This window comes from Leguminivora glycinivorella, chromosome 17 (assembly GCF_023078275.1).
Source record: "Leguminivora glycinivorella isolate SPB_JAAS2020 chromosome 17, LegGlyc_1.1, whole genome shotgun sequence".
NCBI lineage: Eukaryota > Metazoa > Arthropoda > Insecta > Lepidoptera > Tortricidae > Leguminivora > Leguminivora glycinivorella.
In genome coordinates this window covers 9,931,749-10,053,644 of record NC_062987.1, presented here as the reverse complement: position 1 = coordinate 10,053,644, position 121,896 = coordinate 9,931,749, and the positions used below count along the sequence as shown (strand labels likewise).

The 121,896-nt window shown below is 35.4% G+C and overlaps 6 protein-coding genes across 10 annotated transcripts; 4 read left to right on the top strand and 2 right to left on the bottom strand.

The window, feature by feature from the left end:
• Nucleotides 1–1,118: 1,118 nt before the first annotated feature.
• On the bottom strand, nucleotides 1,119–16,583 carry LOC125235207 (general odorant-binding protein 72-like). Of its 2 annotated transcripts, XM_048141684.1 has the most exons (6): nucleotides 16,357–16,583; nucleotides 9,646–9,715; nucleotides 3,544–3,619; nucleotides 2,465–2,553; nucleotides 1,538–1,649; nucleotides 1,119–1,231 (listed from the first exon to the last, which is right to left on the bottom strand). In XM_048141684.1, exons 1-6 carry the CDS (start codon nucleotides 16,404–16,406, stop codon nucleotides 1,143–1,145), a joined length of 486 nt encoding a protein of 161 aa, XP_047997641.1. In that variant the 5' UTR covers nucleotides 16,407–16,583; the 3' UTR covers nucleotides 1,119–1,142. The 2 variants fall into 2 exon arrangements, with proteins under 2 accessions (XP_047997641.1, XP_047997642.1); XM_048141685.1 differs by lacking the exons at nucleotides 9,646–9,715; nucleotides 16,357–16,583 and adding an exon at nucleotides 4,434–4,524.
• Nucleotides 8,122–17,007, top strand: LOC125235209 (general odorant-binding protein 72-like). Its single transcript, XM_048141686.1, has 5 exons — nucleotides 8,122–8,227; nucleotides 10,111–10,186; nucleotides 11,121–11,209; nucleotides 12,314–12,425; nucleotides 16,904–17,007. Exons 1-5 carry the CDS (start codon nucleotides 8,150–8,152, stop codon nucleotides 16,990–16,992), a joined length of 444 nt encoding a protein of 147 aa, XP_047997643.1. The 5' UTR covers nucleotides 8,122–8,149; the 3' UTR covers nucleotides 16,993–17,007.
• Nucleotides 17,008–17,274: 267 nt separating this feature from the next.
• On the top strand, nucleotides 17,275–30,062 carry LOC125235211 (general odorant-binding protein lush-like). The gene is made up of 5 exons (XM_048141688.1): nucleotides 17,275–17,504; nucleotides 18,405–18,480; nucleotides 19,250–19,338; nucleotides 29,036–29,147; nucleotides 29,915–30,062. The coding sequence occupies exons 1-5, from the start codon at nucleotides 17,442–17,444 to the stop codon at nucleotides 30,001–30,003; spliced, it is 429 nt and encodes a 142-aa protein (XP_047997645.1). The 5' UTR covers nucleotides 17,275–17,441; the 3' UTR covers nucleotides 30,004–30,062.
• Nucleotides 30,063–32,923: 2,861 nt separating this feature from the next.
• On the top strand, nucleotides 32,924–36,377 carry LOC125235210 (general odorant-binding protein 72-like). The gene is made up of 5 exons (XM_048141687.1): nucleotides 32,924–33,156; nucleotides 33,973–34,048; nucleotides 34,186–34,274; nucleotides 34,616–34,727; nucleotides 36,257–36,377. The coding sequence occupies exons 1-5, from the start codon at nucleotides 33,094–33,096 to the stop codon at nucleotides 36,343–36,345; spliced, it is 429 nt and encodes a 142-aa protein (XP_047997644.1). The 5' UTR covers nucleotides 32,924–33,093; the 3' UTR covers nucleotides 36,346–36,377.
• Nucleotides 36,378–47,549: 11,172 nt separating this feature from the next.
• Nucleotides 47,550–51,848, top strand: LOC125235538 (general odorant-binding protein 69a-like). The gene is made up of 5 exons (XM_048142129.1): nucleotides 47,550–47,702; nucleotides 49,314–49,490; nucleotides 50,116–50,227; nucleotides 50,970–51,055; nucleotides 51,719–51,848. The coding sequence occupies exons 1-5, from the start codon at nucleotides 47,640–47,642 to the stop codon at nucleotides 51,746–51,748; spliced, it is 468 nt and encodes a 155-aa protein (XP_047998086.1). The 5' UTR covers nucleotides 47,550–47,639; the 3' UTR covers nucleotides 51,749–51,848.
• A 6,149-nt stretch (nucleotides 51,849–57,997) lies between these two features.
• LOC125235267 (galactosylgalactosylxylosylprotein 3-beta-glucuronosyltransferase I-like) lies at nucleotides 57,998–86,063 on the bottom strand. Of its 4 annotated transcripts, XM_048141768.1 has the most exons (7): nucleotides 85,717–86,063; nucleotides 84,111–84,264; nucleotides 81,488–81,508; nucleotides 72,295–72,357; nucleotides 69,206–69,337; nucleotides 62,730–62,951; nucleotides 57,998–58,750 (listed from the first exon to the last, which is right to left on the bottom strand). In XM_048141768.1, exons 1-7 carry the CDS (start codon nucleotides 85,911–85,913, stop codon nucleotides 58,586–58,588), a joined length of 954 nt encoding a protein of 317 aa, XP_047997725.1. In that variant the 5' UTR covers nucleotides 85,914–86,063; the 3' UTR covers nucleotides 57,998–58,585. The 4 variants fall into 4 exon arrangements, with proteins under 4 accessions (XP_047997725.1, XP_047997727.1, XP_047997726.1 ...); XM_048141770.1 differs by lacking the exon at nucleotides 72,295–72,357; XM_048141769.1 differs by lacking the exon at nucleotides 81,488–81,508.
• Between the last annotated feature and the right edge of the window lie 35,833 nt (nucleotides 86,064–121,896).

Below are 121,896 nucleotides of genomic sequence, written 5' to 3'. Positions count from 1 at the left end.
TACTTACTTAATTAATAAAGTGAATACCTAAATGAATAATTTTGTTGAAATATAGACGGTCAACCAAATCTTGGCACTATAATAGGCGGCAAATTTGAAAAATGTTGGGTTTTCGACCAATAAAATTATTTTCATAAAATGGTGCCTTCCTAAACCTTGATGTTGGCGGAATCATCGACGAGCCATAACACTTAAAAATTGATTTGAAAAAGGGGGGGGAGTAATTAGGTTTTTAGTGCCCAGGGTGGCTAGCCGAATGGCACAATCGCTCACGAAACGCTCACCACGCTAGTAGATATCTATTTATCGCGCTTGCGTATTTACGCAAGCGCGATAGAGATAGATATCTACTAGCGCTTTTTCGTGAGTGCCCATTCGGTTTGGTTGGCTATACGAGGGTTAACAAGTGAAACCCGATAAATCGAGATAATGTTGTCCTTGAAATAACAACATTGTGGAAATTGCACATAGTTCGAATTTCAGAAACCAGTAAACCCTACATATATTTAAACGTTTAGTCTATTCTATTCTATTCTATTCTATTCTATTAGCCTGACCTGACAGTGTACGTCAGAATCAGCCTGTTCGTATCTCGTCCTATGGATTCGTACGCTGAGAGAGCTCAAAGCAAAAATATTCGATTGTGTCAGAAGGGAACAAAAGGATATTCACAGCGATGGCGTTTATGGAATCCTGAACAAAACGAAGGATTTTTATAATTGAACTCCACGTATATCGAGGGATTCTAAAATAATATAACGCCCAAGGAATGTCTACCATGTGACACATTCTAAGGACGGTAAAATTGCTTCTTTCATCCGTCGTAGCAGGGGAGCAAAGTGCCACTTATTTGATCCTACTTAGCAAGGGTGCAAAACCCCCTTTTCGAATAGGTGATGTAAAAAGTCTATTTGGGAATGATGATTTGATAAAGTATTATATTATCTATATGATAAAATTGATAGAATAAGGGTCGGTTGCACCAAACCGTCTGTCACCGTCAAAACGTTTGCTAAATTTTATTGTATGACAAGTTCCATAGACGATGTTTGTGTCTGTTAACTGTGTGATGCAACTGGCCCTAAGTATTAATTACAGGTCCAATAAAAGATACGTACTTTTAGACATTTCATGAATATTTATTATGGGAAATAAAATATATCAGGATTATGGTTGAAAACACATTTAGTTACATGAAATGCAGCTTCGCATATATCTTTGTAGGCGTCCGCTGAAAAAGAAGAGTACAATTATATTAATTTTTAACCCCCGGTGCAAAAATGACGTGGTGTTATAAGTTTGACGTGTCTGTTCTGTCTGTTTATCTGTCTGTCTCTTTGTGTGTCTGTCTGTGGCATCGTATTAGCTCTCAAACGGATGAACCGATTTAGATTTAGTTTTTTTTGTCTGAAAGCTGAGTTAGTCGGGAGTGTTCTTAGCCATTTTTCATGAAAATCGGTCCACTATGTCGCGGTCGGTAGTTTTTTCAAATTTTTTATTTTGTGGTTAGGTTATTAGGTTTTATACGAATACTAACCAACTTTCTTGCACGCAGTCAGTGCCGCTTTTGCAGGCTCTTTGATTTCCTCTGGTAAGAGCATGTCTGCCTGCTTCATCGCAGCATCGTAGCTCAATTTCCCATTTTTGACCTGAAACGAGCACACGTAGTGACTGACCAAGACAAATTCGTAGTGCGTAGAGAAATTATTAAGGAAATAGTTATTTGTTATACAAGGGGGCAAAGTTGTATTTTAACGCCGAGCGTGGAATTGAAAAACGAGCAAGTGAAAGGATTCTATAGTCGAGAATAGAATCCTGAACTTGCGAGTTTTTTAAAGCACGAGAAGTAAAATACATTTGCACCCGAGTGTAACACAAAACTTTTCCCCTCACTATAGCGAGGAAAGTAAGTACAACGCAAAAAACGCCTTTATCATTGCTTCCACTAGTTCCACAGGTGGTAAAACATCTTCATCACTAGATTAACCCACTTTTATCAATTTTAAAGCAGAAAATTTGCCTCTATTCAAGATCAAATTACTTTATCCACTAGTGGATAAAATGCGTTTTTACCCGCTGGTATTAAAGGACAAAACACGTGTTTCCGAGCTAGTGAGGGGAAAAGGATATTACAAGAAAACCACAATTTGGCATCGAACTAAGCACTTTGTCTCACATACGGATAAAATGCGACATTTTCATCTGTTTTTGGACAATCAAAGGGGGGCAAATATCGACTGGGGGGGCAATTGTAACTGATCCATTTCTTTCCATTATTACGCTATGATGTTGAGTTCTACATGTATCCACTGAACACGCACCTACCGTATATAACCGGTGGACACTCTATTTATTATTTAAGCAAACATTGTAAAACATGGAAAAAATGGACCAGTTATATTTGCCCCCCAGTCGAGATTTGCCCCGCTGCACCTTGCAAGTAAATATTGTTCGTTTAACTTACAGTGCCAGCCATTTTCATAACACAGGCCATGTAACACATTACTTCTTTCTCTGCGATGAACTCTCCTTTGGCTAGGGGGTCTATTTTTTCTGCAAATAAAAATAAAGTTCAAATCATTAGTCATTACCAACATCATCATCATCATCATTCCCTTGCCCTTTTCCCATTATTTGGGGTCGGCGCAGCAGATCATCTTCCTCCATTTCTCGCTATCAGCCGTCATTTCCATACTAATACCTTTCACTCTCATATCGTTGTTCACACATTCCATCCATCTTTTCTTAGGCCTTCCACTACCATTGTATCCATCCACTTTCATATTTACCACTCGTTTTATAACATTGCTTTCATCCCTCCGCATTACATGCCCATACCATGCTAATCTACTTCCTCTCAATTCACTGGCGCTACTTTCAGGCTTCCTCTTATATAGTCATTACCAACATCACTGGCATTATTTCTCGTGATAAAATTTATTTTTTATTTTTGGAAATTTATTCAGTACAGCTGGGAACTTATAATTCAAGAAATAAAATTTTATAACAAGCGCAATTCAGCATTCAGTGAATAATTAATAATTATATTTTTTTGTAATTTTTTTTGGTATCCCTCGCGCTGGTAACCAAATAACACAGGTTATGGACCCTTTGATACCCCAGTTTTGTGTTACGAATATACTTAACAATAACCATGATCAATGTCCACGCTTTATATATGAACTAGCTTTAGCCCGCGGCTTTACTCGCGTTAGAAAGAGACAAAAAGTAGCCTATGTCACTCTCCATCCCTTCAACTATCTCCACTTAAAAAATCACGTCAATTCGTCGTTCCGTTTTGCCGTGAAAGACGGACAAACAAACAGACACACACACTTAATTTCCTATTTATAATATTAGTATGGATTTACCTATAAATATCGAACCTTTTCAAAAACTTTCATGTAGGTAGGTACCTAATGAGTAATGGTGTACAAAAGTGTGTAACTGTGTGGATCGCACTATAAAAAACATTTAGTACTTAGTAAATTAGTTCTAGGTAATTAGATATTAGTAGATAATTAGTTATAATGTCTTGCTCACCATCTGCCACATTGTTTTTTGGTTGACATGTTTTTCTAATGGTTTTCCCGGTCTGTTTTATTTGCTTCATGGTCATCTGTTAAAGAAAAAAAACACTTAATTTAGCTGAAGTACTCGTAGTTTTTTTTTGCCTCGCATTTGCCTCTCATACATGAAAAAAATGCCAAGATAAATGCAATCAAAGGATAACTGGAAGAAATCTCTCAAAGGGATAAGTGTGCCTTTGTACTGTTCTTTGCAGTAATAACTGTGTTTTTGTTATTAATTGTACAATAAAGAGTTTACTACTAAGTACAACAATTTTTATTTGTAGAAGTAGGTACATATTCAAATTAAAACGGAACAGGAGACCTTTTCTAGGAGGAGGCTTTTTAGGTCTCCCGGTAAGGTTTCAATTTATTTGTGTTACTTATTATGAATGACCTAATTTATTTGGTATGTTAGAGGGCTTTGCTTAGTTTGGTCTGGAGTGTCCCCAATATATTTATTTATAACTCAAGGTTAACTACAAAATTAAAATTTTGAAAAAGGAGTGTCTAAAAATGATCATTTGCGACATAGTGGACCGATTTTCATGAAACATGGCTAAGAACACTGCCGATTAACTCAGCTTTCAAAAAATCGAAATCGGTTAACCCGTTCGGGAGCTACGGTGCCACAGACAGACACACGCACAGACAGACAAACAGACATACAGACAGACAGACAGACAGACAGACAGACAGACAGACGGACACGTCAAACTTATAACACCCCGTCGTTTTTGCGTCGGGGGTTATAATTAAAAAATGTTTGTTATAATAAGTTAAAAACCATTTGGGTTACAAAGACAAAAAAATGTAGACTCTTAATCGATTATATTCTAAAGATGTAAAAGTAATTTTGCTCACCGCATCACAAAATGTAATTAGAATTAGTAATTTCACGGTCAAAATCAGCATCATAGTTCCTTTTTACTAGGGGTTCCTAGACAAGACTGACATGACTACCTGTTTTCTGGAAACTTAGACAGAGTTTGTGCACTTTATAATGACTTTTGATAATTGTGCAATGATGAGAAAGAAACAAGGCACTTTGTTTAGGTGTGACCATGATTTAGCGTAAACTTTGGACTATAATCACAGCTATAATCCTTGAGTGATACATATCCGCATAATTACTGTTATCACTTTCTGACTTCATTATTTGGTAAAAGCTATTTCTAATTTCCAAATCGTTCTGCATTAAAACACTTAGTTGTATATACATAGTTCCAAAATATACAATAAATATAATAATTATATAATTAATTTAGTGCGTAAACATAATGATAATGGACTATCAGCCTGATATTTAGTCTCGACTGATGGACCTTAGTGCGTTTTCACATTATCCGATCCGATATCGGATGTCGGAAGGATTTCAAAGGCAAAAATCAAAGATGGCGGCTTAAATCTATGGGATATCGGTCCTACATCCGATATCGGATCGGATAATGTGAAAACGCATTAAGGTCCAAGTCCATCAGTCGAGACGGGAAGAGTTAAGACACTAGTTTCTAAGGCCGATAGTCCACTATCATATGTTTGTCATAGAAATATGATCATCTAGGCAACATGCCGTCCTTTTCCTTCACGTTAGAAAAAGGGAGGCAAACAGACCTATGATCATAATTATTTCTATTGACAAAGAAGATCATACAAGTTTTTTTCAAAGTAGTGACGATATTTCTATGACAAACATAAATATGATAGTTACTATCGGCCTAAGATAAATTTATTTGATTTGATTGAATTGGAACTTGAACTTTCCTTAAAGTTAACGAAAATCAGTATGTAAAAAGTAGTGAAAGGATTTTTTGTAAGCAATCACACACATTTTTTTTGTATTCTTATTTTTTTGCAATACCAGGTTGGTCACCCTATTCACAGTTTCACACTGTGAATTAAACCAATGGTTAAGTAATTAAGACGTGTTACCTCGCACTTCCTCGTCCATTGCTTCTCATCTCGGACCTAATTCATTATGATTACGTAAACTTTGGATATTCAAATCGAGAAAACCTATATACAGGATGCCCCGTCAACCAACGTCTAAATTAAAAGGAGTGATCACAGATCATAGCTATCATTAAGCGAATTTTACCTTACATGAAAACTAGCTTTTACCCGCTGCTTCGCCCGCGTACTAAAAGTATTTTTATTCAAACGTATACAAAAATTAAGATTTTCATTTGGATCCGTAAGTTTCTCTGTAGGTACATTTGTCTGCGATTATTTCGATTACACATAATACTATTGTTTTTAAAGAAATGCTTGCAATGATTGTAGAAATGTTACCACATCGACCACAGCGTAGGTAGTAGGTATGAGTAGGTATGTATTCTATATACGCTGGGGAAACCTTTATAAACAACCCACATAGCCCGTATTTCGACACTAATGGTCGGTGGGTAAAAAGTACTTTCTTGCATTATCCCTTACAACAACGATCCCTTCCCACTGAGCCGCCTGCTTTTTGCACTGCGTTTTACACTGCCTGCATATCCCTCTAACCATACCCATATTATCCCTATCCCTATCCCTGTCCCTGTCCCTATCCCTATCCTTATCCCTAACCTTATGCCTGTCCCGGCCCGTCCCGTCTCGTCCCGTAGCGACTACATTATATAAGGAACCTACGTGCCAAATTTGGAATCTCTAGGACCAGCGGTTTCGGCTGTGCGTTGATATGTTAGTCAGCCAGTCAGTCAGTCAGTTTCTTCTTTTATATATTTAGATTTAGAATGTTCGGGAAAGTTCTTATATTTTCTAGAATGTTCTAGAACGTTCCAAAACGTGTAAAACTTAGATAGAGAAAACCCCGGACATACGTACATTAGCGTTAGCATTTTATATATGTATATAGATGTCATGGTTTTCGAGATATGGGAACTTTTTTGCTTTTTTTCTTTGCGTTTTATAAAATAAACTCCAATATCTCAAAAATCATGACATTTTCCATTGAGATAAAATTCGCTTAAGAGGATACGGTAGCGAAAATGCTAAAATGGAAAGGAGCCCCCTTTTCAACTTGGGAATTTTAATTAAATATACAAGTGTTATTAACTAGATTTATCGAAAAAAAATGGTCCATTAAGAACAACTCAGTCAAAAGATATTTCAAAAAAATCTTTAAAATCGAGGTTCCGCTCTCGACTCTTTCCTCCTTCAAAACTTAATCAATCAGTACGAAATTTGACAATCTGAATAACAATGAAATAATCTATGTCGGACCGTTTAGCTTTTTTGGTTAATTGTTACCAATCTTGAGTATCACACCTTTTTTTGCGCCACAATGAAAAAGGCCGTTTTTGGAAATTTTTGATTGGCTTTAGAGTCTTTAAAAAGCAGAATATCAAAAAAATCAAAACGGTCCGACACAGATAAAAATAATAACAATCTGTGTTGAAAAAATCATTGCTCTATCTTTAAAAACCAGGGAGGAAATAGTCGAGAGCGTTTGTATGGAGAATTGACCCCTACCGTATCGTCTTAATATGATAGCTAATGAGATCTCCTATCACCCCTTTTAATTTTGGCGTTGGTTTATGGGACACTCGTATGTAGGTACAGGGTGTCCCATGACTTAGAGCATGTTCAGATGACAAGCGCTCAACGCGCGTTTTGTTAGCGCGCGTTTACAACTACATAACAACTTATTCAGGCTGTACACATGCTAACGCGCGTGTTACTAATACGCGCGTTGAACGCTGCGCTAGCGCAATTTTACTGAAATGAAAGAAAACTTCCTCATTATTTTTAGCATAATACGAACTGCATGGTTGCATACAAACAATTTTAGTAATCCATATGATATAATATTGTCTTTGGTCACCGCGATAGTTATGAAATCAAACTATGGAAACGGACGGTGACTGAGGAAAAATTACAATGTGCAAAAGCTACCCAAGAAATATTAACGAACCATGACCATAAATATATAGATTTTTAAAAAAGCTTAAAGAAATATTAACGAACCATGACCATAAATATTATAGATTTTTAAAAAAGCTTTAAGCTTTTTTTTAAATGCTGTAAAGTGTTCGAATCGTCGGGATGAATTGTAAATTCATAATACGGGATTTAATCCGTTTCCATAGTTTTATTTCATGAATCCATATATTTTTTTTTATGTTTGCCGTTTGTGCATAATTGTCTAAATACTTGGTCCACCCTCTAATCTTCAAAAAACAAAATTGGATTAAATTAATTGCCTCTAATCTTCAAAAAACAAAATTGGATTATACAGCTTTTTTTTTACTTGCCGTTTTTGTTCAATTGTTATAATAACGATATCAGACATCTATGATATTTTATGTATTCCTAGATTCCTACTTACGTCATTCGTCTGGAGGTGAGGTACCTTGTTAGTAAAAAGATATGCATATAATTATAAGCAAGCTATTATTATATCACTTATGGCGCGTTCTTGATTCCATATAAGTATAGTCAAATGAGACAGTAATAAGCAGCGATTTATCTAACACTCTCCTCTGTTATCATTACATCACAGTATGACAGGCAATGCAAACATCTTCATATAAATAGTAACGAAGCATATCTCTTTCAAGTATTGTTCATTAAAAATGAATAGACAAGCATTTGAGTTTATGTGTTTTTTTATGCTCTTAACATGTTTTTTGCTGTTCAATGTTACTTATGCGGTAAGCTCACGTGAATATAAATTACTGTTTAGTTTTTGTAGGTTGTGATTCATTGTGTACTATTTCGGAGCGCTTAATATATTTCGGTATATACAGGATAATTCATGAGACGTGACTAGAACTAAGTCTCTCTCTAAATGTTAATCGTTTACCGTCATTAAAAAACGTCCAAAAACATTTTTTGCTGTACTGAACTTTTTTGTATGGACAACTTTTTTTACTAAAATGTAACTTCTTTAACCGTCACGATATAATAAAATGTCAAGTATCGAGGCCTTGGGTGAGTAAAAGTAACTGATGGTGTTTAAATTGACACTTGTCTTTGATAAATCAAAGCAAGGTGTAGGGACCTAGGAACTGTAGGGTCACCACAAAATTCGTTAATAAAATAAATAAATTAAAAAAAAACGTGAAATACCTACTGATACGAAATAGATGTCAGGTAACTTACCTGAATGACCTGGACTCATTTTGCTCATGTCTCTTGAATCAGCCTGTATTATTTTTTATTCTTATGTAGAAAAAAAAATATTTAAATTATATACGTTAATAGTATTTCAAATAAATCCAGGGGATCTGTAGTTTACAAATAAACAAGTTTTTGATAGTGACATCTGTAGTAGGTATAGTTGTTTGAAATATAATAGCAGAGACAATATGAAAATGAAAATAAGGAAAATAATATTATTAAAGATCAATAAAATTATATTGTATCTTTATATTACAATTTTTTTCAGTTTTTGATAATATTTTAAAATTAACTGAAACTATAAGTACCTAAATAATACTGGAAATTATTTACACACATTTGAGAACAATAAGCAATACACTACATGTGTTACATTTACGTTTTTAATTGTTACATTTTTAAGCAATTTCCGCATGGTGCCTAGTAAAAACGCCAGTTTTTATAATGATTTCTTACAATTTCCAAAAAAATTTAAAGTACTTACTTAAAGGCAATATTTATTTTATAATAATGTCAAGCAACGTACAGTAATTATTAAAAAATATATCGAGTTATAGTTTATCTTATAATTATTATTTTTCCTAACTAGTGTTCCAAATAATAGCCTAATAAATAGGTTTGAGTCCTGCCGGACGTGTGAACAAAAACAAGTATCGGCTCATATTAACTCAAAAAGAAAATAAGTAGACCAGTAATTGGACCATGTGGGATGAAACTGGGCCTATAAACAAAAAGTGGTCATACTGGTCCCTATTGGATTATTACGAATTATTACTTAACAGCTCTATAAAGTTAGATCCAAATATCAGTCAGACTACGCTAATTTTGCAGATTTAGCTAGTTGTTTTTAATATTTTCTAAGTAGAGAATGTCCCCGGTTTGAGATTATTTTCCGGGAAAGGCACATTACAAACTAGTCTTGGCAGTTAGTAACTTAATTATATGGTACCTGCATAAGAATTAGATGGCATATTTTTCGGTACATTGGTGATGCGGATGCACAAATGTACCGATTGTGCCTGTAACAGAAGAAAAATATTTTATTTCCTCAAACTTATCAACATTTGTTTAGTGATTGATTTCGATTATTCCTATAATACCACACCCGGTATTAAACAATTCTTTTCTGATATAATCGGTCATTTTGATCACCCTGCCTGGTTTCTGCCTGTTCCCGACAGGCATTTTAAATAGGGCATTTATTAGATAGACTTGACTTAACAGTCTGACAAAAAAAGGGTAGCAATTTAAATGTTGTGAACATTGTAGTGTCATCCCGTTTTAGCACACAAATAAATTTGAAAGGGACGATACGACAGTGTTGACTAACTACTTCATAATTTCTACGACTATTTTGGCAAGCAGAATGGCTGAATAGTATTAAGCTATTTATTATTTCATGTTTATAATGCAGATGACAAGACAACAGTTGAAAAATTCAGGAAAAATGATGAAAAAGTCATGTATTCCGAAGAATGATGTAACTGAAGGTAGGTACGTTAATAATTGTGTTTTCAGGATTTTTTGGTAATAATGATAGTGTAATCATACAAATTTAAGAAGTTACATACCATAATTTATTCATCTAGGTACTCAAAAGCCGTATTTTTTTAAAGGGGCAATGTAGAGCTTGAATATTTTTTTCACCACACCAACTGGTAAAGGCTTTCTTTGCTATTCGAAAACAGATAGCAAAACTGCATTTTATCCACAAGGGGGCAAAGTAATTTCATACGAATTTTAACTCGATGTCTTAATCTGGCTGCTAAATTGAATAAATTGATGGATTTCATTTATTTTGATGTTTTATAGTCAGTATTTTGTTCGTGTTGGTGTGGTGAAAAATTTTGTGTTTCACTCGGTGGCAAAGTTTGTTTAACCTTCGTGCCTTGATACCCTCGCAACGCTCAAGATTCCACTTTTTGAATCACTCGCTACGCTCGCGGTTCAATTTTGGAATCTTTCGCTTGCTCGGGTATCAATATTGGCACGTGCGGTTAAACAACTACTTTGCCCCCTTGTAAAAAAAATAACTATTTCTTCTCGGCTCGGACAGTTCGATAGTCTGTATTACAGACTATCGAAACTCTGTAATAGTTTGGGCCATAAACTCTTTTAAAATTTGTAGGGTGACAAAACACATACTTTATAGCAGTGGTGGGCAAACTTTTTCCATCAGAATTTTAGAGGAGGGCCCGATTTACACCAAAAATGTTTTCTTAATAAAGTGCAGGCCATATCTCACACTATTTTGGAGGACTGGTGGAGGGCCGGTTTGGCCTGCGGCCCCGGCCCGCGGGCCGTACTTTACCCACCACCTACCACGGCTTTATAAAGTGGTAAAGAGACCTTTGGTAGAGATTCAGTACAAATCAAGCAAAGGGCAGTGGTACAAGACTTTGCATAACCTATTTTGAATTTCAGAGATGGTCGGTTCAATAGAACAGGGAAAATTCATAGAAGAAAGAAATGTTATGTGCTACATCGCATGTATCTACACTATGACTCAAGTAGTAAGTATGTCATTTTATTAAAATAAAAAAGCTTTTTCAGTACATATAGTGCTTTTTTCTGCACTAGTTTGCAAAGTAGTACATTTCTTGTCAGGTCGAAAGTTCAAAGGCCATAATGTCCCTAAAACCAACGCCAAAACAAAAAGGGGAGATATACTAATAGGACATTATATTAATAGTTATCATAGGTAAGCACTAAGCGAATTTGACCTTAATGAAAATGCCACGATTTTTGAGATATTGGCCGTTTAATTTATAAAACGTTAAGAAAAAATGTAAAAAAGGACTGCCAATATCTCGAAAAACATGTTTTCATAATTAACATAATGTGATAATTTTACATATGTAGCTAATGAGATGTCCTGTCACCCCTTTTAGTTTTGGCGTTGGTTTTAGGGACACCCTGTTTGTACTAAACTACCTACTACTTCGTAACAGGGTACGTGGCCGAACGGCACAAACGCTCACGAAGCGCTCACGAAACAAAATGCTCGTAGATATAAATGTCTATCGCTCTTGCGTATTGGCGCGACAGAGCCAGACTACCTTCCGAGGCGTTTCGTTTTTGTTTCGCATCGCAGAATTGCCATTCGGCTACGGCACCGGTGTCGATTTAAAATTCTCTTTCGTAGTAAAATGGAAAAAGAGTGATATAACTTAACAAGAAATATGTTAATATTAAATGCGATTAAGACTTGTGTAGACTTGTGTTTTATTTAAAATTGCAAACGGGACTTAATTTGCGTATTACGTGGTATTACTATATTTTCCTAAACATTAAACTCCGACGTTTCAAGGACGGCCTTGTTCTCATGGTCTCGGAGTAGACTGTTCTGCGACTGTGTGCCCATTTTGCATTTTAAAATAAATAAATAAATAAATAAATAAATATTATAGGACATTCTTACACAGATTGACTGAGGCCCACGGTAAGCTCAAGAAGGCTTGTGTTGTGGGTACTCAGACAACGATATATATAATATATAAATACTTATATACATAGAAAACATCCATGACTCAGGAACAAATATCTGTGCTCATCACACAAATAAATAAAATATGCGTAAAAATTGTGAAAGTTTAAATCAATGTGTATTTTTGTAGGTAAAAAATAATAAATTAAACCATGAAGCTATACTCAAGCAGATCGACACGATGTTCCCGGCAGACATGAGAGCAGCTGTCAAAGCTACTGCCGAAAAATGCAAAGATGTCTGTAAGTTCTAATGAACACAAGTTAAATTATAATCTATTGAAAATATTTCAACTTGTGCTGTCTTAAAGTAGTCACACTACTATGTATATAAATTAAAACCGAAATAAATCCAGCCTCAGGCACCAGAGGACTTGGTCACTTTTTCTTTCATATGTATAGTAAAAAACTTTTGTGAAATAGTACTTTTTGCTGATGATACATCACTGCTTTTTAATGTTGACCGAAAATCTACGGATTACAATGTAATTAATAGCACGTTAGCTGATGTACTGCAGTGGTTTACTGTCAACAATTTACTTCTTAATTCTAAGAAAACCAAATGTATTCGATTCTCTCTGCCGAATGTTAAACCAATCGATACAAAAATACTTTTGAATGATGAATGCTTAGAGATGGTAGATACAACACTGTTCCTTGGCTTAACATTGGACAAAAATCTACAATGGAGTCCTCATATAAGGAAACTAGCAAGCAAATTAAGTTCAGCCGCATACGCCGTTAGGAGAATCAGGCAACTGACTAATGTTGAGACAGCTCGCCTTAGTGTATCATAGTTATTTTCACAGTGTAATGTCATACGGTATTCTGGTTTGGGGCAAAGCAGCTGACATACAGACTATCTTTGTATTACAAAAGAGAGCCATTCGTTCTATTTACAACTTAGGAACACGTGAATCAGTAAGAGAACTCTTCAAAGAAATTAATATCTTAACTGTAGCTTCCCAATACATTTATGATAGTATAATTTATGTTGTTAAGAATTTAGACTGTTTCACTAAGAATTCTGATATCCATAATTATAACACTAGAAACAAAAATAAGCTTGCCATAAAGAAGTTTCGTGTCCGTAAAGTACAGAAGTCATTTGTTGGGCAATGCATTCATTTTTATAATAAGTTACCTGACACTGCTTTGAGATTACCCCTCCCAGCTCTTAAGAACTACTTAAAAAAATCATTGATGTTAAAGGCTTATTACAGAGTCGAGGACTATTTGACAGACAAACATGCATGGCCCGAACCAGAAACTACAAAAAACGAATAGCAATTAAAATAATTGTATTATGTATAGAGGACACAGTTCAGATAAGAAAGCACATCAAATATTTTATATTTTATGTTGTGTAGGTAAATTACATATTTAATGATATTGAGATTCATATTATCTTTTTCTTCTGTGACAATTTGATATGTTTTCTCTGAAGAAGAACGACGTATTATTAAGCAATAATATAATTTATTGAAATTAATTTCCATAGAGTACCTAGTCTGTTCATATTCTTTGATGAATACTTTTGCATGTTAAATTGTATCTTGTTATTTAATGCATGTTAGTTATAAGATGTAATGTTTTGAAAAGAAGTTGCCCGCCGAGTTTCTTGCCGGTCCCATAGTGGATACCCCCCTCCCAACTGAGGGGGGACTGAAATCTTCTCGAGGCTGAGGCGTAGGGTTAGAGCCGGCGTAGCTTTATTTGACGTTCATATGCGCATTGTAATATGCCTACTTGAAAAATAAATATTTCATTTTCATTTCATTTTCATTTTCATTTATGTGTAATTTATTTCGGTTTTAATGTCTGTAAGTATTTCTGAATGGGTGCCATCGTTGCTATTATATCTGTAGCAGGTAGCTACCTGGCCCAGTAGCCGAATGTTATTTTTACGACGCGAATCGAATACGAAACGCCGCAAAAGGTAGTCTGGCTCTGTCGCGCCAATACGCACGAGCGATAGAGATATATATCTACGAGCGTTTCGTTTCGACTAACTCAGTGTCATAGGTAAATTGTAGGTAGGTACTGTACCTATAGGGAAAAATCACCCACTTGTAACCTCCAATCATTGTAATTATAACCGTCGTAAAACTTGTTAATAAAACTTTATAACCTATTCGTGGGAATCTAATGATGACCAACAGTACAGAACAACATAAATAATAACTAAACTATTATTTACTGATGGTGTCATAGATTATTAGAATAGATTATTCAAATTAATTGTAATAAATGTTACCGTTGTCAAAGACATATATAACTCCGTATAGACATATAAAGTATAAGAAAAAAACGTACTTCAGTACCATACAGAAAAAGGTACGATGGGTTAGATGGCATTACACCTTTTGTGGTATGCTCAGCTAGACGGCGCTTATATTAATATTTGACATTTTCACACATATCGAGCTAAGAATATGGACCAAATTGTCAAAACTAAGGTTCAAAAGTTTTAAGCCTGTGTCGAGATATGGCAGTCTATGCACTGTGATAACACATTTTACTTCGACAGTAACTCTCTATAATACTCGATCCTCTTTGCCGTTGTACAGGGTTCGAAGCGTCGTGATGCATTATATAACCAAGGTAACATGGGGTAAGAATTAAGGATTTTTCTTGGGGCATAAGATGAAATATGTTCCGTATAACGAAGCACTAAGCACTAGGAGTTTTCTATCTTAACCCACAAGAAAAAACACCATTAATCTTATCCGTTACCGTAACATGAGCAAACATCGTAACTTTTCCAGCAATTTTGGTGCTGCATTGTCGCGTTAACGCAATAGTTCCGTTAATAGCTATATTCTGTCAAACAAGTTTGTCAGTAAATAAGAACTAAAAAAACTATAGGTAACCTTTTCTCTAACACCCTAAAGAAAAGGATGCATATAGTTTTCTTTGTTCTTATTCACTGACAGAGTATAATAGCCAGCTGGAATAGGGAACTGGACTGTAGTTAAAATAAAATATTTTATACCATGCACGCAATAAAGCATCAGCTAATTATAAGAAAAACTTGAACAGAAGGTATTTTTAAATACAATTTCTATTTAATAAGTCAGGTAAAAATATATAAAGTAACTGAGTTGACCGTGACGCCACTCAATTCAATTGCATATAAATTCCTTACTAACAAGTCGTTCAAATTCGTTTTGACAGTTCTTAAAAAGAAGCTGATTTGACTAGGAGGCAAGTAGCCTATAGTTCAGATTAATGACAGTCAGAAAAGTGAGCTTTCATTGATCACCTAGAAAACACATGTATGAATTCCTTTATTTCTACTATGCTGCAGTGAAATTGCTAGAAAAGCTTGTAGTTACGATGTCAGTGTGCGTAGCCGAATGGCACAAACGCTCATGATAATATCTGGGTGCGTAGACGAATGGCACACTCACGAAACGAAACGCTCGTAGATATCTATCTCTATCGCTCGTGCGTATTGGCCCGACAGAGCCAGACTACCTGTCGCGGCGTTTCGTTTTCGTTTCGTGAGCGTTTGTGCCATTCGGCTGCGGCACCTGTATCATTACCATGAGTTTACGCAGTCGATACTCGCTAGCGTCTGCGTAAAAGATTTCTATGGAGAATAGTACAGCGCCGTCGGCGGTCACTCGTGGAACTAAAAATCGGCAGTATGAGTTCAACGCTAGCGATTACTTTTCGATAGGTATTTTACTTAGCTCGCTAGCGACTAGAAATCGGTACCATGAGTCACATTTTTGACATACGCGATCGAGCAATACGTTATCGACTGTAGTAATCTATTTCACTGGCATTTTGGAGCGTGAAATCTTATTAGAACTCGCGTTAAAGTATATTTTCTTATCATTATTTATGGAAATAATGTCAAAAAGGCATTATTTGGGATATGCTAGCGAAGACTGCCTAGGTATATGACGTAAACAAAAAAATAAGCCGAATATGAGAAGCTAAGGTCACTTGACTTGCAGAGGTCATCATTGTGCCTGTTAATACAAAGGCAAAGGGTACTTAAAATATTTAAATAAAATAGAATAGAATAAACATATAGAATACTTTGTTAGCCACTTGAAACTAAAATATTTCATCATAATAAACTAGGGCGACTGTAGTACCTACAGTTTAAAGTAATTATATACATAATTGAAATGCCTATTTAAAGTAGATATGTACTTACTTTTGCATAAAGTCGACTAGTAGTCGAAACTGTGAAATACTGGTACGCATTTTAGTTCACGATAAGAAACAAAAGATCATAGAACAGCAGTAAGCAGCCGGAGGACGCATCGGATACTTCAGCACTCAAACACTCACTCAAAATAAACTTAAGTTGAGAACTGTTGAACATTGATTGACATTATTTTATTAATTTAATGTAAGTAGTTTTTAAAAAAACAATATTGTTCATTGGTGTCGTAGCCGAATGGCATTTCTGCGACGCGAAACGAAAACGAAACACCGCGAAAGGTAGTAGAGAGAGATAGATATCTACGAGCGTTTCGTTTCGTGAGCGTTCGTGAGCGTTTATGCCATTCGACTACGTACCTTGTTTCGAAGCTATCTCTATCGCTCTTACGTATTGGCGACTGCACGCGACTGCGACGCGAGAGCCAGACTGCATTTCTGTCGGCGTCTGGCGTGACTGACCCTGCGGGACATGACTTCAAAGTCAAATCAACATGGGTACACTCAGATAATATAATTTTATACTTTTTTCTTTACAGCAAAGAAATACAAAGACTTATGCGAAGCTTCATATTGGAATGCTAAATGTATGTATGACACTGATTCGGCAAACTTCATTTTTCCTTAGATAGCTTAAAAATAATTTTGTAATATATAAGTACATAACATAAATACACGCATTGCCTTTGAAACAAAGTTTTTATGTGACCTTAAATGACAACATACTTCATCTCCTAAATAAAATTCGGTTAAGTATAAATAGAATCCAAAGTACTTCAATATATAAAACAACATTGTTTTTATAGCATTGAACGAAAATTGTCAACTCGTAAGTACTATTTACTTATAACCTAATATGATACCGCACAAACGTTTAATATCCTGTTACAATGTACGAAACGTTTATCGACCCTGCAATTTTGACAATGAAATTATAGGTCTTTTTGAATTTGATTCGTACCGTAGTATTAATTTTTCGGGTATAAAACCGTAAATAATTTTCTGGTCACGATTTTGCTTCTGGTCTTGGGCGACGATATATACAGGATAACTTGTGACAGTGTAGTGTCATTTGAAATGCATAATTTTACAGTGTTATGTTTAGTGTTGTCTGTATTATGTTTGGATACGGCGTTTGGGGTAAGTCATAATGTTAATTATAAATAGAATTTTAGAATAAAATCCTAAAGCAATGTCAATCGAGGCAACAATAACTTCTGACGTAATTTTACCATATGGTAGTTAACTAAAATGGTGGATTAACCATCGACTTACAATAGGGACTGAGCTCACACTTTTTTTGCCATACTAAATTGAACCTTATCACCTGCGCATAAAGGCGTTCTTGACAGACTAGCAAAAGTGTGTCCACATGAGAGGGTCAAAGTTGGGGCTGGTGTCCCTCTCGCACGTGTGACCAGTGTTAAAAAATTACTATAGTAGTAGTATTTTTACCCTCATTATTATGAAGCCATAAAACCAAAAAATTGCGCAATTATTAAAAACCTTTAATTGGGTATTAGTAGATTTGGTAGTAACTTTGAATATTGTGGATGACAGTGATGACGTCATTCAAATGATTTTGATAGTGGTAATAAGTGCGAGAGGGACACCAGCCCCAACTTTAACCTCTCATGTGGACACACTTTTTGCAAGTGGTGGCCCTAACAGTCATAGAAGATAATGTTACCTCAGAAGTAACTTTTATAGAATTTCATTGATGATTCAATACCTATATTATTAAATCAATATAATAAAAGTAAATGTAAACTTAATCTTATAAGTAGAGGTATGTTATGTTTTATACATACCTAGATTATCAAATTATCTTGATGATAGCTGAAATAACGATTTTCCGCAAAAAAAGCGATAAAATCTGTAACCTTGATGGCTACTATAATTTTTGGCAATACAATTATATTTAGGTACATACATACTCTTTGGATAAATTATACCTACTAGGTTTAATTACATCTAATCATTGCAAATGTTATAAAAGTTATAATGAAGGGTAATTATTGAGAGGAAGTATATTTGCAGATGACTCGAGAACAGCTTAAAAAAACACTGTCGATGACTAAGAAACAATGCATGCCGAAAACCGGAGTAACAGAAGGTAAGAAAGAAATTAGCATACGGTCCGGTAGGATAATCTCTCTATCATAGTTTATTTTACCCGGAACAAGAGTAAATGTATGAAGACTCCTTTACACGTGTGTTAGTGTTGTTAGTGTTGATGTTTTACAGGGTGTTCAAAACTTTTTTTAAGCACACCCCCCCCGTCGTAAAAAATGAAATGTCCTCGCCCCCCTGTCTCCCCTTACTATTAGTTAGGTACATCACAAGTGTGAAGCTGCCGTTGTCCCACAGTCCCACGCGCCTTTTACAATGTTGCTGTGGGGGGCGCGCCCTAAGTTTGAAAAACGCTGAACTATTACTACTGTTGGTTGAAAAGATTAAAAATAAAAATTTAAACATAGGTTTCCATAACAACTGACCCAACTAAACACAACTTGCCTTGTCGCGCGCGAGTCCATACATCAAGCGCGATTTCAAGAATGGACTCGCGCGCCACTAGGCAAGTTGGGCTGGTGAGAAACGAGTCAAGCCGGAATACTTGGAAAGGGAAATACTGGACTGTTGCCCAGTAGCGGGACAAGAAATAAATAAAAATATTTGAGATTTGATGTGGAGAGTGAGAGTGAGTTTTTCAAAAGATTTTTTTTTCTGTAGCCAATTTTTTTGTCCTCTGTGTGTGCTGGGCAAAGGCTAACTTTTTTTTTAATTTAGTCTTTGGGAGATTAGAAAAAAGCCTTTACTATATCCACAACATTCATGGGACATCCCGGGGAGAAAAGAATAAATCGTTTAAATATTGTTTGCAGAGAAAGTGGGCAGAATAGAACAAGGTGTTTTCTACGAAGAAAAAAACGTAATGTGCTACGTCGCTTGTATCTACAAGTCTATTCAAGTGGTAAGTGAGCCCTACATTTACATTTGGATCACGTCTCCGATTTTGATAAAAATTAGTAGGCTGATAGAGTCCATGATGCTGAGCAAGATCCACTAGGTTTCCCAAAATGTCCTATGTAGTTTGTATGAGACCTTCCTTTTTTGTTACCAGATTTCTATACATTTTCCGTTTCTATCATATAAAAGGGGTGATAGAAGATGTAAAATACACAAACAATAAAACAAATGAGACAGACCTCAAACAAACAAGTAATTCAGATCAGTTCACAATCTGTGAGACAACCTTCTCTCAGACTATTTTAATAAAAAATCCGTAAATATAATTTCGATAGCGAAGAGGTTTATTTTAGAAATCGAAATCTCTAACATATTACCGTATTAAGCCTCCGCCACACGGGCGCGTTTCGAGAGCGTTGCGTCAGCTTAGCGACACGCGAGCTGAACGCGCGCTGTTTCTGCGCGTTGGCAGAGCGCTCCGCCGGCGTCGCGCCGGCGCATCGCGAGCGGTCCGCCCTCGGAACGCTTGTGCAGTCACACAACACAGCGCGCGTTGCGATCGGACGGATTTGCGGCATCATGAATTCGAACGTAGAAAGATAAATGCGAAAGTAACTCTGTCTGTCTGTCTGTCTGTCTGTTTGTCTGTCTGTCTGTCTGTCTGTTACACTTTCCCGCTTAAACCACGCAACCGATTTTGATGAAATTTGGAACAGACAATCTTTAGACCCTGAGACAGAACATAGGCTAATTTTTATTTCAAAAAAAAAGGGATGAAGGGGTTGAAAAAGAGAGATAGGGATAGCGATAGGGATAGCGATAGCGACAGCGATAGCGATAGCGATAGCGATAGCGGCACCTCTGGGTCGTCTTCCATCTGAAACTTATGACAGACTGTCTTAGAATAGTGTCTCTAGCACTTGAACAAGGGCATATCTCTCTACTCACGAGTAACTCCACATAAAATTCGACTCTACATAAAATTCGGCTCTACATAAAATTCGGCTCTACATAAATTCGGCTCTACATAAATTCGGCTCTACATAAATTCGGCTCTACATATAATTCTACTCTACATATAATTCGACTCTACATATAATTCGACTCTACATATAATTCGACTCTACATATAATTCGACTCTACATATAATTCGACTCTACATATAATTCGACTCTACATATAATTCGACTCTACATATAATTCGACTCTACATATAATTCGACTGCGATTGCGATTGCGATAGCGATAGCGATAGCGATTGCGATTGCGATAGCGATAGCGATAGCGATAGCGATTGCGATTGCGATAGCGATAGCGATAGCGATAGCGATGGCGATAGCGATTGCGATAGCGATTGCGAATCGCAATCGCAATCGCAATCGCTATCGCTATCGCTGTCGCTGTCGCTGTCGCTGTCGCTGTCGCTGTCGCTGTCGCTGTCGCTGTCGCTGTCGCTGTCGCTGTCGCTGTCGCTGTCGCTGTCGCTGTCGCTGTCGCTGTCGCTGTCGCTGTCGCTATCGCTATCGCTATCCCTATCGCTATCCCTATCGCTCAGATCATGAGCGGATTGCGCGCGCATCGCGCGCTTTCCGCCAGCGTCCGGCGGGCGACACGCCGGCCGCCTGCCGCTCCACTGACGCGACGCCGACGCTCTCGAAACGCGCCCGTGTGGCGGAGGCTTTACAGGAGCATTACTATTTTGTTCGCTACAAAGAGGATCGAGTATTAAAGAGCGTTACTGTCAAAGCAAAATGTGTAATCACAGTGCATAGACTGCCATCTCTCCACACAGGCTTAAAACTTTTGAACCTCAGTTTTGACAATTTGGCCCATATTCTGAGCTTGATATGTTTTAAAATGTCAAATTTTAATATTAGCGCCATCTAGCTGAGCCTACCCCAAAGGTGTAACGCCATCTAGGTCACCACTGCTTTATCTATATGGTACTGAGGTACGTTTTTTTCTTAGACTTTATCCGTCTAGATGGAGTTATATAGGTCTTTGGTTCGCTATGATACATAATGTTAAATTTTTGGCTAGGCACCGAACTATTAATACCGGTCAAATTAAATGTTTACGTTTCGCTCGGAAATTATAGTTAATACAGAAAGCTCACCTTTGGACTTGACTGGCCCTTTGGACTTATATTTATAACTTTTATTACCTAACATAACATAAATAACAGAGAACTTACTTACGTCATGGAGAGTAAACACGTTTTGAACTTAATTGTGGTACCTAACAACTTTATGAACGCATACGTAATCAGATATTAGTCAGAGTTACTATGTTAGTTGTTTCTATTATCGTTATATATTTACACTAGCTTTTACCCGCGGCTTCGCCCGCGTAATAAAAGTATTCATTAAGATTTTCATTTGGATCCGTAGGGACCGTAGGTTTCTCTGTAGGTATATTTATCTGCGATTATTTCGAAATTGCACATAATACTTTTGCTTGCAATGATTGTAGAAATATTACACATCGACCACAGCGTAGGTAATTCTATATACGCTGGGGAAACCTTTATAAACATCCCACATAGCCCGTATTTCGACACTATGATCGGTGGGTAAAAAGTACTTTTTTCTATTATCCCTTACAATTTTTTACATTTTGCTTATACTTATCGCAAACGTAATCTTCAAGCAAGCAAACAACGATCGTCTTAGAGCACATTGATTGTAAGAGACCGCCGACCGATTATCCGTATCCCTCTAACGATACCCATATTATCCGTATCCGTATCCGTATCGCTATCGCTAACGCTATCGCTAACGCTATCGCTATCGCTATCGCTATCGCTATCCCTATCGCTATCCCTATCGCTATCCCTATCCCTATCGCTATCCCTATCCCTATCCCTATCCCTATCCCTATCCCTTATCAAGATGTTTAATGATATAACACTTTAAGTTCTCGCGCTTTGTACACATATTTAATAGTTATTTGTTATACAAGGGGGCAAAGTTGTATTTTAACGCCGAGTGTGGAATTGAAAAACGAGCAAGTGAAAGGATTCTATAGTTGAACCACGAGCGAAGCGAGTGGTTCGAGAATAGAATCCTGAACTTGCGAGTTTTTTAACACACGAGAAGTAAAATACATTTGCACCCGAGTGTAATACAAAACTTTTCCCCTCACTATAGCGAGGAAACTACAACGCAAAAAATGCGTTTATCACTGCTTCCAGTAGTTCCATAGGTAGTAAATCATCTTTATTACTAGATTCACCTACTTTTATCAATTTTAAAGCAGTTAATTTGACTTTATTCAAGATCAAATTACTTTACCCACTAGTGGATAAAATGCGTTTTTACCCGCTGGTATTAAAGGACAAAACACGTGTTTCTGAGTTAGTGAGGGGAAAAGTCACATACAGGTCGAACGCGATTAATTAACATTATTTTTACCTTTTTTCCCAACGTTTCGGCCAGGTTGCACTGGCTGTGGTCGCGGAAGACTGACGTCCCAGCAAAATGTCACCGGAGATGTAAACAACACAAAACTACCCGATATTAGGTAATTTATATAAATGTTCGGGGTAGACAAATAAATATAATCTACCCGCTTTTAGTTAATGTTTATTTCCCACCATGTTTATTTTAAAGGTAAAAATAATGTTAATTAATCGCGTTTGACCTGTATGTAACTTTAAATATATGTTTAATGATTTCTTATCAAGTGCTAAAATATAAAGTTTCATGGTTTTATCATTTAAAATTAAGAAATCCCATACAAACTTTCAAACTCTTTTTCAACCCCTTCATCCCTTTTTTTCGAAATAAAAAGTAGCCTATGTTCTGTCTCAGGGTCTAAAGATTGTCTGTTCCAAATTTCATCAAAATCGGTTGCGTGGTTTAAGCGGGAAAGCGTAACAGACAGACAGACAGACAGACAGACAGACAGACAGAGTTACTTTCGCATTTATAATATTAGTATAGTAATATAGTATATAGTATATAGTATAGTATAGTATAGTATAGTATGGATTGTGGCAGATCTACGTTTTAATACAATGTAATTAGGTCTACAATTGTGAGTGTGTACGAGAAAACGACCCATTTTTTTTGTCGATTGCTATAAAGCCGCTTTGACAGTTTATTCATATAATGATACAAGTAAATCTCGCCTTAATGGTAAGCGACAAAGTGGGACGTTTTAATAAACACACACACAATTATTGTACTTTGTTTTTCTTATGGTTCGGTTTATAACGAATTTAAAAAAAAGTGAACTAGGAAAGAATGAAGAAAAAGTATTCTATTCAATATCTCTCTGATTTACATACTTCTTTACAAAACGATTTTTGCAGTCGTTTTCACTCTTTCAGTGAAGAAGACTACCGTATTCGGAAAAATACCATATCAATAATAAACATTGTGGTCGCGGAGCAGGTCGTCGAGACCGTGAAACTAAAACAAATTACGATCATTAATATGAACTAGATATGTCTCATATTTTAAAGTGTGTGTAAACTATTTATTGTGGGTTTTACTACTACATACTAAGTAACTACAAATTGATTGAACTCATCTCAGCTCGGTTAAAAATTTCAGGAGTTTGACAGATAGGCAAAATTACATTAACATTATTTTTGAAGTGCCAACCAAACCAAGTGTAATAAAAAATAAGTTCAAAAACTAAAACCCGACTACTATAAAATGTGTTCTAAAAAGTATGAAATCGGGCTTTGCCCGACACTTTAACTTAGAAGGCGCCCGCCTTCGGCGCCCGGCTTAGGACCGCGTGGGTCTTTAAGTAGGTTTAGGACCGCGTCTACGATATGTATATACACTCTCATGAAGCATACCGTATACTGAAAGAGACAGGTATAGCTGACAATCAGTATCGTGATACCGCATTTCTCTCTCTTTACGAAAATTATATTAATTTTAGATGATTAACTGGCTTTCAATAAAATATTGTCGTAGTGGAAACTCATTATGCCATGATGACGTAACATACCCTTCATCTAGGGTGTCCAACAATCTATGATACACGTCAGAATGTCAAAACAATGTCAAACTACATCTAGTTGTTATTATGACAATTTGCTGTACGAAATTGAACTTTAGAACGAAAAAATATTGCAAGTCTTTAATAAAATAATTATATAAAGCAGCCAAATTAGTTCCTTTGGCATAAGCTTTCTTGTGTAACCGCAGTCGGAGAATGCATGGAACTATGACAGAGCGCTTGCGGATTTGCAAATAGTAAATTTTTCCGAGAAATTAATGAATGTGTAATCAAGTAAAGCTGGAAATAAAAGCCAACAATATATATGTCGCAGTAAGATAGATAAAGCCGTTATATAGTTATAACCCTAGGAATATAATTATACGTCGTAACATAGTTAAACGAAAGCGATTAATTGCTATCTTACTAGGAGTATAACTATAATACTAAACTAGTTTAGTCATATAGTTATATGACTGGATCCAGTTTAGTGAAATGATTGTAGGCAGGAGTGCGGCGGTGCGGCGGAGGTATAGTTATAACCCTAGGGATATAATTATATGCCGTAACATAGCTAAACGAAAGCGATTCCTTACCATCTTACTAGGAATATAATTATAATACGTTACTAGTTTAGTTATATAATTATATCACTGGATTAAACTTAGTCTAGGGATATAATTATAATACGTCTCTAGTTAAGTAATATAGTTATACACCGTGTTTCACTTAACACTAAAAACCTGAAATCAGTTTGTTCAGAATCGAGAGTAGAATCGATCGAGCTATATCTTGATGGGGGTAATATTTTTTGTTTAATTTGTATTATTAGTTATTTTTTACGTGCCCATTCTATTGTATTCGTAATGCGACATTGTGTATATCGCATTGCTAGAGGTTGCTTACCTTTTTCAGTATTTAGGGGTATTAATACTGGCTGGTTACTTGGACGATACTTTTTCCGTTATACGAGTTTGACGTTGTTTGTCAGTTTAATCTTAATGTTTATCATAAGTCATAACAAATTGAACTAGTACCTAATTACAACCTTGTCATTTTGAATGTTGGGTTTAAATTTGCTTACCGCGATTAAATTACCGGGATTTCCCGGGAAATCAAGAACCGGGAAATACCGGGAGCATGCCCTAACTGTTACGTTTTAACTAATATAGCTTGGATTCGTTTGTTTAGTAACCAAACCTTGTGTACTATGTTCGGATCGATACAAAATAAACTTTGTTCTAACGTCAGTGACGATGTTGTTATTCCAAATCGTCCCGCTATACGTATTATAAAACACTGATTTAAACTTTCACGATTTTTACACATATTTAAAATTGCAAACGGGACTTAATACATAGTAATACGCGATTAAGTCCCGTTTGCAATTTTAAATACCGTATTATAATTATATTCCTAGTAAGATGGTTCTGAATCGCTCCCTTATATCCCTAGGGTTATAACTATACCTCCGCCGCACCGCTGCACTCCTGTCTACAATCATTTCACTAAACTGAATCCAGTCATATAACTATATGACTAAACTAGTTTAGTATTATAGTTATATTCCTAGTAAGATAGCAATTAATCGCTTTCATTTAACTATGTTACGACGTATAATTATATTCCTAGGGTTATAACTATATAACGGCTTTATCTATCTTACTGCGACATATACATATTTGAAATGTGCTAATTAAGCCCTTTCAAATGATATACAACATGTCATCCTAACTTAATTTTATTTTTTTGCTTCGTTACTTTATGACCTCTAGAGGGCGCCATGTTTCGTTTGCGGTGACGTCATATAGCCTATAACCAGCGGACGATTAAGACGATTCGAATACCTACTAAGATAATTAACTCATATTTCTTATGCATATTTCAAAGAAACCACAGTGCGTGATAATTAGTGCTTAGCGGAAAAATCCATTGTTTTACTGGTTCTGCTAGTTATATTTACCTACTATCAGTCTATCACACTTACGAGTAATACCTACCTCTTACCTACGGATCTTAGAACTTGAATGAGATTTTATAATTTGGTATGGGTTCGATCTTATTTTGATTCGCCCTTGAGATGATATCCCATACATTACAGGCGCCATCTTGGATTTTTTTATTGAAATCCTTCCGACATCCGATATCAGATCGGATAATGTGAAAGCGGTCTAACGCTAACTTTGAATTAAATAAAAGTCGTGCATGAGATGCGCGCTTAATAGTTTTTTGAAAAGTTTAGTGTCTCATACCTATACTGCTACTTAGAGTTAAAACGTAGTAACGTAGAGTCTCTACATATAAGCACCACACACATAATTACTGCATTTGTCTTTTTATTGACAGAAGAAGATACGAGTTTTTTTCAAAGTAGTGACGAAATATCAGAACGGGTGATGAAGTTCGTATCAAAACCCACGCAGTAGTGTAACAAGATGCTGAATTTGACTTAAACTCCTGGACTTTGAATCACCTTGATACTAATAGGTATTACAGTTTCTCGAGTCATACCAAGTTCACAAAAAGTAACATCATTTTTTTTTTTGCTAGGACAAGAAATATTGTGCTTGAATGGATTTATTTTGTTTTAAAAGTTCTTATCTAAGTAAATATTCTAACTCTTTGATAGGCCATAGACGTACGTTTATAATTTAATATTCATGCATTCTAATCTCGTTTACAATTGCTTTTTGCATACACAGTGCTTTTTTAAAATTATTTATTTTCGGATAGTGGCGAGGCTAAGTAGGTAGGTATATATAGTTAATGAAAACAAATGGAGAATTTATTTAATGTTTTTAATGGTTTTTATGAAAATTTTAACACATGAATCACTTTATATTCAACTCAACTAAACGATTGAAACTATGACATACACGTATGTACGAGTAATAATTAATACTTATATCAAGATATTTTTTACATCAAAAAATTTGAAGATCTATTGCTCCTAGATATTTATCTCCAAACTATGTCGTTTGATATTTGCCAGTCGCTTTTCGGTGAAGGAAAACATCGTGAGGAAACCGGACTAATTCCAATAAGGCCTAGTTACCCTTCGGGTTGGAAGGTCAGATGGCAGTCGCTTTCGTAAAACTAGTGCCTACGCCAAATCTTGGGATTAGTTGTCAAAGCGGACCCCAGGCTCCCAGGCTCAAATGCCGGGATAATGCAAGGAGGATGATGATGATTTATCTCCAAACTAAGCGGGCATGCCCTTACGGCCTAGCCACGACAATTAGGGATTGCAGTACCGGTACTGTTTAAAAGAACCGGGATTTTCGGTACCGAAGCAATATGGAACCGGGATTTCCCGGGATTTTCGGTACTTTCGGGACTGGTCAATTTTTTTCGCTTTTTCAAATAAAACAACATATTTTTTGGCATTTTACATGTTTTATTATTATATTACTATAACCGAACCGCACCGCCTTCGCTCGGCGTATTATTTTATCTGCCTTTTTTATTATAATGAATCGGGAGTCGGGAGAACAAGCAAAAAAATCGTGAAGAATTCCGCCTAAACCCGACTATCTGGCAAACATAGGCATCAATGGTCAACGAAAGGAAACAAAACATTTGAGATGGTGCACTATTTTTTTGCTAGTCAGAGGGAACGTTCTCGAGAAAATTAGTCATTTTCTGGATATTTCTGTGGAATACCGTAATACCACATTATATGTAAACATTTTTTTAAAGTTAAGCATGTTTATAGCAGTTATCTTTAAAAGTTAGACATAAGCCATTGCCAACTTTTTTTAGGCCTATATTTATGTATAAAAGCGACAATTCCACCATACATTATTTTGTTATAAGTCGATCGGTACGTACGGGCAGGGTTTTCAATTGAAGCTCTTAAGCAGCGTGATTTTTACCGACTTTTAGCACATATAGTCATGTTTTAATAATCAATTTATAATAACAATACCTTAAACATTCCTCAAGATTCTCAAGAATCACTTTATTCATACATAGGTGAAACACTCATAAATATCCGTTTAGTAGTTCTAGTTTTAACCGTTTTATAACATGCAGAGAAATTAGTCAAATGAGAAATGAGATTGAGAGAGAAAAAATAAATACACAAATTAATATAACAAACCTTTACCAAAAATACATAACTCGACTACTGATCTGGCTAGTGGGGCTAGCTAGGGTCCTAGGGTATCGCGGTAGCCAATGTAGCCATGGCTGCCAGGCTGCCACTGCCACCCGCTATTAAATAGTGATTAAGCGCGTGGTACTGTACCTATGCCTATTTTTTAACTGTTTAAATAATATAAACAGAAATAAATACATTTTGTATCAAAAAATGCCACTAAAAGGTATTTCCCGAAAGTACCGGGATTTTTCAAGTTGATTTCCCGGTTCTTTGCTTGGCCAAAAATCCCGGGAATTCCCGGTACTTTCGGTACCGGTATTTCCCGGGAGCAAACCCTAACGACAATGGTCTAAGGCGGCGAGCGGGGCGGCTGGGCTGCGCGGGAAACGCGCGCGGGCGCTAGCCATGCCACGTACTTTTAGAAGCGGCGGCAGGGCCTAGGAGCGGCCAGAACGTTTTCATATTTAAAAACATGTTTTTTACTGTCGAATATGACTCTTAAGTGCAACATGAATTTAAACCAGCATAGCAGCGGGTAGGGACCGACTAGGTCAGACCGGTCGTTAAACTGAAAAACAAATTTGGCCATGTTTGGTAGTTTTTTTTTAATGTAATTGAATTGCATATTTTTTGTGACAGGTAAAGAACGAGAAATTAAATAAAGAAATGGTGGCAAAACAAATTGATATTCTCTACCCTCCGGACATGAAGGCAGCCGTGAAAAAGTCTGTGGCTAAATGTATCGACGTTCGTAAGTATTTTCAAAGAGGATCGAGTATTATAGAGAGTTACTGTCAAAGTAAAATGTGTAATCACAGTGCATAGACAGCCATCTCTTGACACAGGCTTAAAACTTTTGAACCTCAGTTTTGACAACTTGGCCCATATTCTTACTTTGATATGTGTTAAAATGTCAATATTAATATTAGCGCCATCTAGCTGAGCGTACCCCAAAGATGTAATGCCATCTAGGCCACCGTACCTTTTTCTGTATGGTACTGAGGTAGGTTTTTTTCTTAGACTTTATCTGTCTACACGGAGTTATATATATGTCTTTGGTATTTTTGAACGTCTTGTTAAATATTTTGCCTCTATAGCAATACAATATGTAATTATGTACTTATTAAACACTAAAAATTATAATATTAAAACCTAATTGTTATTCATACCTACTTTATTTATTTATTTACTTTTCTATTATTACACAATAAGTGCGTTTTCACATTATCCGATCCGATATCGGATGTCGGAAGGATTTTAAAGACAAAAATAAAGATGGCGGCTTAAATGTATGTTATATCGGTCCGACATCCGATATCGGAGCGGATAATGTGAAAACGCACTAAGGATAATGCTGTAGGTACCTTACTTGGATAAAAAAATAGAACAGTTCTCAAATAATTCAATACTTACTATTTATTTTATTTATCAGCTCAATAGTGTTAGACAGTATGTAAACATTTTAAGCTGACAGGCACGACGTTTCTTACTACAGTGTTTATTAAATTTGTTTTTCAGAGAACAATTACAACACGGAGTGCGAGCGAGTGTTTTACGCTGTTAAGTGTTTGTACGAAGACAATCCACCTAATTTCATTTTCCCTTAAATCGCCCGATGTTGTTGCGAACTCTGTTGTATTTAAACGATTTTGTATTAAAAAGTTTGATATCAGCTGGATTTTATTTATTCAGGTAAATGTTTTTTTAATAAATGGGTTTACTCTTGGCCACAGACTAGCCAAAGACGTGGCCTACGATGGAGTGAGCTCGCGCTTGACCAGAAGATGCCTGTTCACTCTTGATTGGAAGGTTGCTAGGTTAAACTTCTAGTGTCCATTTCAGGCTTTCAGTAATCATTTACCTTCAGCTAATCTATCTCTTGGTCCTCTCCTATATTACTTATAGGTATAAAAACATATATTGTATCTTATAGAAAAGGTATTTAAATACTAGCTGGACTTTTTTTTACAGTAGGTACATGTACACCACTTTAATTGTGTTTACTTACATAAATGCTGTGTGTCAATACTAGGTGTTGTTTCTAATAATAATTGCTTATTTTCTTTACGCTCCTAGCAATTCTCTCTGAATAACTATACACCACTTTTCACACTGTGGTTTGCAATTAAGTATTTAAAAATGTTTATAAAATGGCATACGCTGTTAGAGTTGAACTCTTTGTATCAGCACAGATAGCTACAGACATTTTTTGTAGAAATGCGCTTCCACGATATTTTGCTGTCTTTTTTATAACCACACTATGTATATGGAATTCATATGCGGTAAGTATCCAGCCAAAGCTTTAATTTTTTATTATGTTTTACAATGCCATGTAAATTTTTGAGTAATACTACAAGTTTAAGTCAAAGATGCACAATGCTTTGCCTAAAGGTTGACTGGTAGAGAATGCTGTCTGGCATTAAGTCCGCCTTTTGTACTATAGGTCTTTCTTTCTTTGTGTACAATAAAGATTAAATAAATAAATAAATACGACGTTGCATTTTCAATTTAGTTTTTGTGCACCTATGAACTTTAGAAAACTAGTAGCGGGATAAATACAAACTTGTTTCGAATCGAGTCAAGCAAGGGATATGGCAAATTTTTTGTTTATTTGGTGTATCTACTGGTCGATATTTATTTTAATTTTGCAGATGACTAGAGCGCAACTGAAAAATTCCGGTAAACTTCTAAAGAAAACATGTATGCCAAAACATGATGTAACAGAAGGTATGGATATAAATATCATACATATAAAACTTGATGCGAGATGCGAGCTAAAATAACCTCTCAGTAGTTTTTTTTTATTATAAACTGGCAAGTGATTGACCTTAGTCTCACCTGATGGAAAGTGACGACAACACCGAAGTTGTAGCTCATTGGTTAGATCCATTGTATGGTAAAAAAAAAATCTCATTGGATCCATCGATCTAAAATTGGATCTAACGAATATAAATATTCTCACTATTTAATCTACTGGATGGATGTATAGAGAATGAAGGTATTTTAATATGCGACCAAAAATATTGAAGTACATAGTAATTTAGATCTTACGCTTTTTAGAAGCAAGTACCTGCCGCTGCCTTTAGTTACAGACCTAATTAGAGTATGGCATGATTTCCTGTTTGTATTATAATTTATAAGTTAATTATGAAGTAACACATCTATTACATCTAATATTTACAGACCAAGTTGGAAAGATAGAACAAGGAAAATTTTTAGAAGAAAAAAACGTTATGTGCTATATATCTTGCATTTATTCAGTTGGTGGAGTGGTAAGTTTTAAATTTTATTACAAATTTAAATAAAAAAAAAATATATAGAAAAAAGAACATTTAATTCAGATGCATATGTTTAAATATATATTTGTTCTCGAATCGGCTCATGATCGTGATACATTCACATCACAAAACAAGAACCCGAATAAATAACCTTCTTTTTCGGTAAAGAAGTCGGTTAAAAAGGCAGAGCAATTTAGGTACATTATAATACAATCTTCACAGAGTAAAATAAATTTTAGGTTGTTTTTGACACATGATGCGTAATTTAAGGCCAATTTCAAAAGGTTAAAGCCACAAAAGTGTTGAAGTTATGAATGACTTCATATTTTAGGTGAAAAACAACAAAGTAACAGTCGATGCCATGGTAAAACAGGTCGATATGATGTTCCCGAATGAAATGAAAGATCCTGTAAAAGCTGCTATAGAAAATTGTAAAGGAGTAGGTAAGTTTACTTCAAAATATTATGTAGACCTTTACTTTGGGTATATAGTAGTTAAAAAAACTATTAATATTTAAAAATAGCTCACTATGAACAAGTGGGGTCCACAACGCCTTCACTTATGGGTTAAGGTTCTCACTTCACTTATGGCTTATGGGTCATAACAAACTTCAGACATAGCCAGTTATCAGTACATATTCATTGCATCCGTGCACTCAAACGCATAATTACTTCTTTTCAGCTAAAAAATACAAGGACATCTGCGAAGCCAGTTATTACACTGCAAAATGTCTTTACGACTTTGATCCGGCCAATTTCGTGTTTCCTTAATTTCTTCCGAGAAACTTTGGCATGTTTAATAAATTTGAGTGGATTTCTACTTACTTATATTGATATTTTTTTCATTCAATATAATTAAAACCTCAGTACTGTAATTACCACCATGAAACACAAAAAATAAAACTTGGAATTTTTTTTGACCTATCACGCGTTCCACGCTAAAAAATGTTAAATTCGTTTTTTTTAGAAGAAGCTGCAGTTGGTTCTATACTTTATAATTAAAAAAATAATATAAACTGTAACGACACTGACGAGCTGTTAATAAAAACGCATATGCAAAAATAAAACCGTGTAATTTTTTAAAATGATTTTTAAGCACATATAATTTTTTTAATGACACACAGCATACTACCTGGATGAAAGATGTAATTTTTATCGTATGTTGCTGAAGCATATTGAGATTTAAAGATTATATAGCTATTAATTCTGCTGCATTCATGCCAATAGAGCTATGTAAACACATACTGCTCTCTTGATTGCACTTTAGTGTCAACAATTAGTGCAATTAACGTCTTCACAATGCCGTCAATTTGATTAAACCCACCGTTTGTATTGTAATCAAGGGAAATCGACTTCCTTTATATGGTTTGAAGAAAACGACAATCGTTTTGATGCGCCATTGTGGCGGCGGAGATTAGCCATGGACCGGCGGACCTGGGTTTTTGTTATGGTGCTTGCTTTTTTAGCTAATGGATGTGATGCTGTAAGTTTCTTGAAATATACACGGAGAAACAAAAATAATTGTTCAAACTTTGCATAGTGTCTTTTGAGGTCGGAATGAACAAGATTTATTATGGGATCAACGTGATACCGCAAAAAAAAAATGACTGTTACAAATACATTTCGACGGTCAATAAGCCGCTCATTTCTATGGAACAGCAAAATTTTTTTTCACATCATTCACATTTTTTCACATTTTTGTCCCATAATAGAAGTTGTTTATGATGACCTCAAAAGGCACGATGCAAAGTTTGAACGGTCCTTTTTGCTCCACCTTGTATAAATAAAAATGTTTTTTTTTTTTAATTAAAATTTGTAAGAGGTAAATACCTATATAACTTTTATCACTGTAAGATTTGCAAAGTTTCAAGGGTCCTTTTTGCTCCATCCTGTATTTTTTTTTAATTAAAATTTGTAAGAGATGAGAAGAAGTAGGTATTTAGCTATATAACTTGTATCACTGTAAGATTTCCAGTCAAGCAATACATAGACAATTATATTATTTTTTACTGTGGGTATTGAGTGTAATTGGACAAATGCTTTTGGAAACACAGAAGAATGCACAGAAAACAAAGAATATCTCATTTAATAGCTCCTGTAAGTATGTCATGAGTAGTTAACTAAGATATGACTCTATCATTAATGAAACTTACTATATCATGAGCATGAGGTTGGGATCTAAAATGTGGGCCTTTATACATCTTTGGATCCACATTTTTTTTTGTCTTGGACCTAACTGATGTTTGACTTACATAATAACGTATTACAAGTTTTTATTAGAGTATAAGTCTAATTACAGCTAACCAAAGCGCAAATGAAAAAATCTGCAGCAGCGTTCAAAAAGAAATGCATGGCCAAAGAAAATGTATCTGAAGGTATTGTTACATATTTTCTTATATGCAATAAAACAAAATAAAGCCACCAAAACACATAGAAAAATTGCAGTGAAATGTCATACTTTTATATATTTTGGTAAATCCAGTAGATATTATGACATGGATTGCTTTTACAGATATGATTGGAGACATAGAAAAAGGAAAGTTCATTGAAGACAAAGGAGTCATGTGCTATATTGCGTGTATTTACCAAATGGCTAATGTCGTAAGTAAGGCCTGATTTACACGGCGTGCGAACTCGCATGCGATTTTAGTTACATTGCGGGCAGTTGAGGTTACATACAATTTGCACAGCCATCAAAAACCGCAATGTAATAAAACTCGTATGCGAGTTCTCGTACCATCTAAATGGGCCCTTAGCTCACAAAACTTGACCGAAGCAATAATATGTGTCAAATTATTATTTTTTCCCGGGAAATATCTTATACATAAAAAGATTTGTGACCACCATTAATAAATAAAAAAGTTATCACCAAAATATAAAAAAAAAATGCTTTTTAGTTTAATGCTTCAGTTCAAACTTATATTTTTTCACGTTAATTTCAGGTTAAGAACAACAAATTAAGTTATGAAGCATCTATAAAACAGATTGATATAATGTACCCCGCAGATTTAAAAGAACCTGCCAAAAAATCGGTAGAAGCGTGTAAGGATGTATGTGAGTAACTTTAACTATATGTGTTTATGTTTATTATTAAATTATACATCGTTTTGTTTATAATACGAAACAATTTTTTAAGTGTATGGTTCGAAGTTCACTATTTAATATTTAATTATTCGATCAATATCTAAAGTTCATTTGTGACAACTTAAACTCATATCATACAACTCAATAAGTATGATATGAGTTTCCCTCAAAGTTAGTGCGGTGATAATATCAGTACCTATATTTATTTACAATATTTACATACTAGCTTTTGCCCGCGGCTTCGCTCGCGTTAGTAACGCCGTGTCTTGCGTGGGCGACGGTCGCGCGACCGTCGCCGTCGCGTCTCATACTTCCATATCGATAAGGTTTGATTTCGTATGCGTCGCATCGCCGTCGCGCGACCATCGCGCGACCGTCGCCCACGCAAGCCACGGCGTAAGAGACAAAATTAGCCTATGTCACTCTCCATCCCTTCAGCTATCTCCACATTCAAAATCACGTCAATTCGTCGCTCCGTTTCGCCGCGAAAGACGGACAAACAAACAGACACACACACTTTCCCATTTATAATATTAGTATGGATACCAGGGTTTCCATTCCAAATTAACTTTTGTAATGGCAACGATGAGGACATTAGGAAGGTCTTTTTTTTAAATCGTAGTTACGAGTATCAAGCTTAATGTTAAATTGGTTTAAGATTTTACTAAATACGCATCATTATGAATATTGTACCTAGAATTTTGTTTTGAATTTGGACAAGGTCGAATTTAAGCCGATATTTATATCACCCAAATCCAAATTATTATTGTATTTTAATGGCTATACAATTCTAAGCTACTCGAACTGAATAAACACATTTATATCCTTTGAATGCATCCACCGTGAAATTCATAAATATGTGCATTGCGCACCTAGTATAATATGATTAATTGCATGTACCTATATAAATAAGTATAAGGTATACTCGTATAAGTTAGTAGGTATTAAATTTTCACCACACCAACTGGTAAAGGCTTTCTTTGCTATTCGAAAACAGATAGCAAAATTGAATTTTATCCACAAGGGGGCAAAGTAATTTTATACTAATTTTAACTCGATGTTTTAATCTGGCTGCTAGATTTTACCTTTAAATGATGATTTTGAATCATAAATATTGAATAAATTGATGGATTTCATTTATTTTGATTTTTTATAGTCAGTATTTTGTTCGTGTTGGTGTGGTGAAAATTTTTGTGTTTCACTCGGTGGCAAAGTTTGTTTAACTTTCGTGCCTTGATACCCTCGCAATGCTCAAGATTCCACTTTTTGAACCACTCGCTACGCTCGCGGTTCAATATGAGCCTCTGCAATGAGTCATTGACGTTTTAAAAAACGTAACTTGATAACATACAAAACGTTTCAAGGAAAGTCAGTTGTCAGAAGGTGTTTTTTACCAATCATCAATATAGACCGTACTGTTTTGACTAAGTTAATATTTTCGGATACGATCGCTCTAAATTTCGCAGAAGTCACCTTAAATATTGACGTTTCGTTTACAGCGAAGAAATACAAGGATTTGTGCGAAGCCTCTTTCTGGACTGCAAAATGTATTTATGAGGATGACCCGAAAAACTTTATATTCGCTTAGAATGATTGTTTTTAATAAAAACTTGAATATAATTTCACATGTTTTATTAACCTTTTGCATGCACTTCACGTTAACCGTAATAATTCATCAAAACCTATAATAAAACGTTTCACAAAAAAAATAGTGTACTAAGTACTTGTTACTTAAGTTCTTTACGAACTTAAGTAACAATCCTGTCTGCCTGGGTACTTGGGCATAGCATTATATTTCTATCATAGATTTATATATTATTAAGCTAGATTGAGTTGTTAGGCCAAAAAGTGTGTCCACATAAGAGGGTAAAGTTGGGGCTGGTGTCCCTCTCGCACTTATTGCCGCTGTCAAAATCATTTGAATGACGTCATCACTGTCATTATTTGGGGATACCAGTCAATATTCAAAGTTACTACCAAATCTACTAATACCGAATTAAAGGTTTTTTTTAATTGCGCAAATCTTTGGTTTTATGCCTTCATAATAATGACTTACCAATTCGTTACAAGGTATTAATACTTTTGCCTCGATATAATACAAAAATAATTTAAGAAGTTTATAAACTTAGTTATCATACAGTTAAAAATACTACTAGGGTGGCCCAAAAATACGTTTACAAACGTTTGTATAATTATTTTTCTGTCCTTACACGAATGACTGTCCTACAAATTAAAATGTGAAACCTTAATAATTTTTGACCAAATAAATCGAATCGGCTTCAAAATATCCCCCTTTGGCTTTGAAGTACAAATGCAAATATTAGAACAAAAAATTAACGGTATGCCGCTGCACCTCTAGTATGACTTTCGTCTAACATATTGCAATTATAGCTTGTAAAATATACTAATTTTTGTAATCAATAAACGGGCTAAGATTTTAAGATTAATTACAAACTATGATTTATAGTTTTAAGTTAGGTGAATTGACGTAAGTAGACTGAAAGGTATCAATCTTATAAATCTGGAAAAAATGTCTTTATACAATTGGTTTACATTGCAAACCTTGCGAATGTACATGAATGCTGTTAAAATATCCATGGTGAATGTAGAAATATACAATATTTATAAAATAAAAAAATATTTTCGGTAACTTCGATATTTTGGTTTATTTCAACATTTCCCTATTTTTTGTCAACGTAATTTTGGGCCACCCTGTATAGTAATCTCTTTAACACTGGTCACACGTGCGAGAGGGACACCAGCCCCAACTTTGACCCTCTCATGTGGACACACTTTTACTAGTCTGATAAGAACGCCTTTCTATACCGGTGATAAAGTTCAATTTAGTATGGCAAAAAAAGTTTGAGCTCAGTCCCTATTGAAAGTCCATGATTTCTATCAGTAGAAAGGGCGATTAACTTATAAAATACCTAAGAAATAACCACTAATCTGTCTTTTGTTTTAGACTTATGTTAATATTGTAAATTTAATTAATCATATTTTATATATTTCACAAAGGTACAAAAAACCTGTTACCCTTCCTGTTAAATTTATTAACTGTAGTGAATGATTTATGGTTAGATTTATACGTAGGTGATATTAAATTTAAAAGTGGAAAATGTCTGCCTTGGATGAGACTTGAACTCACGGCCTCTGGATAAATATTCCAGCGCTCTGCCAACTGAGCCACCAAGACCTCAACCAAGCCAGCGAAATTTTCCACTACTTAGGTCAATGGGACCCGTAGCGACATCTACCGTAAGAATGTTAAACTTCTTAAACGGCAACCGGAGTTCCAAGTCATATTGGAAATTCACCAGTTACGATGCGCTAACCATGCTAAATTTTAACTTCTGATTAGCAGAAACGTCTGCAATCGATGCCACTAGGCTTAGAATAAATTTAAAAGTGGAAAATGTCTGCCTTGGGTGAGACTTGGTTGTGACTTATCCAGAGGCCGTGAGTTCAAGTCTCACCCAAGGCAGACATTTTCCACTTTTAAATTTATTCTAAGCCTAGTGGCATCGATTGCAGACGTTTCTGCTAATCAGAAGTTAAAATGTAGGTGATATTGTTTTCTAGGAAATATGTGTACACAAAACCCTTTTTTATATGCAGTGGTCGTCCTTGACCGAGTTCAAGAAATTATACCATATTGAATAGAATTTAATCGGATGTTTTTAAATTTGAATCTGCTTAGCATATTGTAAACAACATAAAAATACAAAGATAAATATCAGATAGGTATATGACATAATATAAATATGAATTAATCTAATTCCTTCAGTATAAAACCATATGTGGACAGGAATGATCATATTTGAATAAGTAAACAATAATTATTTCTGTATGTACAGTCAACTAATTGGAACCCTAGGCCACTTTACAGCCATGTCAAAATGAAAAGCAGTAAGAAATTTCTTACAATCTGATTTTTAACGTCACTAATGACATGGTTCAAAACTTTTATTGGTTCTAGAGTGGCCTAGGGTTCCAATACTTCTAATTGGTTGACTGTACCTACGTTATATATACATAGATACATACGCCTGTATCCCATAAGGGGGTAGGCAGAGCACATGAACTACTAAGTTTCAGTGCCACTCTTGTCTTAACCCTTAAATGCATGACCTTGACAAAGATTTATTCAAATTTGAATTTTGACACGCTGTCAATAGAGTCAAAAATGCATGATGCATATCTACATCATGCATTTAAGGGTTAAGGGGTTGAAAGAAATCCGAATTGTGACGTTGCAGTGACATGCATACCTATATTATATATATATTTTAAAAAAAAACTTTATTCCAACACATCACTCACACTTGGATGCTGATAAGCAACAATGTGTCAACCCACACGCCAACCGTTTTGAGAAAATGGCGTCTAAAGATTTTTTCTCATTTTTTTGTGTTTCTCTTAAAAAAAAATTGTTTTTTTATAGATTGTTGTGTTTTTCAGCTATAATACGTTCAGTAGTAGTGATTATTGTAGCTTAATTTCTAAACAAACTTCAATTTGACTAAATAATGCCCTTTTCTTTTATTGCGAATTGTTCGACGACGTCAAACTTTTTCAAGACTGTGTTATGATACTTAACCCACTTTTGCTAATTGTTTAAAAATATCTATGAGTCTTAAATAAACATGTTAAAGCACATAAATTGTTGTTGTAAATTACTCTACCTATGCATATTTTTTACTTTATAAGTGTTAAGTAACATATCAGTCATGGTCACTTATGTTATTAGGTATGTAGGAATCAATACATTATTTATTAATCAAACCTTTTAATGATTTTTCTACTCCCGAACTGTTATTCGTCATTGACAGGATTGTGCGTATCGAAAAAACTGAAAACGCATTGTTTGGTTCTGTAATCTTGGCAACGCATTGTATTAACGATACTGCGTGCGTGCGCGAGAAGGCTTTGGGCAGCTGAGCTGACAGTGCAAACCTTTGCAATACAGAAAACAGTGTGAATTTCGCGAGAATTATTTAAAACGAAGTGCATGGTCGTTGTAAAAGTATTGTATGCAATGGTGTTTAACTGACTCCAAAATACTCGTGGAAAGTACGCCACTCATATTTCTTGACCTCCTTTAAACGCCTGTTGAATAAAATACTATAAATTAACTATTAGAGTAATGATCATTTCTAGACACATATTTAAATTATCTGTGTTTTTTCAACAATAAATCGTTACAAAAACCAAATAATCATCTTTAAAAAAAAATTAACTACTTATCTAAAATATACAACAAAATATTTTTTTACGCTAATAAATAGACTAAGTCATTTAAATTATGAATAACTCATGACTTGTACAAGAACAAAACATAAAATATCTTTAACAAAATAATAAACTACCATTCAGTATTCAAAAATCAAACAATATTTTTATGCATACATTAACACGTCTTAATGTAATTAGTAATTATAAAAAAATAGTAGCTTATATTAGATTTTTATATAAACACGTACCTACTTGTAAAAAATGTTTGCAAATTATAATAACGAATATGTATATTCATGACTTAAAATGTTCAATTTCGTACTGAATTTACCATTCATGTGCAAAAATATACTAATGGACTAAGTCATAACTTATTCAAACATAAATTAATATGAACAGTTATATTTTACAATATAGTGTCATGGTACTTACACCAAAAACGAACAATTTATGACCCGAATATAATTTAACAATAATGACTTATGTTTTATAACACGGGTCGTAGCATAAAACAACGAATAAAATATCATTTTGCAATAATCATTCAAGTCTCATAGTGGGTAACTATGTCATTTTTTGCGTTTTGCAAGAATGAGTCAAGTGTAAAAAAATCTTTGAGTCAACCCTCATAACACATTATTGTAATTTAAATATGTCTTCTGCCAATTACTATAATAAGTTAAGGTTCTTGACACATTCATGCAAAACAGGCAACACACGATAAAGGATTTGTGTTAACCTATTTTTTTACTTTTGGGATAGTGAAAATTTTCAAAATGAAAAGGTCATTTTTGCAAATAGAAGTTTAAAAATCCAGCTATAACATGGCATTAAAATCTCATTTTTTTAGTTTTTGTGGGTTGACACATTATTGCTTATCACCATCCACTTTTAACATGAGCTTTAATTAAGTTTTCTGACCCATATAATTTACTTATAAAGGTCTATCTATCCTGCTTCTATTTGTTAATAGTCACAAACAGCCATTTTAACTTCGATGTTCTTTAGAAAGACAATAGACCCAGAGCCCAGGCCCGCCAGACCTTCCTCAAATTCTCAAGGATGAAACTTTGGGACAATGTAGAGTTCATATCGGCGGTTAATGTGTGCATATTTTCTAGTTCGGCCCATCGGCCAATTTTTTGCTATCAAGTGATGAAGGTGAAAAAAAAAGTGCTTACTTTCCTTAAATTCTCAAGGCTGATTTTTATATATGTGTTAGAGCACGTTGTTAGAAATTGGTTATCATCAATGCCAGACCGTTTCCGCCGGCCATAACTTTTACCAGACGCGACAAAGTTGGCAAAAAACGACTCTAACTTACCTCATTTTCTCAAGCCTGATTTTGATATATGATACGCAGGGACCTGTAACTAGACCGTTTGTAAGCAGCCAGACCAATCGGATGGACCCAACCATCCGCCAGACCGACTTAAAGTTTCGATATGAGCATTAGTAGAATTGAAATATTCCGGGTCTATAAAAGCTAAAAACTTGAATTTTCTACATTAAGCTACGTGTATATTGTATACTTGACGTAATAAGCGACTTTCAAAAATTTTACTTCTAAGGAAATAAAAAAATGAAAGTTTATATGTGGTGCAAGATTAATTTTAAGCTATGAATTTTATTTACACTGCGTAAGTACATGTGTATTTTATTATAAATTTAAAGAAGAAAAGTAAATTAAACTTTTTTTTCGGTCGTCGAACAAGGTGGTTTAAAATTAGTTTTAAGATCGATCCTTTTTAATTTGTGGGCGAGGGACCTCACACTATGTATAAAGGCACTATGTGTATGTTGCATATAATGTCAAATCCCTCGCATACTACAAAAGTTATTTAAGCATTTATATAAGTTCAGTTAAAATGAGGTGGAAAGTATAAGTGTATATGTTGTGTACACACGTAAAGTATTCTAAACTTTTTATAACGGCATACATGTATTTGAAGAATGCCAAAAATTTATTCGTGTCTGAAAATTCAGCATCTCCGACATGGGTTATAACGGGGTTGATGATGTTCGTATTGAGTACAAATGTTTAAACTTCCTAAACTTGTAATTCTAAAGTTCGTCACTTAGGTATGTTACCATGTTTTGTAGGAGAAAGGAAATTCGTTTAGTTATATACCGTTGTAACATTGATTGTTTACTTCTTTGAATTGAATATTTAATTTATAATGCACTGCACCAATTTGTTTTTTCCTTGTTTACGTTATTTATAATATAAAATTCAATTCGTTATTCAAGTTTTTAGCTTTTATAGACCCGGAATATTTCAATTCTACTAATGCTCATATCGAAACTTTAAGTCGGTCTGGCGGATGGTTGGGTCCATCCGATTGGTCTGGCTGCTTACAAACGGTCTAGTTATAGGTCCCTGCGTATCATATATCAAAATCAGGCTTGAGAAAATGAGGTAAGTTAGAGTCGTTTTTTGCCAACTTTGTCGCGTCTGGCAAAAGTTATGGCCGGCGGAAACGGTCTGGCATTGATGATAACCAATTTCTAACAACGTGCTCTAACACATATATAAAAATCAGCCTTGAGAATTTAAGGAAAGTAAGCACTTTTTTTTTTCACCTTCATCACTTGATAGCAAAAAATTGGCCGATGGGCCGAACTAGAAAATATGCACACATTAAACGCCGATGTGAACTCTACATTGTCCCAAAGTTTCATCCTTGAGAATTTGAGGAAGGTCTGGCGGGCCTGGGCTCTTGATCTAAAAGATAGTTATCCCTTAATAGGATCTACTCTAGTTAATATACTATATTATGTATTGATATAAAGTAGTGCGATTGTCTATTTCTATACAAAACTATGATAAAAATCTTTGCTATATAATACTTGCCCGTCATGCAGATTTGCACTTCAAGTAATTGCCTAGGAAAACACAACGTCATGGTCGACAATTATGCTCCGTTCAGGCTTTAAACAATGCATTTTCTTGGGTATCTCTGTTGAACATGTGATTACGTGAATGGTGCTATAAAACCATAAATAGTCATTTATGCAGTAAAGGTGGTTTTCCACCGGCAGGGCGTGAATGGGCAGAGCGGGGAGGGAATTGAAATTTGTATGGCAAATTTTCGATTCTCGCCCAGCGCATCTTCGGTGGAAACAGTAAAGATTGACTGGGATGTGCGGGACTTTAATTGAGATATTTATTCGTGTAAAAATGAACTGTATTGCTTCCGATTTAAAGTATAAATTAACTCTGATGGTAATTATCCACCGGCAGGGCGAGACGAAAAGTGGCTCAGCGTGGAGAGGAGTGGATTGACGTGGATGTGCGGGACGTGAATTGAAATATATGTTAGTGTAAAAATTAACCATATTGCTTCCTACTTAGAGTATAAATTAACTCGAAGGTGGTATTCTACCGACGAGACATCGCGAGGCGCGGATTGAAGAGGATGTGCGAGACTTCAATTGAGATATTTGTTACTTGTACAGTACATTTTTACTGTTACTACAGTAAAAATGTACTGTATTGCTTTCGACATAGAGCATCGTATGAAATCTACAATCTACGGCAGGCACGCGCAGGCTCGCGCAGGCCCGCGCAGGCCCGCGATGGCTATTAATGGCAATTTTTAGTGGAAAAGGGTCAGGGCGATTTCAATTCCCTCTCCGCTCTGCCGGTGGAAAATCACCTTAACAAGAGTGTAGGTAGGTAGGTACATTGTACATTGGTAAAAAAAGAGATTCCTCTCTTGATCTCAGTGCGTCATCATCACGCTCGCTCATTTGAGGGACGTGCTATCACTATCATTATATAGACAAATCATTTTATTTCATAATTTCAGACAAATGTTTAAGTAGAGGGAGGAAGGGTCAGAATGTTAACTAATTCAAGACTTGTGAATCAATATCGGGCCCTTTTCTCGAAATAAATAAACTAATTAAAAATAACATACATACATATATACAATCACGCCTGTATCCCATAAAGGGGTAGGCAGAACACATGAAACTACTGAAGCTTCAGTGCCACTCTTGGCAAATAAGGGGTTGAAAGAAAACGAAACTGTGACATTGCAGTGACAGGTTGCCAGCCTTTCGCCTACGCCACAATTTAACCCAAAAAAAAAAAAAAAAAATAATGGGGACACCTTACACAGATCAACTAAGCCCCAAACTAAGCAAAGCTTGTACTATGGGTGCTAAGCGACGATATACACATACTTAAATATATAAACACATACTTATATACGTAGAAAACATCCATGACTCAGGAACAAATATCGTGCTCATCACACAAATAATGCCATTACCGGGATTCAAACCCAGGACCGCGTAACATTTTATTTTATTTTTCAGAGGCGTGTTCAGATTATTGTGAGCATCTTGACCGCTCCGATATATCTGATGGCGTCTGCACCTAGTCATTTAGCTAACGTTACAATAGGTATATTGACTGTAGGCACTTAAAATAAAATAATTTACCCCTGCACGAAATAAAGCATCGATAATTATAAGAAAAAACACGGAGAGAAGTATTGCTGATGTCGCACCAAAGCTGTTACGTACAAATATTTACTTAGAGATGTGTGTGTACATAACAAACGTCTGTGGCCATATAATATAAGTACACCGTGTTTTTTTTGGTTTCGTTAAATTTGACACGTCTTTAGGTTCATTATCAGGAACCACCCGGTATATCACTTTTCGGCAAATTCGAAAAAAAAAATATTTTCATCGTTTTCAATTTTCATACATAATAAATTAATTAATAAGTGTGAGACGCCCTCACAAAATAACATTAAGTTAGTGTGAAGTATTTGATAACACATGTCGTAATAAATAATACTAGCATGTTACATTCCCATACTACACTTATTGACCCATTAAATTTATTTAATAGTTAATGAAAATCAATAAACACACGTTGCCTACATTTTTTTTCAAAATGTGTATTGACGTGATATCATGATTTTAAAATGAAGAAATATGTTATTTGTTCTTATAAAATATAAAAACGCGCAAAAATATTTGGGGAAAATATGATTTTGGCCACTTTCAGGCTACGAAACAGCGCCACCTAGTTTTAAGCCTAAAAAAGGCCCATACATTTTAAGGGTACGCTTTGTTGTATGGGCTTTGTCAGTCCAGTATGATATCGTTCATGGGTATGTGTATCAAAAAGTGTAGAAAGATACAGGTTACAATAGGATAACTTGACCCAATTGAATGTATGTACGGTCAACCAATTTGAATCCTAGGCCACTCTAGAACCCTGTCTCATTTAAACCATGTTCTATTTGCCATAAGAAGTCACATTGACGTTTACTGTGCAAAGGTTCTACAGTGGCCTAGGATTCAAATTGGCTGACTGTACCTGTTTTCGGTATCTATTGTGGGTGGTCCGGTGGTGGTGCTGGAGCTTTAGGTAGGTATGTAATAATATATTGTAGTATAGTTATTATTTACTGAAATTGATAAGCGCAGCCAATTTCAAGAACGACAAACATGATGAAATAAATTGCTTAACTCATTACTCTCATTAGTCCAAATGTCAGGAAGTAAATTACTGTAGGTAGGTCCATGAAACTAATTCAATTTAAACCTACATACACATCATAACAATAAAATCTGCGTAGCCGAATGCACAAACGCTCTCGAAACGCTCGTAGATATCTATCTCTATCGCTCTTGTATATTGCACGACAGAGCCAGACTACCTTTCGCGGCGTTTCGTTTTCGTTTCGCGTCGTAGAAATGCCATTCGGCTACGGAGCCAGGTTTCGGTTTGTCTCATTCTAAATTGAACAATTGAGAAATCGACTGTTATTTTTAACCGCCGCCTCAAATCTCTCAAGGAAGGTGGTTCTCAATTCGTCTGTTTTTTTTTAATGTTTGTTCCACGATCTCGTTCGTTACTGGACCAATTTGAATTTTTTTTTATTGAATGTATATAATAAATAATAATAAATAAATAAATATTATAGGACATTCTTACACAGATTGATTGAGCCCCACGGTAAGCTCATGAAGGCTTGTGTTGTGGGTACTCAGACAACGATATATATAATATATAAATACTTATATACATAGAAAACATCCATGACTCAGGAACAAATATCTGTGCTCATCACACAAATAAATGCCCTTACCGGGATTCGAACCCGGGACCACGGCGTAGCAGGCAGGGTCACTACCGACTGCGCCAGACCGGTCGTCAAAAGTCGTATATGCATACAGATTGGTCCCATTTTTATCAGAACCCAGTTCTGTTGATGGGATCCTGCAGAAATCGAGGGAACTCCTCAAATCTGAAAGGCACACATATGGTGATGTTTGTGTTTTTTAAGGAACAGCATACATTTACGTACGGAACAGTGACATTTGGTGCAGTGGAACTGCTGATTATGGTCAGAACGGAACTCCTCAAATCTGAACGGCACACTTATAGTGACTTTGGCATTTTTATAAGAACAGGGTGCATTTAAGTTCAGAACAGTGACATTTATTTGTTATGTTTGTTAAGCATATTGAGTTTTCAAGTCAAATTTTGTCAAGCTTCGATTTCTTATTATTTTATTTTATTTATTTTATTTTATTTGTTAGGAAAACTTACAGCTAAAGTTACAATAAGGCTTATAACATAAAAACAATAATAATCGGATTTATGAGGATTTGAGGAAACTCCTCAAACCTTAACGGTATACGTATATTCATTTGTATACCCATCAAATAATTAAAGCATCAAAAGCAGCTTTAAAAAATACCTACACATTTCTACATAAGTAATCCAACATTGGCAAGTAGCTTTCACCAGAACCCCAAAGGCGGCGGTTTTTTTTTTCTTAAAAATTATTTAATTGCTACTTTATCATTATTAGTACTTTACATAATATGGGTTTATGAAATGAATAAAATGAATCTCATAACATAAGCCATACTTGTCAAGCGAATATTTGAATCCCTACTTAATTATGTAGGTAGGTACTGACGGATAACCCTGTTTTATCTACACCCATAAGTAGAAATCATAAATTTAAAAGTTTTTTGTTAATATAGTACTTACCTAGTAAATTACATTAATTTCTATTATACAATACCTATTGTACATTTTTGTAAAATAATATTCAACGTTTTATTCAAGCACCATGTCAAATTCTATCTTTCATCGGGTTTACCCATTTTTCTGCTTGTGCAATTGTGATCTTGTACTTTATAACTAGGTATGTAAATATAACCTAATACACAATAGGTACATACCTACTACCTGGTTACTTACAATTTTTTTTATTATCTAGCGAATAAATCTTCAGGACAAAACAGACTACGGAGTTTGTACCCCGCCGTAGGCATTTATGTGACTGTAGTTTAGTCGTGCCTAGTTAAATCCAATGTAACGTGACCTCACTGCCCATCATTCCTTTATCTAGCGAGAGAAACCGATATATCGGTGTTCTAAACATTCGACTCTTGTGTAGGAGGGAGGAATAATGATCTAGTTGCTAATGGCTTCGTAGATTTGGCGTCAATGTTTTCCTCGTGCAGGTGTTTGTTTACAAAAAATAAGCCTGGGATTATATATAAAGGACGACTGCCGGAGCAGCGTCACAGTCCACTCATCTCTCTCAGAGTAGAGCGCCAAATTTGGGAATTATTTACATTGACTTATTTTGATAAAAGATGGCGTTGTATTATTACGTTCTGGTTGTGGCGGTTGTGGCTGCTTTTGTAAACGATTGTTCTGTAAGTACTAATATTTTAGTTACTAAACACCATATTGCTATGAAAAGGCTATTTAATTTATTTATTGGACACTATGAAAAGTACCTAAACATAGTAGGTAACCATTGTCCATATGTTTTTCTATCGTAATTTATAAATAAAATGAAGTTGCATAAATAAAAATATAAAATTATTTTGTTTAGAAACTAACTCATAATAATAACTTTGACATACCTAATTCCTAAAGAATGGCCTATTTTTTTGCAAGTTCTATTTACTTTTTTGTTTTGTAGTAAAATAGTTATTTTCACCACAGCAATTGATAAAAGCTATTTTGATTCTTCTAAAACGGATGTCAAAATTTTATCCACAAAAGTGCAAAGTAATTTTGATAATATAAGTGAACAAATTAACTACTACAAATAATATTGACATCCGAGCAAGCGAATGATTCCAATATTTTAGTGAGCGTAGCGAGTGGTTCAGAATGTGGAATCTTGAGTGTTGCGAGGGTTTAAAGGCACGAAGAAGGTTAAATAAGTTTACCTCCGAGTGAAACACTAAATTTTCACTACCACAACACGAGGCAAATATTAACTGTAGGTACAAAACATGAAACTAAATCAAATTCATAAATATTTTTTTCTACTTTTCTACGTGTCGACTGTTATCTGTCAATTAGGGCACCAAAGACTAAACTATAAGTGCTAACTTTTCAGTGTTGGATACTCTATGGCAGTTCCGGCTCAATTATAATAAGCTCATTATAGTTGACTTTAGTTAACTGTAATAATTTCAAAAATAGAACTTCATACAATTTATATACTAATTTGCGATACCTGGCAAATTTTCCTGCATCTGAAATACATTTTTTTGTATCTGTCGCGTTATCGGCCAATCAGAGACGGTTATTACAAACAATTGGTTGCTAGGTAATTCGATGTTGATACAACGGCGAACGACGCTATTAACTTAATTTTAACTTGCATGAATGATGATATTTCCGTCCATTGATGATGAAGATGATGGCTCGTAGAAAAAGTATTGTATCCAATAGTGATATAATTAAACTTATCACTCTCGTACCGTACTATTAGGCCACTCAGCAAGGCTTCGTGGCCTAAACATGGTACTCGACTGAAAAGCTTTGTATTATATCACGATTGTATAAAATACTATTTATTTATAAACAACTTATAAAATAATACAATAAACACTTACATTAAAACTTACAATAAAACTTATAAATAAAATATTTGGCCCAGGTCTTGCTCGTTGGGTAAGGTGCCCAGAAAGCTGGCCGCATTATTTAACAATAATAATATGATTTAATTTCATCATTTCAAATTCCATCAGTCAACTTTCGGCATCAAGTTAAAATTTGTACGAAATTGCTTTACACTTTTGTGGATAAGATGCAACTCTGTCATACCTACACGCCGATATGTTTTAATAAGTAGTTATTTACAGTAGGTAATCAATTCTGTCCGGCAATGAAAATGCCATTTTATTTTATATAATAAGTTAGGTAGCACCGGTAGGTACCTACTTTTAATAATATGTTGATATTTGTAAGAATGTGAATACTTTTAAAAACACATCCTAGATTCTAAAATTATCTTTTTATTCCAGGCAATAACCGACGAACAGAAGGAAGTGATAAGACAGAAGCTCAGAGCAAATGCGTTAGCATGCGCCTCGGAGCTTGGCTTCACTAATGACCAGCTGACGCAATGGAAGCAGGAAAAACGGGAGCCCGATGACTCCAACAAGTGCTTCGTCGCTTGCATGTTCAAGAAGAGTGGTCTGGTAAGTAATAACTTACTGTTCATTAAAGTACTTAATACATATTAAGCGGCGTAGCTATGGCCATAATATGTCCGAAAAACAATATCGAGTTATTTCAATGAGAACATTAGCAATATCTTTTTAAGTTTGAATAAGTAGACGTTTGACCACGATCAAACCAGTGGTATGGTAAGTGATGATGCGGTCTAAGGTGGAACACGCTTACCCTTATTCGCAATTTTGGAAACTTCTCTTCGGTGCATTGCTAGCTGGGAACCAATGCGGCTCGACTCGGTGATTGGTTTCATAGTGAGATATTTATATTTTTTAAAGTGAGAGTGAGATAAATACTTACTTGGACCTCGAAAAGTTCTCTCAAAGTAACGGGTTAGTAGCAAATGGTTTAAAACGCAAAATCATATATTTTTTCCGTTTTATCTTAACTTCAAACCGATATCGACGAAACTACTCTGTGCAGTTTGGCCTTTGGCAATTTGAAGATACCTTAGATACCTAACGAACCTAACCTAACAATACCTGAATATTTTGCATTTCAGACCAGTTGCAACTGTACGACTAATGACTGCAATCAAAATACGTAATAAATGTGTGTTGATTTCTGATTGAAAAACGTTTCATTTTACAGATTGATGACCAGGGCCTGTACTCTGAGGCCGTCGCTCTTGAGAAGATCAATCCTTACCTCTCAGACGCGAAAAAGGATGAGGTGAACGGCGCAATCAAGGCTTGCAGTTCTGGTGAGTGGCTTGGAACAATTATTATAGGATTTAGCAGATGTCCGACAAAGATATGGATTCCGGTATTACTATATTGATTAAAACATTGACAGATAATTATTTAACTGTTGAAAAATTATACTTAAATCGATTAAAACTCACTAGAAAACAGACATAATTATGTAATACTAGCTTTTACACGCAGCTTCGCTCACATTAAATTCGAAATTCGTGGAATGCTGCACCCCCCATTTTTGGGAAGTAGGGGATTCGAAAGAGATAAAACCTATGTCACTCTTCATCCTTCAACTATCTCCACTTAAAAAATCACGTCAATTCGTCGTTCCGATTTGCCGTGAAAGACGGACAAACAAACAGACACACACACTTTCCCATTTATTAATATTAATATGGACTAGCTTTTACCCGCGGCTTCGCTCACATTAAATTCTAAATTTGTGGAATGCTGCACCCCCTATTTTTGGGAAGTGGGGGATTTGAAAGAGACAAAAAGTAGCCAACATAATTATCCTACATAACCAAGATCTTTAACAAATGCTTGGACAGGACTGACTATAGATAAGGATAAAAATAAATAAGGTATAGTTTTATCTATACCCAAGCATCAAGGCAGCAAGGCCCTGCAGCAATATCACAATTTCGTTTTCTTTCAACCCCTTAATTGAAAACTCCAAGTTTCATGAGCTCTACCTAATACCCCTTTTGATGATACGGGCATGAGCAACAGTGTAATTTGTTGCAGTGAATGCTGAATCCGTTGGCGACGGCAACGCTGGCTGTGATCGTGCTGTACTGCTCTTCAAGTGCTTCAAGCAACAGAAGGATCTGGTATGTTTCTTACGTACTTAACATTAGCAAACGGCTTTGTTTTTAGAAATTAATAAGTACCTACTACTTTATTTCTTTGGAAATCGGTGGCTGTATCGTGGTCGTCTTTTTATCACTTGTCATAACAGGCGTCACTTTGGCGCTTACATAATTCTTAGAATGTGACAGACATGGTGACAAATTATGATAGTCCATCTTAGCCCTGCAGAGTTACCACATGATACGAGAGACAGTATCCTCGTCTGCGAGATTGGCAAGCCGTTCTTTACTGTATTAATTAAAGCGGGTTGGGGTCTATTTAACCGGCGATATACTGTGGCACTTATCCCGTGCCTGTCCTGCAGAAGATTAGAGCTGACAAGTGACTTGGCATATCCATCCGTGCGTAGCTTGACAAAGTTTAATATTGATGCCACCAAAGCATTGCTGAAAAATAGAACCTAATGTTTGGCAAAATGTTTTGACTCTGCTATTTTTTTGCAAGAATACTTTTACTAACTATTGTCTTTTGTAATAAATGATGACTTTTTTATAGAGGGAAATTGTGTATTACATTACATCGAGAAAAGAATAAATTGTAAACTCAAGAGGCACAAATAGGTAATCCGAACTCATCTTTCCACTCACACTTTATTTAATCTAACTTATTTTTTTTTGTTACAGCTTGGCCTCTCCCTGTACTTCTCGGAATAAAGCATAAAGATAAACTTGAATGCGAACAAAATTTCCTATTTTTGTAATGCTGTGACTTAGATAACTAAAATTAAATATGAATAAAATATTTTGAATTCAATCGCTTTATTATTTTTACTTAATTATATCCCTAATAAGCTACTAGACTCATATCGAATTTGGCACAATAAATCATTATCTTCTGTACCTAAATAGTATAGGGAACTTGACTACATATGTACTTATAATAAAATATTTTATATCATTAACGAACTAAAGCATCAGATAAATATAAGAAAAACATGGAACGAAGTTATTTTTAAATCCAATTTCTATTTAATAAGTCATGTATAAATATATATATAGTAACTGAGTTGATCGTGACGTTATTGACCGCGTGACCGTCTAGATGTTGAAATTCGTTTTGACAGTTCTTAAAAATAAGCTGATTTGACTAGGAGGCAAATATCCTATTTGACATAAAAAACCAATATTTATACATTTTGGGTATTAAAAGTGTACGATGACTAGGTACGCATTTTCGGTTTAAAATGTGCGTAATTTTTAATTTATTTTGGCCACCGAAAACGCTGTCAGCGATGTAGTGACGTCATCGAATTCGGACTTACTTCATGTCAAAACAATCACTGGCATAATGAACTTTACGCCTCATACTCAAAAGTCAGAAAATATTGCTTTCGAATAGAATGACCTGATGCACAGATAATCTATAGATTAACATGACTCTGTTGTAACCAGTTCATTGAAATCTTTACTTTTTGAAATAAAAATTATATACCTAATAAAAAAAAATGGACTACTTAGTTATGTTTTTGCCGTGTACCCTACATGTAAAGAAAGACTTGTCGTTACCTCAAGTGTGATCAAGGATGTTGCTAGCTGATAGGCTAGACGGTAGCAACTTAGCCGTTGCCTAAGAGAGGCAGTTCATATGGCCGATGACCGGCATGCAATGAGTTAGATTTTTTTCTTTTGGAGAAACCCCGGAAAGAGGGCAGTTGGTTTCTCCTGCCCGTGCCCCCTTTACGAAGAATAATAGTTATTAAATAAGGACAATAACAGGCGTCGCCAAAAAATCTAGAATCCGATTTAACTTTTACAAATTGGTAATACCGTACCGACTGGTTTTGATACGACTGTATCAATCGGCTCGGTAAACGAATTTTAACACTTCTCGCAACGTTTTAAAACGGAATGATTTAGAATTAAGCCTTAAATTGAAGTCTCAACCGAACTAATTCAGCCTAGCATCAAATGAGGTAGGTAGGTAATTAGTTCTATTTAATTGGTGTGGTGTGACATATTGTTGTGGATATGAATAATAGTACCTAATGCCACATGTAGGTTTTCCATCTCTACAAATATATACTAATAATTAATATGATTTCAATGGATTTAATGACTAGAAGTGAGTCTTGAAATACTTATAAGTAAATAAAAAATAAATACTTTCATAATGACTGCATATTTCGACGTCTCAGCTATCCATGTTATTGTTGTTAGGGTTTATTGTGTGAAGGTACTTCACTAGGTATTTCATCACAAGCATTTTACGATTCTATAATAAATAACAACGTGCAAAGATCTGTAGTGTTATTCCTCCCTCGAATTAGATGATTTCCTTTCGATTCTTCAGTTATTCGACTTATTTAGCGCAAACGCGCATTTAACTAGAAATACACCATTAGCACCGCGATGGAACCGCAAAGCTTTCGTAAAAGTAATTTTCAGAACAGATGGTGTTTTTTTTACGCACTAGTGCGAGAAGTGGTTCATTATATGCCAGGTCAAAATTTCGGAGGCTCATCTGTACTCAAAATACAATCGAAATAAAAAACTGCTCTAAAGGACAATATTTTGTCGATTTAAAAAAACAAACTTTGCAGGCCTTCGGTCGTGTTTTAATTTATCGCCACTCGTTTCAGAACTTCCTCTCGAGTTGTTGCGTACTATTTTAAAAGATATCTGCTTATCCACAATTTAAGTTGTTTCGTTATAATTACAATATTTCATTGCATGTTTAAGAAAAAGTAATTTTTATGAAAGATATCTGCTTATCCACAATAAAGTTGTTTCGTTATAATTACTAGAGTTATTTCAAAGATAGGTATTTTCACAAAAAATACTTAATTTATAAGATTTCTGTACCTACCTACATGTTTTTACTGTGGTGGAAGGAAGTGCGTTGTCGACTATTAAGATAGGAGTACGCTCTTTTCTTGAAGGTGGTATCCTATATTGGATACATTACCCAATACTACCATACTAGTAACACATATAAATAATAGTATTACCAGTATTACTATAGGTACTAGTAATTGACTGTGAGCTTCAGACCTCGTGATGTGATTAGTAAACATAAACGCGATGAACATTTAGTTCATTGAGTCACTATCACCATGGTCCATAAAAACTGGACAAATATCGGCTGAGAGTTACGACCTGTAGAGAACATCCGGACTATTCCGGACGTATAAAAAGCAATGTATTTCAGTACATATGGCCCTTTGAAGTTGCGAACTAGTGCGGGAAATAAACCTCCAAATGTATTGAACAATACTTTACACGTAGGTACTGGTATGCGGACAGACCTACATTTTTACCCCTTTATCCATGGTTTTGTAAAATAAAACAAAAACCTACGTTGGAATCATTTATTTCCAGACTAATCATGATACATGATGTAAGGAATTTACAAAATTATAAATACTATGGGCTATCACATAACGAGCTATAATAAAATATGTAGTTAGAATTAAACTCCACCCTAAAAAATTAACATAAAATAATTACGAGGCAAAGCATGCATAAATCTGTGTAAAATGAGTTCGAGCATAGCTTTATACTTATTTTACGTCACGCATTAAATAATACACTTTTATACATTTATATACTTAGCAACGTAGAACTATAACTATATAGCAAGTCTCCTTTATCGCTCCTCACTTTAAGCCAATTTCTGAATGCACGTCTTGACCAAAAAGAACATCACTAAAGCCAATAAAGGAACATTATGCTCTGGAGACAAATGTGTATTTAATAGTGAATTTCGAAAGATCCAAATTATTTTGCCACTGGATATGTTAATTATTTATATAAATTAGATACGTCCTCCTCAACTGACATTTAATTTCTAGGTAACCTCATACTACTACCACTAACATACTATGTAATTCATACTAAGAGTTTTGAGACATAAACTATAGTTCCGATAATAACCGAAAACCAAGTTACTGCAGTGTTATAAAAAAAGTAAGTATCTTGGAGCGACACCTCTTTGCTACAGCTGTATTGCTTTTATACTTTATACCAAAGATCCTTATGTATAGTCAACTAATTGGAACCCTAGGCCACTGTAGAACTATGTCTTAGTGACGTTATAAATCAGATTGTAAGAAATCTCTTACTGCTTGTCATTTTGACATGGTTGTAGCCTAGGGTTCCAATTGGTTGACTGTACAAAACAGAAACCGTGGTACTATTTCACAATCCGATAAATATTGCAACAAAGCAATAAATTGTGGATTTTCTATTGCGACATATTTGAACATTTTATTATTGTCGATATACCTATTGAAATAAATATTCACAACAAGAAAAATATCTCAGCATAATGGAGCACGATTAATCTAAATAATATGTGCAAAATATTTCTTTAAATTACTTTACATAATCGTATGTTCTTAAAACTATCCTAATTATAAGTACAGTATAATTCCACAATTACGTGCTAAGTTTTTAAAATATTAGACCATATTGATCAGTTGAGCACTTGAGTAAAACTTATGATAATATTATGCTTTAGCCATCGACTATGGCAATGTCAGTATAATGGAGCTGCTGGGGTGGTAAGCTAGGAAAATTGTGATAATAATTGAGTTTGCCACAGACAAAATTATCTCGTAATATTGACATATGTAATTAGCAAAGTAGTCATAGTTGCTAATCTGGCAAAAAATAGTTACAATCCATTTAAATAAATAACAAAAAGTAGTTGTCAAATAAGTATAAGTTTTGATATAATTATCTTGATAAAGTACAAAAGATATGTATGAAAGACTAGTTGGTAATTACACTTAAATTAAAAATAAGTTCCATATATTATGATTACCTCTAATGATAATAAATACCCTTGAGAATAAATTAATTTATTTGAATAGGCCATATTATAGAGTAATAAGTTAAATATTTCACTATGTTACAAGAAATATATTCGAATGGTTTGTTTTTTAATAAATATAATAATACAATAAATATAGTGTTGTCTAAGAAAGGAAGTCGGTAAACAATAAAGCTCAAAAATATATCTATATTTGTCCATTTTAAGCTTTGTAAACCTTCGTTCAAAATAGACAAATATGATTCAGTAAGTAAAGGTAGATAATAATTTAATGCCCATATTAAAATAAAAGAAGAACAATCACGTCAAGTCAATTGACATTAAAGTCACACTTATTATGTATTATATAAAGTTTGCTTGGAGATGCGACATAATATTGCACTAGGAAAAATAACATACCTTGAAATATAACGCTTGAAGAAAAAAATCCATGACAGATAAGCTTGAGGGTTGATAGTTTTAGGAATACAAGAATAACAATATTTTATTGTGCGTTTTAAAACAGCTGTATAAAATAACTAGTGCTACAGCCGAGGGACTCGACAAGCTAAATTTTAAACAACATTATATTCCTAGTCACTGAGATAAAAGTTAAAACCCGCTGGATGTTCATGTCATGTCTTCCGCAGCGGGGACAACATATAATATTTTGTTCCTTTCTTTCATTGCACACCTCTTAAATTATTATTCGTACAAAAAACAAACATTAAAATATTGCAGTTTTACAACTAAAATAGGTAGGTACTTAATGTAAACTATAACTATAACTAACAAGAAACTAACGTCGCATTACACAATACACATACCAGGTTCATATATAGGCAACAATATGTTATTGCTAGCTTTTCTAACGTAAAAGACAATGTTACATAGTACAGCCGAGCGATATTTAATATATTAATACTGAAAACATTGAGAAGGAATGGAATAATTTGTTCTTTATAATTGTAAACCTAATAAATAATAGTTATTGTGACTCAATTACCAGTACAAACGTAAATAGGTTAGTATTATATTACAGCAATCATATACTTATTGAGTATTTGCCAATCCTTGAGTATAGTTTATTTTTAACTTAATTACGTCCATAAACGTTTTAGCTAAATAAATGAAAATGGTTTTGTGATACAATTTACTATGCACATATTAATTTTTCCGCGACATATGTTTAAAAGTGAACTAGAAGGAAATTTTAAAATATTATTTGGAATTAAAATAATATCAGTTACAGATTAATATCATATCCAAATCCAAGTTACCTACATATATTTATGTTAATTATCAAGAGAGATTTTAAAAGATTACCTACTTAGATCTTCTATAAATATTTTTTATATTGTTAAGACGAACATATTTTATTCGTAAATTCAAGGGGATTAAAAAAAAAAACTAATGGAAAAGTAATAGTACGGACACGGACTTTAATGGTTGATCGACTTATAGCTCATTTTATACTGGACATCTCATAGTTAATCATAGAACAGCTATGAAGTGTCCAGTATAAATGAGCTAGAAGTGGATCAACAATTAAAGTCAGTGAATGTACTATCAGCTGCAAAAGTGCAGTGCGAATGTATCAATGAAATCTTTCATAATTTCTCCATGCACTTTTGCAGCTGATAGTACCTATCGGTGTTAAAAGTCGAGTCTTGAAGGTGTACATTTTTCTTTAGTTTAAAAGCGCTAGCAGACAATTATGCATGAATAATTCATGATAAATAACGGGTCAATAGCAATTTATTTCGGTCTAAGTTAGGTGAAGAATTTGTTTCTCTTACTTACAATACACAGTTATTGAACTTACACTTATGGAATTCAAGTTTATGTTAAAAAACACACAATATTAGCTTATTACAGGTACGTTTATAACAACATACATCAAGATTTACGAATATCGAATTATTAATATTCAAATGTATATCCCAAGAGCTAGATTACTGCGAATAACTAGTCTTAATTTAATGATAATGCATTATCAATCGTATACCTAACTACCGATGGCCCGTTTCTCGAAAGGTACAAGCCTTGTATTACAAGTGTGTTTCCATTACAATCCATACGATTTGACAGTTCGCGCACTTGTAATACAAGGCTTGTACCTTTTGAGAAATGGGCCCCAGGGGCCCATTTCTCAAAACTGAAAGTTACAAGTTACAAGCGGAAGTCTCTTTCAAACTTGTCTAATTAGACATTGACAACCACTTGTAAATTGTAACTTGTAGCTTCGAGAAATGGGCCCCTGGTATCGAAAAGGTTTGACACTAAAATGTCACAGTAGCATTTTCGCTACGCTACGCCGACACGGAATCAAAGTAGGCCAATAAACACCCTTGCAGGGTTTACACATTATACAATCCAATATCAGATGTAGGGAGGATGTCAAAGCCATTAAAAGATGGTGCTTTTCATGTATAGGATATCTGTCTCAAATCCGATATCGGATCGGATAACGCACTTAAAATTACTGCCAAATTTTGTCATTCGAATGATTTTTAGCTAAATGTCACGCAATTCTTAATTTTTTTGAGACTCTTACTTTTAATGTTACGGATATCGTCAATATTTGGCTTCTAGTGAATTCGTTACATGCGTTGACATATAATCAGGAATATTTTCACACACGGAAGGAGCACAGCTCATATGGAATAAGTCGAAATCCCTTAGGATTACAAAGCGTTCAACGCTTAGAGTAAAACCGATATGACGCTGGAAACATTTCATACCTCGATGTGGTTGTCAGGAACCAGGGGCTTTTTGAGTTTTTTCGGGCTGATTATAGACGGTTTCTGGGTGCGAGTGTGCCAGACATATACCTTGGTGCAGTTTTCGGCTAGAGGCTCTAACTCCTGTTGCGTTACGACGTATTTTAGTATTTCACTTTCCTGAAATAGAAAAAAAAATACATGTTAATTGTGAAATAGACAAACCGAATCATATGTGTCGCAGAAAAGTGGGTGTACAGAATTCTTCTTTTGCGTTTTATTATTATATTTCATTACATCCATACCAATGTTATATTATAAAAGAGAGTAGGTATAGTTATCTATCGCCTTGTTACTTAGGGTCCCCCCACATCTGGCGTCTCGCGAGCGTAGCGTCGGGCCAACTGTATGGCAAAGTCTGACGCCGCGTCGGCGCGACGTCGACGCGGCGTCTTTTTCCATACAGTTGACCCGACGCTACGCTCGCGAGACGTCAGATGTGGGGGGACCTTTAATCAGTTCTTTACGCTTAAACCACTGAACCGATGTATGAATACCGAGAAAGGACAAAGGGGTAGTTTTTATCCTATAAATCACCGTTTGGGGGAATACTGTTATACTGTGTTTGTATACTGTTATGTTTAGATATATTTTACTCCTAGGTATGTTTACTATTTTAATTACGAATTCCACGCAGACGAAGCTACGGTCAAAAACTAATAGCATTTGATAAAACAGTATTTGGTTCAGTAAACCACTTTTTTATCATCAACCTAATAGTTTTAATAATAATATTAGTAAGCAGTCCGATAATTCTAAACAATTTTAGTTGATTTTACATTTGCATTTCACTGATATCAACTTCCTGAAAAACAATCTAAGTGTGTCAAATAACCAATGAAGGTATGTACATATACCAATTGTTTTTTATCGTTGCTCATTCAATTATATATTCATGTTCAGGGCCCGTAACTTTCATGCCGATGACATCAATTTGACGTCACGCAGCTTACTATAGGATGATTCAAATAGTTTTATTGTAATAATTAATCATTATTCATTAATCAATTTTTATCATGTACAAATGACTTCAAAAGTAAGCTATTCATACGTGGAATAATTAATATCTAATTGATACGTGAAACGTAAAGGAAACAATTTGTTTTGTTTTAATAATTTATTGAAATATAGTAACAAACATAATTAATAAAATGAATGTAAAAAATAAACAAATAATTTAATTTACTTTTCACGTAGTAAGTATCAATTATTTCACGTATGAATATATTAGTTTTGAAGTCATGATTAAAATGATTGATGAATAATGATTAATTATTAAATAAAACTCTTGAATCATACTATATGCCGCGTGACGTCAAATTTATGTCATGGGCATGAAAGTTACGGGCCCTGTTCATGTTTTAGTAAAATAATCTTTAGGTACTGTTTTTAATAAAATAAGGATATTGACAAATAATTAAGAAAAATAATAAGATTAAGATTAAGTCTTAAGAACCTTAAGCGGAAAGCTAAAATTATGTACGAGCAGGCAATTATAAAAACCTTCTACGACTAATTAGGCAAGCTAAAGTATTGATTTAGACCGTACGCGCCAAGGTGAATAAATTTTGTTGCATAACTTTTACTCATATTTAGGTTAGAATACCTACCTCTATTTGTAGTTCTTATACTTCTTATTGCAGTTTTAATATTTAACTCAATTGGTCGGTAAAGGACAACAGCGTCAATAGCGACCTAACGACCTATGTAAGTACGACGCAAAAATGACGGGGTGTTATGTTTTACGTGTCTCTAGCTGTTTGTGTATGTGTCTGTCTGTGGCATTGTAGGTCCCGAACGCATGAATCGATTTAGAGTCTATTTTTGATTGAAAGCTGAATTAGTCGGGAGTGTTCCTAGCCATGATTGATAGAAATCGGTCCACTGTGTCGGGGATTACTTTTACCTTTACTAAGCAGCGAGGGCTACAGCTCACAGACTAGACTAGTCTTTGCTGATCAATTAACATCCCTGATAGCTAAAATTCGAAATAAGATGTCATATATTAAAGAAAAAATTACGAGCACCACCAGTGGTGAAGGCATTGTTAAAAATAATTTGATTTGTTCCCATAGTTGCGTATCCCTGATACACAAATATTAGTGACTAATATTTCAAAGGAAAAAAGTACATAATTCATAATACCTATTACTGAGCAATGTGTGTATGAATTTAGACCCAGTCCAGAGGATGTGTATCGATAGCGTGTTAAAATGCAGGACTGATAAATGAGACGTTATCTGCGTAACTACCTACCTTATTGTCGATGGCGTTTACGTCCCGCGGCGTCGTATTTGTATACGAACATCGCTCATAACGCCGTAAGCGCCGTCGACAATAAGGTCCCTTCACCCAGATAACGTCACAAATATGTATCTCGCCCGTATACTGTTATCACAGTAGTTTAGTGCTCAGTCAATTTCATACTTTACGCCATTTTATTGAAACCATAATCGCTTGGCTGGTCTATTTTCCTTTTAGATTAGTTAAGAATTAAGTATGTGAATTTAAAATGCGACCTACTAAACAGATTAAATAAAATAATTGGTTCAACCCTGGAACTTACGAGTAGCAGGGCGAAGGAGAATAGTATTAGATATGTCGGCGTCATATACACGTAAGTAAGTATCATCTGTCAAGATGTAACTATAAAAAGAGTACTCTCAAAACACTTATATGCATATAATATTTATTTTGATATGTCAAATTTGGATTTGGCAAATATAGTTCAGCTGTTTGAGAATAATGCGAGTTAAATACTTAAGAACGAGACATTTTTAGATTTGCTTTCATGATATTGATATGTAACGAGTCTGCTTTGGAAGGAAACCAAATACTTATACAAAATAAACAAACAAAATAATTATTTCCGTAACACGAGTAGTTGCTACCCAATTTTTAGGGTTTCGTAGTCAACTAGGAACCCTTATAGTTTCGCCATGTGTGTCTGTCCGTCCGTCCGTCCGTCCGCGGATAATCTCAGTAACCGTTAGCACTAGAAAGCATAAATTTGGTACCAATATATCAATCACGCCAACAAAGTGCAAAAATAAAAAATGGAAAAAAATGTTTTATTACTTTTATTAGGGTACCTACATGTAAAGTGGGGGCTGATATTTTTTTTCATTCCTACCCCAACGTCTGATATATTGTTGGATAGGTATTTAAAACTGAATAAGGGTTTACTAAGATCGTTTTTTGATAATATTAATATTTTCGGAAATAATCGCTCCTAAAGGAAAAAAAAGTGCGTCCACCCCCTCTAACTTTTGAACCATATGTTTAAAAAATATGAAAAAAATGACAAAAGTAGAACTTTATAAAGACTTTCTAGGAAAATTGTTTTGAACTTGATAGGTTCAGTAGTTTTTGAGAAAAATACGGAAAACTACGGAACCCTACACTGAGCGTGGCCCGGCACGCTCTTGGCCGGTTTTTTTACTATTTGCCTAACAGAAGATAAGATGCATAAGGTTTATTAATCTGTAATGTAAATATTTCTTCCGGCAAAGATGCGTTGTGTATATCTTATGTTTAGATAAGCAACATCCAAATCATAATATTAGATATAAAATATTATTTACTATTATTTGATGTCACAGTTAATTAGACCTACGGATCGATTTTTCCATTTCGAACGTACGAATTCGCCGTTCGAAAGTCTGTGGAAAACGACGTAATGCTATTTTGAAAAAGGACGGCTAGTCATTTTAGAACTAGTGGTAATGACCACTCGTTTTCGATTCTGTTAGTAGAATTTAAATCGCTAGCAGTGGAGATATTATTGAACGAATTTCACGAAATCGAATGGCCGAGATTCAAAAATCGGTCCTCTGCATACGTTTACGTAATAATAGATTAAACGTAAAATATATAGTCATAGTTGTTGTCACTGTATAGTTAGTAGACTTTATCGTCAAATTATCCTTTACCTATAAAATAAATAATTTCAAGAATATTATCCCCTTTTCAAAAAATATATAGGTATTTAGGCCATAAATAAGATACAAATATACATACAAACGACTATTTCTACTTCAGGTTCATACAATTTTCAAGAACGAGGCTAAAAACAAGTAAAACTAATAAGTATACTAACCTGGAAACCAGACTGCACTTTCCTAGAGAACTTCGCCTCAGGAAAGTCGAGGAACAGCGTCGCGTTGATGGCAAAGCCCGCCATATCGATGGGGAAGGGCCGGTACGGCTTCCACACCGCGTTATAGCCGGACACCTTGCCGTCCGTCACTAGAGGCATTTCTACACGCATGCCACCGACTATGCCGACTGGCCAGACGCCGACTCGCTTGATCTTTCGCATCTGTAACGATAGAAGTTTGATTAGTGTATTCAATACCTTATCAGCGCTGGAAATCGCTAGCAACATGAAGAGACACGATCATTTTATAGTTGTTTCTCCTTTATACGTCTTCTTGTTTGTACATATAATTTTCCTACTTAAGGCACTGGCCCTACCGCGAGCTAGTAAGCTATTAGCTATCGGCTATAAAAACGAACAAAAGATAATCACTCCCGTGTAAATAAAAGAGACACGGCGATGTTTATAGTTACTAGCCCAGCAGTGAGCTATCAAAATCGCCGTATCTCTTTTATTTGCACGGGGCTGCTTATCTTTTGTTCGTTTTTATAGCCGATAGCTCATAGCTTACTAGCTCGCGGTGGGACCAGTGCCTAAAGACTTGGTAGAAGAGATTGGACACAGAAAGTGGAGATGGGCTGGGCACATTGTCGTTAAAGTGTTTATGATGATATTTTGTACGAGTCCGTACTGATGATATTTATACGACCTATGTGATTTGATATTCATACTAATATTATAAATGGGAAAGTGTGTGTGTCTGTTTGTTTGTCCGTCTTTCACGGCAAAACGGAGCCACGAATTGACGTAATTTTGGAGATAGTTGAAGGTATGATTAGTGACAGGCTTTTTGTATCTTTCTAACGCGAGCGAAGCCGCGGACAAAAGCTAGTTTATTATATCTTCAAAGACTACGACGAAGTTCAATGGAATGAAGAATTACATTTCATTATTTTATTTACGCTTCGAGTTTCATAACAGTAATATGAATGTTTGTCACAAATATAATAAAAATAAATAAACAAACTGCTAACACGATGTAATCTCAGGAGAGTAAAGAAATATTGTGTTACAAAAATATGTTTTCCTTTGGTTACATACAGTAACTACTGAATTTGGTAAGTATATTTATTAATCGTCGTCTTCGTCTTTAAAAAATATTTATTACTCATTCGGTAAATAATTGTGGACTTATTATAAACCCTGTTTTTATTAAATTTCGGTAACTTTTAGGAAAAGTTTTTTAGGTCATCTACAATTAATAGGAAACGAGTGTCTTTACTCTTACTGTTATTGAGTTATTTAAAAAAAATCGCCTTAACAAATTAATCACATCAGATTTACTACTTTCTAATGTAACTTATTTTGACATGTGCAGTCAGACACTTGACATTATCTTTTATTTATGTTATACTTAAGATTCTCTTACATTTTTTCACTCATTTAGGTATTATGTATGAAAACGAACAACAAACATTTGCTACAATGGAAGTCAAAACAATGACGGTGTATATACTTATAGTAAAGTAATATACCTATACCTATGTATCTTTCCTCTCATTTACTCAAAGGTTAACTGGAAGAAATCCCTCTAAGGGATAAGTTCGCCTTTGTACTTCACATCTCAATGTATATTATTTTCAATGTGTTTTTGTACAATAAAGAGCTACAGCTACTACTACTACTATACTGTCCCTTTTTATTTATAACTAGGAGGTTTTTTACATTATAAATGCATATGCGCACTCCGATTTAAGGATAGGATGGGGGGACAAATAGTAAATCCCATCAAAGTATACAAAAAGTCATGTTTAAGTATATTTATATTTTCTAAGTCAGGCCGTCAATGCAGAATCTCTTTGAGGAAACTGTGTCGAGCTTCTTGACACATTTTCGTCGAAGTAACATATTGCGCTCTTGACTGAGGCGATAAATTTGAAATATATTTACCTATTCATACAAACGTAAATATACCCGTCAGAGAGAACGTGTTGCAACTTTGAGTCGTAACAATCAGTGTAATTTATACTGGATTATGCACTAGCAAATCTTAAACTGGACTCATTTCTTGTTTTTGTTATGTATCTACATATTTCTGATAGCCAATTTAGCCCAGAGATTCAGGATCGAACATGTAATAAAGCACATATACGTTAATGCTTTGTAGATGGGCATTTTCAGGAATTGGGACCCAAAATTAGTGACAGTTAACAAAAATTAACTCGATGTCACTGTCAGTTTTGTGACGACAACTGGTCTAAAAACCAACTTTTTTCATGTTCTAAATGTAGATTATTGCTTAAAGTTTACGTAATTATATTTAACACAAAAGCAATATTTTTATTGAAATCTCATGTTTAATTGTCGTCACAAAACTGATATCGAGTTAATTTTTATGAACAACTTTCACTAATTTTGGGTCCCAATTTTTGAAAATGCTCAGATATATGTCGTTAAATTTGACTTGACGCAATAAAACTTAATACCTAAGTACAAAAACATCGAAATGTTCGGCGCTAATCAATTATTAGTTCATTAAGGCGACATTTCCTTTTGCTAAGCGTTTCAATTAAATTTTCCCTCAATTTATGTTACTAGGGCAATAGTTTTCAAATCATATAACCCAATTAGCGTGTTCTTTACTTGAAATGCAGAGCTTTTATTATACATTTCATTCGAAAATGTGGCATCGACTTGGATGGTCTCATTCCTTTTTTGTCAGTTCTTAAATTCGTCCTATTCTGCTTTCTTCACCTTATTCTTCATTCGTCAGTTTACTCTTTGTCGTCTTTGATCATTTAGTCAATTGTCTTTTTCTAACTTCGGTTTCGGTTAAAACTATCTATGATATTTAAGGCTTACCTATCTTTCCTACATGTGGCATAGCCGTGGGACGCCCTGTTATAAAGTGGAAAAGCATGTAAATAAAAAAAATTAAAGTACAGGAGTAGAAAAAAGGTTTGTTAACGATTTGTTAGTTACGACTGTTTAAAATTTTACTGTACTGTATAAGCAAGCAGATAATTAAAAATCATAAACAGGAAGAGCTTAATACATTATGTGTATCTGTACCCAATACTTACTTACTTACTAATATTATAAATGGAAAGTGTGTGTGTCTGTTTGTTTGTCCGTCTTTCACGGCAAAACGGAGCGACAAATTGACTTGATTTTTTTAAGTGGAGATAGTTGAAGGGATGGAGAGTGTCTAGGCTACTTTTTGTCTCAAACTAACGCGAGTGCAAAAGCTAGTATTGTATAATTTAATGCAAGTTGTAAACTGAAGTGGTCATAAATATGATCATTTCCCTAAATGGTTTTGAATTTGCCATTATTTATGAACTGTACGACAGTACAATGATGACTAATCGTAATGAAATACTGATAAAACTCTCGACCAGAGTATGCATGTTAATACGAAAGTAGGTATGGACTAGGAGCAGTGTTTATAGTAAAAAACTCAACCGGAAAGATGATGTAACAGTAGGCATCTCACGAGGTATAAAAAACTGTAACCAGTTATCTCACGAATCTCACGATAGAGTTAACATGACATGACGCATAGCATCATGCATAGCTTATGGAAGCGGTCTGTCGAAAATGAGCTACGAGCGATCAGGTTGAGCTGGAACAAGGTCATGAGGGTCGCTGAAGATAGGAAGGCGTGGCGCGAGCTCGTGAAGACCCTTTGTACCTCTGGGGTGCCCTTGCGACCACCGATTCTAAACGTAAACGATCGATCGCCTCGTGTGTAGCTGGCGGTTTCGATACGACCGATCGTTCATGATATCTGTCCGATCGGTCGAAGCGATGAATCGTACCGTGAATGTGGGGCTTTAGGAGGATAGCATGATAATATCATCAAGCAATGATTCCCAACATTACGACACAAAAAAAATGCTATCAAATCAAAATGAGATCTATTATTAATAGTACTAAAGTCCATTATATTTTGGTAGCAAAAATACATAGATAATAGAGTTTCATATTTCCTTAGTCTATGGCCTGACCTACGTGTTTTTTTTTTCAAAACGTCAAGTCGTCAACGTCAAATCTGTCGTAACTTGTTTGAATTTTGTAAGTTAAGTAAATAATAAAATAACTAAAGTTTTTATTGAAATTTCGGGCAAACAAATAAGAAAGTGTGAAATTTGTGATGGTGGCTTGTTTTTGCCTAGCTTTGCACTGGATACATGCAGGTCGGTAACTAGTATTTTATCATATTTTCGTTTCGAGTTGCTAAAAATACCTACTCATTTAATCAATTTAAAGTAGTACTTATCATGTACAGTCTACGATTTAAGCGAAAACATTCTGTAAATAAGTTTTTTCGTAAACAAACAAATAACCTAAAATACCAATAGAGTGTGACCAACTTATCGATAATCTCTTTATTTCAGATGACGATTATGGGTAATTTTAACAGGTAACGAAGAATCGGCATATTTATCCATCTCCTGTGTGAAGATAATGGGCAAAGGTTTTCAAGGCTTTTTGCAGTAAATATTAACTTTCCCTGGTAAACATGTAAGAAACACGAAGATTGAAGCAACAAATACTGGCTTATAACAAAACTCTTAATTAGGAGGCAGTGCCAAATATGAACGTCAGGCACAGTAAATCATAGGAATTTTCTGCAAACGCCTCAAAATTAGTTCAACTGAGAAGTGCTGTAAAGTAGTTGAAAAATTACTTCATGTAAAAGAAAAGTGATAGTATATTTTGCTTTTGTTTTATTAATTTTATACAGGGGCGTATTAAAGGCGGCAGGCTCTTTTTAGAATAGCGAAGCAGCGTTTTTTCTTAAATTTCATACTTTATCGTCACTTAACGGGGCGGTAATCCTGAGTGACTCAGGATGCCAACGCCAAATCCTTGAAATACGCCTCTGACAGCCATCCCAGACATTTTTTTAAATATGTATAAATACTATAAATTTACTGTTAAGTCGCCATACTGCAAAATATCGCAAATTTATCGATATCGATAAATATTAGGGACTGGGTTGGTCGAGCCCTAGTGATTTTTTCTTTGTGTTGGTAGCAGTGACATGACCCACGGAAGTATAAACATGACCTCACGACCGTCGAAAAAACGCCTGCATAAATCGGTTCGAGGGTTGTTCGAGAGTGCCGACTCTTAAAACGTAGTGATTCAATGCTCTTTGGGATAGCATATAAAAGTAAAACAGTTGTAGTCATTGATTAGGAATGACGAGAAGGGGGGAAACCCAAGTAGAATGCGTTCCACCTTCATATATTATAATATTTATAATAAGCAGAGGGCAAGGTGAAATGGTTGGCATAATGAAAATTTTATTTCGTTTATTTACTTTATGTCATATACCTAAAATCCAATTTTAATAATATGACGATGAATTTATGAATTTGATCTACTACGAACAAAATGAAAATGGTCTCTGTAAATATTTACTTTGTCATCGTTATACAACAAGGTAGGAAATCAAATGTTTAAAAACATAAATCTCCAAACATTTAAGCACAAACTAAATATATCATTGTATTAAATAACTGTATTTTGTTTTGAATGTGTGTCTAATGTACATGTACAACGTCGGTGTCAAACAAACACCCGGCCCGCCTATTGGTAAGCGGTCACCACGGAATATGTAATGAACGCCTGCGTCACTGGAGCCTGCAGCACCCTCGCGAGTTATCGACTGCTCAGACTGCTATAACTATAGTGTTATTTGGCTGCGATTTTTTGTACTTTGGGGTCTTTGGGATCTGCTTTCAATTTGAAATATCTGCTGTTGAGTGTTCTACCATGTAAAGCATTCGCAGCGCTCTTTTTTTGGACATACATACATAGTTTATAGTTTAACCATAAAATGCATGACTTTGACAATAATATATATACATCACTATGCATTGAAGGGTTAAGGACAGATTAAGACCCTTATTTTTTATTTTTTATAAATGGGCTTACTCATGGCCACAGACTAGCCGAGGCGAAGACGTGGCCTACGATGGAGCTCGCTCGCCCTACTCACCCTTGATTTGGAGGTAAGAAGGAGGGCATAGAAAGTATGGACGCCGGCAAGGACATCATCAACCTAAGATTTAGTGTACAAAATCGTTCTTCTTTGACCAGAATCCCGAGGTACAGGCGGGAGGTTTCTGTTTGTAATGTTTTCTTCTTCTAGATTTTATAATTGTTTCTTTGTACTTTATTTGTTCTTATGTAATGCAATGATGTGTGTTGCCTGAATAAACATTATTCTATTCTATTTTATATTATCACTGCACTTGTTTTTAAGTTCCTGTTTATATTATAGTTTTAATGTGTATCAAGCCTGTTTTTGAAACTGTTCACTGAAGGAGCACTTATCACTGTTTCTGGTAGTTTATTCCACTCGCGTACGACACGATTTGATAGGAAGTGCTTCCTAGGATTGCTTGTGCTGGGAACGCGAGTAATTTTCAAGCTGTGTGTTTTTTTAATTACTGTCTTACCTCATCGAAGATCTTCAGAGCATATGTGTTGTCGTCATCCATGAAGAATACGACGCCCGGAGTACCTTCTGGGGACCTCAAGTGTCCCCGGAGCCAGTCTAAAGCCATATTTCGCTGCTCCACTCCACTTGCCTGTAATACAACATGTAATATTATCATATTGAACAAAACAAAAGTTTTAGAAGATTATCACAAAGAAGTCAGCTCGATAACTACTGGAGGCAAATTCTGTTTTAAAAAATGTATAATCTATGGCTTTTTATTTTGACACGACCTTAAACGTCAGCGTTAGACACGCTGGGAAATACTGAAGATGATAATTCTAGTTAATCAGACCACCGGAGAGACTGTAAAAATTGCTGCTAACTTACCGTGGTACAGTCGAGTTCATAAATATGTGTACATTTCTTCACCTCAACTCGTTGCTATAAGGTGAAGAAATGTACATATATTTATGAACTCGAGTGTATGACAGTAACACTAAACAAAATATACCAGGATAACATAAAGCCAGGTTTAGACAAGCAAGTTTTGAGACAGATGTATACGCAAGAAAGAGATGCAGATATTTGCCACTCACTCTTACCTATAGTTGCGTCTCAAAACTTCAGGAATAACTTGCTGGTCTAAACTCAGTTTATAATACCGTTTGATAAGAAATTGCAACACTGTAGTGTCATCCCATTCAAATCATTATTGTATGTAAACGAATTGACAAGACAGTAGAAGGCGATAAAGAATGCACATCGGCCTTTGGAAAGAAACAGTTAACGTCACATAAGCAAGAAAGAGACAACACTCTACGATGACGAAAAACCGATGTGCTATCACTCTCGCCGGGTACTGTAACTACAAATTCGCCTCTTTTTAACTTTTACAATTTCTTGTTGGAAAAATTGGCGTTTTCTATCAACGAATGTCTTCTTTGCTACACTTTCACCCCCTTATTCATAAACGTTCACTAAATATATCAAGCCGATAAAGTTCATTTGTCCCTTTCTATCACACCAATACGTCAGAAAGGGACAAACAAAATTTAACGGCCTGATAACTTAAGTGAAAGTTTACGAATAAGGGGGTCAGAATTTAAAAATTGCAATTTAGTCATCTCATTGAAATTTCGCTCGCAATTAATGATAAGCGTGGGATACTTGATAACGCTATTCAAGACCGTGTAAAGTTTTGTAAAATTGCTGAAACAGAATGAGCCTGATTAAAAATATTATTACTTCATTGACAAGAGTTAGGTAGACCAATTAGAATCTTAAAAACGGTTTTAGATTAAGGAAGACGGTTTTAGATTATTCAAGGATTATGTAAGAGTAAGATTAAGAAAAATAATGTTTAATATAAATGCTTTGTAACTAGTATTTTGGTACAGCCGATAACTTATATGATCTGGCTACCCGTTTTACCTGTCAGGCCTCACTTTTTAGGACTTTACTTTTTAAAAGGCAAAAGGTTCATAACGAGTTCGACGCAAAATACAGAGTGTAACAAAAATGGTGGTGATCCGTTTAAGGGCGTACTCAGTATCGTATTCTTATCAGGAAAAAGTAGAAGAAAATTTTTTTTTCGTTTGTATGAGCCGGGCCGCGCGAATCGGTCGAATCTCCATACAAAGATAAAAAAATTTTTTGCGAAAAAAAATTTTTATCCTACTTTTTCCTGATAAGAATACGATACTGAATACGCCCTTAAACGGATCACCACCATTTTTGTTACACCCTGTATAAGTTGGATGGACCCTTTTAATTTGTATTTAAAAAAAATGTGTAAAAATCTTCTCCCCACAACAAACTGTTCAATGCTTGAGGGGTGCAATGTACAGAACGTTTTGAAGACAGTGACATTCTGAGGCTTTATCTTCTCTTCTCTCTATCTCACTTCTCATTGTGACATCAAACTGATAAAAGTATACATAATATAATTGATAAATAGAGTAATTCGCGGGTACATTTCTCTCGTAATTGTCCGCAAGGACACTATTAGCGCGACATGACATCATTTCGATATCACAATGTGAGTTTGGGTAAATTTGCCTTCTCTTTTTAAAACATCCACGCTCAACGCTCATACTTACGTAAGCTGGAAAAAAACGTTTTCGCTATCGCAACGACGCATACTTATCATTAATGTTAATTTGTATATTAATTCTTAGTTACACACAAATTGACACCCATTTATGTTAGATAAGAGTTAGGAAAGTCTCACAAATAAAACAATTCATTATTGTGCCCAGATTAGATCATGTCATTCACAAAGACGCAAGACGCGTAGGTACCTTGATTCGTGCTGCCATGCCATTAGATTGGACACATTTGCGGGTTTGTGAATGACACGATTAAACAAGAAATGGAAACCTGAATCTACAAGTAAAACACACATGATTATCGGCCATCTAACTACTAGAGACGGATACCTATTCTGTCTATGTCAGAAAGTCCTTCAAAAAGTAGATGTTATAAACCCTTAAGAATAAGAGGACTATTCAAGGCTAGCCAATATTTAAAATTATAAAAATCACTGTATGCATAAAGTTATAGTATGAATTTTTTGAAACGAACTTTTCTAAATAAAGGTATTGTTCCTTTTGTGTTGAGCGGGAGCTTCTGTTTAGGCACGTGCTAAGACAACAAGTTAGTTTAAAAATCAACTATACCCTGATAATTGTAAGGTTCAAATCTGTGCAGCATCAAATTTGAGATAGATCGTTTTGGAAATGTGAAGCGATAACCAAACGGTCATACCATAAAAAAAAACTAAAAAAAACTCCGCTCAAAATGTAGGTACAAATGTAGCAACACTAGCAACCTCAATTCCCAAATTAAATCTTATTTACTGGGTAGGTATAGCACACTTTAGGGCCCATTTATACGGCGCGCGAACTTGCATGCAATTTTAGTTATCTACATTGCGGATTATTGAGGTTACATACAATTCAGCGCTCCAACAAATACCGCAATGTAATAAAACTCGCAAGCAGAGTTCCCGCACCGTGTGGATATTGGGCCTTTATGTTACCACAATTGTTTGAAAGGAAAATGTAACACAAAGAAACCAAACTAAAATTTTAAACTACAACATACGCATAACGCAGTTGTTGCGTTGAACTTTCTAGACTTCAATAGACAAACATTGGGACCATTCATCTGAAAATATAATCACAATTTAATTACACTGTGTATTTTACAGAAATACTAATTTTTTTATTGGATTCTAAGAGAAGATATAAGAAATGTTTAATCCCATAAGTTATTAAGTGATTTAGAAATAAATTAAAAATAGAATAATGTAAGTCCCACCCCCACCCAGTGAATTTTTTACCTTTTAATTTATTAAATTTATTTTTAACAAGCAGAAACGTCTGCTAACGATTCTAAACATTTTTATATTAAAGGAAAAAATGGAAACGACGTCACCCCAAGACGTGTGTACATAAGGAAAGGCATGGAAAGATTTGCGATGTCCGGCGCGGCTTCCGTAGCTCAATTGGTTAAGAGCCTTGCACGGATTGCAAATGATGCGGGTTCAAGTCCCGCCGGAAGCGTAAATTTTTCCATTTTTTCCTTTAATATAAAAATCTTTTAATTTATTTCTATGTTGATTTTTATTTCAGTGGATTATTCTTATCAGGCGGAACGGAAATGAAAAAACTATTATTTCGTAAAATAAACCATAGTTAGTTTTCAATAAAAATGTAAACCGGAGTTTACATATATTAAGTTAAAGTAGGTATCTATTTAAACAATAAAATGTTCTCTAATTGTAAATAGGTAGTATATGATTATGAATGAATCTATTTTATTATATTCTAAAAAGGACCAGTCTGAATTTTAATTGTAAAAGGAAAGAGGACGTCCGCTTCCGGTCCGAAGTTAGCCGAACGCTATCCGAAGCGAAAGTACAAGGTCATAAGTTTAGGTGCATCGAAAATATCGCCAAAGAGCCAAAATCACGACGAAAAAAAAAGTTTGGCAGTTTCTGCTAAAACGTGCGGGCCTAGCACACTTGTTGAATAAACTTTATCGCATCGGTGCGTCCCTAATATCGCACTTTTAAATAGTGCGAAAAGGACAGCCTGGTGTTATATCGTTTATCACGCGACCGTGCTTGCCTGCCTATTCTTTGCGCCGAAACCTGCAGAAACTTCGGTGACCGGTCGAACATTCGAAGCGACGCGACGAAAGAGTTTGTAGACGGTATTATCTGATAATAGACGATCTTTTCCACGTTGATCTTTCGTAGTCTGACGGAATTTATTTTTCACCACACCAACTGTTAAATGCTTACTTAGCTATTCGAAAACAGATAGCAAAATTGCATTTTATCTTAATTTCATACAAATTTTAACTTGATGTCTGTCTTGAATTTACTTATAAATGATGATTTTGAATCATTAAAAGTGGATAAATTGATGGATTTGATTTAGTTTGATGTTTTATAGTCAGATTTCGTGTTGGTGTGGTGAAAAATTTTGTGTTTCACTCGGTGGCAAAGTTCGTAGGTTAAACAAGCTTTGCCAAGGCACGATCCCCTCGCAACGCTCAAGATTCCAATTCTTGAAGTTCAATATTGGAATCTTTCGCTTGCTCGGGTATCAATATTGGCACGTGCGGTTAAACAACTTTTCCCCCTTGTAAAACAAATGGGTAACTATTATACCTTGCATGATTTCCATTTCAAGGCATTTATTGATAACATATAAATTTAACATTTCGTTTTGGGTCACATTCCTAGGGTGCTTTTTTAGTAATTTGGTAATTTGTGGTTATAATTTTTAATTTGACCTAATGTGGTAAAAAAAATATTCGAGAGAAAAAATGTAACTGTATTGCATTTAGAATGATATTTTTAGCGTGTATACGTAGTTTGGGTCAATTTACTCGAGTGCTATATGACAATTTGTCATACCTAGCGAAACAGACACAAAAAAATATTCATGTTAAAAAAAATAAGAAACGTCGCATTGCCTCCTTTAAATATATCAATAAACTGAAATTGTGTTTTCCTACTCCAGTGCTTGATAAAATTTGCGATAATTTAGCAAAAATAGGTTTTTACCATTCCAAAAAATATTAAAGTTACTAGAGTTCTTATCTTATTAACTAAAAAGACAAGATAAATAAGATAGGTGAATTTGGGTAAGTTTAATAGAATGCTTCGAAAAATAATACGGTATTAATATTTGCGTTCGATCAAGTCAAGCGAGCGCAGTGACGCGGGTAGTGTAGGTATTATGATACCGACCGCGCGGCCGTGGCGCGGCAGCGGGGAAGGGCAATGACCTCTCTCGACATTCGACAAACCGCACGTTGTGTACAAAACGCCAAAATTTATTTCAACTGTGCGCATCACGCTATTTAATGCTAAGCCTGAAAGGGTTGTATTTGATAAGACTACTAGAGTAACAATTTTAACTTAATATACCTATTTTCCACATGCGTCAGTAAATAATTTAATTTATAAATAATAAATTTAGTATACATCGTGGAATCTACTACTACTACTGCCAAATAAAATAATGCGATTTATCATCTAAGTACTTTAGACTTATATTTAAGCGTGTCACTCACTATGCAGGTAGCTGAGCGCTTATCTTTCAATATGAATCCACATACATAAAATATATATAATTCAATGAGCTAACACACGCGCCGCCGATTATTCATATTTTATTTTGAAGTACATGTGGGGATCGACGTTGGTACGAGATCATATTATGTCGTAAAATGGTGAGGAATTTATATGTAGAAAATACAGGATTATAAAGCAAAATACAGGATGTACTTTTTATAACCGGCAATATTTAACGTGGTTAAGTCATATAACTGATATCGAATACAAAACACTAAACGCCCAATGGACTTGCCTCGCGTGACGTCACGTAGTGTTTTTAGGGTTCCGTAGTCAACTAGGAACCCTTATAGTTTCGCCATGTCTGTCTGTCCGTCTGTCCGTCCGTCCGTCCGTCCGCGGATAATCTCAGTAACCGTAAGCGCTAGAAAGCTGAAATTTGGTACCAATATGTATATCAATCACGCCAACAAAGTGCAAAAATAAAAAATGGAAAAAAATGTTTTGTTAGGGTACCCCCCCCCCTACATGTAAAGTGGGGGCTGATATTTTATTTCATTCCAACCCCAACGTGTGATATATTGTTGGATAGGTATTTAAAAATGAATAAGGGTTTACTAAGATCGTTTTTTGATAATATTAATATTTTCAGAAATAATCGCTCCTAAAGGAAAAAAAAGTGCGTCCCCCCCCTCTAACTTTTGAACCATATGTTTAAAAAATATGAAAAAAAAATTTTATAAAGACTTTCTAGGAAAATTGTTTTGAACTTGATAGGTTCAGTAGTTTTTGAGAAAAATACGAAAAACTACGGAACCCTACACGAAATCTTTCCTCAAATTACTGTTAAGCCAATCTTATCTTATCCTACCTGTCGTTTAAACAAAGATGAAATAAAATAACTTAGTTCTTTGCATGTTAATTTGGTTAAATATAACTTATATATTTTCTTTAAGAATATCATATACTTTTAAATGAGCAATTCTTGTATATTCATTTATTTATCAATTCTATATTCTATTCTATTTTTCTATATAATATAAAGCTGCAACCCGACTGACATTTTTCCAAAAATAGCCAGGAGATTTTGCAGGTGGCAGTATTTGGTGTGGCTGTGGTAGTATAGAGGTTGATCTTGCGACCCCGGAAAAATCCGACCGTCGGTCTACCGGTTCCGGGTAAAAAAATGTTGAACGGTCTGGCCAAACGGCAGGAGATAGCCGGGGGGTGCTCGACCAAAATGTCATAGAGGACCCTGGGCAGTTTTTGACGCCGCCATTTTTTTTTCAAAATGGCCGACTTTTTTTTGAAGATTTTTCAAGTTTGTCGTAGAGTGCTCAAATTTTTGTTGTAGAATCTCCAAGAGGCCTTGATTGGAATGAAATAAAAAAAATTGAAAAATACTACAAATGTGAGAAAACTGGCCACTTTTGTTTTGTATGGCAACTTTTAAACGGTAAGAGATAGCCGGGGCTGCTCGACCAAATGTCATACAGGGTTTTAAGTAGAAAAAAGTTTCATTAAAAAAATCAATATGGCTGACTTTTTTTTTTGAAAAATTTCAAAATGGTCCTAGCGCGCCGAGATTTGTCACACGGGTGGACGGCCACCCGAAGATTAGCTTCGCTGAAATTTGTTATGTAGGGGTTCTCAGGGTTGGAAAATCGATCTAGCGTAGCCTTAGGTCCCGGAAAATGGCGAATTATGGAGTTTTAATGAGTTTTTCTTTCGCGTTAGTAAACGTTAAATATGGTCGTTAATTTCGCCCCGCGCACATCGGCTGCGCTTAGCTTAGTCGTACGAGGTCGGTCTAATGTTCGCAGACAGATTGCAGGTGTCAGGGTTTCGAATCCCGGCCAGAAATTAAGTTTTAATTTTTTGTTTTGTTTTTTTTTGTTCTTGTATTTATAAAATGTTTTTTGTTCTTGTATTTGTAAATTTTTTGTTTTGTTTTTTTTTTGTTCTTGTATTTTGTTATGGGGTAAATTGTGGCGTAGGCGAGAGGCTGGCAACCTGTCACTGCAATGTCACAGTTTTGTTTTCTGTCAACCCCTTATTTGCCAAGAGTGGCATTGAAACTTGAGTAGTTTCATATGCTCTGCCTACCCCTTCATGGGATACAGGCGTGATTGTATGTATGTATGTGTATGTTGTATTTATAAGTTTTTTTTTCTAAAGACGTGATATAATAAAATAGAACCGAGCGAAGCTCGGTCGTCCAGATGTTTTAGGATATTATTTATTGATTGGCTGCAAGAAATGCCTAGGAGTATTGGTCGAACGGTAATTAACAAAAATTACACAGTCAAAAGGTTAATTGTCATTAACCATTAAAAATTAATGAACGCCAATTGTCATTAAAGTTAATGTATTTCGAAAAATAACAAACAAATTATCATCGTAATTAAAGAAATCGTCACGGTGAGTTCGTGGGTGAGCAGTATCCAAGATAGAGCTGACACTGAGCTGACACTGGCTCGGCTGTACCTAGTAGAACTCAGGTTTGATACAATATAGAGATTATATAAAGACACGCTGTTTTGGTACGACTCATCATGATAAGCGCTTGGGAAAGTAGTACCTAAGCTTTAGCTCATGCTGAACCCTGAGTCCTGTTAGCGTAGCCAGCGTTTTTGGGTATCTCTTTATGATATCACTGCATGATTTGTTTTGATGATTTTTACGCTGGGTGACGTTTGCTCTTAACGCGGTTATACAAAATGGCCGAGGCGATGCCAGTCACGGACGTCTGAAAACTGTCACGACTTCGAAACTAGTCTCCAAAGTACTATATAAAAAGTTTTCACAAAACAACAGTTAAAGCTTTTAAATGGTTGATACTGTAGGTATCTCGAAAATAATAGATACATCATTTCCTTATTGAGGAATTATACTATGAAATAATAAAATCATCCCCTATCAAAAATAAACACGCCAGTGTTAAAGCCTGTTAAAGGTATGGCAAAAACCATCGTTTTGAACTATGATTTTAATATATATCCATAATTTTAAACAGGCCTATCACAGCTCTCGTTAAATAGTACTTAGATACGAGAGACTAATACGATTGGTCGGCCGAAGGCAAGACAACTCATTGTGATTCGCTGAGACGCTGCTGCAAAAGAATACAAATAGATAAACATTTTCATTAAACTTAACTATCTTATAATTTAATCTGGGGGCACGGCAGTACCCCCGCCAAGTCGAGCACGAAGCCAACACTGTCGTACCATCCTTTACTGGAACCATTTCGCCGCATTTTCAGGCCCCTATTTGAGAACCTCTGGATAAGACCGGAACGCAGAAATTTTCGTCGTCTAGTAAGCTATAATAACATACTTAAAACTCAAAATTGCAAGTCTGTACGTCGCAACACGGGTGGATAGCCGCCCCAAGATTACTATACAAAAAGAAAATTTCTAAAAATTCAAAATAGCTGCCTTTGAACGCCAATTGAAATTTGTATGGAGGTTTTTTTTTTAATCGCCATAGCTCCGTAACGGTAGGAAAAAGGTTAAAGTGCTTGAACTAATGTTGTACAGTTATCTTAGGTCCATCGAATGGCATTTACAAAATTTCAAAATGGCCGACTTTGAATTATTTTTTTATCTTCGGTCCGAGAAGCGCGGTAAAATTTGGCACGTGGTAAAAACGGGGGCCAAAAATAGGAATGAGAATTTTTTTTTTGGAAAAGTCAAAAACGGCGGCGAGAGGGGACAAAGTCAAATTTCCCAAAATCAAAGTCGGTCATTTTGAAATTGTGTAGTTCAAGCTTTTTTGACCTTTTTCCTACCGTTACGGAGATATGGTTATTAAAAAAATCTTCCATACAAATTTCAATTTGCCCACAAAGGCCGCCATTTGAAATTGTTCAATAATATTCTTTTTGAATACTAATCCGTCGGCCGTCCACTCGTGTGCCAAATCTCAGCGCGCTAGGACCATTTTGAAATTTAAAAAAAAAGTCGGCCATTTTGAATTTTTTTAATACAACTTTTTTCTACTCCGAGATCTGTATGACATTTGGTCGAGCACCCCCGGCTATCTCTTACGATTTAAAAGTTGCCATACAAAACAAAAGTAGCCAGTTTTCTCACATTTGTCGCATTTTTCAATTTTTTTTTATTTCATTCTAATCAAGGCTGCTTGGAGATTCTACGACCAAAATTAGAGTGCTCTACGACAAACTTGAAAAATCGTCTAAAAAAGACGGTCATTTTGAAAAAAAAATGGCAGCGTCAAAAACAACCCAGGGTCCTCTATGACATTTGGTCGAACACCCCTTGGCTATTTCCCGCCGTTTGGTCAGGCCGTCCAACATTTTTTTATCTGGAACAGGTAGACCGACGGTCGGATTTTTACAGGGTTGCAGGACAAACCTCTATACGGCCACACCAAACACTGCCACCGGCGGAACCTCCTTCTGGCTGTTTTTTGAAAAATGTCAGTCGTGTTGCAGCTTTATATTACACTAGCTTTTGCACGCGGCGTCGCTCGCGTTAGAAAGAGACAAAAAGTAGCCTTTGTCACTCTCCATCCTTTCAACTATCTCCACTTTAAAAAATCACGTCAATTCGTCGCTCCGTTTTTCCGTGAAAGACGGAGAAACAAACAGACATACTTTCGCATTTATAATATTAGTATGGATAGATAAATGTAAGTAAAAAAAATACATACGTATTTTGATTACCATTTTTCTAAGGTAGGGTTAAATTCGAAACCAATTGAGGTAATGTCGAAAATCTGTAAAAAGGATACTAATGCCATATAATGAGAATAATTACAATAATGGCTACCGCAGTCTCACCACCTGTGTTTGCACACACGCGCGCGCACAGAGACACACGCGGCGGGGGACTTTGTTTTATAAGGTGTACAGATATATTATGCCGCCGTGCGCTTCGTGTTCATTATAAATGAAAATTAAGGAAAATATAGGAAATAATATTCAAGTTACAATTTATTGTTTTTGGGTTTAGTATCCATTTGCATCCATAAATATTTCCCGTCATAAAAATTACACCCTGTATTGTGGAACTAAAAACTGAAATCAATAGTTACAATAATATAATCACGGTGTATGAATAGGAGCGCCGGATCGAATTAGGTACTTCAATATCGGGACAAAAGGTTCTGGAGTTTCGAGGATTTCGTAGGGAAATGTAAAATAATAGTGCATTAGGGTAATTCCGAAAGTCGTCTAATTACGAAAGTCACATAAAAATCACCATTATTTCCATCATATCAAGATTCCCTCTTCGGAATTACCAGAGCATTTTTGTCATTCGGAATTACCCTAATGCACCATAATAAAAATTTACGATAGTTTAGCTAGTTTACTTCGTTTATTTTAGATAGTAGACCTTTACGTGTTTTCGACATTTATAATTGGTCTGTTTTCGTTACTAATGTAATAAAGTTCTTAAGGTTACCTATTATGTATAAGTTTTAATTGGGAAGACTTACAAAAAAATCGGGAGAATCCCGCCAAAGCCCGACCCTCTGGCAATCTTAAATTATGTATGACTGCGCACGAGAATTAGGTACCTACGCCTCGTGTCACAGCGCGGCGTCGCGCCAGCGGCATGCGCCAACCTGATTGGCTATCGGTTGCGCGCCACACAGCGCAAAAATTTAAAATACTACTCTATTGCGTTGCGTTTTATTCTGCCAAATATTGAAAACCCATGGATGAAAGTGACCCAAATTAAAAATGATGACTTGATATCATTTTATAATAATATAGACGTCAACTTATTAACATGAATTTTTTTTTCAGGCTTTGACAGGGTTTTTATTAAAAAAAAATTTTTTTTATATATAAGCAATGGATAAAATGTGACACACTTTAAGAAAATATATATATAATAATGTCCTGAATGGTATAAGACTTCACTTACCAACTCTAATATTTTGTTAGGTGTTTTAGGGCCAATATTAGACATTTTTAAAATATCATTAAACCCATGGATGAAAATGACCCAAAATGCATATGTACATCGGCAACCACGTTGTTTTTATATAGATACAAATAATTTCTTCTCGAATATTTCTTTGACTGAACACTGCTTAAAAATAGAAATACCTAAATTTCGAGCTAAGCAGGTACCTAGGACGACCCAAAAATTTGTTGACCTCGTTAGGCCCAATTTACGACGAGTAAAGTAATAAATATTGGTGCAAACTCAAACTTAGTTATTTTTTTCTAAGTATGAGTTCGCGTGTGAGTCTTGAACTGCGACTTCTCGCGTGAGAAATTTAATTTTGAAGAAAGACTTTTATGTTTTGACTTGAACTGCGACTTCTCGCGTGAGAAATTTAATTTTGAAGAAAGACTTTTATGTTTTTTTTTCAATAAAGTTTCGAGACTCACATGCTAATACTTGACTTATTAGGTCCAATGAGTTTTAGCTATCTCCGTATGGAGACTATCAACTTTCGGCCCATACGCTCAACATAGTTGCAGCTCTCTGGTCATCAAAAAACAAAGCCCAAAATCTTTGTAGACCTTGGATTTTTAATACTCTAATATCCATGCAGTGTAATACTCTTACACAGCCTATTTTCAAATCCGCACGTAGGACTAGCGTATGAACGAGACAGCACTATGTGTTAAATAAATATAGTTATAGAGCTGCGTCCTGTTCGCACATTGGAAACTAGGTAGGTACCTATTCTTAAGCAATGACTGCAATATGCACTTACCGTGCTCCCATTACCATGGTTCTAAAATACAAAAGTGGAATATATTTATTATGATTTCTATGTTTACTTAAATACCATTATAGTATTAGGTAGTTTTATAGTCTGTCAAAAGAACTTTGTCAGTAGGAAAAGGCTAGAAATTCAAATTTCTAAGAGATGATAACCCTTCGCATCAGTATGTATATTTTTTAATTTGCCTCTTACTTTTGACTGAATTAGCTTGACAGACTATAATCTCTTTACTTATCCTAATATTGAATAACCCATTACTTGCATCATGGACGAGTTATCAATAGCCGTCACAGTTCAGGGGCAGGTCAGGCGATAATGATATGGTTTTTCCAAATATATATTTTAACTAAGTAAGGTCATTACGGTTAAGTGTGTCATAAGGGGAAGTTTGGCTGTCTACCACATTTGGCCTGCTTAAACCAATGATCAGTGTTTATTGAGAGATCATATGTTTCCCATTTTGTGAGTAGCAAGTAGCAAAATTATGAACTCGCAAAAAGTGCAAAAACACATGTGGCAATGAGTAAAAAGGTCAAATGTGAAGGCCAGACACACTTCTCCTTGTGACACACTTACCCGTATTGACCTTACTTTTTAAGACTTGACCAGTGCTTATTCGTGAGATAATTGTGAGGTTGTGACTAACTGACAAATATTTATATAAATTTTGCAGACAATTCAAACTGTGCTAAAGATGTGGTACTGTGAAACTTCTTTATTCTAGGTCCAACCCTTGATACTAAAAAACCAATGTATGCCCCCTACTGTGAATATACATACACATACAAATCAATATTGTGTGATAGAATATAATGGAATAAAACCAGCTTTCATCAAAAATAAACTCAAATAATTTTTGATAAAACCAGTTTTAGGCCGAACATAAAAAATGTATGGTTTTTCTAGGTTTGGCCAAAACCTACAGCACCAAAGCCTTGGATGGAATCTACCAAAAATACAATTTACCAATTGCCTTGGCCGAATTATGAATCATTATGCTGCTTGAAAAAAACTTGGGTCGGGCTCAGGCGCCATTTTTTTTTTTTTTTTTTATACTACGTCGGTGGCAAACAAGTATACGGCCCGCCTGATGTAAAGCGGTCACCGTAACCTATGGACGCCTGCAACTCAAACAGTGTCACATGCGCGTTGCCACCCCATTAGAAACTTGTACATTCCCTTTTGCTGTGTTAAGTACACAGCAAAAAGGAGTGTACAAGTTCCAAGGAGGGTTCGGGTTGCCGACGACTCAAAGGACAATAAACGGAACAAGTTAGTTCCGTAAGTCCTCCCGTCATCAGCACACCGCACCCTCGTTGAGCTCTGGCAACCTTACTCACCGGCAGGAACACAACACTATGAGTAGGGTCTAGTGCTATTTGGCTGCGGTCTTCTGTAAGGCGGAGGTACTTCCCCAGTTGGGCTCTGCTCTAGATTCGAGCGAGATGATATCCGCTGTGCTGTGCCCTACCACACAAAGCGGAATATCATTCGCTATGCCCTACCTCCTAAACTACCTCTGCAAAAAGGAGTGTACAAGTTCCAAGGAGGGTTCGGGTTGCCGACGACTCAAAGGACAATAAACGGAACAAGTTAGTTCCGTAAGTCCTCCCGTCATCAGCACACCGCACCCTCGTTGAGCTCTGGCAACCTTACTCACCGGCAGGAACACAACACTATGAGTAGGGTCTAGTGCTATTTGGCTGCGGTCTTCTGTAAGGCGGAGGTACTTCCCCAGTTGGGCTCTGCTCTAGATTCGAGCGAGATGATATCCGCTGTGCTGTGCCCTACCACACAAAGCAGAATATCACCATATTAAATTAAGTTAAAGTTACTATTATGAGCAACCAGGTTTCCAAAATGGTAAGTTCTAGGTAGATCATCATGTAGGATGTAGTTGACAACCAAACCATAGGTACAGTCACCGCCATAAATAAGTGATGATATCTGTACCTTGTTGCTTTTTTTTTTTTAAATATAAATGGCCTCAGTCCCATTTGGTGGGACTATTTTGCCAGTGTCAAAGTGATATAAGCTAAGTTTTAGATTTTGGTACGGTAAGTGCGACGTTGTTCGGTAGTTGGCACTTGTTGTTGTTGTAGCTAGATTTTACAAGGGCACGTGGACTATCGGCCGTCGATGACAAAAAAGGGGCTAAACGCGTTTCGAGATTAATTCTTCATCAGCTTCTCACTATAACATTAGTTTACTGCATAATAAGCTATCGATATTACACTTTAAACAACATTAATGAGCAAAGAAGGAGAAATTATTCACGACACGATGCCGCTAAGATGGCACCCGAACCGGAAGTCCCCTTGTTGCTTTAAATCGTTTAACAATTTCGTATGACATTTCAAACAAGACGTTAATGTGACAAGGTATAGAAATCATCACAAATTTATGCCGGTGACAGTAGGTAGGTAAACCATTCAAAGCTTGGTGCCAAGTAGTAGGGCCCTTAAATCTTCCTTGGAATCAAAGTTATTAACTTGAGTATGATTTTCTTTAATAATTAATAAGTTTTATGTCAATTGATGTAAACTCGCGCCGGAACAAATTTTGGGTCATTGCGCCATGTGGTAATAGAACCAAAATATTTGTCACTTACCGAAGATCCCTTAGGCTTATCAGTCTTCACATTGAGATGTGTATATTTTAAGTTTGATTCCTTGAGCAAGTTTTCCACTAGCTTAGTCTTTGATGCGGAGTCCTCTATGACGATCCAGTGAAAATTCTTCACTAGCATCAGAGTTTGAGACAACCTGTTTAAAAAAAAACAATTTTAATCTAAATATTTAGTTAAACTTTGTTTTTATTACCTACATAAATAAATAATAACCTAACCACAAAATTAAAATTTTGAAAAAACCTCCGACCACAACACAGTGGACCGATTTTTATGAAACATGGCTAAGAACACTCCTGACTAACTCAGCTTTCAAACAAAAAAAACTAAATTTAAATTGTTCGATGCCACATACAGTCACAAACACTGTCTGTGTGTGTGTCTGCTAAGGAGTGTTCTTGGCCATATTTCATGAAACTATGTACTATGTCACGGCCGGGGGTTTTTTCAAAATTTTTATCAATAACTGGCCACCAAGTTCATAACGAAATGCTGCAATAAAATTAGTAATGCTATGCACCATTAATAATGCATAAAGTTTTATAGTCATTTCCATATGGCATTATTGCATTCAAGTCATGTGTATAATCATTTATAGCTGAAGTGCTCAATTAAGAATCACTAACTAAGACTTTAATTAATAATTTCTCCGAGATTGGTTAGGCAATTTCAGCTTTTGGGCACGCTGATATGAATGTATTGCTAAAGTAATAATAAAGTATTTGCTTGATTTTCTTTAATATAATTCTTACTGCAGTATGTTTCTGGGCATTTTCAGAATTTGGTTCCCCCCAATTAGCAAAAGTTGTTACCAAAAATTAATTCACTGTCAGTTTTGTGACAATAATTAAGCATGAAATTTCAATAAAAATATGGTTTTTGTTTTAATTACATAAATTTTAAGCAATAATCTACATTCAGAATGTGAAAAAAGTAAATTTTTAAACAGATTTTATGCTTAATTGTCGTCACAAAACTGACAGCGAGTTCATTTTTGTTAACAACTTTTGCTAATTGGGGGGACCCAAATTCTGAAAATGCTCTTCTATTAGAGTTTATGAAATAAGCAAATGTATCAAAGTTATTCCAGTCATTTAGATTATAACAGATGAGGGAAAGAGTTTTTTTTTTTTTTTTTTTTTTTTTTTGGCTTTTTTTACTCCCTGCCAATTTGCACAGGGTGAATTTGCCAATGTCAGTGTTGGCTTGGTGTTATCGTAGCTTTGACTTTCACACGTGTGGAGAATGTTCGGTATTTTTTTTTTTTTTTTTTTAAGAAGGAAAGAGTTAACAGTTGCAATATTAAATTGACACATTATTAAGATTTTGAAAGGAAATCCGAAACAAACAATCATTAGGTACATGTTTATATTAAACTTCACTTAATAAACATTAAACTTCCGGTACAAAACGGGTAACTATCTAAATTAAGGAAGTATTTCTAAAACTGATGACTACCAAGCCAATTAATTTAATTTATAAATAGTGAGCCTCAATGCCAAATGCGTTAGGCAAATAAACGCGGTAGGCAACGGTAATCAAGGGCAAATGCAACACGCGAGATGAACTCGTAAAGATGACCACATACCTTGTCAGATCAGCCTTCTGCGCCAACCTTGCGTACGTTGGCGTAATCCCGTATATTGTCGGCAAGTACGCTGACGAATCCGGGGTTAACTGACACTGAAACGCGGGCTTTGAATTAAACAAAAATAATACTACGAAAACCAACATCCCGAGCGCTAAGTATTGCTTCTTGATGATCTTCAGATTGAACAAATGCATTTTATTGTCACGAAATGCGGGTTATGTGCTGCTACGTTCGGTAGCTAGTTGTCCAATGTGGATTATGCGATATTATTGTTATAATTTCCACATATTAAATGTAAACGTAGCCGATGTTGCCGATGAGCAAATCTACTCGACTGCAGACGCGCCGCGGTGCAAAATAGTTTACTGTCAAAATCGAAACGTCATTAACGTCATCGAGTCACGTCAACACTCCTTGACAGATGCGGTATTGCCATATTGAAAACTAGTATTCCCTATTGAGCAAAGCTCGTTTTGTGATTTTGCAGTTCTGCGTAATGAAGTTTTAAAATTATAGACGGCTAACCAAATTTTGGCACAAAAAAGGGCGTGAAATTCAATTTTTCTATAGGAATGAAATCTTAGTCCCTATATTTTTAATCAATTTTTAAATAGTATGGGTCGTCGACGCGTCTGCTAACATCAAGGTTAAGGAAGGTAAGCGTTTTATGGAGATAATTGACCAGTCAGCCAAATATTTTCAAATTTGCCACCATTTTTTGTGTCAAGGTTTAGTTGATATTTTACATGTTTGGACAAGGAAAGATATTTCAGATGCTGAAAATAAAAACAAGTTGTAATCTCGCATCGAATAAGCCAGTACAGATTGTACATATTTAAAACTTATAAAGTCTATGAAGCCACTTCCGGCACAAGAAAGGAGCAGAAAATTAAAAAGATTCCATGGTGAATCTTTATTTGTCCCATAGACAATTTGAATTTCAGGCGTTTTTTTTTGACAAAAAAGTTTAAACGTTTCCAGTTTGGTACAGCACTGTATGTTATCAGTAAACAAAAAAACTTGACGTTTTTTTAAAATATCTCGAAGACAAATGTCTTAGGCCGGAACAGGGGTAAGTAATACGAGATATAAGAACGTATCGTATATTACTTATAACATATACGCTCACTTTGTATAAGCTTGTTCAGCATAACGTTCACTGGACATAATGCTCAGAATCGATAATAGCAAATCATCTAATTTCGAAGTGAATAATGTTTATTCTCTATAATATCAGTGTATATAAAGATTAATGTATATAACGTTCGGGATACCTAATATTTATATCATATATTTATCAATTATTCTAACATCAAAAGGTGTAATGTTGTTAATATCTAAGATCTATGTTTATAACGTTTAGGATATCTAATATTAATAACATATATTTTTCAATTAATCTAACATCAAAAGGCGTAATGCTCATTCTGTGTCTAAGATTTGAAATGCATAATAACATAACCTTTCTTAGCAACAGTTTTGTGTTGGGGTCGCAGTTCTAACCTAACCTAAACCTACTTTCTTAGCAACAATTTTGTGTGGGGGTCACAGTTCTAACCTAACCTAAACCTACTTTCTTAGCAAGAGTTTTGTGTGGGGGTCGCAGTTCTAACCTAACCTAAACCTACTTTCTTAGCAACAGTTTTGTATGGGGGTCGCAGTTCTAACCTAACCAAAACCTACTTTGTTAGCAACAGTTTTGTGTGGGGGTCGCAGTTCTAACCTAACCTAAACCTACTTTCTTAGCTACAGTTTTGTGTGGGGGTCGCAGTTCTAACCTAACCTAAACCTACTTTCTTAGCAACAGTTTTGTGTGGGGGTCGCAGTTCTAACCTAACCTAAACCTACTTTCTTAGCAACAGTTTTATGTGGGGGTCGCAGTTCTAACCTAACCTAAACCTACTTTCTTAGCAACAGTTAAATGTTATATATGGAGAACGGTATGGTATTTAAACTGTTATTATTTATGGTGCACGGTATAGGTACTTAGTGTATGGTATATAAACTGAAATTAGCTAATGTAAACGTTATATTAAGAAATGTTATGCATGGTGAACGGTATACGTAGTGTATGGTATATAAACTGAAATTAAGTAATGTAAACGTTATATTAAAAAACGTTATGTAAAACTAATATTATTGCAATTCAGCGTTATTTCTTACAAAAGTATTGATCTTGGAGTTATATCTAACTTTCATTATTGCTGCTGAATGTTAGTAACATGAAATTATATATATTACAGTTATATCTCGTGGGACGCACCCCCGGAACAGTCTTAAAATTCATAATCTGAAAAAATCATTAGTGCACGGAGTTCCATACAATTTCGCGACTGTCCACACACTCTTGTTTTTTAAGGTTGCATACAAATCTCTTTTCTGATTATGATTTTTCAGACTGTCTGTGGCGTTTAGGCATTTTCAGATTGATTTGACAGATTTTATACAACTATTTTTTTTAGATTATGAATTTTAAGACTGTGTGTATTTTACCCTTACCTTTGTATTTAAAACTTAAGTTCAGTGGCTTTTTCAGTACCTATACGTATTGTCTGACATACATTTGCCAGAAAAAACCCTTTTTAATGACATTAATTGGCTACCTCAGCTTGTGCTTAAGATCACCTAATTGGCTGTTCAATAAGCGTCGGCGCAAACGTGAATAAGTACCTTATACGACATCGACACTGTACCTTCTTGTGAAGCTTTGGTTTGGCTTGTGAAACTGCAGGTTTAAATTAACGTCATAATTTAAAATACGTAGGTGTGATGTTTTACATGCGCAATTGATAGAATTCTAAATTGACTTTACCTAGGTGTAGTGTTATAATTTTTCCCCAAAAACTAGACAATATTTTACTGGCAACATTGAAAATAATGGCGATTTGGCGAATGGCGTGATGGCGTTTGAATTTGATGTCCCGTCTTCCGACATGATATTTTTTTTACAATCCGCAATAAAATTGTAAAACAACGGGTATGTTACGATTACGACCTTCGCAAAAATACTATTCCTCGCGAAAATGGTGAGGAAAATGAAGAATCGAAGAAACAACATAATAATTACACTCTATGAATAAAATTGCAACAGCGATAACAAGTCAAAACAGGAATCAGTCTAAACTGAGACAAACGGCATCGGCATCCGGTAAGTTTGCCCTATTTATTTATCCTTATTCATAACTAGCTACTCGCCCGGGCTTCGCACGGGGAGTACCTAAAGCATAAAAAATGAGTAAGTGAGTTTTCCTTACAAGATAAACCTCTAAAAGACATACAAATTTCGCTAAACATTATTTTCCAGAACCAATTCACAAAAACTGAAATAAATACCAAGGTCTCCGGGTGTCCAAAGATGGATTGGAACCAGCTTCCTCTGTTTACGGATACCTGTGCGTAGCCGAATGCACAAACGCTCACGATAATAATATTTTATGAGATATTATCTCTTTCGTACCTATTCTATCTCTCTCGCTCTTGCGTATTGGCGTAACAGAGCCAGACTACATTTCTGCGGCGTTTTGCGGCGTGGTGAAAAATAATTATTTATTGGAAAATATAACAAAACTTCTTCTGCCATGCGAAATCATAAATAATAATATCCCAGCGACTTGGCAAATCGGAAGCTGAGGTTTCGCGAAGTTTTGGAGTATCACGGCCACTGATTAGTGTCCGGAATAAATAGTTCTTTGGTCAAAATAGTAGGTAGGTATTATGAATAAGCCCAATTGCGGTCGGCTACGAAAAAATTCTACACTAATAGTTTAAAAGTTGTCAGTAGAAGACCCGCGAAAAAGTGTAATGACAATTGATAGGTACTTAAGTTTATACGCGAATTTCGCATTACGCCATTTTCTCCAACGCATCCCTCGCGTAGAGTATTACTGTATCCTGCATTAAAATAAATACGTAGGTGTCGAGTTACTGAGTGGTTACAAGCAGATGATCATTTAACATTTAACTGGCAAAGTTCATTCATAATATTTCATTAAGGCTGCTTTCAAAAAAAACGTCAAAAGAATGTAAAATTGATAGTTTTAGTCGGTGAAATACTACACTTTCCGTTATCCAATAGATTTATTTAATTCAAGTTCCAGTTAGAGCATCTTATTATCTTGATTTTTATAAGACTGGATTTTTGAAAACTAACTCATTAAATTAATTATGAATTTTTCTCTAATGCACGTTTAGAAAAACGCACGTATAGAGCTGAATCAGTCGACCTTATTTGTAAAATTTGGACAATTTTGAATATTAAAACGGGTAAATTTATAATTCGTATATCCTGTACCACAATCATTACAGACTAGATTTTTATTTTAAGTTTTTGAAAAAGAGTAAACTAGCCTAAGGCGAATTCAATTTTTTTCAGAAATTACCTAAAATTAAGTGACAATTTCTTTGAAAATCTACATCACATCGAAGTAAGTTTTGTACTAAATTAATCTGCAACGTTTACTTAAATTGCTGTTATGCCTTAGTGATTATAAATTGCTATTATTGATTTTTGCCAATTTTTTGAAAACGAGCCTTCACCGGTACAATTATTACCACTTTTGGACATTTTCTCATATTTTGTTAGACCAAGTAGAAAAAGTCCTATAATGCGATATATATTTATAAACTACTCGCAAAGCCCTTTAATTTGATACCACACACGGTATGATCGAGCGCTCGGTTGCGATTTCACTATTTTTAACACGAAAGCCCTCTTAATCCCACAGGCCACATAATTATAATATAAGCCTTCAAACGAAAATAGACTGACAATCCAGTGAACTTCACATTATAAATAATGCAAGTATAATAATGTAGTGGAAGAGTCTCAATAGTTCTTTGTTATACAAGGGGGCAAAGTTGTATTTTAACGCCGAGTGTGGAATTGAAAAACGAGCAAGTGAAAGGATTCTATAGTTGAACCACGAGCGAAGCGAGTGGTTCGAGAATAGAATCCTGGACTTGCGAGTTTTTTAACACACGAGAAGTAAAATACATTTGCACCCGAGTGTAACACAAAACTTTTCCCCTCACTATAGCGAGGAAACTACAACGCAAAAAATGCGTTTATCACTGCTTCCAGTAGTTCCACAGGTGGTAAATCATTTTTATGACTAGATTCACCTACTTTTATCGATTTTAAAGCACTTAATTTGACTTTATTCAAGGTCAAATTACTTTACCCACTAGTGGATAAAATGCGTTTTTACCCGCTGGTATTAAAGGACAAAACACGTGTTTCCGAGCTAGTGAGGGGAAAAGGCTATTTAAAGGCTTAAGTTACCTGGATGTAACATTACCTAACAGGGCTGAGAGCATCCAATCTGATAAAGTCTAGACTTACGTTCAGCTATTATACTTAGTGCTGGCTTTAAAGCAATTCGAGATTCTCAAATTTGTGCTTCCAGTAATTTTCAATGTTTCAAGTTGAGAGTTTTAAGACAGGCAAAGGAGAATAACTACGTATATTAAAGCATCGCTGCTAAGTTGTTACGTAGGAGTAGGAGCACATGAAACTGATAAAGTTTCAGTGCCACCCTTAGCAATTAATGGGTTGAAAGAAAACGAAATTGTGACATTACAGTGACAGGTTCAAAGAATTTAAAAGAGTCTCTACGTGTTGCCTTCGGCTTTTCCGCGCACGCCTCCCAAAGGTCCAGAATATACAATGGTTTCCGTGGTGGGAAAGTTATACCAATAATATGAAATAATAAATGACCGAGCGCAGACATAATCTCGCAGCCAGGATTATTCACCAGCCGCTTGCTCTTCAATAAGGCCTTGTGGACTGCAAAGTACCGTACTTACTTACTTACTCCCGCTCCCCGCTGAAAGTGCCGCTCTCGGTTACCTCACAGTTACCGCCTGTCAAAAACACGAACAGTCGACCTGTCATATTTCACTCATACAAGCATAGTACGCGTTCACCTACACGAGCTAAGACTGTGTGCTAGGAATGCGCCTCTTTCAATATGTTTGATCACCAGTGTCCTAGGTGTGCTACAAGTATGTACTTACTTGCGCCAGTTCTCGAAAATGGTCAAATGCCACGCTCTATTGGGATTGATCTATTATCACTGACAGTGACAGGACTCTTGTAGACAATAAGCCTGACATTGTTATAATAGATCGACCGCAATGCCGGGCCGTGCTCGTTGACATCACCATCCCCCATGATGAGAATCTCGTGAAAGCCGAGAAGGACAAGTACAGTAAGTACTTAGATTTGGCTCACGAGATGACCGCCGCGATAGTCGATTCAGCGAATGGTCTCATAGCGAAGAGTCGCGACCAATATTTTAAGAGGCTCTCGCTAGGTGGTTGGATCAAGGGCCAGATGCAGAAGGAGGTGATCTTGGACACGTTGTGGATAGTCCGACGGTTCTCTCTCTGCAGCCCTAACCACCGGCAGCTTGGGCCCTGCCCCGCTGTTGGCGGCACCCTAAGTTAGGTTCTCAATTCGTCTGTATGTTTTATTTTTATTATTTTTATTTTTTATGTTTGTTCCTCGATGTCTCCGTCGTTACTGGACCGATTTTGAAATTTTTTTTTGATTGAATGTATATGCATACAGATTGGTCCCATTTTTCTTAGAACCCAGTTCTGATGATGGGATCCTGGAGAAATCGAAGGAACTCCTCGAATCTGAAAGGTATACATATGGTGATTTTTGTGTTTTTAAAGGAAAAGCATGCATTTAGGTACGGAACAATGACATTTGGTGCAGTGGAACTGCTGATGATGGCCAGAACGGAACTCTTCAAATCTGAACGGCACGCTTATAGTGACTTTGATATTTTTATAAGAACATCATGCACTTACGTCCAGGTCAGTGACATTTGGTGCAGTGGAACTGCTGATGAAAATGAGCCGCCCCTGGTTAGAGTTCCGTTCTGATAATCATTCTCATCTGTAAGTACTTCAGAATCATCCAAATTTCAAAATTGGTTCAGAAATGACGGAGATATCGAATAACAAACATTAAAAAATATACAGACGAATTGATAACATAATCCAACATTTGAAAGTATTTATCACCAGAACCCCAAAGGAAGGCGGTTTTTTTTTCTTAAAAATTATTTATAATGTGTTTATATAATTAATTATTTTGTGAGTGGTTTTGTATTTTACTATTATAAAATAGCCTGGTATAAGAGTTAAATTAAATAAAGAGAATTAATGATACATTCATTTAAAACGAAATCAAAATGACAATAAATTGAAACGGTACGTTAATAAAATTATCAAAGAAATAATGAAATTAACAAAGACCAGGGTGGCTAGCCGAATGGCACAATCGCTCACGAAACGCTCACGAAACGAAGCGCTAGTAGATATCTATCTCTATCGCGCTTGCGTATTGGCGCGACAGAGCCAGCGGCGTATCGCTTTCGTTTGGCGTCGGAGAAATGCCATTCGGCTACGGGGCCTGGACATTTTCCAATTCATTCCTCCTTCCAATGGTAGTTCCACATAAAAATGTTTTTGTATATATTTTTGGATAATTATTATAATTATGCGACGACTGGGTTGACGATCGATAAATATTTTGTGCACTTGTTTAACGATATCTATTATTTTGGAACGTTTAAATACTGTATTGGAATTATTGCATTGGAATAGAATAATTATTTACTTATAAACGTAACACTTATTATATACATATTCTATACATAAGGTACACACATAACAGCTGGTGTTAATAATTTTCACTTATCGTTAAGCTCAAAAACCTAACTGTACCCAAGTTAATTACCGTCAAACTCCGAACTTACATGTAAATTCATTGACATGTAGAGCAATCGACCTTTACGTCAACGCGTGCTATACTATAACCGAGTAAATAATTGAATTTCAATTTAGCACAAATAGTTCAATATAGTTCGATCATTTAGTTACGAGTGTACGTGGGTCGTTGTGAATACACGACAAAGATATAAGTTGTATTCTCAGTATTGCGGTTCGAACTACACATTGATTTACTTACATAAATGTAACTTTAGATTACTCCACAGGATGTTTCATAGTTAAATGAAATACACATTGTAATATAAAGTGCTTAGGTATGACGGGGGTGTGGACTGTGAGTTGAACGCCAAACATAAGATCATTGGCTATGCCGATGACCTGGGGCTATTGGCTCAAAATAAAAGGGACCTGGAGGCCATGGCTAGAATTGTTGAGCAGAGAGAAGATTGGTCTCAGAATCAACACCAGAACGAAAAGAGAAGATAGTTGGAACAACCACCTACATAGGTGTCGATGATTTTAGATACCATGGGTTGCACTGTAAGTGATACCAACCAACCAAAGGTAGGAGGAGATAGATATTCGGATTCAGAACGCTCTAAGATGCTCGGCAGCGCTCCATAGTGTTAGTGTCCAAGCTGATCGGTTTACCCTTGAATCGCCGACAGACACTTGTTCGAATATTATTTCAAAGACAACGTTTCAAATAATTTCATTTCATCGACAGTTCATATCGTAGAACAATCGATATTCCAGTGCTAAACTTTTATAATCTTTGTTTTCACTTTGTCTTTAATCTTAATTATTTTGATGTTTAAAATGATCTTTACATTCAACATTTAATTCAAAACCCGTCCCAGTTTTAAGGTATCATTCTCAAACCAATATTTGCTTAGCGCCGCTTCGAAGCACTTGAAGTTCATTTGTTATCCAATTCAAGTTTACGAAAGACGCAAATTAAACAGACTAAGCTCTTTCCAATGACTTAATTAGTAACGCAAGGTTGCTATTAACATTTCGGGTAACATTTACACTGGAAAGGACGTAAGTATATTCAAAGAATTTACAATTAAATGAAAGGCAAGTTTTTTTTTACTTTTTACTCGCGACGCTGTCGTAGATAATATGAAAACAATGAAAGAGAGCAGCAGCGAGACAGCAAACGAATAGAAAAGCTTGATATTAAGTAGCAGTCTCCATCACCCATGGACATATTTAAGCAAGGAGTTATAAGCGTTCTTGGTCCTCGACAACCATGGTTACAACAACTCTTCGTTTTGCTTCTTAAAACTTGATATCGTAACATGTCGGTACAATAACATCGACCGTCGTACAGCCAGCATCGAATATGGATACTGTGGCAGCCAATGTGCCTCATTTGTACAAAAAAATAAAAATGTATTCACCGGAATACATATTAGAATACGTAATGTCACCGTTCACCGTATACAAGTCAACCTATAACTAATATTTAGCGCTCTGGCTGACACAGTATATTCGATGCCGACTAAATAAAGTTTTTTGACGATAAGCAAATAATATATTTTCCTGATAGAATACGTTATATTATAACGATCATGGAAAGGTGAGTCTTTTATTTTTATTTGGTATAATTTATTATCTTTTTTTAAGTGACCAAAATGACATTTGTGAAATTTAATAGCAGATAAGGTGACACTTACCTGTCATTTACTCTCACAGTTACCGCCTGTCAAAAACGCGACTAGTCGACCGGTCATACTCGTATCTCACTCATACTTAAGCATGGTACGCATTCACCTACACGAGCTTAGGATGTGTGCGTATAGATGGCGCTCTTTGGCAGCCTGGTGGCCAAAATCATATTTTCCCGAAATATTTTTGCGTGTTTTTATTTTTTGTAAGAATAAATGACATGCTTCTTTATTTTAATATCATTATTATTATTTGGTTCTTTAATTTTCTCAATACCCTAAGGAGGACTGGTATAATGAAATGCGCGGGCCGAAGCCAAGTGCATCTCATGTTAGTCGTCTTGTAAGTTTTGACCTTGATTTTCCACTTGTGGTGGACCTGTAAATTGTCGAATTTTGGTTATGGGTTGCAGGGAGTTGTAAGTGTGTCTGTAGGAACTTTCGACTATCCTACATGTATTCAGAATAACCGCTTTCTGCATATGTATTATGTATTGATGATAATGTTAGCTCGTACGGATTTTTTTAAAGCGAATTTATTTAGGGCGCTTTTAATTTTATAAGGAAGTACGTTCCAGAGACGCGCCACTTGCACGGTGAACGAATATGACATGAACCCAGTACGGTGAGGAGGGATGGACAGAGACATGTTGCCAGTAGAGCGAAGTTGACGGTCCCGAGAAACTCCATAATATTGAAAAAAGGATTTGAGGACCGGAGAATGTGGGTCGCTGAGCACAGAATAAAGAGTGGAAAGCAAGCGACTATTGCGTCGTTGGCGAATGGGAAGCCAGCCAACCTGAGAACGAAAAGAGGAAACGTGATCATATTTGCGGAGGCAAAATATGAAGCGGATGCAGTTGTTAAGCAGGCGATCCAACTTATCGAGAAGTTCCTCATTTAAATCCGGATAACACACATCACCATAATCAATAATGGGCAGTATGAGAGAGTTAATTAATGCAATTTTCGTTTTGATTGGTAGGAAGTGCTTCACTTTATTAAGAGAATGGAGTGATTCCACTGCGGTTGCATTACGGCTGATTTCAGTAACCTGTGCCCTCCAACTCAAGGTATTATCTAGAAGAACACCCAGGTCTTTAACATTTTCGTTAAATGGTATTGGGGATCCGTTAAAGTTTACAGGAACAAGTGTGTTCAAATCTAATTTAGCAAGCTGTTTGGAACTACCTATAACTATTGCCTGGCACTTTAACGGATTCACAAAGATGCCAAACCTCTCAGACCACTGCTGGATATGTAGAAGGTCCAGATTAAGTTTACCAATGCAAGCTGTAGTAGAGTTACAGGTGATCAGTATACAGATGGTACGAACAGCGAGTAATAAAATTTTGAGGAGTTATAAAAGTCGAGGAAAAAAGTGGCGATAATATGCCTCCTTGAGGCACGCCAGTCACTAAATCACATCAGTCAGATAAAGACCGGTCAACTCTGACTGCCTGTTGAAGGCCCGCAAGTAGGCTGCAAACCAGTTTAGCGCTATCTCAGAGACACTAATATTTTTCAGTAAGGCAAGGAGAATGTCATGGTCAACGGTGTTAAACGCGTTAGAGAAGTCAATTAGAATAAGAACCGTGACCATTTGACTCTCCATCCCCCGCCTGATATTCTCCATCCCCCGCCTGATATAGACATCGATATCATGACATCACGTCAATACACATTTAAAAAAAAATTGTAGCATTATCAGTACAGTTATGATAGTATTTAATAGGTGGCGCTAAAAAAATGAGGTACGATTCTTAAGGTGGTTTTCCACCGGCAGGGCGTAAATGGGCAGAGCGGAGAGGGAATTGAAGTCGCCCGGACCCTTTTCTACTAAAATTGCCATTATTAGCCATCGCGGGCCTGCCGTAGCTTGTAGGTTTCATAAGATACTCAAGAGATACTCTATGTCGAAAGCAATACGGTAAATTTTTACACTAACAAATATCTCCCCTCAAGTCTCGCACATTCTCGTCAATCCGCGCCTTGCCATGTCTCGTCGCACCCTGCCGGTAGAATACCACCTTCTAGTTAATTTATACTCTAAATAGGAAACGATACGGTTATTTTTTACACTAACAAATATCTCAACTCAAGTCTCGCACATCCTCGCCAATCCGCGCCTTGCCATTTCTCGTCGCGCCCTGCCGGTAGAATACCATCTTCGAGTTAATTTATACTCTAAATAGGAAACAATACGGTTATTTTTTACACTAACAAATATCTCAACTCAAGTCTCGCACATCCACGTTAGTCCACTTTCTCCTCGGCTTAGCATAGCCACTTTTCGTCTCGCCCTGCCGGTGGGAAACGACCATCGGAATTAATTTATACTTTAAATCGGAAGAATTACAGTTCATTTTTACACTAACAAATATCTCAAAGTCCCGCACATCCCAGTCAATCTTTACTATTTCCACCGAAGATGTGCTGGGCGAGAATTGAGAATTTGCCATACAAATTTCAATTCCCTCCCCGCTCTGCCCATTCACGCCCTGCCGGTGGAAAACCACCTTTAGTATGGAGGCTGTAAATCCTATATGAATTATCCTTGGTCTAAACCGTCTAAATAGTATCGAAAGATTATCAGTTCAAATCAGGCAGTAAATGATATCCATACTAATATTATAAATGGGAAAGTGTGTGTCTGTTTGTTTGTCCGTCTTTCACGGCAAAACGGAGCGACGAATTGACGTGATCTTTTTCTAAGTGGAGATAATTGAAAGGATGAAGAGTGACATAGGCTATTTTTTGCCCCTTTTTAACGCGAGCGAAGCCGCGGGCAAAAGCTAGTATTCAAATAAAAATGTACGTTGTTTTAAAATCTGATTTAATACGGCGAGGATAAAGCACCGCGTTTTATTCGCCTCCCCCTGTATCTTGACTTTGACCTAAATCGCGTAGGCGCGCCACAGCCCACTTAAACAAATAATAATTTAACAAAATGCTAGCTTATTAATGTGAAATGTAAGTCATTTCGAAAGAAATGGATCAAGTTGTAATTTAGATTAGGTTATTTTATTTTGAATAATTGTGTCGCTTAACTTCAAAACTGGGTAAATCTATTCTGCCATAAGGTTGATTATATTTCAGATCATATTATGTTTTTCATATATTCAACCTTAAAGCAGAATGGATTTACCCAGGTTTGAAGTTAAGCGACACAATTTAACACTTTCGAAAGTTCTTGGTAGCGAAAGTGTTAACACTTTCGCTACCAAGAACCCGACTGTCGGCCGATTACATGGGTTTCTTACTCCGTATTGGTTTCTTGGGTATATAATAGTCATTAGGTATAATGAAACATAGTTATTATTAACGAATTCTAAGTTAAGCGGGGCAAATCTCGACTGGTCCATTGCTTCCATGTTTTACATGCATTATTAAATAAGAGTGTCCAGCGGTTATATATGGTAGGCGTATTCAATGGATACATGTAGAACTCAACATCGTAGTGTAATAGAAAAAAAAATGGATTAGTTAGCACATTGTATGCTTGCGCATTACAATAAAAAAATATGCATTTTAGAATAGATACATCCACTGCCGCTTCGAAAGAGATTGTAGCGCTGCTACGAATTTCGTAGACCCAACCTATCCGTAGCTGACGCGCGCATTTCGTAGCTTGGAGGGTGTAATCACTTCTACGTAGACGCAACAATTATGCTGCCGTATTTGAATAGTGCTTTTAAGATGTACGAGTAAGTAAGATGTTACTGCGATATATTATGATAACTACCCATATTACCCATCTGTCAAAGTGACGTTTCTTCAAACAGCCGCGGAATTCACATTATCACGCAATCGAATTTACGTTCTCGTTTTGTAATGATGTGCTAGTATAACACTAGCTAGTGTGTTTAGTAGTAGTAGTATTAAAATTGGCATGAAAATTGAACGTATACCTCTCTTTGCCTGTAATATAGTTTTTTTGCTAGTAATCGCAATAGAAATATTGTTATTTAATTCAAATTAAAAATTAAAATAACTAATTGAAATATACTCTTTGAGGGGTGTTGAAGAAAGAAACCTGTCCTTACTTAACAAGTAAATTAAATAGTAATAGCCTCGGATTAAAGTTATAACTGTATTGACATCTTCTGTTATCTCATATTTTCAGGCCTCATGGATGAATCCGCTTATTAGTCGTGCCGTATTTCACGAGACAGATAAAGCTCGTTGAACGACGGCCTCGCAATATGGTAATTAACTTGCTAAACAAGCCAATTTAATATAAAATGATTAGCTACGCCGTCACGTCAACTATGCGTGATATTCATGAACTGAACAAATACAGAGATCGGGAAGGAATGCGAAACTTCGCCGGCGCTCCACAAGTGCGGGGTGGCACGTCGACCTTTTGCGAAGAACAATCGCTACAAATTCGTTTTCCGTGATCATGATGCATGCAACTGCGTCGAAATATCGGGAGCTCGACAAAAATCAAAAAGGTAATCACGGTCTATATCCCGGTCAATATAAGTCTAATGAAAATAACCGTGAATCATTCAAAACTCTTAATCGCTACAAAATATAAATGGGTAGGTACCTGCATAAAAGAGCGAACAAAGAGAACACCTCGTGCTCAAACAACGTCATACATGCGTGTAACCTTCATGTTCACTTATTACATTACTCATCTGAAAGAACATGCGTCGGCTAATGTAGCACGCAGCTAGTTGATGTACAGCTAGCCTGTCTCATTGTAAGCGGGGTATAGATAGGGACGAGCTCTGCTGGGGTCGGCCCGGGCTCACCTGTTCAGACCCATAGGCGCGTCACGCCACACAGACGCAGCGCACAGCGTCCGCACGCGGCGGAGACGCACACGCGCGCAGGATCAACAATGAAGGCTGTACGCCGGGAGGGCACACAGGCGCAGTCGCCAGCGAGGGATGCCAGCGAGGGACATTGGCGGGCGAGCGTTCCCGCCGCGAGGTTGCGACGATCCGCGCCGCTCGCTCTCGCAAACCACTTGTTGAATCTTTTCAAGACGTTCCTTTCTCGCATCGCTATAGTCGCGGCAGTCGCGCGCTCGCGCCAACTATTACTTTTTCTCACATAAAAGTTATTTTTTATTTTTATTGTGACCTTGGACTTAAGACTTGGTAAGATACTTGTGATGTCTCTTAGCTCCTCTGCCTTCGTAGAGTCCTGCCTCCTAAGTACGCTTAGTTTCGTCTTCCTTTCGGTGCGGTGTTGTTGTTGTTACGAACGATTGTTGCAGAATCGCCCTTTTAAAGTTTTCACCAGTAACTTGTTGTAACTTTAGAAATATTTAAAACTGTTATCGAATACACATATCTGTGTTATCTGTTACTGTTACTACTTATAGATAAATGTATCCAATTCTTAATTAAATAATATTTTACGTCGCTGTAAAACAAAATTTTAAACGTTGCAATATGGAGAGCTCCTGAATTCTGGTAAGTGGCATTTGTATTTCTTCATCGTGATTTGTTACGATTATTATTTTTCAATAGAATTTATAATTGATATTTCTGTTCTAACTTTTAACAACACAGTATTGTTTAAGTCTTATTTTGCATGATATTTTATTATTTATTGTTTTAATTTTCCAATGTGAATGATTTCAAAAACTTTTGAGTAAAACTGTTATCTTTTTTAAAAATTACGCGCTTTAAATGTTGACAAAAAACAGGACAATGTTACGGACAATTATTAAATTAGTTGTTAAATGAAACACGACTTCAAACAGAATACTTTCCGGCCCACATTCACTAGCCGCACGCAACCTACTTTGCTGCCTTGTCACCAACTTTGTGCCGACGGCAAAAACACAAATGTACCAAATGCGTGTAAAGGAAGTTATAAAATATACATCGACTTTTCTTTTCCGACGTCTAAAATTATGTACTTGGCATAGACGTTATTTAAAAAATGTACCTATATATGTTTTACATGTACTTCATTTGGAAACGAGAGACTGCCCAGTTATTTTATTTCTAGGTAAATATTATACTTTAAAGGTCTAAAAACAAAATGTGTATCACAAAAGAACACACTAAATGTGAAGAAAAAAAGCAAAAAAATCAATGATAAATAAAATATGTTTTTAAATGCGGCTGAGCTATGATACCGCCGAGTGTTCTTGGAAACGTTTCAATATAAAGTGGGTTATAATTTGCGATTACTAGCAAAAAAAGCTGTAATTTTCAGGTCATGTATCGAAATTATTTACAGTTCTAAAAATATTTTCAGAGAAAGAGAAAGAGGTGGTCTGTTGATCCAATTCTAGTTCATTTTATATTGGACACGTCATAGCTTAACTAGGAAAAACTAAATTGTTGTGGCCTTTAAATAGCTCCACAATTAAGGCCCGTGAGTGTACATACATAAAACGTTTTATTATCAGTAAATATTGGTAGCTCACTTCCAACACGCTTAGAATGTTATGTTTATTTTATGTGTGATATGCGTGGTTGCATTTTAACGGTTAATAAAATGGCTATTTATTTATTTCAAATTCATGGCGCAATAAAATAAAATAGCTACCTACAAATGGAGGACTTAAGTCATTCTCTACCAGACAACCGTTTATCTTAACTATAAAGCTATATCGACGGAGCCCCGCGTAAGCTATTCTGTGCAGTTAGGCCTTCGGCCATTTGAAGATATCTAACCAACCTAATGATTACTTATATTTATAATTGTATGAATTGTATTATATTACTATTGTATTGTTTGTTGTACCACAACTTGTACCTAATAATACTGTATTGACGTGTACCTGTATGTTACCAATAAAGATTATCTTATCTTATCTTATCTTATCTAACCTACCTTTACCTGGCCATTTTGCGTTTTAGACCAAGGGTCCATTTCTCAAAACTGAAAGTTACAAGTTACAAGCGGAAGTCTCTTTCCAGCTTGTCATATTAGACATTGACAACCACTTGTAAATTGTAACTTGTAGCTTGGAGAAATGGGCCCCAGTTGCGAATATAGGTACACATTTACATCCTTTTGGTGTTCAGTCGGTGGAAACTGACGGCAAACTCTGGCCGCTTTGCTCCGCACCTTCGCCGCGAAACTTCGTCACATGACACGGATTGATGGGACTTCACTAAAATTAACTACTTGAATCATAGATTAAAATAAGAAGATCATACCATCGCCCATACATTAAAATGCGATCGCCTAAGAACCCGCACACATAGATGGCGCCACAAAAAATGTCTTGTAGCTTTCGATTATACTTGTAGATGGCGTTAAGTGTCACTCTTGACATAGATTTATGGCTTGAAAGTGACACTTAACGCCAATCTACAAATAATCGATGGCAATAAGGCATTTTTTTGTGGCGCCATCAATGTTAGTTGTTAAGTATGTTAATATTTGTAATAATCTATGGAATGTATTTCCGGCAGTAAAATAATTTCATTTCATTTCTAAATTTGTTTTTTATGATGCAGAAACGTCTGGTTTTTTCCATTTTTCCTTTAATTTAAAAACATGTTCATTTCATTTCATTTCATAATGTATGTGATGGTATGATATTTTTATATTTAATCTATGCTTGAATACAGTTTTTATTCGTTACTTGATTGCGGTAACATGATGTACTGACACTGTCTGAACTAGCATGACAGATACGAAAGTTTCCGGAAAAATACGAAGGAAAACCTTTTCGCACTACATCTGTAGGTAGTAGGTACAATGTTTATTAATAAAGAGAGAGAAAGTAAATTTATACACGGTGTAACATTACATTAGGAACCTACCTACGCATTTTCGAGGTCACAGGAGAAGGAAAAATAACGACTTTAAGATTTAACCCTTAAATGCATGATGATGTATATATGCATCATACATTTGATGGCCTGTGGCTCAATATGTAGCTATCCAAAATTACATTCATTACTTAATTATTATTCACTGTTTATTAGTATTTAATAAATAATTAAAAAAACTTAATAATATTATGATTTACTATTTATTTTTTAATTTTTTTTAATTATTTTTCCCAGAGTCAGAAAACCATTGTCTATCACATATATTAATTTCGCGTTAAAAGAAAAAATCATGCATTTAAGGGTTAAGTACTTTCGTTTTTTTTGGGTGTCTATTCACTTAAAAATACACTCTTAAAACTGTCAGTTATAATAAATGACTTTTCAGGTAACAAATTGTCAGTCACTTTGAGCGCCATAGCCTTGATTTGTTCGGAAGTACATTGTTCACCAGAATTAATAATAAATTATTATATTATATGTATATTTTTTCTTTAAACATACATTGTACTCGTATTGGCCTTGTCAAGTCTTAGAGGTTCTTTGTAACCTTAATATTATCTTAACCTTGGTACTAAAGTTTATTTTACTCATAGTACGCATGTAACGGATCAATAAGTTTGCCGTCTGACGCGGATCAGTGAACGCACTTCCAATCACTTTAAAGGACTGCATACTCGTATGTCCCGACGGGATGTAACGTACCTCTATGCAAAGTCTTTTGAAAGGGTAATAGGGAACACAAGCGTCCTATTTCACAAAGCTCAGACAGGTTTGCAAGTCAAAATCCATTCATGACATTGAATCTATAGACCATTCAAGAGATTTATTTTGTTTTATTAGCTTGGGCACAATTATAAGTTATATTTAAATCAGTGATGTTTGAAGATAAATTCAGGGAACTGATTTCAATTTAGGCATTTGTATCGTGTGATCTATTTTTGATAATAACTTTGCTCGCGCTGTATGGTGTAAGCGTTAAGAAATGAGAATCGTCAAAGTCATCTTGAATATCTCAAATCCGGTCAAAAATTTCGACCGTGCAGGTCAAACAAATTGAAGCAAATCTGTATACCGGCAAAGTTGTATTCAGCGGGCCAAATTAGTGATATGATGTGCCAGTTACATCGACCTGTTTCAAATATATGATACTACTAGCTTTTACCCGCGGCTTCGCTCGCGTTAGAATGAGACAAAAAGTAGCCTATGGCGCCTATGTCACTCTCCATCCCTTCAACTATCTCCACCTAAATAATCACGTTGATTCGTCGCTCCGTTTTGCCGTGAAAGACGGACAAACAAACAGACACACACACTTTCTCATTTACTTATAATATTAGTATGGATATGATAGATTCAACGATACATGTTAAACTTGCAATATCCCTCTTTTCGAGAGTATCTGAAGCAAACGCTTCATGCAAACGCCCACCTACATGAAGTAATAGGTATCCTCGTATTATTTAAATTAATTTACGTAAAATAAACTTAATGAAAATTAAGCTTCCCATTCACTTGAGTCTTACATAAAACATAGGAATCTACATAATGTATTGAAATGGGTATGAATTTCATACCGATACAGCCTATCTGGCCTGTTATAGAATGCTCGCTGACATAATTTAATAACATGAACAAGAACTCCTTTCCTTTCCTCCCTTCTCCTACAAAGAATGCTCTGTTTTATCTCAAACCAGCGAAAAGGTTATGTCAAAGATATAATTTGAAATAAGTACCTGAAGAATTTCTTTTGTGTGCAATGTGAGCAGCTCCGGAAGATTTTTTTAGACTTACGAGTTCAAACTAACGGGCTCTTGTTTTAAGTAGTTCCATATTGTACTGTGTAAGATTCCTCATCATCCTTCTTGCGTTATCCCGGCATTTGCTACGGCTCATGGGAGCCTGGGGTCCGCTCTGTGTAAAATTCCTATAGATTAAAATTTCATAGATCGACACATGCATATGTTTACCAATAGATATAATTAATTATTAAAGGGTGTAGATAGGTATGTTCTTTTGCACCTCCCTTTAAATTATAATACTATAATATCAGAAACTAAGCAAGCTATGGAAAAAATAGAGAATTCGACAACTGCCAAAACCTTATACTAACCTTAAATATGTCTCTGTAATTAAAAAACATCTAATCGTACCTTTTTATTTGATTAAGGTTCCTCTTGAACCAATCTCAGCCGCACTCTTTGGAAACCAATGAGTGGACCGAATGAAAAGGTCCCAAGGGGTCTGAACAAAAAATTTGGCAATCTAAAGGAGAGGGACGCTTTGGCTGCGTCGAATTGATTAGTCAATTCAAGTAGATTTAGGTTCACCCGCGGGTTTAGGGCTAATTAAAAAACCATCATTTACGTTACTAATTTCTAAATTCCTTCAATATAAATTTCCTCTTTAATATGAGTAAAGTTTCCAATCCCTATAATATTGGCACAGAATGATTAATAATAGTAGGTACACAGAAAATACACTTTCTACAAAACCGAAGTTTGAGAGCAGTTCCTTTTGACTGTTTAGGGTTGCCAGAGATGACGTGATTATCTAATCTGTGGTAGCACTCGCAATGGGACGTCAACTTGTACCAACCCTAATAAATGCTTCGTAGCAATGCGAGCTGCACGTTGACGGAATCGTCCGATTGATGCAGTGTCCGACTCAGGGCATTGGCGTAGCGTTAGTTAGGACTAACAAGGAGCTACGGTGGAGGAGGCCTGTGCCAATCAGTGGAACGTACGTTACATATAAGGTACAGCGGCGCAAATCTCGACTGGGGGGCAATTGTAACTAATCCATTTTTTTCATTATTACACTATGATGTTGAGTTCTACATGTATCCACTGAACACGCCTACCATATATATACCATACACTCTATTTAATAATTTAAACATTTTAAAACATGGAAAAAATAGACCAGTTACATTTGCTCCCAGCAGAATTGCCCCGCTGTACCTTACATAATTATAATTAATGATATTTTGTCAATTCTCAAGTTTATTTTCACTGCTAAGGCAATAATGTCTGGATAATCTAACATGATTAGAAGTTTCGACACATGCCAATTTATCGATAATTTTCTAAACTTTTATATTACCTTTGAACCAAAGTTACTATTTACCTTTGTAAAGTCAATTGTTAATTTAGAGCTACGGACTTTCATAGCTCGTAGTATTCTAGAGTTTCAGCGAAATCGTCTGGAAACCCCTAAACAATGTTTGAACAGCTTGTCTAACTTTTTGTTTAACGCAAAGTATAGTTTGGTTAACTTTGATGTTCAGTCGTTACCAGGAGTCTGTAGTTCTTTGAAAGTTCCTAAATTATATATTTCATACTACGTGATAGTTTTTTAGGGTTCCGTAGTCAACTAGGAACCCTTATAGTTTCGCCATGTCTGTCTGTCCGTCCGTCCGTCCGTCCGTCCGTCCGTCCGTCCGTCCGTCCGTCCGCGGATAATCTCAGTAACCGTTAGCACTAGAAAGCTGAAATTTGGTACCAATATGTATATCAATCACGCCAACAAAGTACAAAAATAAAAAATTTAAAAAATGCTTTATTAGGGTAGGGCCCCCCCTACATGTAAAGTGAGGGCTGATTTTTTTTTCATTCCAACCCCAACGTGTGATATATTGTTGGATAGGTATTTAAAAATTATAAGGGTTTAATAAGATCGTTTTTAGATAATATTCATATTTTCGGAAATAATCGCTCCTAAAGAAAAAAAAAAGTGCGTCCCCCCCTCTTACTTTTAAACCATATGTTTACCATAAAAATAAAAATTGTACCGCAATGTGCGTGGAAATATATAATAACTTGCCATCTGACATCAAATGTTTGCCATTTAATAAATTTAAGCAAGCCTTGCATGAATGGTTATTAAATAAAATGTTTTACTCACTCAATAGACTATCTGACATAATGTATATAAAATAATACTTAGGTATTGTAGTGAATACTTAGTTTAAGAACAATATTTGCATGCTGTTTGTGGACGGTTGAATAAGGAGAACATATTGTATTATGTAACACCTGTAATCTGACCCTATTCACGCAAATAAATGATTTATGATTTATGATTTAAAAAATATGAAAAAAATCACAAAAGTAGAACTTTATAAAGACTTTCTAGGAAAATTGTTTTGAACTTGATAGGTTCAGTAGTTTTTGAGAAAAATACGGAAAACTACGGAACCCTACACTGAGCGTGGCGCGACACGCTCTTGGCCGGTTTTTTTACAGTTACTCGCTAAGAAGAGATTTCAGGAAAAATTGTTATGGTAGTTTTTCAACGTAACCGAGTTTTAAAATGTCTTAACTGGGTTTTAACTTACTTGTATGCAGTTTTATCAGAAAAATATTGCATTTAGTTGCCATGAGATTTTTACGCTTTTAAATCCATTTATCTATACAGTAAACGTTACAGACTTTACGGTAAATGTACGAGGTTTTTGATTCTAGTAACTTAACATTTGGGGAGCTGTTCACTTTCTCCATATCACAGAATATATAATATATAATACAAGTACAGACGGCTCACTCTTTTAATGTTCAAAATGCCGACACTCTAAATTCTTACCTACAATAACAAAAGGACAAGACATGAGCTGCCGACATCGACATTGAGTTCTAATGCGGCGCGCTAAGGTCGTCACCACTGAATAGGCCTTGCACTCGCGGCCGCCGGCATGCACTTGTAGGTCGGCGAAAGAGTCACGGAGTGAGCAGCCACTGTCCATATAAAGAATATAATTTACCGTAGCGATTACGCTATTGAGTAACGTACTAACGTACCTATTCTAAAACGTCGAAACTCATGATAGAAACTCAGTTCAGTCAGTACTAAGCTAGAGTTGTAAAAGTTAACGGACTATATACTCGTACATAAATAAATTCACAGCTGTATTCCCAAAAGATTCAGTGGCATTCTTAGCAATTAGGGTTAAAGAAACCAAAACTGATATTGTAGTGGCAGGTAGCTTGATAATCATTCATACCACAATCGATCTCAAATCCCACAGTCAACTTGTACGACACGCACGGAAGCAAAGGGTGGGTGGTCAAATTCCTTACCCACACGGGGAACCGGGAAATTCACGGACGATGGTGAAAACCTGAGCTTATATTTGCCCTGTCAGATTGAGCTCATGCTAGCTAATAATCAGGTTAGGCATTCAATTAAAGTTACGGCTTTAACGTTGTGGAGTAGGTACACTGAGAGAAAATACAACCAGTTTTCATGTTCGTTCAACAAGTTTTTTGGTTAAAATAGCGCCTACGTGCTCTTTGGTTCAAACAACAAGCTACTTGTAATTTGAATATATTTGAATCAACAAGTCGATTTTATAAAAACAACCTGACACATATTGTTTTAAACATACGTTTGGCTGATTCAAACGGATAAACCGCAACAAGTCGAACTTGTTAAATTCACAATGCAAATTTCTCTCAGTGTAGAAACAGTGTGCTTAGCCACCGTCACAATCGTTTACGATTCGTAAGCGTATCATAACACTCCCTATCGCTTTTCTGTAGTGGCGCGACAGAGCTAGACTGCATTTCTATCGTCACCTAGCGTCAATGATTGTCACTTCGGCTAGTTGATTGGTCATGTAAGACCCTCCGTAAGCCGATCACTTTTGATCGATACGCTAAACAATGAAGAGAATCAATTTGTAACGGATGATCATTATGTGGCTGAGGCATTATTTGCGCTGCGCTAGGTATTACGACGTCGGATGATTTATCTTTAGGCCGTATTGGATTGGCCTCGGTATGTACAGAACCCTTATTTACACATCTACGGAATACTTTAGTAGTATGAAATATTAATTCTTAATTCATCCGTTTATGCCATGTTATGGTAGGTGTCCGGACCTATTTGCAATAGCCCATTTGCATAATGCACCCAAAGTGAAACTAATAGATAGACAGTGTCCAATGTCTACTGAAGCTGGTTCACCGATATCTGTCCATGTACCCGTGAATTCTAGCAGACGTTCTACATGACATCAAATCTCTCCATACGGTCGGTCTTTATGTGTGTTGGATGTATATCTACCGATCTAGAAAGACCTCAGAGTTTCAAACGGAGATGAAATATGTAAACCCTGTTTACTTATTTGATTTCCGTTTACTTCGAGGAAAGGTTATTTAAGGTTAAATAAATTTCTCAAAGCATTTTGCGCCCTTACTCTTGCTGTTATTGAGTTATTATACTAATAAATAGTTATTTGTTATACAAGGGGGCAAAGTTGTATTTTAACGCTGAGTGTGGAATTGAAAAATGAGCAAGTGAAAGGATTCTATAGTTGAACCACGAGCGAAGCGAGTTGTTCGAGAATAGAATCCTGAACTTGCGAGTTTTTTAACACACGAGAAGTAAAATACATTTGCACCCGAGTGTAACACAAAACTTTTCCCCTCACTATAGCGAGGAAACTACAACCCAAAAAATGCGTTTATCACTGCTTCCAGTAGTTCCGCAGGTGGTAAATCATCTTTATTACTAGATTCACTTACTTTTTATCAATTTTAAAGCAGTTAATTTTGCTTTATTCAAGGTCAAATTACTTTACCCACTAGTGGATAAAATGCGTTTTTACCCGCTGGCATTAAAGGACAAAACACGTGTTTCCGAGCTAGTGAGGGGAAAAATAAATTAACGGCTGGACAAGTGTATCTCGGGCACTTATTATTTTCTTATATTTATTATCTATTTTAGCATTTGCCGTCAGATATTTTCGAATTTATTAAAAAAGCGGCATACCACTCAGGTAACTTTTGTTAATGAGCCTAACGACCTGTCGAATTTCACAGATATGAAAAAAAAAAACACGGCGAATAATTATGTACAGTCACCGGCAAAAATAAGTGATGATTTTTGTACCTTGTCATATTAACGTCTTGTTTGAAATGTCATACGAAATTGTCAACGATTAAAAGCGACAAGGTACAAAAATCATCACTTCTTTATGCCGGTGACTGTACCTTCGAGTATATGCATGTCTCTAACCCAACTAAACAATAAATATTAAGCTCAAGTGGTAAATGAAATTAAAAACCTAAGAATAAAAGAAATAATTCATAATTAGTTTCAAGATTTATTTAGCACTTCGGTTATTAATTGTGGCGAAACTTTCCGCTTCAGTCCTCAATAATCTGAGAACACATCCCTAAATTAAAATGTTGTTTCGGCGATAAAAAATTAATTTACGTTGTACATTATACATTCTAAGAAAATGAAGATTTATCAATTAAAAAAAGTAACATTAAAATCGATTTCAACCACAATCCACTTATTGGCACCAACGTCCTAATCTTTGAGGCTAAGGGACTATTTAGTTGTATCTTGGATCCTTGGGTTGGGTATATTTACATAGGTCCTGGTTACATAGGTCATTAGTCTCTTAATAATTTTTCGTTAACGCCTAAGTTGTTCTTTACATCAATTTTGATATATCACAGGCTGAAAAAAAGCAATACCTATTGCGAATGAATTGATAAATGAATGGTTATTACATTTAATATTGACAGCTGTATGTAGGTATTTATTACTTTAAATAGTCATCACTTAAAAAATCAGAATTAAGATTAAATACCTATTCGTATAAATATCATTAAATGAAGTAGAAACATAACCGTCATTAAAACTATAACTTAATTTATTTTAACAAGATTCTTTAATTATAACTTCACAAAGACAGTGATTCAATTCTAATTGTCTAAATATTACTCGAAGCAACTTTAATTTGCTTTCTGTTTGTGTATCTTAGATTTTACAATTCAGTCTCACATTACACAGAATTTATGCTTGCGTTAGGTTGCAGTCAAACGAAGAACGATTTTATGAAGTAGAAATTTTATTTGAAACAAATGTTTTCTAAATTCGTTTTTTATCATGCATAAACGTCTGCGAGCGATATTACATATTTTTAAATTAAAGGAAAAATGGAAAAATTCACACCTCCGCAGGACTCGAACCTGCGACCTCTGGCCTTGCCGGGGCCATCGCGCTTCCAACTGCGCCACGGAGGCCTGCTGGATGTGTGCGAATTTATCCATGCCTTCCCTCAATTCCCAACCGCCTTAGGGTGGCGTTATAGCAAACATCTACCCGTAAGAATAGATCCTTAACAGGCACTGAGTCGCAGGTTCGAGTCCTGCCGGAGGTGTGAATTTTTCCATTTTTCCTTAAACTTAAAAACTGTTTTCTACTTTAATTTTTCGTGTTTTTTTTTCACTTCCTTCTCAATAAATTTTATAGTTCAAATCTACAGAACATCATTGACACAGCTTCAACGATGTTGTTGCATTTGTTCATAGCTGCATTACCTAAATAGTGCGAATATCAGATGCCTGTTGAATCAGTTAGATGCCGGAATTTCGGTGACATGATGTACGAATGCGAGCAGGATTCATTATCTCAATATTGAACAAATTAATACGAATTGCGATGGAAACTCTCGAGACCAACCAACGCAAGTGATATTATCGATTTAATACAATACAATACAATACAATACAAATACTCTTTATTGCACACCTCAATACACGAAACAACATAGCAAGTATAAACAACAACTTAAGAGGTAAAACAAGAGGCGGTCTTATCGCTAAAGAGCGATCTCTTCCAGACAACCTAGGTAGTGGAGAATAATAAATTTAACTAATTATCGTGTCCCAGTTTCCCTAAGAATATTTTTAATACAAATATATCATCCAGTTGCCCGAATAGTTAATCTTAATTCAGGAAAAATATTGTTGTTTCCCGTAGAAAGAGGTCTTTACTATGGAGGTAATTAAACTAAAGTGAATCATTAATACCAATTAGAGGTTAGCGATCCATCTATGCGTGGTTTATGTATTTAGCCGAGTTACCTCGTTATTGATAGTGTAAAGGTTAATGTGTAACTGAATTACGGATAAAAAGACATGTACTTAAATGAAGAGTTTTTTTAAATCTAGAATCAACAATTTAGTAGATACACTCTTATAGACTTTGCCCTTCGAGCAACTTCGAGTTGCCGCACGATTTCCCCTCCGCTGTGGCGTATTGTTTAGTCTCTGTTCAAAAACATATCGAAGTAGGCAAGATTTGTCTGTGACGTGCATCTGTAAATTTTCTATGTATTGTGTACTCGTATCGTCAATACAGATGGGATTTTAATATGTAATGATTGAGAGCGACGGCAGTGTGCACTTTTCCCCCACAAAAAAATGTCTGATTTTCCGTGTTTGAAGTATGTTGTTCTTCATGGCATTTATAATTTTCCGTGTTCTCAATTAAAAAAAATGATTGTTAATAGAGGCTTAAATTGGGCTGTTTCGTCCATTTGAAAAAATTTGCAAAAAAACTGTACGTCGTTAACACATTCACAGCAGCCAAGTTAGTGCGGCCTAGACACAAACTTGTAGGTACGACAGTGAATGAGTGAACCCTTATATATGCGTTTCTGGCTGTTAAATTCTTAACTATGTCGTGGAGGATATACCTATTGCTTCAGTAAAATTGAGACGCTTGTAAAAATACTGACTTGGAAATGCTTTCAGCCAGCTTGAGTACTCGTAAGAAGCGTCTAGAAAGAACAATTCTTAACTTTTCACTTTCATATAAAAATATAAGACGCAGTGAATACAGGATCCGCAGTAAATACTACTCTCAAGAATACAACAACAAACGAGGAGAACTCAAGTAAATAATCGCATTTGTTCCGTAATGACAGATATTTTAAAAGAAGCGAAGTTAAGGATTGTGTTTTATTTGGGATGCGGGAAAGGTACGCTAGGGTTTTCGAGTAATGCTTCATGGTCGTTGTAACAGCAATTGTTTTAACCTCCTAAAACCCAGACTTTCTTTAATCCCTCATTGTAGTTTCTAAATCCGAATTTAGTTTGTTCTTTTTAAAAGAAATTATTCATTCAATACTTCATAGGGTTAGATAACACATTGTATGTTTGTAGATTGTAAATAAACATGTCAACCACATTAACAAACTATCTAATAACCTCTACAACATTGTGGTACTTGAACCCCCGGCCTTGGTGACCAGTCTAAGACGTTACCAGATCCGCCAGTTGACAATCCACCAAACCTTTATTTGTTGAATCTTTACTTTTAGCACTAATACCGATTTGATATATTAGTACGTGGCATGAAGTGTTGACGTATTTTTAAGTAAATTTAATTTCATATCCCTACTAATATCATAAATGGGAAAGAGTGTTTGTCTGTTTGTTTGTCCGTCTTTCACGGCAGCGAAGCAAATATCTGGAGCGCTCGGTTCTATTTTAATATATCACGAATAAAAAAAAACTCTTATAAATCAAAAACAAAAAAAAAAGACATCAAAAACTAATTTCGTATTATAGCAATATTTCTCATATATATATACAAACAATATTATTCAAGCAATTATTAGCAATTATTTATTATCAAAATATTAAACGAGCAATAATATTTTTATATATACAAACAATATTCTTCAAGAATTACAATTTAATTAAAGCAATAATATTTTTTTAGGTCTTCAGACACAATTTAATTAAAGCGGTTTTACCAAAGTAAGTACCTAGATTTTTCATTAAGTAAGGTCAAACATTATTAAGCTCCGAACATATAATGTTAATTATTAAGTTTTTTCAAGATTGATAACAATATGAATTTATTTAATTATTTACTTTTCTGATTTAAATGCATAGTTCTCAAAAAACACTTGTTTACTACCTACATGGTTTTAATCTTACTAATACACTGGTAGCCCTGGTAGGACAGAGAAGGTGTAGATTAATATCACGAGGGTATCATATTACTAACTAAACTATTTAAGCGTAAAACGTGTCTGTCTACTACACAAATTTATTCCAAGTTGACAGTTCAGCTTAATAAAATATTATTCTTGATCATGAAAACGTAGGCGGCATTCAGATTATGTTACCCATTCAACCCAAGTAAATTTTCCCCGACCTTGCATAGGAACCGACCCTTCTATTGTTACATATAATAAGTTGTGCAGAAGAGGTCGTAGTAACGTCCTACATTTGTTCCACGCCCTGCGACCACATTAGGCCGAGACACGAACGGACATAATGCCTGTATACACATACCTAATCTGTATATTCGAATATAAATCAAATAACTTGGCCTTTAATAATAATAATACGATTATTAATGTTATTTACTTACTCGAATCTTACTGAAGTACGTGCCTTGACGGACGACGGTGTTTGATTTGAAGGCAAGTCTGTAATAGGTGGTTTTAAATTAGAGTTGGAAGGTAAGTATTGATTGAAAGGTGAGAAAATATATTTTATGATCATATGACGGAATAATCCGACAGGATGTCAAGGTGAGTTGTCTATGATATACAGACACGAGAAATTGTAGAAATTAAGAAGTTGTACTCGTAGTGGCGTCCTGTGTTCGATACGAGTATATGGACTTTAAATAGATTGGTGATGTTCTTAATGGTTGGCTACTGAACTAGTGAACTACAAAAGAAACTCACTCTTTTCTTTTCGTTGTATAAAAAACAGAAAAATATTAAGACAGTACAATAATAAGAACTTCGTCATGTTTATTTTTCTTTATTAGATCTAGCACTCGAGACAAAACAGAATTAAATATTTTTACAGGTATTAACTACGCAGGCTGAGCTTATTACTTATTCTCTGTCGGGAGTAGGTATGAATAATTACAGTATCTAATAGGTACTTTTCTTTTACGTCGCGTCGGTTCACTAGCTTAATATTGTAAGTTTTAATTTTTACATTTAATGTGTGCAAATCACTAATGCCTGACGATTGGCCATCAAACTAAGATCCAAGTTCTAACTCTAATGCATTTACCAATTTAATACTACCTACTTTATTTTTTTTTTTTACATAATAGGGATGACGACTACATAAAAAAATGGCATTCTATTTAGTCCGTCAGTTAGATCGTCCAAAAATACTGAACACCTATTTTTCTTTCTAATTAATGAAAAAATACAAAGATACAGAGCATCAAAGTTCCTGAGTGGGGGCTTGTGACGTCACTTCTAAGTAAAAATCTATAGGCGTGACGTCATGCGAAACTTCAACTCACTGTACGGTCGTCATTTTTCGTTTACGAGAAAAAATAATAAATACGTGTCTAAAATTCTTTAACTGACGGACTAATTAGTTTTTTAGTCGTCTCGCCTATTATGTACTTTAAACTTAAGGGGCTCCACACGGTTTATATCGTTTTTTGACAAGTTTTGAGTTGAAACTCCTAAATTTGTACTATAGATAGAATTATAAGACTAACGGCCATCTTGTTCTTCAATCTTTTATCTCTATTCGTTAATAAGAGCCATATTTTGAAAAAAGTTAATACTTATAGTTATACTTATAATATACTTAGTTAATATTTTTTTATGAATTTTTTAAACATGGTCTAAAAAAACATTTTTATCGAAATTTGATTTTAGTGAAGGATTTTACATACATGAAATCGATATGTTTGGATTTACCTTTGACTTTTCTAAAAATTCAAGAGAGATTTTAACTTCAAAATAATTAAAACAAATCATGAAGAAAGCCGTATTTGACCTTAAAATTGTTCAACTTTGATGCCAAATACCACAGAAACTATGAGGCTGTGAAGTGATTATGAGATACTAGTTTGTTTAAGAGGTCTTTCGTGTGAAAAACAGTGAAATCGCAACCGAGAACTTGATCATACCGTGTGTGGTATCAAATTAAAGGGCTTTGCGAGTAGTTTACAAATAAATATCACATTATAGGACTTTTTCTACTTGGTCTAACATAATTTTTAAGAAAAAAAAAACCGCCTTCCTTTGGGGTTCTGGTGATAAATACTTTCAAATGTTGGATTATGTTATCAATTCGTCTGTATATTTTTTAATGTTTGTTATTCGATATCTCCGTCATTTCTGAACCAATTTTGTTTGAAATCTGGATGATTCTGAAGTACTTACAGATGAGAATGATTATCAGAACGGAACTCTAACCAGGGGCGGCTCACTCTTCATCAGCAGTTCAACTGCACCAAATGTCACTGTTCTGGACGTAAGTGCATGCTGTTCTTATAAAAATACCAAAGTCACTATAAGTGTGCCGTTCAGATTTGAGGAGTACCGTTCTGACCATCATCAGCAATTCCACTGCACCAAATATCACTGTTCTGGACGTAAGTGCATGCTCTTCTTATAAAAATACCAAAGTCACTATAAGACATAAGTGTGCCGTTCAGATTTGAGGAGTTCCATTCTGACCATCATCAGGAGTTCCACTGCACCAAATGTCACTGTTCCGTACGTAAATGCATGCTGTTCCTTTAAAAACACAAAAATCACCATATGTATGCCTTTCAGATTTGAGGAGTTCCCTCGATTTCTCCAGGGTCCCATCATCAGAACTGGGTTCTGAGAAAAATGGGACCAATATGTATGCATATACATTCAATAAAAAAAAAAAAATTTTAAATCGGTCTAGTAACGACGGAGATATCGAGGAACAAACATTAAAAAAAAAAAAAAAAAAAAACATACAGACGACTTGATAACCACTTCCTTTGAGATTTGGAAGGTGGTTAAAAATATGAGAAAATGGCCAAAAGTGGTAATAATTGTACCGGTAAAGGCTCGTTTTCAAAAAATTGCCAAAAATAAATTATAGCAATTTATAATCACTAAGGTATAACAGCAATTTAAGTAAACGTTGCAGATTAATTAAGTTTAAAAATTATTTCGATGTGATGTAGATTTTCAAAGAAATTGTCACTTAATTTTGGGTAATTTCTGAAAAAAATTGAATTCGTCTTAGCCTCGTTTTCTCTTTTTTAAAACCTTATAATAAAAATGTAGTCTGAGAAGTTTGTAGAACAGGGTATACTATACGAATTATAAATTTACCTGTTTTAGTAATCAAAATTGTCCAAATTTTACAAACAAGATCGACTAATTCAGCTCTATACGTGAGTTTTTCTAAACGTGCATTAGAGAAAAAATCATAATTAATTTAGTGACTTGGTTTTCAAAAATCCAGTCTTATAAAAATCAAGATAATAAGATGCTCTAACTGAAATTTTAATTAAATAAATCTATTGGATAACGGAAAGTGTAGAATTTCACCGACTAAAACTGTAAATTTTACATTCTTTTGACGTTTTTTTTGAAAGCAGCCTTATGGGCTTTTGAGAAACTATCATTATATTATATCGATGGATTTAAATCGAAAACATTGGCGCAGGGAACGACCCTAAATAGTTATCTAATCATGTCCAAACTTATTTTCCGCGAATTGTTACTGATTTTAATCAATGAACTCCACAAAGCTAATAATATAAACCGCGCCATACACATTGTATCGTCCATCGCAACGCGTACCTATGGGATACCCCCATTTGCCAGAATTTCATTTGCCATAATTTTATTTGCCATCCTATTCAACAATCATAATATTAATAATTGCTTATGGCGTTTGAATATTCTATGAAACCATATTATTGCAGTTATGTGTTATGTATACACATAAAAACGAGTTTCATATGATTTTTATGGTAAACAACCAGGGCAAATGTTACCACAGTATAATAAAGAGTACTATCGTAATGGTGTTACCGTAATAAAACTGATACAACAATGTGGTTGAAATTTCGAAGAATTATCACCGAAACTTCTTTACAACAATTAGTTACACTGACGATGCCTTGTATGTATAATATGTATTTATAGTTTATTGTTGTGGAAAGAACTATGATAAAGAGTCTTAACTTATGAAGACCCAATACTTTTTCTGTTTTATTATTTATAATATTTAGATGAGTTATGTTATGAATAGTTGAATACACATGAAAGAGTTTCCCGGCTAACCAGAGTATTACCGTATTAAGGCTAATAAGCCGCTCAATAAAAGCGTATTAGCTGCCGTCACTCCACGTCACGCGTAATTAAACTTGTACAAGAAAATTGTATACCGTGTTATTTTTGATTTCTGTTAAATTCAATATATCAGGTACCTTCGCATGAGCCTAACATGCGAAGGTACCTGATATATTTATTTAAGCATGATTATAAATATTATAATGTCGATATTCGTAATATGTAATTTGTTTTTTTTTCCGATTATCATCTTTAATTTCTAAATTTACCAATATTTATAAAAAAAAAACTTCGGCCGTCCTTAAGAAAAAGTAAAAGACATAACGAGGTCTACTACAGCAAAAAAAAGTATTGTGGTAAGACCTACTTAGGTATTCTTAAAAAAAAAGTACCTTAAGTCCGTTATCACATTATCCGATCTGATATCGTATGTCGTAAGGATTTCGGTTTAAAGACATTTATTTCTCATAAGAAATTTCAATGGAAAAAATCCGGTCCGGATATCGGATCGGATACTGTGAAAACGCACTAATGGTCACCAGCGATCATTAATCTGAGAAAAAATGTAACTTACTGGAACCCTCGACCTTACGCGGTTACGTTAATAACTTCCACGCAGCAGAACATTCAGCCACGGCCTAATGAGATATAAGGATATAACTATAACTTGCTGTACACGCCTTATTAGTCGTTGTCACTGTCACCATAAAAACTTGGTTTTCGTAGTGAGTTTCGATTTTTCTAGACTTGTTTTCCGTAAAACCTTTAAGAGAACTTGTTTACTACTGGGATTTTCACTCAAATCTACTTTCAGCAAAGTATCTTGTTAGAAACTAGTTATAAGTTTATTAAGTTAAGTAGTTGGTAGATATTCCGCGAATTCGCACGAAGCGCTTTGCTTCTTCTTTTCTTATGCGCATTGCCAAGGAGTGGAATTCCTTGCCGGCGGCTATATTTCCGAGCTCATATAACCCGGCAACTTTCAAATCAAGAGTGAACAGGCATCTTCTGGGCGAGCTCACTCCATCGTAGGCCACGTCTTTGCCTTTGGCTAGTCTGTGACCAAGAGTAAGCCCATTTATAATAGTAATTAAAAAAAATTAACATATAAAATATAAAAGTTGAAAATTTCTTCGATTTCATACATACCTAATACATGACTTAGTAATTGTTAATGAATTTTAAAAATTGTATTTGACCTAAAGAACCTTGCCTTAAATTTAACGATAAATAATAAAAACATGTTGTACATGGACGCCGATGAATAATATAATAAGTCAACTAATAGCAATAAATAAAGAAATTTCTGCCTCGACATTTCGAGCCCGCCAAGAATTCCCATTGGCCTAATTGAAACGCGGCCCGACTCATAATAACGCGACGCAAGCCTCGCGACCCGTGTACGTATAGTCGGAGAGATACTGCTATTAAATTGTCAACGGTTTTGAAACATTGAAGTCTGCCGGCCTAGCCGAAGTGACGATACTTAACGCTAAGTGGCGATTGAAACGCAGCCAGTCTCTATCAGTCGCGCCACTATAGGAGAGCAGTAGGCAACTAGGGAGCTAGTTAGCTACGTTATTGTGACGTTGGCTAAGTAACCTGCTTAGTTAAGCATTTGTAACAATAATAACTTTACTGCCTACTGTTTTCAGTAGTTTGGCTTTTCATTAATCGAGCTCATCATTGCCACAAGCCACAACATCTTGGCAGATGATTGTTGGAGTAAGTTTAATGGGAAGAAAAAAATAGCTGCTCTAAAATATTTGTATTTTTTTTTCAATGCTGCATATTATGAGTCGCTTAACTTCAAAATTGGGTAAATCCATTCTGCTATAAGGTTTATTATCTTTCAAATCATATTATACTTTTTTATATAATCAACCTTAAAGCAGAATGGATTAATGTCATTAAAAAAATCCTTGTATGTGTTGTTGTTGTTGTGTGTGTTGTTGTTGTGTGTTGGAAAAAGAGGGAGGAGGCCTTTGCCCAGCAGTGGGACACAGTAGGCTCTGAATAATAATAATAATACCTAACGCTAAGTAGACGTTACCTGGGCCCTGCGATGTTTCTCTGCTTTGTTTTTTTTTCAACGTATAAGTTAAAACGATTCTTATTCTTATTCTTTATAAGTCATTACTATGGCATTTTCCGCTAGGCGCCCGGGTTTAGTGATTCGTTTTTTTTTTCGTTATTCTTGACCATTAACATGGGCTAGCTCTTAGTATATTCTATTTTTATTTTCCTTTCGCAAGAAATCAGTTCCTGTTGCGTACAATGGGAATCTCGTCATAACACGCTTTGTTTATCTGAAAGTATCTATTCCTACTTGGCAATTAGAGCGGGACTTTCTGGTGTTGAAGATAAAGATTACTTATGGGGGCATTGTTCTATGAAAGTGTGAACTATAATAGAAAACTTTTTACAATATATAGTTATAATTATAGGTATGTTGTTATTTTCTCGCACTAGTGTGCGAAGTACTACTTTAATGTGTCAATATCGAAACTTCAAAGGGCAAATGTATCGTAAAACGTCATCGTAGAGGTTGTATCGTAATAAGTATTATTGCATTAAGCAATACGATTTTGAAGCTATTTTTATTTAACATTAATTCAATATTGTAAGCGCTGGTAGCCTAGTGGTAAGTACGTGCGACTTTCGTTCCGGAGGTCGCGGGTTCGAACCCCGGATCGCACCAAGAGTTTTTCGGATTTTATGTGCGAAATGTCATTTCATACTTGCCAGTCGCTTTTCGGTGAAGGAAAACATCGTGAGGAAACCGGACTAATTCCAATAAGGTCTAGTTTACCCTTTGGGTTGGAAGGTCAGATGGCAGTTGCTTGCGTAAAAACTAGTGCCTACGCCTAGTCTTGGGATTAGTTGTCAAAGCGGACCCCAGGCTCCCATGAGCCGTGGAAAAATGCCGGGATAACGAAAGGAGGATGATGATTAATTCAATACTGTTTTTGTGTGATGATTACTCTGTGTAGTTTAGCTATCTGTGTAGTCATTCAACTAAACTCAGTGTACTCGTACATAAATATAGAAATTTCCTTTCAATTTATATTCTATATTTAATACCACAAATACGGTTAATTTAATTTATATACTGTAGTTATAATATCCACGAATAGCGACCGCGGCCATTTTGTTCATATCGAAGTTACGATTAGAATTTCTAATAAGTAATCCAAGTTAAAACCCTTATTTATAGCCCGTTAAGTTATTAACTCTCTTAAATTTTGGGGTTTAAATGAACGAGATACGCAAGGGAAATTGTAAGCTTTTATATGTATTAAAGCCAGCACTGCAAATATATTATTAAAGGAGATTTATTTATCTCATTTGGTTAATATACAAAATATGATTGAACAAATGTATATAGGTATATTCGTAAATTTAAATACATGAAAGCTTTATCATTTTTTTTATTACCTACCTTGTGTTTGACACCTAACTTGTGTTAAGAGCAGATCGACTAAAGTAGGTACCTAGTGTACCTACTCGTAAATACATAATTATGTGTTTTTATCACACTGATTATCCCTTAAATGCATGGTGATGTATATATATGCATCATATATTTGATGGCCCGTGGCTCGATATGTAGCTATCCAAGCGACCTTAAATAATATAATGATTTACTATTTATTATTTAAGCATTAAGATGAGATGGCGGGAAAGTGTGAAAAAACAGGACGATGGCGATTTTTAGTATGTGATTTAGGCTGATTTTTTCGGAGTTAGTAGGTAATTAGTTTATGTTTAAAAATTTTATCAAAGAGGTTCCACAAATAGTGTACCTTTTTAATAGTAGTCATTTTTTTGAAATAAAACTTACCAATTACGATATATTTATATAAATAAGATTTGGCCTATTTAACTTCTAACACTGATTTAGTATAACCCTTTCCGACCGGTTTGATATAATCCTGCAAATTATTTTTAAAAAATCTTGACAGAAAGTAAATTGTATTTTCGGGCTCAAACCTATACCGATCGAATCTGCAGACACTAGAAACACGTAATAATAATAAATACCTTAGGTTAGCCGGGTCAGTCGGTCGCAGGACATGTTTGAAGATGGCGCGGTATTTTGGTGAGAGTAGTGACCCACGTA

Bases quoted from the DNA above. Each gene is read 5' to 3' on its own strand.
- LOC125235209 (XM_048141686.1), top strand. From the start codon at position 8,150: ATGAATAGACAAGCATTTGAGTTTATGTGTTTTTTTATGCTCTTAACA. The intron at 11,210-12,313 runs GTAAGTATGTCA...GTATTTTTGTAG, and splicing joins TCTACACTATGACTCAAGTA to GTAAAAAATAATAAATTAAA. The intron at 12,426-16,903 runs GTAAGTTCTAAT...TTTTCTTTACAG, and splicing joins CGAAAAATGCAAAGATGTCT to CAAAGAAATACAAAGACTTA.
- LOC125235207 (XM_048141684.1), bottom strand. From the start codon at position 16,406: ATGCGTACCAGTATTTCACAGTTTCGACTACTAGTCGACTTTATGCAA. The intron at 2,554-3,543 runs GTGAGCAAGACA...TTTTATTTGCAG, and splicing joins AAAAAACAATGTGGCAGATG to AAAAAATAGACCCCCTAGCC. The intron at 1,232-1,537 runs GTTAGTATTCGT...CTTCTTTTTCAG, and splicing joins GACTGCGTGCAAGAAAGTTG to CGGACGCCTACAAAGATATA.
- LOC125235211 (XM_048141688.1), top strand. From the start codon at position 17,442: ATGCATAATTTTACAGTGTTATGTTTAGTGTTGTCTGTATTATGTTTG. The intron at 18,481-19,249 runs GTAAGAAAGAAA...TATTGTTTGCAG, and splicing joins GAAAACCGGAGTAACAGAAG to AGAAAGTGGGCAGAATAGAA. The intron at 29,148-29,914 runs GTAAGTATTTTC...TTTGTTTTTCAG, and splicing joins GGCTAAATGTATCGACGTTC to AGAACAATTACAACACGGAG.
- LOC125235210 (XM_048141687.1), top strand. From the start codon at position 33,094: ATGGACCGGCGGACCTGGGTTTTTGTTATGGTGCTTGCTTTTTTAGCT. The intron at 33,157-33,972 runs GTAAGTTTCTTG...GTCTAATTACAG, and splicing joins TAGCTAATGGATGTGATGCT to CTAACCAAAGCGCAAATGAA. The intron at 34,049-34,185 runs GTATTGTTACAT...TTGCTTTTACAG, and splicing joins CAAAGAAAATGTATCTGAAG to ATATGATTGGAGACATAGAA.
- LOC125235538 (XM_048142129.1), top strand. From the start codon at position 47,640: ATGGCGTTGTATTATTACGTTCTGGTTGTGGCGGTTGTGGCTGCTTTT. The intron at 47,703-49,313 runs GTAAGTACTAAT...TTTTTATTCCAG, and splicing joins CTTTTGTAAACGATTGTTCT to GCAATAACCGACGAACAGAA. The intron at 49,491-50,115 runs GTAAGTAATAAC...TTCATTTTACAG, and splicing joins TGTTCAAGAAGAGTGGTCTG to ATTGATGACCAGGGCCTGTA.
- LOC125235267 (XM_048141768.1), bottom strand. From the start codon at position 85,913: ATGCATTTGTTCAATCTGAAGATCATCAAGAAGCAATACTTAGCGCTC. The intron at 69,338-72,294 runs GTATGTTGTAGT...GTTGTATTACAG, and splicing joins ACGCAACAACTGCGTTATGC to GCAAGTGGAGTGGAGCAGCG. The intron at 58,751-62,729 runs GTTAGTATACTT...TTTCTATTTCAG, and splicing joins AAGTGCAGTCTGGTTTCCAG to GAAAGTGAAATACTAAAATA.